Source organism: Ovis aries, chromosome 11 (genome assembly GCF_016772045.2).
Source record: "Ovis aries strain OAR_USU_Benz2616 breed Rambouillet chromosome 11, ARS-UI_Ramb_v3.0, whole genome shotgun sequence".
Taxonomy (NCBI): domain Eukaryota; kingdom Metazoa; phylum Chordata; class Mammalia; order Artiodactyla; family Bovidae; genus Ovis; species Ovis aries.
The window spans coordinates 20,198,293-20,337,274 of record NC_056064.1 but is presented as its reverse complement, the minus strand read 5'-3'; the positions used below and the strand labels follow the sequence as shown (position 1 = coordinate 20,337,274).

General features: G+C 52.2%; 4 protein-coding genes across 13 annotated transcripts; all 4 read left to right on the top strand.

The window, feature by feature from the left end:
* Positions 1-23,703: 23,703 nt before the first annotated feature.
* Positions 23,704-71,761, top strand: SEZ6 (seizure related 6 homolog). Of its 2 annotated transcripts, none has more exons than XM_027975211.2 (17): positions 23,704-23,948; positions 44,855-45,490; positions 46,187-46,320; positions 58,848-59,043; positions 63,497-63,682; positions 66,092-66,260; positions 66,393-66,559; positions 67,122-67,316; positions 67,572-67,710; positions 67,802-67,998; positions 68,558-68,752; positions 69,138-69,329; positions 69,415-69,612; positions 69,890-69,928; positions 70,187-70,304; positions 70,389-70,491; positions 70,672-71,761. In XM_027975211.2, the coding sequence occupies exons 1-17, from the start codon at positions 23,894-23,896 to the stop codon at positions 70,699-70,701; spliced, it is 2,949 nt and encodes a 982-aa protein (XP_027831012.1). In that variant the 5' UTR covers positions 23,704-23,893; the 3' UTR covers positions 70,702-71,761. The 2 variants fall into 2 exon arrangements, with proteins under 2 accessions (XP_027831012.1, XP_027831011.1); XM_027975210.2 differs by having other exon boundaries at positions 70,656-71,761.
* Positions 71,762-75,016: 3,255 nt separating this feature from the next.
* On the top strand, positions 75,017-113,620 carry PHF12 (PHD finger protein 12). 5 transcript variants are annotated; one of them, XM_004012512.5, is made up of 15 exons: positions 75,017-75,584; positions 76,232-76,413; positions 95,333-95,405; positions 97,979-98,372; positions 99,580-99,700; positions 100,899-101,031; positions 102,965-103,129; positions 105,713-105,871; positions 106,495-107,290; positions 108,481-108,606; positions 109,439-109,582; positions 110,414-110,512; positions 111,209-111,291; positions 111,848-111,986; positions 112,352-113,620. In XM_004012512.5, exons 1-15 carry the CDS (start codon positions 75,519-75,521, stop codon positions 112,684-112,686), a joined length of 3,015 nt encoding a protein of 1,004 aa, XP_004012561.1. In that variant the 5' UTR covers positions 75,017-75,518; the 3' UTR covers positions 112,687-113,620. The 5 variants fall into 5 exon arrangements, with proteins under 5 accessions (XP_004012561.1, XP_042112509.1, XP_060251275.1 ...); XM_042256575.2 differs by lacking the exon at positions 112,352-113,620 and having other exon boundaries at positions 111,795-111,980; XM_060395291.1 differs by lacking the exons at positions 75,017-75,584; positions 76,232-76,413 and adding an exon at positions 76,770-83,517.
* Positions 113,621-116,292: 2,672 nt separating this feature from the next.
* DHRS13 (dehydrogenase/reductase 13) lies at positions 116,293-121,115 on the top strand. 2 transcript variants are annotated; one of them, XM_015098548.4, is made up of 5 exons: positions 116,293-116,539; positions 116,652-116,770; positions 117,845-117,968; positions 118,154-118,465; positions 120,415-121,115. In XM_015098548.4, the coding sequence occupies exons 1-5, from the start codon at positions 116,413-116,415 to the stop codon at positions 120,864-120,866; spliced, it is 1,134 nt and encodes a 377-aa protein (XP_014954034.2). In that variant the 5' UTR covers positions 116,293-116,412; the 3' UTR covers positions 120,867-121,115. The 2 variants fall into 2 exon arrangements, with proteins under 2 accessions (XP_014954034.2, XP_060251273.1); XM_060395290.1 differs by lacking the exon at positions 117,845-117,968 and having other exon boundaries at positions 116,293-116,770.
* A 505-nt stretch (positions 121,116-121,620) lies between these two features.
* FLOT2 (flotillin 2) lies at positions 121,621-138,588 on the top strand. 4 transcript variants are annotated; one of them, XM_027975216.3, is made up of 11 exons: positions 121,621-121,843; positions 127,505-127,586; positions 133,459-133,549; positions 134,521-134,644; positions 135,272-135,390; positions 135,513-135,626; positions 135,729-135,848; positions 135,942-136,156; positions 136,575-136,758; positions 137,065-137,214; positions 137,304-138,588. In XM_027975216.3, exons 1-11 carry the CDS (start codon positions 121,795-121,797, stop codon positions 137,340-137,342), a joined length of 1,287 nt encoding a protein of 428 aa, XP_027831017.1. In that variant the 5' UTR covers positions 121,621-121,794; the 3' UTR covers positions 137,343-138,588. The 4 variants fall into 4 exon arrangements, with proteins under 4 accessions (XP_027831017.1, XP_027831018.1, XP_060251272.1 ...); XM_027975217.3 differs by lacking the exon at positions 133,459-133,549 and adding an exon at positions 131,344-131,434; XM_042256579.1 differs by lacking the exons at positions 121,621-121,843; positions 127,505-127,586 and adding an exon at positions 131,342-131,434.
* Positions 138,589-138,982: the final 394 nt, after the last annotated feature.

Sequence of the window (138,982 nt, the reverse complement as noted above, 5' to 3'; positions counted from 1 at the left end):
CGCTGCTTTCTCAGAGTGGTCTTCGAGTGGTCCTTGGAGGACAGCGTTGTTCAATTATTAGCAACAGAGAGAAACATACAAAAGAAAGAATTGTTATGTTAATATGATGAGACTCTAGATGGGTTTTCTCTTTTCACTCTCCTCCTGTGAGTAGAAATGTTACTATTTTGTAGGGGGGAAAAAAGTGTGGCATAAACAAAATGTGGTATATTCACAGGATGGATTATTTTTCAGCCTTAAACAGGAATGAAAAACTTTTTTAAATTTTTATTGGCATAAAGTTGCTTTACAATGCTATGTTAGTTTCTAACGTACAGCATAGTGAATCAGTTATACATATACATGCATCTCCTCTTTGGGGGATTTCCTTCCCATTTAGGTCACCACAAAGCATTGAGAAGAGTTCCCTGTGCTAAACAGTAGACTCTCATTCATCATCAGTATCATACACAGCATCAGCAGTGTGTATATGCCAGTCTTAATCTCCCAGTTCATCCCACCCCGCTTTCCCCCTTGGTATCCAAAGTTTTGTTCTCGCTGTCTGTGGAATGAAATTCTAACACATGTTGTAACATGGATGAACCTTAAAGACATTAAGCTAACTGAAATAAGCCAGTCACAAAAGGACAAATACTGTATAATTCTACTTATATGAGGTGCCCAGAGCAGTCAAGTTCATAGAGGCAGAAAGTATAAAGGTGGGTGCCCAGAGGTGGGGGAGGGGGGAATGGGAGTCACTGTTAATGAGTCCAGGCGATGAAAAAGTTCTGGAAATGGACGGAGGTGAGATTGCACAACTATGTAAATGTACTTAATGCCACTGAACTGGACACTGGAAATGGTTAAAATGGTAAACTTAAAAATAAAAATAGGGAATTTTCTGCTGGCCGTTGATTAGGACCTGGTGCTCTTCCTGCCGTAGGTCCGGATTTGGACCCAGGTCAGGAAGCTAAGGTCCCATAAGCCCCGTGATGTGGCCAATAAATAAATAAAATGGTAAACTGTATGTAATATGAACTATGTCACAAAAAAAAGTGAGGATAACAAAATCAAATCTACTCCCTGGATTTCCCTGGTGGTCCAGTGACTAAGACTCTGAGCTTGCAACGCAGGGGGCTGGGGGTTCAATCCCTGGTCAGGGAACTAAATCCCACAGGCTGCAACTAAGACCCAGTGCAGACAAATACATATATAAATTATATATATATATATGATCTACTCCCAAAAGGTGAAAACTTGACATCACTGATACTCAAAAGAATTTGCTGCCAGGTAAGCCAGAGGTCCAAAGAGAAAGGCTCCAAATATTCTTTGCCTTGGAGCAAAACCGGGACACTGGGGTCAGGCTGGCGCTGGGTTCAGGCCCTGCCCTCAGACAGCTCCAAGTAGGGACCACATCCTCCAGCTCCTCTGTTTTCTCATCTCCATGACATCGTTCACCTGCAAGCCTGCTGTAATGCCTCTCTCAGTCCTGGAACATTCCACAGCACAGCCCAGGCCTCTCTAATCTGGCCCACTGGAGCTGGCCCACTCCCCTGGCAGCATGAATGAGGCTACAGCAAGTCATGGCTCTGCTGGCCAAGAGGCTGCTGAGGTGGCTTTTTAATCCTCCAGCCGTGCCGTCCTAGTGATTGCTTTTATTAGGAAATGTAATGAAAAAGACTATATGAAGCCCCTGCCAGAAAAAAAAAAAAAAAGCTAATAAGATTCTGCACCAAGTGTGGCGAGAAAAGAAAAGGGGGAAAAAGCACATTAGGAGTCAGATAATGAGATAAATGAAAGACCGCAGGGAAGATCATTTTTGCAGACTTGCTGGATGGTTGTAAAATTTTTAATTTGCTGAATTCTCTTTTTTTCATTGTCTCTGACTCTCCACGTCTCTGCCTTTCACTGTTTCGATGCTCTGAATCTTGTCTCTGTCTTTCTCTCTTTGCCTTTCCCCATCTTTCTAGATTTCTCTCTCTCTGTTTCAGCTCTTTCTTTCCAAGTATGTGTGTGTGTGTGTGTCCTTTCACTGTGGTCAAACCTTTCCTCTCAGAACTTGGGTCGGAGGCTGGTACCTTGGGCTGCGAGGTCCCACTCGGTCAGAAAGAACAAGAGGACAAAAGATTGCCCCCCAACCCCTAACCCCCCCCCCCCCATCACACCTGCCTTCTAGGGAGCTGCTGTGATTCTGCCAAAGGGAGAGAAAGAGGGAGACATCAAGGGAAGAAGGAGGGGGAAAATGGAACTATGAAGGAAGGACAGGAGATCAAAGACCAGGGAAGTAGGGAGGAAGAGAAAGCCCCCGCTGCTCCCGCAAATCGATTCTCCGCAATGCCCGCCCTCCGGTCTGTGTTCTGAGCTGCTGAGCAGAATGCCACTTCCGTGGGATGCCAGGCCTGAACAGAAGGGTTCTGGGGCACTGGGCAGGCACACAGGTCAGTCAGCTGGGGACCACTGGTGCTGCCCGGCCCTGCTGGGAGAGGTTCTGCATCTCCAGAACTACTCTCTCACCACCTGTAAGGATGTCCGCTCCAAAATCCAGCTTCAGTACTTGCTTTGGGAGACTTCTCCCTCCTGTTTCACACTTCCGCGATGGGAGGGAATTGAGGGTGGACACAACTATTAGCTTCCCCCGCAGGGAGGGGCGATGCCTGTGAAAGTACAGCAACGAATGGCTCAGGATGGAAGACACATTGTCAGGTATTAGGAAAATCACTCTCCATCCTCCGTCCCTTGTTCCTTTCCCGCTGGAGACTGTCTGCTCTGTTTCCCTCCCAGGGAAGCCATCTCTCTCTGTGCTCCGCCTCCTGCCAAAGTGTGCTGCTGGTTACCTAGGGGATGGGTGTTTCCTGTATGGGGGCTGCCAAAGATAAAAGAGCCATGAACATCGGTAAGATCCATGGGAATGAAAGGACCTATTAGAAATCAGGCAAAAGACCTGCTGAAATCTGACTTATGTCTGCAGAATTCTGGGAATCACAGGGAGCCCTCTAAAGAAACTAAGGAGTCTGACAGTGGGGCCCTAAACCAGGCTGGGCAGAGGAAGGGGGCTGGGAAATAAAGTGGATTGGGAGAGACAGGCAGTCCCAAGAGAGAAGATGAAATAAGTTTGAGATCAGTTGGGAGGACGTCCCTGGTGGTCCAGTGGTTAAGAATCCACCTGCCAATGCAGAGGACATGGGTTTGATCCCTGGTTCAGGAAGATCCCACATAAAGGCAAATACACATAGTTAGTGCTTCCTAGTGCTTCCTATGCTCCAGGCTCTGAAAACTTGAGCATATTTACTTATTTAATCCTCACCACAATTTTATGAGATTGGGTACTATTGTTAACGTCTCCATTTTACACATGAGGAAACTAAGCACAGTGAGAGGTGAGGAGAAGGCGCCAGGATTCCAGACTCCAGAGTCTGTGCTCATAACCTCTTCTCTCATCTTCTCTGTTCTTCCAGAGCAGGAGACAGGTCTGGCAAAGGGTCAGAGCCCAGTTTAGACAGAGAACAGCCCTGTGGTTAAGAACATGAACTTCTGGGCCAGATAGCCTGACACAGACAATCAGGGCGACCTTGGATAAGATCCTTAGAACTTAAGGTTACCCCTCAGAATAAAATAAGAAGGGACTAAAGGCTTGTAAGTTTAAACACCAGCACAGCGCCTGGCCCCTGGGATCAGTCAGGAGCACTTTTGTGTTTTGTTTGGCTGCACTGGGTCTTAGTAAAGGCATATGAGACCTTCAGTTGCAGCATGTGAACTCTTAGTTGAGGCATGTGGGATCTAGTTCCTTGACCAGGGGTCGAACCCTGGCCCCCTGTGTTGGGAGCACCAGGGAAGTCCCAGTCAGTGGCCATTTTTAACACCATTACTCTGCAGCTTCCGTGAGGCGAACAGAGCATCTTCTGCACTTGGCAGCTAACAAGCCTCAACTTCTCACCTCTGGGAAGCATTTTCAGAAACACTGGAGATGGGCCCTTCCAAGGATCAACTTCTTAGGGGCACACAGTGCTGCAAATAAGCCCTGTACCCACAGCAGATCCTCTCCCCTCAGAGACCCTGCCCCTGCTCTGACCAGGTGACCCCAGTTGTCCCCAGGCCATGGGAGCAACCCCCAGTCCTGTGACTCATTGAATTTTTCCAGGGAGCATGTGTCACTACCATTCTCTTTTCCTGTTCCTTGCCTCCCCAGCCCCTGCTTTTCTCTTGATGGAGAAAGCACAAATTAGGCAAAAAGGAAAATGTTGACAGTTCCCAGCCCTCCCTTGCTGGGGATAAAGAGAAATACGTTAACGGTTGAAGCTTTAGGCGGATCAAACACAGTTTGTGAGATGCTTCAAATGTATTATTCATCTCACCAATGAGATGCAATCGTGGGCGTTCTCTTTTTGCCCCAGCAAGAGGAAACCTCAGCTACCATCGAGATGCTGGGCTCCAGGGAGGAGGGGAGCTTTCAGAATGCCCTCTTTTCAATATTAAATCAACAAGTCCACCTTGTGTCCCTCTTGTTCCTCTGGAAGCCTTCCAGATGGGATAGGTCAACTTGCTAGAGAATCTTAGGGAGCAAAGGCTGCAGATAAGAGCCACAAGACCTGGGCAGCAACGAGTGCCTAGAATCAAAGAGAAGACTGACTGTGACATTTAGAGGAGGTAGGAATTGGAAGGTGCTCCATGCGCCACATGATCTTGAAGGATGTCACTCTCATGGACTGGAAGAGCTCTGAGAGGAAGTATCCCAGCTGTGCCTTTAGCCTGGAGACCCTCACGGAGAGAGGGCTGCACTCACCCTCTGCTTGGATGCCTGGAGGAAGGATCTGGATCCAGACCCAGATGCTTGATACACAAACCTTCAACCTTGTGATTAGGACTTGATGAGACCCTTGCCATCCTGGCCTGAGGGTTTGGCACTCATCTGAACACTGAGGTCCTCTCTGGGACTCCTGAGAGGATACCAGGGGTCTGAGGCATCTCAAATCGCACACTGCCCTCTTCTTGAACATCACCCAGAGAAGAAACAGTGCCAGCCTCCCCTGGCTTTGCCCTACTATCTCAGAAACCTTATACTTTTGTGTTGAACAAATCAGAAGTGAGGGTGGGGAGAAGGTGGTGGAATGGGAGATTAAAACTGCCCTGAAGGAAGGAAATTTGACATGATGGATCAAAAAGCCCTTAAAGTGTACATTCCCTTTAGCAATTCCATTTCTTAGAAACTGCCCCAAGGAAACAATGGATGAGTGTGCAGAGATGTATGAAAGTGTCCACCCCCCAGCTTTGTTGATCAGAGCAAAACCAGCAGACATCTCCAGACCACAATAAGAAAGGATTGGTTAAATAGTAGCCTTCTGATGGAGTCATTTAAAAGTAGATTCTGGAATATTGGGGGGAAGCAATATACAAATATATTTGCATTCTAAAAAAAATATTGTATAATGAATACAAAGTTCCCCCTTTTCCTAACCCAATCCAGTTCCTCTCCTCAAGATACCAATTATCAGTTTAGCTCGTATCCTCTCAGAACTTTATTTTTGAAGAATAAATATTTAATGTGAACAAGTAATAAACTCAGGTCATGCAAGTCTGTGGGCTTCCCTGTTGGCTCAGTGGTAAAGAATCCACCTGCAATGCAGGAGATATGGGTTCAGTCCCAGGACTGGGAAGATCCCCTGGAGGAGGAAATGGCAACCCACTCCAGTAATCTTGCCTAGAGAATCCCTTGGGCAGAGGAACCTGGCAGGCCACAGTCCATAGGGTCACAAAAGAGCAGGACACCACTGAGCAACTAAACGACAACAATATGCAGGTCTGTAACTAGAGATGTGTATGTCAGTGCAGAGAGAAAAGGCTCCCTGATTATACACCGAGACATCAACAGTATTCACCTCTGAACAGTGGGATTGGATATGATTTTTATTTCCTTCTGCAGGAAAAAATTGTATTTTCTACATGAACAGAAAAGGGAAACAATGCTATTTTTAAGTATAGTCAAAACAAAGAATCAATAACATTGGCTGCCTCAGAGGAGTGAGAAAGACTGTTTACCATATACTATTTAATGCCTTTTGAATGTTGCACCTTGGGCATGAAGTACCTACTTGAAAAATGAATAAAACTGTTAAAAACTTAACATGGCAATAAAATAAACTGAGGGGCTGGTGGAGAAGACCTCTGAAGGATGACAAGCCCTGATCTTCTGAGAATCTGTAAAATTCTTCAAGCTGTAGTTACAGTTTCTGAATCTGGTCAGGATTCACTCCGCTAGTGAGAATTCTTCTCACCAGACAAGGAATTAGGACCTATAACCTGGAAGAAATGAGGTAGGGTCTAAAATAAACCAGGCTGCCAGCCAGAAATAACTTTGCAATAATTTACAGCATAGCAACAATAATGGCTTGGTTGAGCTCGATTTCATACTTTTTCAAAGCACTTTTCATCTCCCTTTGGTTCTCTAAATTTTCCTTGAGGCAACCTGCTGGGGCAGTTTCCTGGGCAGGAAAGGATGGAATGGAAGGCCTTGTCTGAAGAGCCATTGTTTGAAGACAGCCCCAAAATTCACATTTCCCAGGGCTGGGTGTCAGGTCTCAGACCACAGTCAGTCAGTTCAGTCGCTCAGTCGTGTCCGACTCTTTGCGACCCCATGAATCGCAGCACGCCAGGCCTCCCTGTCCATCACCAACTCCCGGAGTTCACTCAGACTCACGTCCATCGAGTCCGTGATGCCATCCAGCCATCTCATCCTCGGTTATCCCCTTCTCCTCCTGCCCCCAATCCCTCCCAGCATCAGTCTTTTCCAATGAGTCAACTCTTCGCATGAGGTGGCCGAAGTACTGGAGTTTCAGCTTTAGCATCATTCCTTCCAAAAGAAATCCCAGGGCTGATCTCCTTCAGAATGGACTGGTTGGATCTCCTTGCAGTCCAAGGGACTCTCAAGAGTCTTCTCCAACACCACAGTTCAAAAGCATCAACTCTTCGATGCTCAGCCTTCTTCACAGTCCAACTCTCACATTCGTACATGACCACAGGAAAAACCATAGCCTTGACTGGACAGACCACAGTGCTGTCTTCTAAATCCCAGATCATCTCATCTGTCAGCACCCAGCCTGTCACCTGTGTATGAGCCTCAGGTTCGTAACTTGTAAAATGAGCCTAATCAACCTTCTCCCTCAGACAGAAATGCGGGTGATGGCTGGGTAGACTATAAGGCGAGGGCGCTGCCCAGTCAGAACAGAGGGGCCCCCAAAGTGGAAGTGACTTCCAGGCAGCCCCCTGGGTGGGGGGCAGGCAGGATCTAGACAGCCCCCCACGTCCTGCCCCTCGAAGTGTCTCCTTTGCTCAGAGACCCAGGCCCCAGGGTGATCCTCACCCTACCCCCCACCTTCACGCTGCTCGGCACAGGGACACCCACCGGTGATCCCGTCTCACCTAATAAATTCCTGTCAGAGAAGCTGTCAGGACCTGGGAAATAAATAATGATATTTAACATTTTGTAATAACAACAATTAACCAGTAAATAATGTCCTTTAAACTGCAAACGCTGGAGTAAATTAATTCTTCTAATGAGCTGTCAGGCACGAAGGAAAAAAAAAATCCCCGTTTTCTTTGGTGCCACGCAACTGCCGTGTGAGCAGCGAGGAAAGCTCACCTCGGGCCCGGGAGCTCATTACCGAAAAGCAGGCGGCGCGGGTTTCCCGGGGACTCGGCCGGCCTCGCCTGCTCCCACGTGGGCGCTCGACCGCCGCCCGCCCCTGCGCCCCCGGCGCCCCAGGCCGGCCGCACCCTCACCCGCACCGCGCGCCGTCAGGTGCGGGCTGCAAACGCGCAGCGCGGGGAGCATTTCAATTAGAGACGCCCCCCTCCCTCTCCTTCCCCTGCCTGAGCAGCCTCTGCTTCGAGGTGGCCCGGGGTTGGAGGAGCAGGAACCGAGGCCGGAGCTGGGGGGAGAAGCCCGCACGCATCTTTAGTCCTTGCTGCGTGACCTTGGAGAGCTTTCCTGCCCTCTCTGGGCGGGGGAGTCATAAATGGAAATGTGGAGCTAATCAAACCAGATGTGATTACTTCAGAGCTCCCCGAGAAGCCTGTGACCATAAAAAGACACCTAAGAGGAAGGCAGCTCTTTATGTACTGATTCAGAGTAATCTCCAAGATATATTGTCAGGTGACAAAAGCAAGGCAGAGAACAGTGTGCCCGGCTATGCTACATCTTATGTGTTAAAAACGAGACGAAAGAAAGAGAATATGTGTCCCTATTTGCTTGTATATTGTGGATGGGAAACAGAATATTGCTTCCCCTGGGGAGGGGAACTGGGAGACTTGGGTGGGAGGGAGACCTTTCACTGAGCCAGCTCAGTTTTTGTACCTTTATTTTTTGAAACATGTGCAGGTACTGCCTATTCAAAAAATAGAGAAGGGGCTTCCCTGATGGTCCAGTGGTTAAGAATCCGCCTTCCAATGCAGGGATCGTAGGTTCTATCCCTGGTGGGGGCATTAAGATCCCACATGCCTCAGAGCAATTAAGACCCCCATGTAGCCAAAAATAAATATAAAAAAAAAAAAGTCACACTCATCAGAGGTCATCTTGTCTCTCAGTAGCTTTCAAGAAGTGGGAGTCACAGGGGAGGGGTGGACAGCTGAATTGAGACCCCAACTGAAACCGCCCCAGAGACAGTACTGCCTCTTGAATAACCTCTCCTAGAGACAATCCCCTGCATCTGGAAGTCTTTCCAGCATCAACTCCCATTCCCTCTTGCTTTCTTCTGAGTTTCTCTCTTCATGCCCTGTATTTGGTGGGTCAAAAGGCTGATAGATGCAAAACCGGGTGTGAGGAGCAGCCTCCACACGGGGAAGAGGGAGTGCAGGCAACCCCAATCCTCTGGAGTCATACAGGCCTGGGTTTGAATCTGCTTCTGTCACTCCCTAGCTGTGGGGTATTGTATGTCACTCTCCATTGCTAGGTTTCAAGGTTCAGACGTCTCTGCCTCCCTCAGGGAAGACATAAGATTCAGAGCCTGATGAACAACAGTTCACCCCTACAAGAGCCAGCTCAAGCTCCCCCGGACAGACAGAAGATCCTTCTTCATAGTCCAGGGCCATCTGGTCCCCAGACCAAGCGTCTCCAGCTGCAATGCCCAAACCCAACCCCCAAAGGATGTAGCTATGTGGCTTCCCTATGGCCAGGGGCAGCTTTGCCCACTTCGCACCTAAATTGTCATGCTCGAAACCCAAACAGGCTCATGGTAGCTGTCAGGTGAGAGATGGTGTCGGACCCAGAAAACTAGCCAGGCCCAGGGCTTGGTCACAGCACCTGGGGTGCAGGGGGCAGTTACTATGGGGCTGGGGGTGAGGGAAGCGATGGAACAGGAGAGCCCCATCTGACCAACTCCCTTTTGTTCTGTTTGTATCCCTGCCTTTATTTGATTATTATCCTTTTTTTATTGTTATTTTTTTATTATCCTTGGTTTTATTTTCTTGGGCTCGAAAATCACTGTGGATGGTGACTGCAGCCAGGAAATTAAAAGACACTTGCTCCCTAGAAGAAAAGCTATGACAAACCTAGACAGCATATTAAAAAGCAGAGATATCACTTTGCTGACCAAGGCCCATCTAGTTAAAGCTATGGTTTTTCCAGTAGTCATGTATGGACATGAGAGTTAGACCGTAAAGAAAGCTGAGTGCCGAAGAATTGATTCTTTGGAACTGTGGTGTTGGAGAAGACTCTTGAGAGTCCCTTGGACAGCAAAGAGATCAAGCAAGTCAATCGGAAAGGAAATCAACCCTGAATATTCATTGGAAGGACTGATGCTGAAGCTGAAGCTCCAATAATTTGGCTACTTGATGGGAAGAGCTGATTCATTGGAAAAGACCCTAATGCTGGGAAAGATTGAAGGCAGGAGGAGAAGGGGGTGACAGAGGATGAGATGGTTGGATGGCATCACCGACTCAATGGACATGAGTTTGAGCAAGCTCCAGGAGATAGTGAAGGACAGGGAAGCCTGGCGTGCTGCAGTCCATGGGGTCTCAATGAGTTAGACATGACTGAGCAACTAAACGACAGCAACAAAGTGTCTTCATTTTGTCAAGATCAGATAGGAGACATGCCAAGAGGTTAAGAGACTTGCCCGGGAAGTTCTACTGAATGGGCTAGAATTTGAACCCAAATCAGCTGGCTCCAAAGTCACATCTCCCAACACCCTGCAGGCTGTCCAAGGCCCCATGTCTCACCGCACAGATAGACTAATAGAGTGGGAGAGGGAAGGGGAGTAACAGATGAGGTGCAGGAAGGTGACCAGCTGGCCTCTTGACCTTCTTATCTCCTCAGCACCCTCAACTCAGTACCTGGAGCATCAGGTGAAAGTTCAGGGAATAATTGCTAATTGTGAGAATTCTGAGAGGCTCTGTTCCCTGGCTGCTGCTGCTGAGTTGCTTCAGTCGTGTCCGACTCTGCGACCCCACGGACAGCAGCCCACCAGGCTCCCCCGTCCCTGGGATTCTCCAGGCAAGAACACTGGAGTGGGTTGCCAGTTCCTTCTCCAATGCATGAAGGTGAAAAGAGAAAGTGAAGTCGCTCAGTAATGTCTGAGTCTTAGCGACCCCATGGACTGCAGCCTACCAGGCTCCTCCGCCCATGGGATTTTCCAGGCAAGAATACTGGAGTGGGGTGCCATTGCCTTCTCCATCCCTGGCAGGTTGGAGGAAAAATAATGGGTTCATTTAACTAGACAGGATTCAAGCAGGGGGAGAGTGAGGGGGATCTCTGATGGTGTCTTAAGGATAGAGTGGCCGCTAAGGCTTAGGGACAGGAGTCTAATAGACCTGGGTTAAATCCAGGCTGCATCAATTACAAGCTGTCTGACCCAGAACAAGTTCTTTAACCTCTCTGAGTTTTGGCTTCCTCTTCTACCAAATGTAAAAATTGCTTCTTCTCTTTGGGCTGTTGCGGGGATTAAGAAGATGAGGTGTGTAAAGTTCTAAGATTACCTCCCTGGGCATAAAGTAAGCACTCAGTAAACGGCTGTGTCTGTTCTGGTGAGCTTTTTTGCAGCCCTGCTAGACAAAACTCCATCTCCAAGACCAAGAAGGGCAGTTGTCCTAGTGCCTGAGGTAGGCAAGCTACCTCTGTGACTCCTGATTTGGGAGGCAGCCCAGAAAGGCTCCCAGGCTTGCTTTTTGCAGAGGGCAGCGGAAACTTGGAGCTGAAGCCAGCAAAATGAGGTTCCCAACAGGGGGGCTGGGTCAGTTTCTCCTGGGTTTGGGGGTTCAAGAGCCTTCTTCAAGGTAACACGACCTCCTAGTCCCCCTATCCTCCATACGACTGCCCCCCTTGGCCTAAGCTCTCCAAGGACCCTGGGCACCTGTGTGGACGAGACACCAGCTGGGAAAGAGGAGTGCTTCAGTGAGCAGAGGAGCTGGGCTCGGCCGCGGGGAAATTAAAACCAGCTTGCCCAGCTCTGAGTTACCATGTCGCCTGAAATCAGATTGATTTCTTGGGCTTGTTGTGACGGCAGTGTTGCAATTGATTCGTCTAGATGGCAGGGAGTTTATCTATTTGGAGCTGTCTGTCATTGATCTGAATAAGCTTCTAAAATAGCCCAAATACCTGGTGAGGGCAAGATCACCAGCAACTCCGGCTCAATATTAATTATAATAATGAACAGGCGTGAGGAGGGTGGCTTCATTGCCTGCCCTGCAGGGCTGGCCTCTGTGAAGTTTGGTGTTTAATATTCATTGTGGGTCAACCTGTACCGAGAGCTGGTGGACGCTCCTAAACTGAGAGAATTCTACGTGGGTGGTGATGCCATCCTCTGCTTCTGTGGGACAGAGAAGGAACTGCTACTGCTGACACAGACAAGATTTAGGTTAGACCTCAAGAAGGACTTACTCATGACCAAAAGTAGATGGATAGAGCGAATCGTTCACTTATTAGCCTAGACAAGTGATTTCTGAGTCTCTTTCCTCCTCTGTAAAATGGGGATTATAATACTAACTTCTCAGAGCTGCTGCTCCTGTTGTTCTTGGGCAGAAAAAGAAGACAAAACAAAGCAAAATGAAGCTCAAGACCTCTTCTGGGCTGTCTGATGGTTCAAGGAGAAGCGAAGGGTCTTGCTTTGGGTAACAAAGCACCCACCCTTCTTAGCATTCACAGGGTGAGCATTCAGTCAATGGGATTATTATTATAATAATTATTGATTCTGTGATATTTACTGAGCACCTGCTATTTGCCTAGCCCTGAGGGAAAACTAGGAAAGAAGCCATGATCGCTTTGAGGAGACTCTGGGTTACTATGGGAGCCAGGACATCCCACTTGCTCAGGAGCAAGACAGACCCCTTTCTGTGGGAGACAGTTTAGAAGATAGGCACAGGTGGACATGAGGACCTCATGGTGTGGGTGCAGCTCCCAGACAGCGTTACCCAGCAGAAGATGACTCTGCTGAAAATCATTCCACAAGAGCCCCTCCAGAATAACATTCTTGCAGGAAGAAGAGGATCCTGCCCTCAAAGGATCTAACAGAAATCTGATTAGACTTTGTGGTTCTGGTCGGCAAGAAGCAAAGAATAACCAGCTGATTCCCATTGCCTCTGAAGACACCAGCTGAAACTGCAGCAAGAAACATGGAGGTCAGATCACCATAAGGACTTCCTGGCTGAGGTTTGGAAAGCCGTGAAGGAGACCCAGGATGGAGAGACTCCTGCATCTGTCTGTGAGCCTGGTCTGCTGCCTTCCTCGTGACATTCCTGCTTCTGTTCCTACAAAGCTCTCCTCTCTCCTCTGGCTTGGTGGCTGGTGGAGACCCCCATGGCCGGCCTTAAGAGAAACATCAGAAGAAAGTTAATAGGGAAACGCTCTGGCGGATCTAATTGATTTTTTTCCTATTGGTTCCCTAATATAGGCAACACTGTTCCTGCCGCTTTTCTGGGCTGGAGATTATGTCATAAATAAAGAGATTTGCTCCCTATTTCCATGTGCTTATCTTTAATAAGTTAAGAACTCAACAAGCTTTAGGAGGACTTGAAATAAGCAAAGGATCCGGTGGTGGTTTCAGCTGTGGCAGTGACAGCGGCAGCAGAAGCTTTATTTCAACAGAGGGGGAGGGGGACGGCTGAGGCAGGTGGGGCGGGGGAGGGAATTTGCATTCTTTGGGCAGCCTTGGGCCCAGGCTCAGTCAGAAGATGAGAGGGATGGGGTGGGCAGAGCTAGGGGAGAAAATTCCTGTCTGAAGATGTGCACAACAGCTGAACAGGGCCCATGAGGCTGGGGTTAACATGAGAGTGCAGGTTCTAGAGCCTGGTAGCCCGGACCCATTGTTGCTTACTAGCTGTGTGACCTTGAGCAGGTTATTTAGCCTTTCTATTTCCTCATTTTTAAAACGGATAATAACATCTACCTCAAAGGTTCAACAACAGGCAAAATGCTTAGGCCAGAGCCTGCCGTGGGGTATATATATGCACACTTCATGTTAACCAGCACAGGATTATCAAGACAGTGTCTAACTCAGTTCACCTGAACTGCTGCTGACTCTCTGCCTTGTGTCAGGCCTTGGCGTGGGCTTCACAAAGGCATGAGACATAGTCCAGCGCTCGTTTCCTGGAGGAAGAAATGGCAACCCATTCCAGTATTCTTGCCTGGAGAATCCCATGGACAGAGGAGCCTGGCGGGCTGCAGTTCATGGGGTCGCAGAGTCAGACGCGACTGAGCACGCATGCGCACAGCCCAGCTGGGGGACCCAGCCGCTGCGACTGGCATGAGCTGGGAGCAGTCCTGAGGGTCCACGCTGGGGGAACCAAAACAGGAAGTGGTGACCCCTTCCCGCGGAGACGGCCCTGCTCTCCCCCTGTCTGAGGCTGACCTGCTCTCTGGCTCCAGACACCCCGCAGATTACTGGCACTCCCTTCAAGCTGACAGTGAACAGAGACTGCTCAGCATGCGCAGAACCACTCAGGACTGAGCACAATCACCACCAGGCACTGTGCATTTCATGTGCGCCAGGCTTGCTCTCTCCCTGCCTCATTTAGTCCTAAGCAATCCTATGAGGACAATACTATCATGAGTCCCCATTTCACAGTTTAAGGAAACTGTAAGACAATTTGCCTGAAAGCTTATAGCTGGTAAGGATCAGGATTTGAACCCAGATCCACTGACTTCTCTTGCTCTAAATACTGCCCTCTGTTCTTACGCTGCATTTAGAGTCCAAACATTCATGACACACATATAATATGCAAGCCCCAGCCTAATGGTTGATAGAAAGCTATAACATTTATTGAGCACCTATTATGTGCCAAGCATTCCTACAGGTTATCTCATTGAATATTTCTCTGAAAGGTAAGTGGCATCGTCTTCCTTTTATATGCAAAGAAGTGGAAGCCCAGAGAGGCTCAGAGACTTGCTCAAGGCAAGCTAAAGGCTGGGATGAATTCAATCAGATCTGAATTCGAAGCCTGGTCACTGTTCAGGATGCCCCCAGCCTCTTTTTTAAAAACTAATTTATTTGGCTGCAGCGACTCTTAGTTGTGGCACACAGATCTTCAATCTTCTTTGCAGCCTGAGGGATCTTTAATTGCAGCATGCTGGATCTTTAATTGTGACACACAGAATCTTTAGTTGCAGCATGGAAACTCTTATTTGCAACTTGTGGATCTAGTTTCCTGACCAGGGTTCAAACCGGGGCCCCTTGTATTGGGAACATGGAGACTTAGCCACTAAAAAGTGAAAGTGTTAGTCACTCAGTCATGTCCGACTCTTCGAGACCCCATAGACTGTAGCCCACCAGGCTCCTCTGCCCATGGAATTCTCCATGCAAGAATACTGGAGTGGGTAGCCTTTCCCTTCTCCAGGGGATCTTCTTGACCCAGGGGTCGAACCCGTGTCTCCTACATTGCAAGCGGATTCTTTACTGTCTGAGCCGCTAGGGAAGTCCTGGACCACCAGGGACATTTCCCCCTGCCAGCCTCTTGATGAGCAGTCTCCCTTTCCAGTTTGCAAACCACTAACATGATCTCGGGGGAGCCAGCAGGCCTGCCTCGTCCTCCCTGAGAAGTATCAGCAATTTCCCCCTCCTTGGCAACTTCACATCCTCTCTCCTTCCCTGATAAGAAGATCAAGGCTCAAACATGGGCCAGTCCTGGCCAGCCCCTCTAGGCCAGTGGGGCTGAGAACAGAACCATGCTCCTACCTCACTTCCCAGTGATACATGGGGCCACATCAGTGATCCCAGGATGCTGCTTACTAGGTCCCATCACTGTCTACAGCCCATCTGGATGGGATTAGATGAAGTTCTCCCTTCATGGGCAATTTCACAGAGGCTGTTTGTCAGTGTAGAAGCTTTTCAATGAGGGACAAAGTCAATAAGCTGTTTTTACCTCCCTGAGGATGGGCTAGAATAGAGTCCTCCCCCCTCCTATGGGTCTTGAATGGCCTTGTACTTTCTGCGTAGAAGCTGGTTTTCTTCTCAAGCCTCCGTTTTGCCTTCTCCCTGTCTCTTCCTGGCCATTGTTTGGCCCTACAGACACTGTTGCTTTAAGGATTGGTGACCTCACAATTGGTTGCCATAGAGACCACTGTGATGTCACAAGCAAAGGACAAATAGTTCAAGGAGGAGTGAAGAGTGGGAGTGTATGGCTGGAACTAAGGGACATTTGGGATTTCTGTCCTATTTTTTATGCCCAGAAAAGGCAGTGTCTGGAACTGGATTCTGATATCTGAGGGAGACCTGACCAATTTTCCCTGTGTTCATCTGGGACAGGGATGCCTCGGAACCCAAAAAAAGTGAAAAGGGCCATCAGAAACACTCCCCACCTTGGGGCTGTGAGAAGTGGGCTACTTTTGTTGCTGAAAGGAACGAGGTTAGGTGGCAGGAAGAATTGTGTGGCTGGAAGATCTCCCTGGAGGGGTTAATGTTGCTTTGCCTTTGGAAGCTTGAACTATGGGAGACACTTGGCCTCAAGGGTTGTGACTGCCTGCTGAAGAACTTTGTACAGATGGACGTGCTATGTCACAGTGTGGTGAAACTAATTCTCCCCTCCCTGGGAGCCCCTTGAGGGCTCTGCCCCTCCAACAGGGCACTGAGGTCCTGCCACGATAAATAGTCCCTCATTCAGTAAGCAAACAAGTGAGAGGGTGATGAATGAACTGGGTAGGAGATTGGAGGAAGGCTGAGTGAATGCACGGACAGATGAACACATGGACAGATGGGCAGCCTAGAGGTCATGTACAGCCCCCACCCCAGCTTTGAAGTTCTATACCTGTCTGCCTCTCTAGCTGCATCCCACCCCACACTTCTTTTTTTAAAGTTATTCATTTATTTCTTTGGCTACATCAGGTCTTAGTTGAGGTGCGTGGAATCTTTATTGCATCATGCAGGATCTTCCATTGCTGAACATGGGCTTAGTTGCTCCGTGGCCTCTGGGATCTTAGTTCTCCCACCAGGGATGAAACCCATGTTCCCTGCTTTGCAAGGTGGATTCTTAACCACTGGATCAGGGAAGTTCCCCACCCCATGCTTCTTGTTCTCTATGATCCAGCCACACTAACTGTTTCTTAGTCCTGCCTACCACAGGAATTTGCACCTACTGTTACTTCTGCATGGAGCATACTCTCCATTCCTATTTGATCGAATAACTCATACATGTCCCTTGGCTTTCTACTCAATCAGTACCTCCTCAAGGAAGCCTTCCCTGATTAAGTCAGGTCCCCAGTGTGGGCCTCCACAGCCCTGGGAACCTCTCCTGAGTACCTGCTACACTGTAGCTTTGCATTTGTTCAGGCTGTTCTGTGTAAGGTCTCCCGTTCTAGACAATGAGCTCTGAGTAGGCTGGGGCAGGGCCTGTTTTTACTCACCTCTGTGTCCCCAGCATTTAGCACTGTGGACGCTTAATATTTGTCTAAAGAATAAACTGATAAATAACCAGTCCTGCCCCACCTATTCCGAGAGGCCTGCCCTCCCCTGCACCAGAGGAGCCTGCAAAGGTGCATTGACATATATGCATTTCTGCTCTGCCATGGTAGTCTGTATATACTGGTTTGACCTACTAGGTAACTACAAATCATTTAGTCTCCCAGAGCCTCAGTTTCCTCATCTGTACAATGGGGACAGTAACAGTGCCTATTTCATAGGATTACTGTGAGAATGTAGTTAAATTCCGCAGCTCAGTGTCCAGTAATAGTAAATAATAAATGGTGCTGTTATTCTTATTTTTAAAGGTCAAGTACAGCCTACTGGATTTAGAGCTAACTTCTTAAAAACAATGAGAAGTATACCAAATTTTCATAAATCTGCTTCAAATGTATGTGGCAATTTTTTAAAGAGGAAATTTACCTAAAGCCCTTCTGTAAAATATGAATCAGCTATAAGTCTATCTTTTATGTAATTCTGAAGCTTCATGCCTGGGTTTGCTCAAACAGGAAAACTCAATTATCCTCTCATATTATCCAAAGCAACCCCCTAGTCTTATCTCAGGCCTTAAAAAAGGGTGGAGGGGCATGCCCCCAGGCATGGCATGACCCAGGGTGAGTGCTGTCAGAGGCAAAGGCTGAGATCAGTCTGACTGGGATTGTGGTTCGTCCCTCACCCATCCTGCCCACCTGGAGGTGGGTGGAGCTGGTCTTGGGATTCTATAGGGTAGAAAGGCTCTCCCCGACAAAAGGAAACCAGTTTTTGGTCATTGGCACCTCCTCCTTGCTTTCCTATACATAAATAATTTCTACCTACTGCTGATCAAGATTCCAGTTAGGTCAAACCTGGTAAGAAGTAGTTGGGGCACTATAGCTGGCTCCACATAGGAAAGAGCTGAGATGCCTTTAAAAAAAAAAAAATATATATATATATATATATATATATATATGTGTGTGTGTGTGTGTGTGTGTGTATATATATATTTTTTTTTTTGAATGTGTCAGGTCTTAGTTGAGGCAAGTAGAATCTTCGTGCATCATCTGGGATCTTCCATTGCAGCGCTGGCACTCTCCAGTGTGGTGCACAGGCTTAGTTGCCTCAGGGAATGGAAGATCTCAGTTCCCTAACCAGTGATGGAAACCACATCCCCTGCATTGCAAGGTGGATTCTGAACCACTGGACCACCAGGGAAATCCCGCCAAATGCCTTTGAGGGTCATCTCAGCCAGCCAGGGAAGCTTTGTTCCTCCCATCCCCACCCTCAGTTCACAGTAGCCCCCTGAGGCCCATCTGACAGCCCGCATGATGTATTTGGGCTCCTTCCCCTTTCTCAGGAGCTCACTGCCCCCCCACCGTGACTCATTCCCTCATCCCATGGTCATCATCCTGGTACCAGGTCTCCAGCCTGAGCCACACGACCATAAACCCAATGCCTCTGGACAGATGTATTTTATGTAAGTTCAAGCACTAGAAATATTGAGTTCAGAGCATTTTATTTCTAGAGCTCTCCATATTTCTCTGGGATTATCACCTGTCTTTGTTCCCTCCCTTTCTGGGTTATTATCTTTGGACCTTTTCCAAGCCAAGCCGCCTTGATTGCTTGGGGAGAAGAAGGCTGCCTGCATCCTCCAATGGATCCTCTGGGTCTGGCGAGGGCAACCTTGGGGGACCCTCTCTTCTTCCTCCTGCATAACTCTGCAGGTGGCCGCACTGCCCAGGCAGCCTTGGCTTTTAGGAGTTGGCTTCACTGAGAGACTCTCCAAGTGCCAGGGAACATTGAGGGGGTGGTGGAAGTGAAAGCCTCATCCCCCAAGTTAGGGAGGGCTGTGCTCAGGGTGAGCCTCAGGGTACAGAGAGGAGGGAGAAGGCCAGCTGTTCTCTTTTCTACGCAGTGCCAACCTAGCCTGACACCAAATTAATGGCATTCAAATGAGATGCAAAGCATTATGCAAATCTAGAAGAGAAGGCCACTCTCACCCAGGGCTTTTTGGCTGTTGGAAGGCCAGCACCTTGAGCCCTTTCTCAGAGGACCCTACAGACTTCTTTCAATTTCAACCCTCATCCCTTCTGCACGAGGTGATGTGAAGAATCTGATGAGACTGGCACAACCATGTCAAGGTCCTCTGATCCAAGAGCCATTTGGTCTCACCTCCCAGGCACTCGAGTCCTCTTCCACTCTGAAATGAGGCGAAGGCAGCCACAGAAGGTGGCATAACCTTCCTCTGGATGCAGAAGGCCAGTTCCCCATTCAGTAGCAGTGTATGCAAAGTAGATGCAGGGAGGGGGGTGTTGCATCTATTTAACTGTCCATTAAAATGGCCCCACGCCCATCACCTCTGGATAAACCCAGGCTTCCAAATTGCCAACCCCTGCTGCCTGCAAGCACCATGTGGTTCCTGCGCCTGGTAATTGCTGTGGTGTTTGTTGAGCTGTATTTGCATTCGATTGTCATTTAACTTTCCATCTTTCTCCTTCAATCAAACCAGGAACTGGGCTTCTGCAATTGATTATTCATTTTATTTTCAGCCCCTTGGTGGGTTTTTAGAGTTTCCTTCATTAGTGCCACAAACTTGAATCCTGGGACTTCAGTCACATGGAGGGGGAAGGCCTCCTCCCACCCATCCCAGGGCTCCTACGTGAAAATAATCTAGCCAGCATCACGGATCTTAAGTCCTACCCCCAGTCTCTTTGCTTCAGCACCTGCCTCATTTCTGCCCAGCCAGTGGCATTAAACATTTATGGAGCTGAGGAGGATCAAAGACCTTGGCTGGGGGTGGTGGGCAGGCTGGAGGCCTCAGTCCGGAGATGGAAAGCAGCTCACATCAGACCCTTTTCTGCTGCTGTCTCCCACCCACCTTTGCTCTTGCTAGGGTTGATCTGGTCCTCCTCCCAGAGCAGGAGCAAATGCTGAGGAGTCAGAACTCCCATTTATGAGAGCAGGGCCCTCCTCCTGCCCCTAAATTCAAAGGGTTGATTTTGGATTCTCTGGGAAGCCTGGCTGGGTCTTCCCTAGTGGCTCAGTGGTAAAAAATCTGCCTGCCAATGCAGGCGATGAGGATCCATCCCTGAGTTGGGAAGATCCTCTGGAGAAGGAAATGGCAACCCACTCCAGCATTCTTGCCTGGGAAATTCCATGGACAAAGGAACCTGGTGGTCTATAGTCCATAGGTTCGCAAAGAGTCGGTCACAACTCAGCAACGGAGCAGGCATGTACAAAGGGAAGCTTGGTTGGAGCCATGGCATCCCAGACTGTTCCGGATGCTGCAGGGTCTTGGAAACACACCTGAGGGAGTGGGTTGAGGTGAGCAGGCTTCCCTGTGCCCCAGGAGTCTCTGGACAGAGGTGGTAGCCCCTGCCCCTGCTTCCCTGAAACTTCAAAACCCAGTTGGCTCCACAAGATGTAGTTTTGGTTTGAAAGCTGTCTTGAAGACTAATTTTCTTCTTCTCTCACTCAGAAAGGAAATGTCATCCAGGCACTTCAAAATAAGTCACCAATGTGCCTGTGATGCCACAAACTGATGGGCTGTTTGGGAGTGGGGAAGTGAGGCTGGCTTCTCCAGGGGGCTGTGCTGGATGTCTGGCACTCTCTGGCCAGAGGCTAGGAGGGTCCCTGAGGTTGGAAAGCCCCTCTCTAGTTCCCAGTCCTAATGCAACAGCTGTAACTCAGATCCCTTCCCCCACCGTCTGAGTGAGCAGTGAACCCCTCAGTTCCTATCACTGGCCTTGGTCATTGAAAACCCACCTTAAGAATTCCAGATTCTCTGGTTTTGGTGTAAATATCTTTGTGATGGCATAATCCTTTGCAGTATTGCCACTGAGGATGTCCTATGACTCAGACGACCACAAAGCCTGGCCCCCACCTGCTCCAACGCTTCCTCCTGTGTCCCTACAGACACTCCCTGCCCCACCAGAACCAGTCTTCTCACTGACCCCAGATCATCTTGCATTTCCCACAACCTTGTATTTGCATAAGTCACTCCCTCCACTCTGGATGCCCTCCTTCTTCCTCTCCCCTGAAACCTCAGGCATAATTAAGGCTAACTTCACGGGACTTCCCTGGTGGTTCAGTGGCTAAGACTCCATGCTCCCAATGCAGAGGGCCCAGGCTTGATCGCTGGTCAGGGAACTAGATCCCACATGCTGCAACTAGATTCTGCATACTGCAATGAAGATCAAAGATCCCGCTTATCTCAAGTAAGACCCAGCAGAGTCAATAAATTTTTAAAAAACAATGCTTTTTAAAAAATTATCAACCAAAAAAAGGCTGATTTCAGTCAACCCATCTCCTATGTGAAGCTCTCAGCGACCTCCCTTCACCCCCAAAAGCAATTGTCCCCTTCTCCATTATCTCACAGCATGAATTTAGCACCAATGATATGCCATGGGCATGCCATCATTTATTCACAAATATTTATTAAGCATCTACTATACGTGGGGCACCAGTAAGGTTGGGAGTGGAAGAGATAGACATGTTCTGTGCCTTCAAAGAGTTGATGACTAGTACAGAAAACAATTAAGCAAGCAATTACACAGACAAGGAGGTCCAAGACCCTCTGGGGTAACAATCAGGTGGGGGGCACAAAGCAAAGAGGAGAAACAAGACCAGTAAAGGGAGCCTTGCAAGTCTCCCCAGGCTGGTACTTTCAAATGCATATACGACTTGAGCGCATTGTAAATCCATAGCATAGAGCTCAATGTTCCCTAGGGCATCTTATTGTACTTAATTTGTGGGTGATGCTAAGATCTGGGCAGAATGAGCCCCTTGAAGTGCATGAGATAGGTGTTGACAGAAACTCTACTGCTTCCCAATTTGGTGCAATCTCTGCCTCAACCTAGCTAGGAGCCCATGGCAGAGAGCCCACATTGACCATCTTTAGGAGGGAGGGACAGACAACCTAGGTGCGTATTTTCCCCATGATGCAAACCCATCCTCTGAGCTCAGGGCAGGATGATGAATTCTGGGACTTGTAGTCTTTATTGGACAACCCCCACCCCCTCCAATGCGGTTAGTTCAGGCAATAAAAACCATGATGTGACAGGTTCCTAAGCTCCTCCTTTTTGTGAGTATTGCCCAGCTTATCAAGGAGCCCAGCTTCCACCAGCCTCCAAATTCGCATGAATCATCCTGGCACACAAGGTTCATCCCTGGGTCATGATTCACCCTCCTCTGCCCAAGTTATGTAGTTCAGAGGAGCCAAAGAATCAAGGAGGAGCTCAGAAATAACTTCAAGGAGGAATCTCTTGCCATTTGCCAGTATTTCCTCTCCTGAGCCGCAAAACCTTCTACCTCCATCCTCTGTTGGCAGCTCTCTTCCTCCCTCCCCTCTGCATCTTCTTTCCTGGCTTCCTCTCCTTACCTCTGATTCTTTTGTCAAGTCCCCTCCCTTCTGCCATCCATCTGCTACTGCCCTCTTTTTTCTCAGCTTCTTGAAATGATTGTCCAGAAATCCTCTCCCAGTGATACCCCCAGGTAATTCTACATGCCACCTGCCTGTTGTCTAGGCTTCTTTACAGCCATCAAGGTAACTCCTCAGAGCCCACAGCAAGAGAATCTAGAGAGAATCTGAGAAGTAGAGCTGAAAAACTGTGAAAGTAGTAAGGACCAAAAGACTCTGAGGAATGACTTCAGAGCGGAAGTCTTGCCACCTGCTTCCAGGATGAGATAAGGAAGGGCATTGGAAAATGACTGGGGTCTGGAAGCTTTGGAGAGGAGCCAAGTTCATGTGCAAAGACCTAAACAGAAAGCTATTCTCCCTGGGAGCTGCAGGGAGTTCAGCCCTCTTCTTCCTCTACAAGGAGAATAACATCGGTCACAGGATGATGTCCCATTTGTCCATTGAGGCTCTTCCAGTGAGCTCATCCTTGGAGCCAGAAAAACCTCTGGATCTAAACATCTGCCTCAGGGATCTGATTGCCCCCTTTGCTGTTCTGTGACTCACTGGGGCTCCTCAGTCTAAGCAGAGCCGTCAAAGCTTGTTCTTCCATGTCCTTGAATGGTACCACTTTCCTGGTTACCCCCCTGGCCTTCCTTCAAGCCTCTATCTAAAATAATCCTAGGGAAATGCCCTCACACTCCACTGCAACCCACCCCCCCATGCCTATCCCATTTTCTCCACCAGTTCCAGGAACCTGCAGGGATAGATGTGAAGGGTCTGCTCTCACTGGCTAGCATTGTGGTTTCTTTGCTCCTGTAGGGGGGCCAAGGCAGGGTCCTGGAGATTCAGGGCCACATGCAGACCCAGGATATTACCTTCACTTGCCCACAATTTGGCCAAGTTAGCTCCTGCCAAGTGTAGAATGTCTTCCCAGGACACGAGTACTACTGGCTTTTAACTATAATATCAGGATAATTAAGCTTTTCTGTGAGCACAGTTTGCTGCTGATGCAGCTGCCTGGAGCCCTGGCATTTATTGAGCGCAAAGTAATAATTTATTGTCCTTTGTACGTTCAAAAGCCATCTTCATTATAGGCTCAGGACGGAGCTGCCACAAGGGCACGCGGGCCTCGCCAGCTGCCTCATTCGCGAACGCCTTCCCAGGTCACCCTTGGCGCCCTCAGGTACCAGGATGGTGTGGGGAGAGATGGTGACAGGGTGGCTCTCTCACGGAGACATCAGGTTAGAACCCCACCTCCTCGGTAGGCTGCTAATGAGAGAGAGGGCGGCAGACTTGGCTGGGCGTGGGCAGCTGGGAAGGGCGGGAGCCGTGTGCCCACGTTAGCAGGGAAGTCCTTCCTCAGAGCTGGCGGCGGCGCAGGGAGGCTGTCCTCCCGTCGCTGGGTCTTCTGCGCCTTTGCTTGAGACTTTACGGTAAGCCGCTCCTCCCGCGCCCCCGCCCCCAGCCCCGCGCGGCGATCCCCGGCGCCGACGCCAGGCGCTGGCCGTGGTGCTGATTCTGTCAGGCGCTGGCGGCGGCGGCGGCGGCAGCCACGCTCCCTCTTCCCGGGTCGGACCCGGCACTGTCCCCCGCGCCCGAGCCCAGCTGAGCTCCCAGCCCTCCCGTCGCTGCCCCGATCTGGGGCGCGGCCGCCACCGGCACCATGCGCCCGGCAGCCCTACTGCTCCTGCCCTCGCTGCTGGCGCTACTGGCTCACGGTAAGGGACCCCGGCGTCCGGCGGCAGGGGCAGGGTCCCGGGGGTGGGAAGAGAAGATTGTCCCCGAGCTCAGCTCCGCGTATCTGGCTGCCCAGCCCGGGCACTGCTCTCCGCCGGCTGCTCTGCCCCCTGCGCCGGCCAAGCCGGGCGGGGCGCGGGCTCCGCGGGGCGGGAAGCTGCCGCTGCTCCCGCCATTCGCACCCGCCCGAGACCTCGCCTTTAATCATCTCTCCGGATCTAATGGGATTTCTCAGCTGCAATTCATCACGCCACCCCCTCCCCGCACACACTCACGCGTTCACCCGCGCGCTACCTCTCCACACTCTCCGGGCGTCTAGGAGCGTTGGGGAGCGCGTGCCGGGGGGAGGACGACACAGGGCAGTGAGTCGGGACGGTCCCGCTGGCGGCCCGCAGTCCCGCCTCCCTTGTCGCCCGCCAAACTTCGTTCGACTTTGCCGCCGGTTCTGGGGCCTCACAGCGGAGGGACGGGGCCAGATGGCGGCGGGACCCGAAATTGGGACTTCGCCCACCTCTCTCCGCCTTGGCGCTGCCACGCAGAGGTCGGAATTTAAGAGTACCATTCCAGGGAGAAACTCGAGGGGCCCGGGGACCCCTATCTGGCTCCTTGCTCTGCCTTGGGCTGCAACAGCTGAAGTCTTGGGATAAAAACTCCGTCCTCCTCGGAGCCCTTTCCTTGCACCTTCCACCCTTGCACACCCCCAGAGCTCTTCCTCCCTCCCGGCCTGCCGTCCTGCTCGGGCCCCCACCCACACCATGGCCGAAGACTCTTCGCGGGAGGACTGGCACCCCACCCTGAGGTCCTTCCTCTGTCCCCCGCTTGCAGTCAGAGCTCCAACTTCATCAGTCCTGGGTCGAGGGAAGCTTGGCCATGAAGTGGGCAGCAAGGGAATGTTAGGGAGACAATGGGGGGGTTCTGTGCCTTGAGGAAGGAAGGTTTCCGAGTCTGTCTCCATGCAACCTGCCCTGGCTCAAACAAACACTCATCAAAACTGCGGGCACCCACTTCTTTCTTCCACTGCAGCCAGTCAGCTGGTGAGATCGCTGAAATCTTGCTTGGCATTGGGACCCGCCATCCCTTAGGCATGTGGTTAGTAGGGCATGATGCGGAGGAGGAAGAAGGTGGGAGTTTCTAACCTCATCATTCCATCTTCCCGGGCCTCGTTGGAGCTCAGCACAGTGGAGATGGGGCCAGATTGGGCCCCTGGACCGCAGTTTTCTTTGCTCTCTGTCCTCAGAGACATGGAAACCCCTCTCTGAGCCTCTAGTTCTAGTAGCACACAGCCAGGTATGCTCGCTCTGCTCCCTGGCGGCCGGTGGCCTTTGCCGGGTTCTTTTGTGATTCCAGGAATTCAGTACTATGTGTTCCCGTTGAGGGAGAGGGAAAAAGTCCCGAACGCCCTGCTGCGATGGGGCAGGGAGAAGGGAGAGAAGCTTGCATCCTGGCCCAGCTGTCGGAAAATGTCCCTGGGAGTTTGGGACACATCTTGAGATTGGGCCACATTCTTGAGCTGGACAGCTCCCTTGGGTTGCAGAGCCTGTGTGTGCCTCCTAATCTATAGTCCGAAGGCTCCCGTGAGGGTGTGTGGGGCTGCTGTGAATGTAGTCAGGGCCCAGAGTGTCTGGAGTAGTAGGTCCAAGTATGTCTGTGCTTCAGAAGGTCTGGATGTTGCATGAGGACTCAGCAGTGAGTGGGTGTGAGGAGTGTGGAAGGCCGCTAGTGTGTGATGCAGCCTCTGCCAGAGAGTTCCCTGCAGGGCTAGAGTGAGACTGTGGGTCTCCAGGAGGATGGCTGGGGTGTCCAGTAGCCTGGCGGGGCCTCGCTAGGGGGTCATGGGTGTGAGCATGGAGAAGAACCGGTTCACTCTGTGGCCGAGAGTCAATGTGTCTCCAGCCAGTGTCCCTCCCTGACCCTCTGGACCTCTCCAGTGCCCAAGAGACTTCTCCCCCAAGTGGTATGTTGAATAGGGGTCTGCCTGCTTGGAAAGATCTTTGTTTATACCCACCCCCAAAGGAGAAGAGGAAGCAGCCCAGCAATGCCAGGCATGAGGAGAGAAGGCCTGGACCTGGGCCAGCCCTGGTGCACCTCTTCCTCCCAGCAGGGCTGCAGGGTCCCAGTCCCTGGGGTACTGAGTGGTCTCACTGAGAGACAATGCACTGGGCCATCTCAGGACTCCTGGGGGCTTCAGCCATGAGAAGGAGGCCCCAAGCAGTAAGGGCCTCAGGCTGTGAGCGTTTGCGGCCTGAGTGCTGCATCCCTCAGTCTCGTGGCCTCAAGAGGGGAGCCTCAGAGCTTTGCTCACGTTTAGGCAGAGAGACACAGATGCAGCCAGAAGTGATCCATAAGCGGCGGGAGATGGGAGAGGTGGAGACCTAGAGGGGCACGACAAGATGGTGCTGGGCCAAGCTCAACCCCATGGGCTCAGCTCCCTGCTCCCTCTGCAGCCGCGGGGGGCACAGTCAGCATTAGGCTTGAGGGGCGCCGTGAGCCACCAGTAATCCTCCCCGCAGTTGGTAGCTGGCGATCCTGCCACGAGGTGGGAGGAAAGCGGTTTGGGAGGGGCAGCGTGTGCCCAAGCCTGCTGTGTCAGTTTAATGATTTTTAATGAGCAATTACCTTTAGTCATTCTCCTAATTTCTGAATATCAATAAAGTTAATTAAACTCTGCATGTGTGAACGTGGCCTGGGGAGACGGTGAAGGTGGAAGTTGCAGAAACTGGGGTGAGACTTGGGTGTCCAGAGGCAGAGGCTCCCTCCACTGGCTGTGTGACCTTGGACCTGATGCTCCCCATCTCTGAACTCTGATGGAGTGTTCGGTGGGAAGAGTGAGGGAGAGGACAGAAAGTAGGGGTCATTCATTGTGCCAAGAACTGGGGAACAGGGTCTGGAAGGCAAGAAGAGAAGGAAAACCTGGCCTCCAGGAGCCCTAGTGCTGAAGGGGTTAACAAACCAGGGCTGCCTTAACCTGAAATGGTAATTGCTGCTTCCTGCAGACTCTGTGGTAGGTGCTGGAGTCTCAAGGTACATTCCTGAGTCTGGGGGCTGAAGCCAAAGCTAGCGCCAAACCCTTCTCCCTGTTGCCCAGCCTGGCACATTGTGAGAGTGCTGGGGACAAGGCTCAGTGGGAGACAGTCTAGATTGTACCCAGAGCCCCGGGGGTTGACATGGCAGCCAGGAGACTCCCCTGGGCTTCTGAGGAGACTGGAAGGCCCAGAGACTGCCGTGGACTGGAGGGAAAGTCTGGGTTGGCTTTTTACCCCTCACGGGCCCAAGCTCATCAAGCTTGGCAGGCCCTGGCGGAGGTCCCAGCTTCCTCAGCAGGGTGGCAGCTTAAAATGCCTTGGGGACACCATGGGGTGCTAATGGGGATCAAGGAGACACAGGGACTGGGTTTAATTGGAAACTGGGCTTAATTAGAGCTTCTGTACCTCTCCCACCAATGGCTGTCTGAATGGTGGGGGGGGCACGTTAAAAATCCTGCTTCTTTAAAGCCCTCCCTTCACCCCAGCCCTACATAGGTGTCCAAGCCTGCCAGCTCCCCTCCCCTCCTTGTCCCCACTTCTGCAGGCCCCATTTGCCAGGCTAGGCTCAGTTCAGGGATGCTGCGCCTCCACCTGGGCAGAGCTGTCAGAGCTGGGTACCCCAGCCCCCAAATAAGAAAGAGGGTGTGGAAAAGGGCCTATAGGCAGGGGTTACTTTAGAGAAGGAATCTCTCACTTCAGGTGGTTAAGAGCCTTAGGCTACCTGTCTGGCCTCAGGCATGCCTCTGTCCTCTGTAGGTCTCCACCTTCTGGAACGTTCAATTTAAGGGTGCACCAAACTGGTGGGCACCAAGCCTGAAAGCACATTAGGGCAGATTTCTGGGTCTTCAGCTTACTGGCCTGCTCTCAGGGAAGAAGAGCCAGGCTCTGTATGTAAGTGGCTGGGGGAGTGGTGTTGAGGAGACAATGCTACCAGCCAGAGTCAGCAGCTGGGAGGTGGGGAGCAGACACTCGGAGGTCTCCAAGGCCCCTTTCAGATTATTTCCAGCAGGAAGCCAACTTGCCCAGCCAAGACAATCAGTTCCCGGAACTAGCCATGTTCTCATCAGCTTCTGGGCTCTTGCTGTCCCTTCTGCCTGAAATTCTTTTCCTCTCCTGGGCCAACCTGGCTCACTCTACCTCATGCCTCAGGTCCCAGCTTAGTTGGCCCTTCATGGAGTTCTTCAGCATATATTTATGGGGCATCTACTCTATGGTTTCTCAGACCCTCAGCCTGAGCTGGGGCAGTCTTCTGGGCTCCCATCACCCCCTGGCTTTCCCCCATCAAGTTGCCCACCTTGTGGGGTCACAAGCTCCTAGCGCCTGATGCCCCTTTCCAGGAGCAAGACTGAACACAGAAGGGAAGGCGCCAAGTATGTTCTGCTCAGACCCTCCATTTCAGGACAGTTCTAGAATTCTTCTCTGGAAGAAGTTTAGGGTCAGCTGCCTGTTTAGAAAGGAGAGTTGGGTGCATGGCAGCTGGGACTAAAGCTGAGTTTGCGTAGCAAGCACACTATTTTTACATAGATTGTATGTTAGAATTTTTTCCCTTTCCTAACGGTTGGCCAATTATCCCAACTGTAAATTATAGCCTTGACTTAGTTTTTTCCTTCCACAAATTAAGCTGTCACGCCGTCAGCCTGAGGCGGCTTGGGGGTGGGGTTCTGATGGCCATTCTAAGAGGGCTAAAGCCTGTCTCCAGCTGCCCTGGTACCACCACTGCTCGGGTCCCCAGGGGCGCTTGGTGGACGTTAAATACCCATTGAATAAACTCCTGACCTGGACAGGTAGGCAATGGCAGAGTTAAGCCCAGAGCCTAGGCTTCTTGATTCCTTCCCATAGCATGTACCCACCACTTCTGCTGCCTAGGAGGGGTGCCCTGCATGAACTTAAGAACTGAGATAAGGGAGGGGCAACCCCATGTCATCTGTCTTTATCACTTCCTCTTCCATCTCATCTTCAGACACCCTCTCAGAGCTTGGCAGGACCAATATGAAACCTTGGGAGCTGCTCTGAGCCTTTCATGCACTTAAATGAAAAGGTGGAGGTGAAGGAGTCCTCCAGAACCACAACAATTCATGTCCATGAACCTTCCACAGCTCCTAAAAGAGCTGTCCCTGGGGAACATCCATCCCTAGGGGTTCATTCATTTATCCATCTCATGAACATCTTTTTGGGGTATGAGGCCTGTCTTAGTACCCTCAGGAGCCAAGTCTTTCATTTTTAAGCCTTTTCTATTTAATAAAACCAGAGACTAGTTATCCCCACTTTATAGATAGGAAAACTGAGTTTCAGAGATTAAGTTACTTACCCTGGGTTTAAAGCCAGTAAGTAATAAAATGACTCGGAAGTGCCTCTCCATTTTGCAAAATCTGACTGCAGCCAGGGCTGTGCCTACTCCCCCACCCTAAGGCAAATCTTCAGTACAAATAGATGAGAACCCAGGAGAGTATCACTATCCTATTAATAGTAGTAGTAGCAACAATAATAGCAAGTATTTATTAGTTACCAACTAATGTGCCAGGCACTGTACTAAGTGCTTTATATAATATACATTAGCTCATTTAGTCCTCATATCACCTCTATGAGGTAGAAGCTGTTATCTGCATTTTATAAGCCAAGTTCAAGCCCATGTTCAGACAGACCCAAGATATAAATGGCCCCTGACTTTCTTCTAGCACGTTTCTGGTGGTGACAGTGGCTTATTTTCCTGACATCTACCCTCAGTCCTTACTGCTGAAGATTAGGGATACTTTATCTGGCTCAGTCCTTAGAGGGCAGGAGAATAAAACACCCTTTCTGACACTTGGAGGCCAGGATAGAGCACAGGACTGGGGGTCAAGTGAACCCTGAAGTCTTGGCCCAGAGACCAGTGACCTTGGGTAACTCTTACTCTCTGATCTTTTAGGAGACTTAGTGAATAAGAGTACCAGTCACTCCTGTCTTGAATCTGGGCTGCCCCACCTACCCGGTACCCCGACTCCTGCTGAGGTCCAGCCCCTGGCAGGGAAGGCCCAAGCTTGCCTTGAATCTCAGCTCTTGGACAGAACTGGGCACCAAGCCTGCCCCAGCTTCCCTCCACCTGCCTACCTGCCACCGGGCTGCCAGCCCTTGGAGGCAAGAATCGATGCCGCTGCGCCGCCAGTGTTGTTGGCCATTGATTGTTGAGATTTCTCGGCGGGCTCTGGAGTAAACAAACCTGCCGCTTCTCTAACAACAATCCGGGTCTCAGGCTGCAGAGTCTGCAGCCTGGCTGGCAGGCAGGCTGGTGGAAAGGAGCCAGGGATACGGGGTGGGGGGTGGGCTGGGGTCCTGGCTGGGCCCAGTAGTGACAAGGGGCTCTGCCAGGAGATGAGAAGGAATCAGTGGGTGGGAAAGAGGCAATGGAGAGACAGAGAGAGACTGAACCCTAGACCCTGTACATGCCTTGTTTAATCCAACCTCTCCATTTTCCCTTAGCCATTTTCCCATACCTGGAATGCTATATCTGGAACCTTCTATTTGTTTCAATTCAACCACCCCCTCTTTATCTGATCATCCAGCCCACAGGGTTCTCTCTCTTCTCTCACCTGCCCCACACCAGGAACTTAGCCTATCCATCCCTCATCTACCCATCCCCTCTCCATGCAACACCTCTCTATTTACAGCACCTATCAGGTGCTTTAATAGACAGGAATAAAGCATAATCCCTGCCCTTAATCTTCACAAGCTCAGCCGTGACTGCCTCACCAGCTACACTACAGACTCTCTGATTTTAATTGAATGCGATACAAATAAGTTGCCAAACAGCATCCAACCACTCACCTTCAAAAGGACAAAAGATTCCTAGCCAGGGACTCTTCTGAGCTTCAGTTTCTTACCTGTAGTCAGAGGGCTCATCTTTTTAGTCTTTGAGGGCCCCAGCAAGACTCTGGGATCCCTGGGCCAGGCCTTACTTGGTGCCCTCCATCACAACTCTTCCCATCTCTGCTGGGTCTGAGGGTCCCTTTAAGCCCCCAAGAAGGCAGAGGAGATACAGGGTCCCTCCTGCCACCAAAAAGTTATGACCAACCTAGATAGCATATTAAAAAGCAGAAACATCACTTTGCCAACAAAGGCCCATCTAGTCAAGGCTATGGTTTTTCCAGTAGTCATGTATGGATGTGAGATTTGGACTATAAAGAAATTTGAGCGCCAAAGAATTAATGCTTTTGAACTGTGGTGTTGGAGAAGACTCTTGAGAGTCCCTTCGACAGCAAGGAGATCCAACCAGTTCATCCTAAAGGAGAACAGTGCTGAATATTCATTGGAAGGACTAATGCTGAAACTCCAATACTTTGGCCACCTGATGTGAAGAACTGACTCATTTGAAAAGATCCTGGGAAAGATTGAAGATGGGAGGAGAAGGGGATGACAGAGGATGAGATGGTTGAATGGTGTCACTGACTCAATGGACATGAGTTTGAGTAAACTCCGGGAGTTGGTGATGGATCGGGAGGCCTGGTGTGCTGCAGTCCATGGGGTTGCAAAGAGTTAGACATGACTGAACTGAACTGAACTGAACCTGCCACCAAACCACCAGTGTTGCAGAATAATCCAAAGTGCGGGTCTCTCCCTTCCCGCAGTGAAGTCCCCAGGAGCCCAGTTGGACTCCTGCACCCTGGCAAAAACCTCAGCATCTCCCCCAGTCACCCACTCCTCCCCTCCCACTGACTCCTCTCTCTACCCTCAGGACTCTCCTTCCAGCTGGTCATGGGCTGCAAGGGCAGAACTGCAGGGCCCCTGTGAAAAGTGCCTGAACCACAGAGCAGCCCCTAACAGATGTTCATTTGCATGCTGTTTTACCCCGCTTTGCATTCTGTCTCCTTATTAAAGGCACAGAAGCAGACCCAGCCCCTCCCACTCCCAGCACCGATCCCTCCTCCCCTCCCCACCCCCACAGCTTCTCCCTCCCTCCCTCGCAGCCCAGCAGCTGAGCATCAGCTCCTTTGTCCCCCAAGCTGCCACCTGCTGAGCATCTGGCCCCGGTCCCACCAGCCAGCAGGTGCCTAGGGAGCCCCAGAGCCTGTAAGGGGGGATACTGCACCATGTGGAGAGCCAAGTTGTGCCTTGGAGGGAGGGGGGTGGCCCCAAAGGAAGAACGTGACTAGAAGAAAGCTGGTCAGAGGGCCAGGACTCCCGGGTTTAAACCTGATACTGGCTCCTACTAGCTAGATGCTGCTGCTGCTGCGTGTGCTCAGTCATGTCCAGCTCTTTTGTGATCCCATCGATGACAGCCCTCCAGGCTCCTCTGTCCATTGGATTTCCCAGGCAAGCGTCCTAGAGGAGGGTAGTCATTCCCTTCTCCAGGGGATCTTCCCTATCCAGGGACTGAACTCAGGTCTCCTACATAACAGGCAGATTCTTTACTGGCTGAGCCACCAGGGAAGCCCTTACTACCTAGGTGACCTGGGGCAAATCATGTCACTCCCCTGTGTCTCAGTTTCCTCAGGAATTCATGGCACCTGTCCCACCTCTTTCAAAAAACGGCATCCAGATCAAAGAAAATCAGAGGAGTTGGTGACAGGGAGGAAACTGGAAGCCCTGGTTAAGAGGAGCATATGCCTATAGCCGGAGCTGTCCAGCACCAGGAGGGGCTGATTTCCAGGTAGTCACTGGAGGGGCAGATCAGAAAGTGGAGGAGTCCAGGGCTGGCCTGTAAGGTAGGAGTGGACAGTGAGCACAAGCTGGCCCAGGCCTGACTAGGAAGCTGAGACTAGCCATTGGAGGTAGGGTACTTCTAAGTGCCTTCACCCTGGGTTGCTGCTCTGATGGACATTCTGAGATATCATTTATATCCAGCAAGGGGATGTGCTAGTGATTTGAAACATCTGCTCGGGCAGCTGGCTGGCTCCCTCCTGTTGTGAGGTCCTATCTTCTGGCTGGTTAGAGGAAGTGGGAGAGAGGGATTCACTTTCTTTTGAGGACAGAAGAGCCCCTGGCATCTCCAGGGAAAGGTGTAAAGGTGGGACCAAACAAGGCTTGTCTGACGGAGGTCACCAGTGCATCTGCTTGTCCAGCCTCCCCTTGTCCACTTTCCTTCACTGCCCACTCCACTCTTCCCACCTTCTGGCAGAGTTCTAGCCTTGATCTTCTGGGTCCAGCCATCTCCCGTTCATCCCCCTACCCTGTCTGCCAGTCTAGGCCTGCTGTTCAGGTCAGGGTGCTGCCCTGAGCCTAGTCTGTTTCACCTGTATTCCTGACGCTACCCCTGGTGTTTCTGTGTCCTTCACTGCCCTCGGCCTCAAGTAGAGGAGACTGGCAAGGACACGGGGAGAGGACTCAGCCTTCTCAACTCAAGGCGTACACACACTCCACCTGGCAGGGTCCTTGGAAGAAGTCAGAGCAAGGTTGGAGCAAGAGAGGAGACAGAGGGATTAGGGGATGCACAGCTGAGTCCAGCTGGTGTTCCCGGGGGGTCTGGAGGAGAAGAAGCCCCGATTTGCAGGTAGCCGTGTATGTATACATCTTGCCCTGGCTGGCCCATCTATGGGTGTCTGTATCCATATGTCCCTGCATGTCTGTGCACTCCTGTCCCCATACCCCGGGACTCTGTGGCCCTGGATGCAGGCACTGCAGTTCTCAGCTCAGGCTGGTCTCTCCTCTCCCCAGGGCCCATTCCACTCTCTACCTCCCCAGTCTTGGGCTCCACTGACCCCTCAAGGAGATGTGAGCTGCTGCTGCTATTTTCAGCAGCTCTGCACCCCTCCCCTCCCCAACTCAGGCCTGCTGGGGGAAGTGGGGAGGACAAGCTGAGCATGGGGAGCCTCAGAGTCCCATGGAAACAAGGGGAGTCTGGGATGGTCCACAGGTGCAGGGGCCATGCCTTGGGGAAGCTTAGGCCCCATGCCACTAGGAGAAGTTCCCAGGCTGCCCTTTCTCTGCCCCCTCCAAGCCTCTAAGTGCAGATCCCAGGCCTCCAGGGACTCTTCCACAGGACATTTAGAAGTAAGGCAGGACTCCCAGAGTTTCCCCCATAGAAGCTGGAAGGGCAGAATGGGGTTCAAAGTGGCAGGAAGTCAAGGGAGAGAGCATACCTGGATGAGATTACCCCCCTCACACACACACACACACACACACGAGGTCTTCTGGTGCTGGAGATGAGGAGACCGGGGCCCAGTAACAACCAGAGGAAATGGGCAAGTCAACAGAGCATAGTCACCTGCCCTGCCAGGCCCCCTCCGCCTTTACCACTGCCCACCATGAGGCTCCATCAACCCTGCACTTGGGCACTGAGAGCAGAGGGGCTCTCCACCCTCTCACCCAACCACCCACCCGCAGAACCTAGGAGAAACCAGGAACGAAGTACTACATGGAAAGCCAAAACAGACCCAGAGAGAGCAAGAAAAGCCCAAGGTCACACAGCCTGTCAGTGGCAAAGCTACCTCCCATGCTGGAGACGGCTCTGACAAGGCCTCACCAGGCTCCTCAGCTTTCCAAGCTAAGGACAGACACTCTAATGACCTCCAGGGGAGAGAGACCCCTCCTCAGCCAACCCATCTCCTCCCAGATAGAGCTGACAGAATCAGCCAAAGGGCAAAGGTCACAAGGTCACTTGGACCCGTGGTACACAGAGTGAGTCTCTTCCTCTGACCAAAGGCCACACAATCTTGGGGCTACCAGGCTCAGAGGTGGGCACAGGACCTGGGAGCCACCTCAGTCTTGCCAGTTTTTGAACTTCAGAGGGGGTTGGGAAGGGGCAGCAACCCAGAGATGCTGATCTAGGACCCAGGGTGGTACCCGATCTCGGGTCCTGGTGCCTTGCCGGGCTCAGCGGCTGGGAGGGATTCTCCTTGGCCAATGTCTGGACTTGGGCAGGGGGCAGAGGATGGAGGGGATGGCCATTCCTCCCTAGAACAACCCTCCTGTTCCCCAACTCCACCACTGGGCTGGTACCAGCTCCAAGGAGAATGCCTTTCTGCCTTCACAGCCTTCCTCATCCCAGCTGACATTTTCAAGGCTTCCAGTCAGAGAAATATGATCCCTGCTGTCACTGAGGAGGTGGTGGGAGCTGTTGGTGCTGGGGGAGGGCTGACCTGGGCACCCAGCTTGGGGCCATGTCCCTCCTCTGCCCTGGCCACACTCCTGCCGGTGGGCATGATGGAGTGGAGTTTAGCAGACTGATCAGCTTCCGGGTGGTGAGGAAGGTGATGCCCAAGGATGCCCAGAGAGTTCTTCCTCTTTCTTCCAGCCTGCCCAGGGATGGCCATCAGCCCTGCTCCCCCGCCACTGCTCCAAGCCCAGCCCCTAGTTCTCTCCCAATCCCCCACCTCAGGCCCCCAACTCCCATGCCTCCTGCCAAGCACCAGGAACTGTGAGCTGGCAGGATTAGGACCCCCAGGTCCCCAGGGGCAGTGGGCAGGCAGGAGGGAGAACACAGGGCACAGGGGAAGGTGTAGAGCACAGCAGGTGACGCTGCAGCAGAGGCCTCATTAATCACCTCTCCAGCCCCCAGCTCTGCAGTGGCGAGACCATATTAGATTTTAAATTGGAAAGCGGTGAACGTGGCAGTTAGCTGGGAGCTCCCTGTACCCTGAGCCCCTGGTCACAGCCTTACGGGAGGGAGGGGGCTGTGGGGAGGGAGCCCAGAGCCCTGTCCCTTCTCCCCACCACACACCCAGAGCCTGGGGAGCTGTCCCAGCCACAGGGCTCTGGGAAGGGTCAAGGCGAGTTCCAAGAAGGTGGCAGAGTGAAAATGAGGGAGCACAGCTGCCTTGGGGAGAAAGGCATCACTTCCGGGAGGCAGAGCCTGCCCAGGACCGTGAGGCTGGGTTCCAGGGTATGGCATCCATAGGCAAGGACAAGTGGAAATGACTTATGTTAGCGTGTCTGGAACTACACACGCACGTGTGTGCAGGCACATACACTCAGGTATACACATAGGCCCACATAATCACACGTGGAGCAGCAACTCTGCAGTAAAAACTTAAGCTCAGGCTGTGGAGCAGGAAAACCTAGTTCAAACCCCTTATTTGCCAGTTCCCTCCCATGTGAACTAGAATGAATCACTTTGCCTCTCAGCCCCAATCTCTTCACATGTAAAGTGTGAAATATTCATTCCAGGCATAAAAGGTGCTGCTCTGAGTGGAAGACAGCTCCCTAGGCAGTCCTGCCTGACCCATGGAGGGTGCTCAGTGTGAGGCCCTCCCCTGACTGGTCCCAAGGTCAGGCAGCTACTCTGGGGCTGCCCCAGGAGCCCTGGGGTGTGGCCAGGCCAGGCTCCCTGCCCCCATGTGCCTGACTGGGCAGGGAGGTAGGGGCAGGTCGGCCAGCACAGCGGACATTGTCATAGAATGTCCACACACCCTGAGCCCATCTTGGGCCAAATCACCAGAGGCCAAGCATTCCTGGCTGCCCTCCATCCATGAAGACTTCCTACAGTGGCTCTGCCTGAGCTCCCCAAATTGCCCACTGAACACCCCACCTCTCAGAACACCAGTGCTCAGACAAGGTAGCGAAGCAGACATCATGGGCGGGCAGTGCCGGTCCCTCCTTGATGGACTGAATGGCTGACAGGCCCCTCTCTTGAGGCCTTTATGAAAAGCCTAAGGAAGTCCCAGGACTCCTTGTCACCTCTCCCTGCCTGGCCCCAGGCCCAAAGAGGAGGGTAGACACCACCAGCCCAACTTAATCTTCTCTGGAATGCCATCTCCCAACCCCCACACTGGCCAGGCTCTTCCCTTCTGAAAAGTGAATACTGCTGGGGTCAAGAGGTCAGGTGATGGAGCTACACTTTCTATCAAGGTAGCTACTACATACATGTGGTGGTTTAAATTCATGAACATGAAATTGAATTTCAAATTTGGTGCCTCAGTCTCACCAGCCACACTTCAAGGGCTCACTAGCCACACTTCAAGGGCTCACTAGCCACACTTCAAGGGCTCACTAGCCATGTGTGGCCACTGACTACCATGTTGCAAATGCAGATATAAAACATTTCCATCATCAGAAAAATTATATTAGCCAGCACTGCTCTAGGGCTGCAAGGCATCTACATTTGAATCTGACACATCCAAACTGGTAACTTGACAGTTGCCCTTCCCTGGGTCCCTGTTTCTTCATCTATGAAAGTTCATATCTCAGAGTAATTCTGGGAGGTTAAATGAGTTGATTCTGGTAAAGCACTTCTAATGGTGTTAGGCGTGTGATAAATTCTCAGTAAACAGTGAAAATGTTAGTTGTTCAGTTATGTCGGACTCTTTGTGACCCTGTGGACTGTAGCCCACCAGGCCTCTCTGTCTGTGGAATTCTCTAGGCAAGAATACTGGAGTGGGTAGCTGTTCCCTCCTCCAGGGGATCTTTCCAACCGAGGGACTGAACCCAGGTCTCTTGCATTGCAGGCAGATTCTTTACTGTCTGAGCCACCAGTAAACAGTGGCCTTCCGTATTTTTATTCATGGAGCCCTTTGTGGCTCACTGGATTCTGGAAGGTGAGAGCTGGCAGGGCCCTTAGATACCTTCTCTGTTTTACTGATGGGGAAATGGAGGCTTGCAATGGGGGAGTGATTTCTGCAGAGGGATTAACCTCTTAGAGGCAGGACCAAGACTGGCGGGCTAACTCCTGGCTGTTTCCTGCTATACCCACCCACACTCCCTGCATCTGGCAAGAAGACCCCAACCCTGGAGCTGATGAAGCCCAGGGTTACCCACCCACTCTAGTACAGTGAGGGTGGTAGCTGCTCCTGGCACACCTTCTGTCACTGGAGGTATACCCTCAGATGGCAGATGGCCCCAGGAGTAGAGGAGGGTTCACTGTTCAGAACAGTTGGGCCAGATGCCCTTTGAGCCCCAACATCTTGAGTTCTAGCCCTGCCCCAGGTTTGCTGTGTGACCTGGGAAACCTCTCTGGATTCCGTTTCTTCCTGTATGAATGAGGGTGGGCTGAGATGTACACAGAGGCTACAAGAGCTCAGATTCTGGGGACTGGCCACTTTCTTGCCTGGATTCCAGATGAGAGGAGGTGCCCCACTCATCTCTGTACTTCAGATTTGACCAAACTGCCACAAGTTGGCCAAGAGAATATAGTAAGAGGGTGCGATGGGGCAGTGGTCAATGGTAGAGGAAGGGAGGATAGTCTGAGGCTGGAGGCCCACCAGCTCGCTCTGGTAGAGACTCTTCATCAAGTGCCAGTTGGGGCTGTGCTGGGGCACTGCCAAGGGCTGACTGCCCATCTTCTCCCTGCAGGACACACCCCACCCTCCCCTGCCCACCCCTGCCGGCCAAGGGCCAAGTACTTTGGGGAGCAGGAAGCCTTCTGAGTGTGCAGACAGGCAGAATCCTGGCTTGGAGACTGCATCCTCTGAGCCCACCCTGCACTGTGCCTGGCCCCAGGGTCAGCAGCTAAGAGCAGAGATGAAGGGAGAGAGATGTGCCTTGTGCTGGATCCTTGGCCTTGGGCACAAGTTGTACCCACACTGAGGGTCCACCAAGAAGTGCCACCAGGAGATCAGAGGAGAGAGCTGTTGTCACCCCCTGGGCCAGGCAGGGGTGGCTCCCTGCTGCCCAGGAGGGACGGGAGCTGGGTTTGGTAGGATGGGGAAAGTTTAAAGAGACAAAAGACTTACATAGTTGCTCGGTCAAGGCCAACTACTTACGACCCCGTGGACTGTAGCCCAACAGGCTCCTCCGTCCGTGGGATTCTCCAGGCAAGAATACTGGAGTGGGTAGCCATTCCCTTCTCCAGGGCATCTTCCCAACCCAGGAATTGAACCTGGGTCTCCTGCATTGCAGGCAGATTCTGAGCTACCAAGGAAGCCCTTAAAGAGGCAAAGAAGTGAGCAAATGGGGCAGAAGGGGGAAGGCACCTGTTTTGGCAGAGAGTTCCCTGGGAGGGTTTCTCCTCCACTCAAAGCACTGTCCACCCCAACAATGGTCCCTCCAGGACACCACCAGGACCTCCTTCCCATCACCCTAAGCTGCAGGGCTCTCAGCATGAGTGCCCTAGGATAGTGGCGGCCAGTTAATGGGGAGATAGTGAAGAAGTACAGCTGAGGGCCAGCGGCAGCAGTAGACAAAGCTGAGCGAGGAGCTGCTGAGCTCTGGGTCCTAGTCCCAGGCTTGCCACGCACTGGCTGTGCAACCTTAGACAGCTTACTTCACCATTCTGGGCTTCAAATGGCTCTGTCTCTGGGGAGATAGGTGATTACATGTGAAGGTGCTGAGTGCCTGGTTAGCACATAAGCACGAGGAAGGACAGCTGCCTGCCTCCAAAGCACAGGAGGCAGAACGTATCCATTCTGGTTCTGCCATAGCTTTTGGGTGATCTTGGAGAAGCCACACCCCAGCTGTAGGCCTCAGTCTCCCCATCTGTTCTATTGGGTTTATATTGCCTTTCCTGTTAATACAAGAAGTCAACAGCAGAAAACCTACCTCAGACATAGGAATACTGTGGGGTAATTATGTCAGTAGTGGCACATGGACTCAGGCCTCAGGGGCCCTCTGTGACCCTGCCAGCCTCTAGCTGGGGGCCCTCAGTTCAGGAGGCAGGCCTGGACCCAGTGACACTGTCACTGTGGATACCAGGCTCTGGCTCTGGGGGGAGCCCAAGTGCTCTTACTCTGGGGGCCTCTCTTCCTGCCCTCAGGCTCTGGGATAATGGGGGTCTGCAGGGGCCAGGCCCTCACTAATCCCCTATTAAAACTTGAAAGGGACCAGGGAACCTCCAGAATAAACTCATTAGCTTTTATGGGATAATAAATGGATCCCATTAAATTCTCATTCTCCCTATGCTAGGCCAGCTTAACCTCCAGAGCCCCAAGGGGCAGGCTCCCTGCCCACTGTAACCCCTAGACTCCCCCTCTACCCACCAGCAGGCATGCTCCCCACAGCTGAAAGCTGGTGCTGCCACAAGTGGGGATCAAGCCTGACCTGTCTGAGGACTCTGGGGCCCCCCTCCATATGCCGACCTCTGAGACCAGCAGGCCCCTCCTGCCCTGGCAGAGGATGGGGGGCAGGGCAGCAGAGGAGCCTGTCTCTAGTCGGCCGTCCCCAAACCAGGAGGACCCCACTCCACAAATGCAGAAGCAAATGCTCCGGTGGGCAGCCCCCAGCTCAAGTCACACTGCTAGTGAGAGATAGATGGGGGATTGGAAGCTGAGGTTTTTCTGTCTGGAGCAGAGAGATCTGCAGAAACAGTAGCCCTAAGCAGGCAGCCCACCTGGGACTGGCACAGCAGTTGCCCCAGGTCTACACTGCATGAAGACCACTACCCCGGACTTCCCTGGTGATGCAGTGGTTAAGACCCTGCACTTCCGATGCATGGGGAGGGTTCCACCCTTGGTGGGGGAACCTGCCTGCTGTCTGGGGCAGCCAAAAGAAAAGACTACCACCCTCCCCCATTGCCTCCATACAAACCGGTTCAAGCTCCTCAGCCCACCCATGCTGTGACCCCTGGCAACATCCTGGGCCTCACTGAGCCTCAGTTTCCCCATCTGTCAGACAGGGACAAAACACTACCCCTGGAAGCTATGAAGAAGAGTCCCCAGTCGTTATGGGCTTCCCAAATCAGAGATGAGCACCCCGCCGCATTTGGATCCCAGTCTGTGGGGGTGGAGGATGCATCGCGACCCCTCACCTGCCGCTCCATCTCCACCTTCACCTTGCTGGGTTCAGGGGAGGACGGGGGCGGGGTCGGCGGCTCTCCCTGGGAGGACCCGGCTGGAGCCGAGAGGAGGGGGCTTCCAATCCCAAGAGGGGCCACAGGGGGGCAGCGGGGGCCGGGAGGCGGAGCGGGAGAGAATCCACCGGGGAGGCATCCTGAATGGCTCATTAGTGCCGATGAAAGCCTTTTTTCATTTCGTCTAAATACTTTAAACAGGGCTCCCTCCGATGTCTATTTGCATAGCTTAAGAGCTAATGCGGGGGGAGGGCCCAGGCGGCGGTGGCGGGGCCACACCAGGGCTGGGGGCTGCCGGGAAGCTGGGGCCTCCGCTGCGGGGAGCGGGGAGCGGAGGAGGTTTTTCCCAGCCCCGGCCCTCGAGAGCGGGGGAGGGAGCGGCCGCCCAGGGAGTGCATTCCTGTGTCCAGGCACCAGGTGGACCGGGCAGCCAGGGGATCCTGGGGGGCTGTATAGCTATGGGCCACTGTCCCCCAGCTCCATGCCGGCCTTGGAGGCGGCGATCTTTTGCACCATGTGGTACAATATTATCCTCCTTTAACAGATGACAACAACACTGACATCCTCGAGGTCGCACACACTGCTACACAACAGGGAACATGGTCCCCCAGGAAGGAGAGGGTGGCCTCATCCGGGCCAGCCTCTCCCAACCCCAGAGGGCAGCCCCCTCGGAGTGTGGCCTCACCTTCTGTACCCCCACCACCACCCTTCCCCCCAGAAACCCCTGCTACTTAGAACATTAAGATTCTCATAAAACCTGTCCAAAGTGCCTGTTTTTAGCTCAGGACACAGCGGTGACTGGCCTGGGCTCCCTTGACTTTTAAGTGGCAGAGCTGACATTTAAACCCTGGTGCCTGTGTGACGCGGTGCCCCCTCCCTGTGAAGCAGTATCCTTGGCCTCCGGTTTTGAGTTCCAGACTCAGATGCGCTTGGGGCACAGAATGGGGCTCCCTGAGTCCCAGCCCAAAGGCCTCCTGGGGGCCCAGCTCGGCTCAGACTCAGCTTAGGTCCCAGGTGCCAGAAACTGTGGCCCCAGCTCCACTTCCAACCTGCATCAGACCGTGGACAGGTCCAGTCCTTTCTCTGGGCCTTAGCTTCCTGTACTGGCTAGAGGGTTCTCTGCTGCGGAGTACCAGTCCCCTCCTCCTGTGAGGCAGACTGGTGTCCTGGAAAGACTAGGGCTTTTGAACCAGATCAAGGTAGGTTCAGATCCCAGTTCCACCACAGTGCCCCAGGCAGGTCGTCACCTTACCTCTCTAGGCTTCCAGTTCTTTTCCAGTAATGTGGAAATAAGAGTCTCACCTCACAGCCTTGTAGTGTCACATAATCCAAGATCTGGGGATGGCCTGACTCTGTCTGGTACATATTAGGGTACCTGAAGCGACTGGGCATTTGGCCCCCGACACCTGGTAACCCACTCCAGTATTCTTGCCGGGAAAATCCCATGGCCAGAGGAGCCGCAGTCCATGGGGTTGCAAAGAGTCAGACATGACTGAGCAGTTAACACACACCTCCCCTATATCACACCCTCTTTGTCAGACTCTATACCTTTGATCTCAGTCAGCCCAGGCAGAGAGAACCCCAGGAACCTGGCGAGGGAGGTCACAGGGCCAGAGGCTTCCATCAGAATCAACCAGAGTGTCTGGTGATGCCCTCTCCGTAGAAATGGCTTGTCTCCCACAGATTATCCTACCCTCTCTGACAGTGGGGAGCACCCTCAGGGACCAAGCGGCAGCTGATTGTGGAATCAATTTGCTCGTTTGATATGCTATCTCCATTCCATTTAACCAAGTGCTCAGTCCCCCCAGATAACACAATCAGTGCAATCGACAGTGACGGGAGGTGTCCATTAGCTCTGCTCCATTGCCCAGCACCCACCTGGCAGCCGGTGGGAGGAGCCGTGCCCACTCTGGCCCCTTCCTGAAACAGAGGCATTCCCTCTCCCGGTGAAGATTCCTGCAGGCGCCCGCCCTGTGAGACTTGTCTCTTCCTGGGCCACCCTGGAAAGGGACACCGGAACCCTAAGGCTCCAGTCCGTGTGATGAGAAAGGCTCTTCTTCCCTGTGACATGCTAAGATTAGTCTCAGGTCACCTGGCAAAGACAGTGTGACATCTTGGGGCTGGGCAGAGAGTAGTCCTGTCCTGGCAGGTCACAGGCACTCCCTGGACCCTCCACCACAGACTCAGATGAAAGACACAGGACATCGGCGGACCATCTGCTCCAGGGGGTGTGGGCCTGGCTGCGTATCTAGTTTGGGCACCGCATTCAGTGTCTGGTACAGAATGCCAAGGCACAGATGGGCTGTTTTAGTGAGCATCCTGAGAAATAGGGGCTGGTCCTGCTTTCTCAAGGCTTTGGGCCCCAAGACCCCTCTGACCCAGAGCAGCAGAGAGCCCTCTGACCTGCAGCCACCTCCCCCACCCCAGTTTCCTCCCTCCTCCCAAGTGTCTAACACATCAGAGCTGCCATGGTCTCCCGAACAGAATGTAGGCCATCTGCTGTATCCTCGGGCCTGCCAATCCGTGGGGCGGGTGTGGAATGACAGCCCCACCATCGGATGTGCAGAGGAACCAACCTTCTTGCCGACTCTGTTATCTCACCCTGGCTGTGTTTCCCTTTGAGTCCTCATGCAGCCATTTTGAGAGTTGTTCAAATCAGAATATCTTCCCAGCCTTCTTGAAACTGGCAAAATTCTATGTGAGGTGTATCTGGAGCCAGCATCCATTGACCTTTTTTTCTGACAGTCTAGGATCTGGGGAGCCTGGTGGGCCACAGTTAGAATATGCAGCATTTCTCCAGCTATGATGTGGTCAAATAAGTCAATACAATCAATAGTGTAGCAACCTCAGATGAGGAACAACAAACATGTTTCTTCTTCCATAGCCTATCTAATCAATTGGTAGTGGCTGCCTGCATAACGGTGTTGAGAAGGATTCTGAAGTCCCATGTGGCCTCAGCAAGAAACAATCAACATTGGTTAACAATGTCTGCCATGGATTGGGGGTAACAGGCAGGTGACCCTACTTTAGACCCCACCCTAGATGGATCCTGGCTTGTGTCAAAAAAAAAAAAGATAAAGAGAATTCAGAAAGACATAGCAAATGGGAAAGGGAAGCAATATTATCTTAGTGAATCCTATAAAAGAAACCCCATCTTACAGATGAGAAAAATTAGGTTCAGAGAGTTTATTTGCCCAAGGTCACACGGTCCCATGGTGACAAATTTGAAGTTATATCTGCCTCACTCCAGAGTTTAGCTTCTCTTACTCTATTCATATTACTGTTCTTGGTGGACAAAACAGAGCGAGAGAGACAAAAGAAATGATTTTATGGAAAGTGAGAGAAATAAGGTGTAATGGGACCCTAACAAAAAAGTCGTCATGAATCCATGAAGGAGTCTAAAATAAAATCCCAAATATGTGAAGTAATTCCTGAGACTAATGACCAGCAATTTCATTGAGAATAGAAAGTGAGCTTGAACGCAAGGCCCTGTAATCTCAGGCAGAAAAGTCACGGTGACTGCACTCTTGCTAAGGGCGTCATCTCTGACCTTCAGTTGACCGGTGGTGGACTTCGAGCAAGTCATTTCCTTTCTTTGACCTTGTTTCCTCAACAGTAAAAGCAGGCCTTTGAACTACATTAGGGACTGGAAATATTTGTTCAACATGTGCGTCTGAGGTGTCAGGCACGGCTACCTAGAGTGCTGTGTTAAGAAGGATTCTGAGGCCGAATCTGAGAACAACCAAGAAATAGTGCAATGACCGATTAGCCTTCCAGGCGGTGCTACTGGTAAAGCATCTGCCTGCCAATGCAGCAGCCCCAAGAGACCTGGGTTCGATCCCTGAGCTGGGAAGATCCCCTGGAGAAGGAAATGGCTACCCACTCCAGTATTCTTTCCTGGGAAATCCCGTGGGACAGAGGAGCCTGGCCAGCCACAGTGCACAGGGGTTGCAAAGAGTCAGACACAACCGAGCACTTGTCAGCAGCAGCAGGTTAGTAATGGCCGCCTCTGGTGTTGGTGGGGGGAAGAGATCTCTCATGTGCCATCCTTGAAGTGCGTGTTATCATCTCACTTTCAGCTCTCAAACTCGATAGCTCCATGGTTCTCAGCCATGAGGACGTTCCCCAAGGCTCTCGGTCAAAAGAAAGATGGGTCTCCCACTGCCTGGACTGGGTGTGCTGCTGCTCACTGTGGGGCAGGAGGAGAATCTCTGAGCATTTGTTACCATTTCAGGACTCTCTTTGGAGGCCCCCACGGAGAGGGAAGGGCAGGCCCCAGGCCTGGAGGAGACGGACGGAGAGTTGACAGCGGCCCCTACACCTGAGCAGCCAGCACCAGGCGTCCACTTCGTCACAACGGCCCCTACCCTGAAGCTGCTTAACCACCACCCTCTGCTGGAGGAATTCCTACAAGAGGGGCTGGAGAAGGGCGAGCTGAGGCCTGACCCACCTACAGCGAGTCCCCTGCCCCGCCTGGCCAACCAGGACAGCCGCCCCGTCTTCACCAGCCCCTCTCCAGTCATGGCGGCAGCACCTACTCAACCCCAGTCCAGGGAAGGACCCTGGAGCCTGGAGTCAGAGCCCCCTGCACTTCGTATCACAGCTGCCCTACCTCCAGGGCCCAGCATGGCAGTGCCCACCCCAGGCCCAGGGGAGAGGCCCAATACCACACCCCCTAGTGGAGCATGGACTCCAACCCCAGAGGGTCCTGGAGACATAGGCAGGCCCTGGGCTCCAGGGGTCATGTCCCAGACCACAGGGCTCGGGATGGAGGGGACCGTCACCACCTCTACGGCTTCAGGGGACGATGAGGAGACCACCACCACCAGCACCATCATTACCACCACCGTCACCACAGTCCAGCCACCAGGTCAGTTACTTGCTGGCTCAGATCCCCATCTAGAGATGGGGATGGGGAAGCTGGGGGCCTTCCAGATTCCTCTCTCTGTGTCTCTGTGCTGGCCTGCCTTGCCCTTTGGCACCAAGGGCCAACCCACAGGGAGCATGTGGACTGGAACCAGACCCAGGTTCAAATCCTGACTGAAAGCAACTACCCCAGACCTTGGGGCTTCCCAGGTGACACTAATGGTAAAGAGCCCACCTGCCAGTGCAAGAGATGCAAGAGATGCGGGTTCGATCCCTGGATCGGGAAGATCCCCTGGAGACGGGCACAGCAACCCACTCCAGTACTCTTGCCTGGAGAACCCCATGGACAGAGGAGCCTGATGGGCTGCAGTCCTTAGGGTCTCAAAGAGTCAGACACGACTGAAGTGACTTTGCATGCACACCAGACCTTAGGGATTTTATCTAACCTCCCTGAGCCTCTTCTGTAAAATGGCAATAAGAAGACCCACCTCACTGGGTCACTGTAAGAACTGAGATAAGATTGCACACAGTAGGTGCTCAGGAGAAGGTGGTACTCTGCTTTCAACAGGGTAATAGAACTCCCAAAGGGTGAGTGTCATCACATACCAGACACGCATACACACGCATACACATGGGGCAGCCATAGTTGTACCCAAATTGCCAGAGCTAAGTTTAGCTTATGTCTCCCCCTGCCTTCCAGGCCCTTGCAGCTGGAATTTCTCAGGCCCAGAGGGCTCTCTGGACTCCCCCCCAGCCTCCAACTCACCCCCTGATGTCGGCCTGGACTGTTTCTACTACATCTCCGTCTACCCTGGCTACGGTGTGGAAATCAAGGTGAGTGACCTGGATCTGGCAGAGGAAAAACTGGGGCTAGTGTCTTATCTTTCCAGAAAGGTGCTGGTTACTGGGGGGAGGTGGGGATGTGCCAGGTCATCAGTGGGAGAAGGGGCCTAGGAGCAGGGTCAGGTGATGGGCCTAAACTGTGGTTGGATTCCGCCCTGTGCATCAGGAAGTGAAGAGCTCCTGTTCCCACTCAGCAGCGCTGAGGCTGGGAGGGGTGGCAGGAGGGGCAAGTGTGCCCATCGTCTTCCCCCAGGGGTTTAATCAGGAGCTCAGGAGAGCTCAAGGAGGGGCTCTAGCCATGGATGGGCAGAGGATTGGGTGAGTGTCTGAATCCACGTGTCTGAGTCAAAGAGGACTAGAGTGGCCTGGCTGGGCCTCTGAGAGCCATGAAGCCTCACTCGCATGTGTATCCACTCACTCATTCCCTTCAGCAAATACCCTCTGAGCAGCCCCTCTCGGTCAGCCCCCTCTGCTGGCTCCTGGGATGCGAAGGTGGGAAAGACAGACGTGGCTGCACCATCCAAGGTGACCAGCTGCTGGGGGAGTCAGACCTAGCTCCCAGCCCCCTGCCCCCTGCCTTCCTGCACCACCTCACCCCTCCCCTGGCGTGAAGTGTTAGTTGCTCAGTTGTGTCCGCCTCTTTGCTACCCCATGAACTGTAGCTGCCTCAGGCTCCTCTGTCCATGGGATTCTCCAGGCAAAAATACTGGAGTGGGTAGCCATGCCCTTCTCCAGGGGATCTTCCCGGCCCAGGGATCAAACCCAGGCCTCTTGCATTCCAGGGGGATTCTTTACCATTTGAGCCATCAGCTCTCTCTTAATCCCCACACCTAATCCTGTAGGTCCTCATGGCTGCCCCACAGGCTCCACATATTCCAAACCCAATTCTTCCTTTTTGTTCCCCTAAACCTGCTTGACACTCTACACCTATCCTCAGAGACTGGCCCCAACCAATCAGAAACCTAGAGCAGCACCCCCACGGTACGTTGTAGACAGCATCCCTGGAGCTGTGCAACCAGAGCTGTGCAACCTGGGCCCTTCCCTCTCCCTCTTCCCTGAGTCTACCAACTCATGCCCGAGTTCTATCACCATGACACTCTCCCAAACTCAGATCTGCTTGCTGCCCCCTCATCCCAGCCACCACGTGGTCCAGCCTCTGTCATCCCTCCCCTGATGATATAGTGGCTGCCTCACTGGTCACTCCACTCATGCTTGCCCCCTCCTACCATCCTCCACCCACACTGCAGTCATTTTTCTCAAATGAAATCGATCCTACCTCCCACATCTTCCCCAAGGGCCTCTGAATCAAGGCCAGTCCCTCTGGGCCCATCTCTAGCCGTTTCCTCCCTTGTTCTCTACTCTTGCTTTGCATTAAACAGCTTACAGCTAATGAACAGACCAAACGCACTTTCCTCACAAGCTCCTATTGCACCTGTTGGTCCGTTTGCCCAGAAGAGGCATCCTCCTATCCCTTCCCTTAGGACTCTAATCTGGCCTCACTTTTCCTGGGAATTCTCTCCTAATCCCCAGAGCTTGGGGTATCTCCCATCCTAGCTCATTGCTCTGTCTCCAATGGGTGTGTTTATAGCTGTGCCCCTCCCCAGCTAGACTCTGAGTTCCTTGAGGGGTGCCTTGAAATACAGGGCCCAGACTGGCTTCTCCATGGGCTGATTGAATGAAATGGACCAATGAATGGAGGAGGGAAGGAATGAGGTGACATTTGATGTGACTCTGGAGACTGAATGGAGGTGGAGAGGAGAGGCATTCAGCCCAGTAGAGGGAATCAGGCAGGTCATGGAGGAGCCAGGAAAGGGGCAGAGGAGGAATCTGGGAGGGGAGCAGGACACCACTGGCCTGTCTCCCCTTCCTGGCCTGTCCCTCCCCCCAGAGCCCCTGGAGCTGGGCTGAGAGCCAGCTCATCTGTCCTGGGGCAGCACCCTCCCCTCTGGGGAGGGCAGGTCCAGGTCTCTGAGCCAGACCCTGAGGAGGGGGCACCTTCTCCCACCCCTGGTGGGCCCCTCCCCTTCTTTCTATAACTGTTTGCTCCTGTTCTGCCAAGCCCTGTGCCCCTCACTCTGGTCTGACTGGGAGGGTAATTAGGAACAGTCACCAACAGCCCCCACCCCCAAGCCATTAGCTCTCAGTGCCGCTTAATTAAGGTAATTAATGTAACATCATCACCTAATGAGTGGTGGCACCGGCTGTGGCTCACCGGGTGAAAGGCGCCAGCTGCAGGTGTGGGGCATGCAGTAGTGGGGGGAAGATGCCAGGCTGGCTGCCCCCCTGCAGGCCTGGGCTGGCTTTACCTGTCCCCCAAGCCTACCACCCCCGCTGACGCCCACTAGGCCAGGCTGGGCCGCGTCCTGGTACTCTCCTCAGTGAGGTGAGATGCTGCGGGCTCTGCCTGCCCTGGCCCTGGCCCAGGCATCTGCCCCACCCCGGATACCCACCCCCTCACCTAAGCCCTAGGAAACCCCATGTCTGTTGTCTGGTTCTGCCACATTTTTTTTTCATCAGATGCAAAAGCTGTTACCAGGCAACCTTGAGAGGAAGACCTGCCACAGCCCTGGATGGCTGTCAAGACATGTAGCAGACAGATGCTGGCCGCGCCCTCTACTCCCCCATCACTGGGCAGAGTCCTTGGGGACCCTGTCAAGCTGATGGGCTGAGACAGAGTCTGAGGCCATGGCAGGGAGGGCCAGGTGGGGAGGGACACAGAGTCAGCCAGCGCTGAAGCAGGATTTAAGGTTCTTCCATGGCCGGTTCTGGCCACTTCGGCCCCTATCCAGGCCTCCTGGGAGCGCCACACAGGCCACTTGGGGACCTGAAGAATTACTGACACTGCAGACCGATACCCAATGGGTATGTGAAAAACGGAGGCCATCATGGAAAGGGAATTGCCCAAGGTCACTCCGTTAATCATTAACTAATGTTTTTTGATGAATGAATTTGTTCCACAAATACAGATCGAGCAATTACTATGTGCCAGGCTCTGTGCTGGGCGTTGGGGACACAGATCTTCACAATTAGTGGGGGAGACAGAAATAAAAAATGATGACCACTATAAAAAAAAAATCCACCACCAATGACCATAAAATGCGCAGTACTGTTGGAGATGGGAGTGGGGAGCACAGAGGACCATAAGAATTCTAGGATGGGGCACACTCCTTCAGCCAGCAGTCAGAGTAGGGGGGTTGGTCAGGGAACACTTCTGGGAGGTGACGATACCTACTCTGAAGGCTGAAGGATGAGAGGCCGGCAGCCAAGCCTGGGGTGGGAAGGACAGGTAAGGCAGACTGGCCCTTGAAGCCTGCCCTGGCAGTTTTGGACAGGTGACTTTATTGCCGAGGAGCAGGAGGTGGGCTTCAGGGCTTCTCAATGGCACTCCTGCCAGAGGCTAGGTCAGCATAAAATGCTCTCCTGCTCAGAGCTGGATGTTGGGCCAAGTCATGCTGGGCATTGGCAGCGAAATGAGTGAGACTGTTGGCACACCTAGGAGGCGGCCCGCTGCTCCTTTAGGCTTGTGGCTTCTCCCCATCGTGGGTAAGCCCCTGCCTACCCCTCCATGAGTTCACAGAGATGGCTCACACTAGGTGAAAGGGATGGAATCCTGGCAAGGGGGATGGGAGGAGCCATGGGAGGAGAGGAACGTCTTAAAGACCCATAAATCACAGCCCTGCACTGGTCAGCCTGGCACCATGCTGAGCCCCTGCCATGTGCCCAGAGTCCTGGCTAAAGACTGGCGCCCTAGGCAAGACCCTTTCAATCCCCTCTTTGTGAGGAACAGTCTCAGGGTTCTAGAATCTCTGCTTGCCCAGCTCCCCATGGCTTGGACCACTTCCCTTTAGGGTGCTCCTTGTGCCCTCCGAGACTGAGGGTCTGAGCTGCCTGCAGGAAGAAGGCCAGGGAAGAAGCTTGCCTGTTTTGACCAGGAGTTTGGCATGGGGTTAGGCTCTTTTTAGACAGATCCAGAGAAGCCCCTTCAGATGGACGGGCTTGAGCTCTGTAGCCCATGTGGGTCCCATTTCCTCTCTAGGCAGCCAGTCTCCCCTGAGGGCTCCAGGCCTTTCTGGGCCTGGCTCATGTCTCTCACTGTGCTTGGCATTCCAAGAGCCTTCCCACTGCCAGCCCCATCTTGGCTTGACGGCTGTCTGTACCATCTGGAGCCTGGGCACAGCTGCCCACCATCCCTGCCCTGGTGCCCCGAGTGGCCCCTTTGGAACGCTGCTCTCCCAGGCCAGGCCAGCTGCCAATTTGATAAGCAGAACCCCCTATCCTCCCAGGCGAGGACCAGGACTGATGCAGGCATACGTGGTGGGGCAGAGCAGTGAAATTCCTCAGCAACCTCTTCTTTCTTGGCTCCAGGAAGGCCCATGTGAAGGCAGGGGTGGGGGTGGGGGTGGTCACAAGGGAGCAGCAGGTCTAGCCCCATGGATCTAGGCCCTTCTCCCCATCCCTAAAGCAGACCCTATGCCATCAGGGTTTGCAGACAAGCATCAGTTAAGACAAGGGCATAGAAGCTATAGGACTGGGCTCCCAGTCCTGCCTTTGCAGCCCATCTCTCCGTCATGGGGCTAAGCCCCTGGCCTCTAGGCCTCTGTCCCCTTCTGTGAAAGGAAGTTGAACCAGATGACATAAAAGTGTCCTCCATGCCAGTCCCTCAGCGTACGGCTCCTTTTCTGGCTGAGAAACTCCCTCACAGGTCAGACTGGGCGGTGGCACCTCAGGCCCTTGACCCTGTTTCCTGCTTGCTAGCAGCTGGCTTCCTTGGTGGCTCAGACAGTAGCGTCCTCCTGCAATGTGGGACACCTGGTTCAATCCTTGAATCAGGAAGATCCCCTGGAGAAAGAAATAGCCACCCATTCCAGAGCCTGGCAGGCTACAGTCTATGAAGTCGCAAGGAGTCAGACACGATTGAGCGACTTTCACTTTCAGAACCTGGGCCAGGGAGAGGGTGGTTCTCAGGTACCATACCTCTCAGGCAGATCCCTGGCCCAGCTGAGGGGAGGTGGCTCACAGCCCAGATGGGGCCCGGGTCACTCCAAAAAAGGGGAAGGAAACTGCAGATGCTCTGCCCACTCTGTGCTGAGCCCGTATAGGTGGGATCTAACATAATCCTTACAACCCCAACTCACAGACGAAACTGGGACTCAGAGAGGTCATGTGAACTTGCCCAAGGATCTATCAACTAGTCAGTGACGGAGCTTGGATTTGATCCCAAGATTCTAGAGCCCCTGTTCTTCCCCTAGCCCAGAAGATTGGCCTGTTCCAAGAGGGAGTTCAGCTGGGAACAATTGAAAAGCTCCATCCACCACCCCTTTCCTCAGCCCTGCCCTGCCTGCTTCTTTAGGACCCTCACTGGAATTCTCCCAGTGTGGGGGCAAAGGCCTGGGATACATGTGTGAAGGCATAGCACTGGGCCAGGAAGCTAGAGTCCTGGCCTGGAGTCCTGGCTTTGCCTCGGCTTTACTGTGTGACCCAAAGAGGACCTCTCAACTTCTCTGATCACAAGATTCCTTTCTCTATAGAGTGGAGGTAACCACAGCCTCCCTGCCTCCTTTATTGAGGTTCTGTGAGAGCTGAGAGGATAATGGGTGTGAAAGAGCTTTGAAAACTGTAAAGGATCTCATGGAAAGAACTGTGATTCTACTACTGTTGGAGAGAGGGACACGTGGACACAAGGGAACACATGTGTGTGGACATGCATGTGCCAGCTCATGTATTGTAGGGAGTAGCGTGCACGCAGTGGGTGGCGCTAGTGGTAAAGAACCCACCTGCCAATGCAGGAGACATAAGAGACATGGGTTCGATCCCTGAGTCAGGAAGATCCCCTGGAGGCGGGCATGGCAACCCACTCCAGTGTTCTTGTCTGGAGAATCCCCATAGAGAAGAGCTTGGCGAGCTACAGTCCATAGGGTCGCAAACAGTCAGACACGACTGAAGTGACTGGACGTGCACGCACGCACGGACGTGCACGCGCTGGGTTTATGTCAGAATACACTCATGGCTGTTGGTGACCAGGAGAGTGCAGTGGAGCAAGGGCTGTGGTCAGCCGCTGGGGGTGGGACTCAAGTGCTGGGGGAGGGGCTTGCACATGAGTCATCCCTGAGCTCATGGCCTGCCTCTGCAGGCTTAGACTCAGGTGATAGTGTGCAAAGCCTTGTGGTACGATCCTGCTTGTGAGTCATAACATTAGAGTGTGTTCTGGAGACCGACTGGCAGCTTCCATGGGGACAGAGAGGCCAGGCAAGGATGACAGTCTGGGGTTGGCAGAGGGCAACCTAAATCCTCCCCATCTCCCATCCAGGAAGGAGTCAGGACAGAGTCAGCCCCCTCAAAGCAGCCCTATTTCCTTCCTTGAACTGATCGCCGGTCTGCGGGAAGCCAGGCAGGGTTAGACAGCCCAGGGTCCTGTGGGAATTGTCCTCGCCTCCTCCTGCCTCTGTCTTCTCTGGCCTGGTCTCCAGCTCCCCTCTTGTCACTGGCTAGGGGTGTGGGAAGACAGCCCTCATGAGCAGAGCTGACATTTCAATCTATCTCCTGAGCTCTTCAGATGCCTGCAAATTACATCAAGACTTCATCACCCCCCCCTTGTATAACACCCAGCCCTGTCTGGCCCCTGTCAGGCTTGGCCCTCAAACAAGTGACAAATTACATCCGGCCATGGTGGCAGGCCTGCAAGTGGGTGCTTGAAACCCAAGGGGCCAGCGCTGCCTAGACAGCCACTGGGAGAACAGGATGCCTTCTGGATAAGAGCCCCGAGTAATCAGGCCCACTCCACCCCATGCTCTCATGGCAACCCTACCACCAGGCCAGCTTTGAGGCGAGCATGCCTTCCCCAGATCAGAGAGGGACAGAGATCTCAGCTCCCAGTTCTCCCAGCTTTACAGGCTTCTGAGAGCTTCCCAGGTAGCTCAGTGGTAAAGAATTCACCTGCCAGTGCAGGAGATACAGGTTCGATCCCTGGATCAGGAAGATCCCCTGGGGAAGGAAATGGCAACCCACTCCAGTATTCTTGCCTGGAGAATCCCATGGACAGAGGAGCCTGGAGGGCTACAGTCCACAGGTTTACAAAAGAGTAAGACTCCACTTAGCAACTAAACAACAGGCTTTTGAGGGGAAAGACGGCTCAACACCTTTAAAAAAATCCCAGCCTGGCCAAAAACCACGTCCCTGCTAAACCTGACAGACCTGGGGCCTGGGAATAAAGATGTCTAGAAATCTGTCTGCAGGTGACACCCCCATGAGGCTGGGAGGGAGGGAGCTGCCTTGGCCTCCAGCAAGGGAGGCTCTGTTACTTAACACCTGTGCGACCTTTCCAAAGCTCCTTAGCCTCTCCCCGCTTCTGTTTACTTAAGGGGATTTTACCACCTACCTTCCTTATAGAATTGTGGTGAGGATGAAATAATATTTCATCCAAGGTTTCACACATGGTAGGTGCTCTGTGAATGGTAATTATTGGTATTGCTGCTGCTGTTTCTGGCTAAACAGCAGGGTCAGGAACTGGAAGCTGGGGTCAAAAGGGTGCTTAGGGGAACTAGGAAAAATGCTAAATTCATGTGTATTTCTCTGCCTTTGCTTCCTTAGTAATTTCCCTGCAGTGATATCATCCCTTCCTCCTCCTCCTCCTCCTCCTCCTAGTACCGCCCCACCCCCTGAAGCACTCTCAGACCCACCTGCTCCAGCCTCTCTCCCCCCACAGCCTACAACCCCTCCACTCTCCCCTAGAGGATTCCTGCTGCATGCGTTCAGTCCCACTTAAGGCAGAATTATATGCTGCCTGGCATCTCTCGGTAATTACAGATTCCACGTGTGTGAGTCTTGTTTGCCCAACTCGAGAATCACAGAATCTCCAAGTTTGAGGGGACCTCCTCCAGCCTCCGCCTGCTGCAGGAATTCCCTGAGGACTGTCCCTGGCAGATGGTCCATCAGCCTCCACCCAAACATGCCCTGAGCTGCTCTTGGAGGAGCGGCACTTCCGGCCCAGCATCTCTGCCTCGGGCCTTCTCTTCGGCCCCTAAGATCCCCCAGGTCTTTGCTCCCAGGCAGGGGTGTTCTGCAGGGCACCTCTGCTCTCAGCACCCATAGTCTGAGGGGCTCAGAGCCTAGCACAGCTCTGTCCTTGGACCTCACTGTTCTCAGCAGCCTCCGGCAAGTGATATATATCCAGCGACCCGCCCATTCACCTTTTCCATACATGTTTATTGCAATTGGCCAGTGAAGGGGATGTGTGCGTGCTAAGTCGCTTCAGTCGTGTCTGACTCTATGCAACCCTATGGACTGTAGCCCTCCAGGCTCCTCTGTCCGTGGGATTCTCCAGGCAAGAATACTAAAGTGGATTGCCGTGCCCGCTTCCAGGGGTTCTTCCCGACCCAGGGATTGAACCCATGACTCTAATGTCTCTGCATTGGCAGGTGGGATCTTTACCACTAGCTCCACCTGGGAAGCCCCAGTGAAGAGGACATTGTGACCCCAAACGCTACCTTTAGGCTTTAATAGATAGAGGACAGGTGGGGAGGGCCTGAAGTAAAGGAACTGACTGCCCTGGCTTCAGAGGCAGAGGATGGTGGCCCTGAGACCTGAAAGAATGAGCAGCTTCAGCAGGAGAGGAAGAAGGGCAGGCATCTCCTGGGCAGGATCTTGGGCATGCAAATGCCCAGAGGAGGGGAGTGAGCATGGCCTGTGGCCTCAGTGAAGGTAAGAGACTGGCATAGCTGCCGAAGTCAACAGTGAGCTGGGAGGTTTGGACCTTGTCTTGTGGACAATCTGAAATCACCAACAGCTTTGGGTAGAAGAGAGCCATGATCTAATGAGGGACAGCCAGGGCCCAGGAGACGAGTTGGGAATGGACAGGGTGACGGTCAGGTGGGAAACAATGGAGGGCTGGGGTAGTGGCAGTGGTAATCAGAGCCAAGATAGAGACGGAAGGGTGGAGAGGAGTCAGCTGGAATATTGGGACATAAGATTAGGAGGGATTTGGTGACTCACTGGATGCTACTTCACTAGCCCAAGTGGATAATCCCTGAAAGTCCTGCCTCGAAGCAACATACTAGGGACCTTGGAAAGGTCTGCCTGCAATGCGGGAGACCCGAGACCCTGCATCAGGAAGATCCCCTGGAGAAGGGAATGGCAACCTGTTGCCTCTCTTGCCTGGAGAATCCCATGGACACAGGAGCCTGAGGGGATACAGTCCATGGGGTTGCAAAGAGTCGGACATGACTGAGCAACTAACACTTACACTTTCACTTTGGAAACTATGTTGATAGGTGCCTTGGAATCACAGGGGAAGTCTTATTAAAGTGTGCGTGCATGTGCTGTCGTGTCCGACTCTTTACAACCCCATGGACTGTAGCCCACCAGACTCCTCTGTCCGTGGAATTTTCCAGCAAGAATACTGGAATGGGTTGCTATTTCCTATTCCAAGGGATCTTCCCAACCCAGAGATCAAACCTACATCTCCTGCGTCTCCTGCATCGGCAGGCGGATTCTTTACCACTAGCACCACCTGAGAAACCCCCTTGTTAAAATGCAATGGATAATTTAGTAGATCTTAGATGGGGTCTGAGAGTCAGCTCCTGGGTGGTGCTGATGCTGCTGGCCCAGGGACCACATTTTGAGTAGCAAAGATTCACAGTAGGCCATTTTATAGATGAAGAAACTGAAGCTCAAATAGTCGGCATATTTGTCCAAGGTTCAGTTCAGTCACTCAGTCGTGTCTGACTCTTTGTGACCCCATGAATCGCAGCACGCCAGGCCTCCCTGTCCATCACCATCTCACGGAGTTCACTCAGACTCACGTCCATCGAGTCCGTGATGCCATCCAGCCATCTCATCCTTGGTCATCCCCTTCTCCTCCTGCCCCCAATCCCCTCAGCATCAGAGTCTTTTCCAATGAGTCAACTCTTCGCATGAGGTGGCCAAAGTTACATGGTTAGAATTAGGTCCCAGACCTCTGGGCTCCTAATCCAATGCTTCTTTACCAGACCATACACTCACCTGAGCTGAAACCACTCACCTGCGACTGGGATTTGATCCCATCTCAGTGCCAGGACTCAAACCCATCTGAAACCCGTGATCTTCCAACTGAGGTCACATGCCTGGTTTCAGAACGTAATGAAGGTCAGGTTCTTTGTGAATCACTGCAGAAGGAATTCAGCGAGAGTCAAAGTGATAGGCAAGAAGTAGATTTATTGATATAGGATTTATTGTAAGAGATGCAAGTGGGCAGGTGAGGGAACTCTGCCCCAAGGATTAAGTAGGCTACAATTTTGTAGTCAAAGGAAAGTGAGGGAGGGAGAAAGACTGCCTTCTTTGAGAAGATGTCAGGCTTACATCACTAGTTGCGCCTTCATATCAGGCAGGAGAGTGTTTGATCCTATGAGGTCAAACTAGGATTATCATTGTTGTTGCTCAGTTACTCAGTGGTGTCTGACTATTTGCGACCCCATGAATTGCAGTACACCAGGGTTCCCTGTCCTTCACTACCTCCCAGAGCTTGCTCAAACTCATGTCCATTGAGTCGACGATGCCATCCAATCATCTCATCTTCTGTCGCCCCCTTCTCCTCCTGCCGTCAGTCTTTCCCAGCATCAGGGTCTTTTCCAATGCATCAGCTCTTGGTGGACAAATTGTTGGAGCTTCAGCTTCAGCATCGGTCCTTCCAGTGAATAGTCAGGGTTGATTTCCTTTAGGATTGACTGGTTTGATCTCCTTGCTGTCCAAGACACTCTCAAGAGTCTTCTCCAGCACCATGGTTCAAAAGCATCAATTCTTTGGATTATCATAGCACTTATTCAAAACAGTAGAAGGTTGTTCGTTGTTGTTGTTTTTTTCCCCTTTACCTAATGGCCTGGGGCATGTCTCATGCTTTTATTTATGGCTTTATGCTTAAGCAAGCTTGCTTCATTTCACGATGTTCCAGTAGCTTTCTTGAGTGATCATTAACTTACAGTGGTGTCCCAAAGTTTCCTAGGTTTCCCCGCTCTATCCATAGTCTCCTACTGGGACTTCTATAGCTACCTGTTTAACGACCCTATTCTAATCCTATCACTACCATTTCTCCTCTGGGCAGACTCTGTTGCTGTCCAATCCTTGTTTGACTGAATGAAGGCATAGAGCCCAGAAGAATGCTCCAGGGATTGAAGGACTAAGGACTGGAGCGATGGCAGAGGGGCCTGTGACAAACAGGAAATGATCAGAAGGGAGGGGTGTGGTGTAAGACCAGGCTGAGCAGTCATCAGGGGCCAAGTGGGGCAGGGACCCCAGGGCCACAGCAAAGACCTCGGGCTAGATACTATGGTCTTTGTGGGCTCACTGGAAAGTCACAGAGGATTTAAATAAGAAAGCACCATAAGCAGCCACAGATCAGGGCTATTCACTGGCTGCAGTTCAGATAATATTGATGAAGAGGGAAGAGTTGGGTAAGCCCTGCAGGCAGGAAGGCTGGCAGGACCTGCTGCATTGGTCCAGGTGAGGACTGTGGGGAGGTGGGCAGTGAACAGAGCTGGGGGCCAGTTGACAGGATGGAATGACTGCTTGGATGTGGAATATGAGGCAGGAGGCAAGATGCTAGTTTCTAACTTGGGCTTGCAGATGGACAGTGAGGTCATTCCCTGAGCTAGGGAGCCAGGAGAGCTGCTAGTTGAGGAAAGAGAAGAGGGTGGCTCAGTTTGAGGCAGACTGGGTGAGAGATGCCTGTGAGGCATCCAACAGGGGATTTTCAGGGGAAACTGGGCTCAGAGGTCTGATGTTTAAGACCCCACCTTGCTGGCCAGGCTCTTGGACACCACTTAGTTCAACCCACCCATTACATTCCCACTTTACAGATGAGAAAACTGAGCCTCAAGCAAGGAAGGGACAGGAAGCATATGGTGTAGTTGAAAAGTTTTGGAAAACAGAAGTGAAGTGACGTGAAAGTCGTTCAGTCATGTCCGACTCTTTGCAACCCTGAGGACTATACAGTCCATGGAATTCTCCAGGCCAGAATATTGGAGTGGGTAGCCTTTCCCTTCTCCAGATGTGTTTACAAATCCCACTTCTACTAATCTCTGAGTGCGTGCATGTGTGTGCTCAGCCGTGTCTGACTCTTTGCAACCCCATGGACTGTGGCCTGTCAGGCTCCTCCGTCCATGGAATTCTCCAGGCAAGAATACTGGAGTGGGTTGCCATTCCCTTCTCCAGGAGGTTCCCAACCCAGGGATCAAACCTGTGTCCCCTGTGTCTCCTGCATTGGCAGGCAGATTCTTTACCATTGCACTACCTGGGAAGCCCTATAATCTGTGACCTTGAATAATATACCTAATATCTCTGAACTTCAGGTCCCATTCCACAGGGTTACTGGGAGGTAAAATGAGCTCTTCCTGCACTGAAGGGCCTAGCTCCAGGCTGGGGGCTCCAATGCCCAGGGGGCACTGAGGACTGGCCATGCCTCGGCGCCTGCAGGAGCCTGAGGGCAGCAGAGCTCAATCAGTAAAAAGAAGCCTGACCCTTCTGCTTTGCTCTGTCTATCCCATGGGCAGGTCCAGAACATCAGCCTCCGAGAGGGGGAGACGGTGACCGTGGAGGGCCTCGGGGGGCCTGACCCACTGCCCCTGGCCAACCAGTCTTTCCTGCTGAGGGGCCAAGTCATCCGCAGCCCCACCCACCAGGCAGCCCTGAGGTTCCAGAGCCTCCCACCCCCTGCTGGGCCTGGCACCTTTCATTTCCACTACCAAGGTAGGCCTGGGGAGCTGAGGGTAGGACCAGTCCAGACTGGCTGCCCTACTGGGGGTCTCTGGTGCTATTACAGTCTGGGGGAGGGAACACGGAGAGGCTAGTAACATACACTGGGGTGAGTATGGCCCATCTGATAACCTCCAGGACATTCCCTCCTCCACCTACCACCCACCAGAGAACTCATCCCAAAGGGGGACTGACACAGAATCAAAGCCCTGGGTGTGTCCATTGCCACTCACTCATTCATTCAGTCAACTTTTCCTAGGCATCTGCTCCTTGCCAGGCCTGTGTTGGAGACTGGCAGTATTAAGATCCAGCGCAGTCCTTACCCTCAAGGAATTCAGAATCTCCGCAGCAGGCAGACACTTAACAGGCAGTTAACAACAGAAGCCTGCTTCCCAAATGCAAGGGGGTCAAGGTCAAAGGGGCTTGACAGCTGACCATCTAGAGGTCCTTACCTACCACCCTGGCCTTCCTGAACTGTCTCACCCACCCTGGACCTGGCCCATGTCCCAGTCAGCTCAGAATACCTCTGGAAATAGGAGAATGGCATGACGTAATAGGAAAATCACAGACTCAAGAGAAGGGCAGATCCGCGTCTGAATCTCCTTCCCCCTGGCTATCAACCTTGTGCAAGTCATTTGACCTCTCTAACCCTCTGACCTCTTTTCCTCCATTGTGAAATGAGACCAAAACGTCGAGTCCACAAAACCATGGTGGACAACTGCTTTAGCACTCATTCATGAGAAAACCGGAAACTATATTAAAGACCTGGCAGGATGGGAAAGGGAGGAAAAGCAGCTCTGTCCCTCTCCCACCAGGATCCCTCCTGGCCCCTTCTTCCCCAGACAGTCTCCTTGATCCCTTGCACTGCTGTGACAAGGTAACCAGTTCAGACTGGGGAGTGCTAATAGGGAGATAATTGATGAGAACAATTGCCTTCATCACCAGGGACCACTTCCCCACTCCTCTGGAGATGGGGATGCTTGGTCCTCCCCCTAAGAAGTACCCATGCCTTCCTGGCCTCTCTACCTAAACTGGGGGAGCAGTCTGGTGTGGCAATAGGGAGCCTCGTGGTCATCAGGGGTTGGCCAGGGGCTTATTGGAGACAAGGGACCAGCTTGCCTTGAGGCAAGGGTGACATCTCGGCAGCCCGGCCAGCCTCCCTAATGGTTCATCAATCCTCCCTAGCAGCAGGCATAATTTCACGCCACGGTAACCTTCTCGGTAGCTACAGATTCCTTTGCACAAATCCTCGGACCTTCTCTCTGTTGGGCCAGACAAAGGTGGCTGAAATGCAGCAAGGTGGAGGCTTGTGAGGGGTGCGGACCCCAAGGAGGGGCCGGGAAAGCTGGCCCAGTCCTGTGTCTTTCTCAGTTCCCAGAAGCCCTCCCTCCTCGGCCCAGTTTTTGTCAATGATCAGCTCTTTCCTTAATGAGTGTAATTCCCCTAATTATAGGCTGTAATTAGCCCTGATCCCAGAGATGGGAACAGGAGGAGCGTGCGCTCATACGCGCATCTCCCCAGGCTGGAGAAAGAGGGTGCCAGAAGAGGGGGTGAGGGGCCTTGGACCCACAGCCCTGCCAGAGCTGTCCAAGAGAATGTTGGAGATCACGAGGCAGGGGTCTCATCTGCAGAACCAAGTTCCAGCTCCCCTCCCACAGCCTCAGGCAGGGTGAGGAAGCAGAGGGCCTTGCCAGGCATCCCCCTCCTCCCTCCTGAATATTCCTGGCACCGGACTTGGCCCCAGAAACAGATGCCAGGGAGAAAATAGCTCAACAGATTGCAGTGATGCAGGCTCCCCGGGAACAGTCGTCATGGCAACATGAGGAAGCTCGTCCTGGGAAGCGGCACTCTACCCACCATGGAGTCTGGGGGCTTCATCGTCTGCCCCCAGCCTCCTGCTCTCACCTCACACCAGCCCCATTTCCTAATCTGTGAAAATGGGGGTGGGGGTCTCTGTTCCAAGAGTTATGGGGAAGATGGAAATACAAGTGCTGAGTACGCCATCTGCCTCATGACCTAGACAGCCCTGGGTGTCATTCCCCCTCCATTCTGGGTAGAGTGTCCCATCCCACCCCAACCTCGGGTTCCTCCCCAGATCACTGTGAGTGGCCACCCTGCACCACCACCCAGGGCAGCCTTGGTTATTACTTCCAGGTTTCTCTGATTCTTGAGCCCACATTTCTACTTCAACTGGGAAAGCAGGTGGAAAAGGGGAGATAGAAAGCAAGTGGGCTCTGGAGACAGGAGCTTCAAATGCCCACTCTACCACTTACTGACTGTGTGATCAGGTCAAGTCCCTCCATCTCTCTGAACCTTAGTTTTTTCCTCACCTGAAAACGAGTTAATCACCCCTAGCTTCCTCCTAAGCATGTTGTAGACATCGAGTAAGAAGAGTGTGAAGGCAATTTTTTTTTTTTTTTTGGTTGTGCTCTGCAGCATATGGGATCTTAGTTTCCCAACTAGGGATCAAACCCGTGTCCCCTGCATTGGAAGCGCAAAGCCTTAACCAGTGGACCGCCATGGGAGTCCCATGCAGGCACTTTAGAAGCTGGAAGGTGCTCCCTTTCCTATGCAGATGTGAGGTGCTTTTATTAATCAAAATTACAAACAATAACAGCATCTGGTGCTGTTCTGTGCCAGGGCTTCTCTGGTGGCTCAGATGGCAAACAATCTGCCAGGAGTGAGGGAGACTCTGGTTCTATCCCTGGGTCAGGACGACCCCCTGGAGAAGGGAATGGCTACTTAATCCAGTATTCTTGCCTGGAAAATCTCATGGACAGAGGCTATGATCCATGGGGTTGCAAAAAGTTAGACAACTAAGCGACTAACACTTTCACTTTCCCTGCCCAGAAGTACTAGTGAAGGTTCAAATATGTAAGGTTCAGACACTGCACCTATATTTTCTCAGGTAACAACAGAATGCAGGGTGGGTAAACAAGGAAATTGAGGCACAGAGAAGTTAGGTAACTTGCCCAAAGTGGCATAGCAAGGAGAGGATCCTGTATTCAAACCCAGGCAGTCTGACCTCAAAGCCCACCTCCTGAGCAGTGCCCCCCGTACAACTGACTGCCAATCATAAGCTACCACTCACTGGCCATTCTTCTAAGAACTCTGTGAGAGACGGATAAGTAGGAATGCTCTCCCCTTTTCACAGACCTAGAAACTAAGGCCAGGCCAGGTAAAAATCACAAAACTAGTGATGACTCAAGGTAAAGAATCTGCCTACAATGCAGGAGACACAGGAGACACGGGTTCGATCCCTGGGTCAGGAAGATCCCCTGGAGTAGGAAATGGGAACCCACTCCAGTATTCTTGCCTGGAGAATCCCACGGACCAAGGAGCCTGGCAGGCTACAGTCCATGGGGTCTTGCATAGAGTCCAATACGACTGAGCAACTAAGCTAAGCTCTGGCACTGACATTGTGTCTGGACCCTGGTCTGCCCAGAAGCAGCCCTTTCTTATATTCATACAGAGACACACAGAGGCTAGTAGAGTTCCTGCCTGGACCTCACTTCCCATCCTCCTAGTGCCATCAAGTGAGGGTGAGCCTCCTCCACCCCCAAGACCCAGGAGTGGTTTCTCAGTCTAGACGGTCCTCATCTCTCCCAGCACCCCAGGGTTTTCAGGCTCCATAGCCCAGACTCTTCACTCAGCCGCTCTCCTTGACCCCTCCAAGGCCTTCTTCCCTACCTCTCAGCCCTGGTCCCCGTTTTTAGCTAAGGGCCCAGTTTGGCACTGGATTGGGATTTGCTGGGCTGTTTTACAGGATTTGCTGCCACCACTCGGTTATATTTGGTATGACAGTTTCAAAAGTTAAGTTTCCCAGGGCAACTTGTTCCTCCCACAACTTCCTTGAAGTTGCATCCTGCTTTCCCATCCCGGGCGCCTCCTGTTTTTCAAAGTCCACAGCCCTTGTCATCAAGGTTTTTAGCACTCCTAAGTGAATACCTGGAAAGTTTTTACTGTTTGACTTTGGTGTTTCCTGCTGTAATTCATCTTTGTCCCTTGCAGAAAAAATAATATCAATACTTCACATCAGTATAGGCGTTTCACTATTTTGAGTGCTTTCACATCTATAAGTCATTCAGTACACATTCCTTGGTTCCAGGGATACCAAGCTGAATAAGATACTCCCCATTTCTTCTCACAAGAACCCTGAAAGTGCGCTGACATTTTGAACCTCAGTTAACAAATGAGGAAACCAGGATACTGAAAGGAGATATAACTTGCCTGGAGTGTCAAAGCTTGGAGCCCAAGGCTCCAACTTCCAGCTCTGTGCTTGCTCCAGCCCGGGCTGCGGAAGTATCACTGTCATCTTCTGCAGGCCTCTTTTGCCCTGGCTATGACTCAGCCCCTTACACACACACACACACACACACACACACGCACACACGCACACACGCACACACGCACACACGCACACACGTCACCCATTCTCTCTCTGCAGCCTACCTCCTGAGCTGCCACTTTCCCCAACGTCCAGCTTATGGAGCTGTGACTGTCACCAGCCTCCACCCTGGAGGTAGTGCCTGCTTCCACTGTGCCACTGGCTACCAGCTGAAGGGTGCCAGGCTCCTTACCTGTCTCAACGCCACCCAGCCCTTCTGGGATTCTCAGGAGCCGGTCTGCATCGGTGAGTGGCCCCCAGGGACTCAGTGCCAAACAGGGAAGTGAGGTGAGGGCTCATTCCTGCTCTCTGTTGCGGTCTGGCACCTCCATTTGCTCTCCATAAGGAAGCCAGAAAATGGCCTCACACCTCAGTAGCATTTACACGATCTGTATTTCTTGAGCACTTACTGTATGGAGGCACCACAGGTATACCGAGTGGAATTAAACAGGGACTGTGCCCTCAAGGAGCCCACAGTTCTAGGAAATGAGGGAGGAAGACAGCCCCTGGGTCACCAACTTCCAGAGCAGGAAGTTTAAAGTACGGATGAAGAGAAAGAGTGGGTGGAAGCAGTTGTTCCTAGCTGGGTGCCTAGGAGGCTTCCTGGGGGGAGCGGCTTTGGAGGTTTCAGTGGAAGGAACAGTGTGGGCAGTGAACCCAAGGTGACAAGGGGAGGGAGTGTTTGAGGGACACAGAAAACAGCCAGGTTTGGCTGAGGCCTGAGACATGGGGAGAGGGTGGTGGGAGGGCCTTGAACGTCAGGCCAAGACACTGGGTGGAGAGCCGTTGACATTTTGTGAGACGGGGAGGGAGGGGTTCAGAACTGTCCCTCAGGAGAGACAGGCGGGTGGTGTCTGAAAGCTCGCAGCCAGCCAGGCAAGAGGGTTTGAATTTAGACAATGACTTTGGGAATGAAGAGGTTCCAGAGACCCCGATGAGGGAAAGGGGGGACGTAGGAGACTCCCAGGTTCTGGTCCTGGGTGATCGGAGAGTCTGAGATTGCTGCCAGTGAAGAGGGGCTTGTTGACAGAGGAAGATGGAGTGTTTTGTTGCATCTTGGGGTTTTGATACTTATTTCATCCTATAAACTCTTTCTGGGCATCAGGCCAAAGTGGGTATGAATAAGCCAGACCTGGGCTCTGCCCTCAAGGAGCTCTCTGTTCGACGGGAAGACTGGAAAGCGACTCAGGAAGTTCAGGGCAGATGGTGCTGTGATGGGGCGAACTCAGGGCACCATGGAGATCCAAGCGGGGGGAGTAGGGGAGAGCTGCTCGAAAACGAAGAAGGAGGTCAAACAAGCTTCCCAAGGAGAAGGCAGGGAAGGGTGACGGGCATGTCAGAGCTCCGGGCAGTGGAATGGATTCCTGGAACAGCGCATGCAGAGATGCAGAGACATGAAGCGGCACGCCGCAGTGAGGGCCGGCGGGGCACGCCTGAAGAAGACAGTGGGCCGGGAAGCGCTGCAGCCGAGCCAAGAGAGACGGCTTTATAAAAGGCTCTAACCCCCTCTTGAGCTTGGACTTTATCTCGAGGGTTACAGGAAGCCACTGAGGAATTTCAGTGGAAGACAGGGCATAGTCAGATTTCAAGGGCAGTGCCGTTCCAAGACCAAGCAGAAAGGCGAGTCTGTCCTCTCTGCAAAGAAGCAGAGAAGAGACTCACCAGCACCCCTTCCCCGGGAGCTGTATTAGGTTAAAATACTCTTCAGTCTGAACACTTGGAGACAAAGGCACTGCGTCTTGGCCAGAGTGGCCTGGTCTCTGAGAGCTGGCAGAGTCCAGAGCTGTAGGTCCAGGAAAGGAGAGTGCTACCGGGGACCAGCTAGAGTCCTATTGCCTGCGACTTCTTCTCTGGCCCCATTTAACTGCCAGGGGCTTGTGGCCAAGTAACTCAGCAGCCCTTGGTGATGGGGAAGGGCGAGCTGCCAAGCCTCTGCTAAGGAAGAGGGGGCCGTCCCGGGCCAGAGGGACCAGTGCTGGAAAGGGGTCAGCCTGACAATCAGGACTATTTGAGAGTAGTAGTGATGCTGACTCAAGACTGTCTCCTGGCTAACAAGGCCTGCTACAGGCACAAGGTTTGGAGGTGAAGGGCATGGCCACCAGGTGTTTGGCATCCCTGAGCTAGTCCTACTCTCTTCTTTATAGTCATCCATTCATTTTATCCAAAAAAATATTGAATACCAACTCTGTGTCTGGTTTGAAAAGACCTGGCCCCTGCCCTGGAGGGCCTAGTTAAGGGACATATCCAAAAATAACTGGTTTAGGAAGCTGGTCTGAGACAGAGGCAGCAAATACATTCAAGAAGGTTGGAGCCCTGGGAAGGGGAATAAAGTTCACCTGGGAGGAGGAATCAGGGAGGGCCTCCCTGAGAAGTTAGCAGTGAGGAAAGGTGACTCACCCAGGGCCACGTGGCTAGGCAGCCGCAGATTCCCTAGTCAAGGGAGTTGCACGTGAATGGTCCTGGAAGTATGAAAGGTTAGGAGGTTGGCTGCCTGAAGCCACAGGGTCACAGGGGCAAAGGATTGACCTCCAGAGCCGTGAAGGCAAGCTCCCTGCTGCCCCCGGCAGAAAGCATGGAGCTGGGATGGGCGGGGAGGCTTGCTAGGCCGTCTAGGATCCAGCCGGGGGCCAGCCCACAGTGCGGCCCGTTTCACAGCTGCCTGCGGTGGAGTGATCCGCAACGCCACCACCGGCCGCATCGTCTCGCCCGGCTTCCCGGGCAACTACAGCAACAACCTCACCTGCCACTGGCTGCTTGAGGCTCCCGAGGGCCAGCGGTTGCACCTGCACTTTGAGAAGGTTTCCCTGGCTGAGGATGACGACAGGTGAGGGGGTGTCCTGGTGGGATCAGAGTGACTGGCCTGGTAGTACCCTGCCGGAGGGATGGTACCCAAGCCTGGGGCCTCACCCCACCCAACTCAGCGACCAGCCACGCAGCTGCCGCTCTTATGGCCCAGGCTCATCATCCGTAATGGGGACAACGTGGAGGCCCCGCCCGTGTATGATTCCTACGAGGTCGAGTACCTGCCCATTGAGGGCCTGCTCAGCTCCGGCCGACACTTCTTCGTGGAGCTCAGTACTGACAGCAGTGGGGTGGCTGCTGGCATGGCCCTGCGCTACGAGGGTGAGCCTGCTGGGGCCTAACCAGGGGTGGGGGTCTCCAGCCCAGGGTCTCTTCTCACACCCTCCCTCTCTGCCGCGATTCCCTCATCACTCCTTCCAACTCGCCCCTTGCTCACCTGCCACCCAGATCCTCTCTCCTTATTCATCCCCTGAAATCCAGGATTCTACTCCATCTTTGCAGAAGACCCCTGCCTGGACCCAGGCCCTCTGGTCCAAGAGAATCAGTTCTCTAGAGTTTGAAGAATAAAAATAGCCCCCACTCTTACGGAAGAACTGCTGCAGGACACACTCTAGCACCGCTCATGCATGCATGTGTTCATTCATTTATTAAGAAAAACCAAACATGTATTGAGCGCCTTCTGTGTACTAAGCACAAACTCAGCACTGAGAACACAATGGTGATGGCCTCCTGAGGATACATGCTCTGGGCTGCTCCGCCCCCTGCTCCAAACCCAGACACACATCAGTTGTCAGGAGGAGAAAGGCCCTGGGGCTGGAAGTAGGACGACTGCCCCATGTTTGCCCCAGTCGTGCTGAGCTGGGCTGGGTCCTGTGGTTTGCAGCCTTCCAGCAAGGCCATTGCTACGAGCCCTTTGTCAAATACGGCAACTTCAGCAGCAGTGCACCCTCTTACCCTGTGGGGACCACCGTGGAGTTCAGCTGCGACCCCGGCTACACTCTGGAGCAGGGCTCCATCATCATTGAGTGCGTGGACCCCCACGACCCCCAGTGGAATGAGACAGAGCCCGCCTGCCGAGGTCAGTACGCATCAGGGGCTAGGCCTGCTGGGGGCAGGGAGCAGGGTGGACACGAGGGAGCTGGCCACAGGACCTGGGACCACGGGGCCTGGTGACACATGTGACTGAAGCTTCCCCCCGCCCCGAGGAGGAGGTGGGGGGTCCCAGCAGTGGGCAGGCACTCCTGTGGACAGGAGGCAGCCCCAGGACATGGCACTGGCTGGGGGTGGGATGGGGGGTGGAACGCCGAGGGGATGCGGTTCCCCTGCCTTCCAGCCGTGTGTAGTGGGGAGACCACAGACTCGGCCGGCGTGGTGCTCTCCCCCAACTGGCCAGAGCCGTACGGCCGTGGGCAGGACTGCATCTGGGGCGTGCATGTGGAGGAAGACAAGCGCATCATGCTGGACGTCCGAGTGTGAGTGCCCGCTGGGCTCTGTCAAGCCACCTCCCGGGATCTGGGGCCCTCTCTCAGCCAGCCTGCCCTGCCTGATGGTTCCCCTCCACAGGCTGCGCATAGGCACGGGCGACGTGCTGACCTTCTATGACGGGGACGACCTGACAGCTCGGGTCCTGGGCCAGTACTCTGGGCCCCGGGGCCACTTCAAGCTCTTCACCTCCATGGCTGATGTCACCATTCAGTTCCAGTCGGACCCTGGGGCCTCAGTGCTCGGCTACCAGCAGGGCTTCGTCATCCACTTCTTCGGTGAGCTTGCTCCTGCCCTGCCCTGCTGGGGTTGGGGAGGTAGAAGTGATGCCAGGTGCAGACCCCCAGCCTAGGCAAGTCAGAAAAGCCAGGGAGGTGAGGAGTCTGAGTGCTCTTATCTGATTGGGGGAAGCTGGGACATTCCAGGCATCACCTTTGGGAACCTAATCTTATTCTCCATCTCCCCTGAGGGCCCAGTGAGAGGAAGCAAGCCTCTGCTAAACTGGGTAGACAGCAGGAAAGAACTTCCTAATAGAAACAGGGAACTGAGGAAAGGCCTTCATTGAAATGACAGTTTTCCCCACCCTACCTGGCCCCTCTCTCAGGGCTAAGGAATTGGCCAACGCGCTTGGGAAGTAAGGCCAAAGCTTAGGTGACAACCCTGGAATCTAGGAGACAGGCAAGAAGGAATCCCTGAGCAGGAAGGCATGATCGCTGAGCCTGCCCAGACCAGGCCAGGCCTGGATGAATTGGCAGGAACTGGAGTGCCCTCGAGGGGAGGGAAGCTAGCACAGTCTCCCTTGGGTGCTGCTGAGCGCCTGCATCTTGCTGCCCCCAGAGGTGCCCCGTAATGACACCTGTCCGGAGCTACCTGAAATCCCCAATGGGTGGAAGAGCCCGTCGCAGCCTGAGCTGGTGCATGGCACCGTCGTCACCTACCAGTGCTACCCTGGCTACCAGGTGGTGGGCTCCAGTGTCCTCATGTGCCAGTGGGACCTCACCTGGAGTGAGGACCTGCCCTCATGCCAGAGAGGTGAGTGCACCTGTTCCCCACGCTCTCCCCAGTGCAACCTACAAGCCTCTCTCCCGGTTTCTAATCCAGACTCTAGCTGTTATTAGCTGGTAGTCATAGCCTCGGTTGCCTCATCTGTGAAGTGGGATCATACCTTCTCACAGGGTTATCCACCAAGTACTCCAAGTTTTCCATTCCTGGTATGTGGCCCATCAATGTTTGTTGATTCTGATGAATGGGGAGGGGGGCAAATGGAGAGAGAACACCAGCACAATAGTAGGGGCAGATAAATAGGGGTGGAGCCCCGTGCTGTGAAGATGTTGGCAGGCCTAGAACAAAGCCAGCATGCACTGGTTTTTGTTGAGTTCTACTTGGGCCACTTCCCTCTGTCACTCCCTACCCTCAGTGACTTCCTGTCGTGACCCTGGGGACGTGGAACACAGCCGACGCCTCATATCGAGCCCCAAGTTCCCCGTGGGGGCCACCGTGCAGTATATCTGTGACCAGGGTTTTGTGCTGACGGGTAGTGCCCTCCTCACCTGCCATGACCGCCAAGCCAGCAGCCCCAAGTGGAGCGACCGGGCCCCCAAATGTCTCCGTGAGTGTCTGACGGGGAGGTGGGAGGATGCTGCCTCTTGCGGCTAGGGGCCTGGCACCCTCACTGGGCCCTGCCTGTTTTGCAGTGGAACAGCTCAAACCGTGCCATGGCCTCAGCGCCCCCGAGAATGGTGCCCGCAGTCCCGAGAAGCAGCTGCACCCAGCGGGGGCTACTGTCCACTTCTCGTGTGCCCCTGGCTATGTGCTGAAGGGCCAGGCCAGCATCAAGTGTGTGCCCGGACACCCCTCACATTGGAGTGACCCCCCGCCCATCTGTAGGGCTGGTGAGTGTCCTACCATCTGCTGAACCTCTGCCTGGCCCACAGGGCTGCCCTGGCAAAGATGTCAGAGGCCGAGAACCAAAACCCCCTGCCCACACACCCCCACCTCTTATGTTATTCTTGGTTTCTCAGGTGTCTGCCAGATCCTTTTGACCTGGTGACAAACTCTGGGGTGGGCTCCCCTTGGACAAATTCCTCCCCATGACCAGCCCACTCCCTGCCTTTGTGGTCTGGCTCTTTGGGCTCACCCACTGCCCTTGGCCCTCCCCTCTTATTCTAGCCTCTCTGGACGGCTTCTACAGCGGCCGCAGCCTGGATGGTGAGCCCCCAACCTCCTCAAGGGTCAGGGAAATAATCTCCCTGCCCCTTGTTCTCACAGCTTCCAGGCTGTGGGCTCCCCAAGGAGGGAGGGCAGAGAAAGAGAGAGATCTGGGACTTACAGGGGGCAAAAAGCCCCTTCCCCCGCCCCCAGCCAGCTAGAGGGAGCTGGCGACTGGCTGCCCCTGGGCAGAGGCGAGGGGATGTGGGACTCAGGCAACAGGGCCCTCTGCCCCAGCCCCATCCTCTGTGCTTTCAGTTGCCAAGGTGCCAGCTGCCTCCAGCACACTGGATGCTGCTCACCTCGCAGCTGCCATCTTCTTGCCGCTGGTGGCGATGGCGCTCTTGGTGGGAGGCGTGTACCTCTACTTCTGCAGGTGAGTCCGGCTTCCCTGCCTGCCCTGCACGCCTGGCTCACTCCCGCCCAGCACTCCTGACTCCTAGGCCTCTCTGCTGCACAGGCTCCAGGGGAACAGCCCCCTGCAGCTGCCCCGGACACGACCCCGCCCTTATGACCGCATCACTGTGGAGTCAGCGTTTGATAATCCAACTTACGAGACTGGAGTAAGTACCGAGGCCAGGCTCGACACCCCAGTCAGGACCCAATTCTGTGTTCCTTTGGCCAGGTACCCCTGCGGGTCCTGCCAAGCCCTTTCACTCTTTCTGTTTTCCTCGGGAAGGTGGATTGTGGACTAGCAGGCCTTTGACAAGTTTCCAACTCCCAGAAGTCTCTTTCCTTTGCAGGAGACGAGAGAATATGAAGTCTCCATCTAGGTGGGGCGGCCTGGGGAAGCCGGCTCTGCCCTGCATCCCAGTCCAGCAGCAGAGCTCCCAGCTTCCCACTCCCTTGCCCTCCACCTCCTGTACATACCACCTGGGAAGAGATGCCGCCAGTCCCTCAAGAAGTTGTGCACATCCCGCCTGCAATACCCACCGGGGCCTATTTTCTTGGGACCACTGCCCCCTTAGGGCCCTTCCTTGGGTCCAAGTCAGGGGCATCTGCCTCCAGGCCAAACACAGCTGGAGCACATGCACCAAGAACCAGCATTCTCCTGACCCTCTCTCAGGCCTGGGACCTCTGGGCTGGAATTCACAGGCAGGGCGGAGTACCTCCCTCCACGTGACCACCCTCCAGCCCTGGCATGCAGCAGCCCTGACATGACAGTGGCGGAAAGTGGGCCAGGGTGCTGCTCACAGGGCCGCTGCTAGTGGCCAACACTTCTCTCAACAGTGACCTCTGAGTAGTCCTGGCATGCTGACACCAGTTCCCTAGGGAGATCTCTAGTCTTTCTCTAAGGCCCCAGGAATGGTCAGTTCTGCCTCCTGCCCCTTCCTGGCAGAGGCAATAACACTATGGATCTTAAGGGGTTTAGGGACTCTACCCCAGGCTCAGGTTGGGCTTCCCTAGGCCACACCACTCATGTGCCACACCAAAGCAGGACACCCCCCACTGCTCCCCTGGTGGCCCTACACCCCAAGAGAGGGAGACTCTCCCCTGACGTCAGTCTGGCTATGAAAAACACCCTCTTGCCCACCTTCCCCTCCTGCAACCCCAGTAACCTGGGGCTTCCCTCCCCAGTCAGGCTTCCCTCCTGGCCACTGTGTTTTGGGATAAGGGGAGTGGCAGGCATATTCTGGAGATGCGCAGAGGTCCACGGGTTCAGGAATTTGGCATGGAACAGAGGGTCAAAGCATCCCAGGGAGAGGCCCAGGAGTTGGCTGCAGGCTACTTTGTACATGTAATGTATTATATGGGGTCTGGGCTCCAGTCAGAGAACAATCTTCTATTTCTGTTGTTTCCATTAAAATGGTGTTTTTGGAAAAAAAAAAAAAACAAGCAGTGGCCTGGTGGATGGTGCTTTCTTGGAGAGAAGGGAGGTGGGAGACAAATGGGATGTGGACTTGAGGGCCAGAAGGCATGCTAAACCTACCAACTGATCATCTCCAGACCTTATCAAAAACCAGTCATGGGAATTCCCTGGGGGCTCCAGTGCTTGGGGTTCCGCACTTTCACTGGACAGCCTGGGTTCAATCCTTGCTCAGGGAACTAAGATCCTACAAGCCCCATGTGCAGTCAAACGAAAACAAAAAGTAGCCACGTGCCAGTGCTTCAGGGACTACTGTCCCAACAAGATCAATGTGACAGCTGGCATGTGAAGTGAGAGGCCCCAAGGTTGGTGCCACAGGGGTGCGGGAACCCAGAAACTGAAATGGCTCGGCCATCCCAGTGCTTCACTTCCCGTCTTGGCTAGGTCCAGAACCAAAGCCTGGCATAGTCCTAAGTCTGTCCTCAAACCCATCGTATTGCTGAAAAGCCCAGAAAACCTGACGCCTCTCTTCCTTGACTTCGTTCCAGCTAGCAAGGTTTAGGAAACTGGAATAGGGATCAGAGACTGAGTCCCTGAACGTGGGGCTCTGGTCTGTCTTGGCCTCAGAGAACATCCAGACTGTCCAGTGCGAAGGCAATGCAGCCTAGAGGGCTTAGCTTCTAATTTAACAAAAGCTGTGTCCATGGACTCCAGAAAGAGGTGACTGAAGAGGATGTGCTTAAGTTTGCCTTGTTTGGTCCCTCCCAGCATCTATGCCCCTTCCCTATGGCCCCCAGAATCTCCTGGGATGTGTTTAGCCAGGCTTGGTCTGCATCACACACATCCATGCTTAGAGGTGTGCTCTGCAAGGCTGCTCTCCAGAATAAGAGCAGAAGGAAGGCAACAGGGAGTTGTGGGCACTCAGAAGCCAGAAGACAGAAATGGTAGCAGCAACCAGAACTTCTAAAGTTATCCAACACAGGGATCTTGGATCACTTATGGCTGGCCACCTCCTGGTCCTACCACAAGCCACCTTGGATGGAGAGGCTCCAGCCCATGCAGAATGCAGTGCCTACACTAGCCACAAGAGGTCACTTCCAAAAGCATGTGTATCCCACCTGCTCTCCTCAATCCCCCTGGCACATCCAGGGCTGGAGCTCTCCAAGGTGGCACCAACTGCTAGCCCCACTGGGCTGACCTCACCCTCCAAGTTCTGAGAGGAAGGTGTGTAGAGTGATTAGTTACCCTGGTACTTGTCAACAGAGCCAAGTATTATTTCCCTCATTAACCCATTAATGCCTCTCTGTTCTCAACTGCAGTGACAGTGTTGATCAAAGCAAAGCCTTGCTCTTTGGGCATGGGCCAGTGACTTACTTATCTGCCCCATAATACCTTCAGGCTGACACAGCAGCATGGTTGGGCCCTGAGCTGTAGGAAGAAAGCCAGTAGGAGAGGGTCCATGATATACCCACTTCTGAGCATCTGTAGCATGAAATACTGCCTAAGAAGACATAAGGTCCAGCCACTTCTATACTTCTAGCTCAGCCCTTCTCTCTCTGTCCCAGAGCCACTAAGATTTCTTGTTTGCTGAGGCTGGTAGAGGGTAGAGAGGGCCGATCTACATGACATATTCCCCTGCTTGATCAATAAGGCCCAGGACTTTATTATTCTTCCCAGGCACCAACCGGACCATTAGGAAAGTCAGAAGAACAGAAACCTAAGACCACACCCCCACGACCTCACCCTATCAGACTCATCCTCCTTACTATCCCCCACCCCAAAGCAGCAAAGCCGTTCAGGCAGTTAGACAGTATCCTAGCCTGGGAATTAAAAAAATACGTCTCATTCTTAGGTCTGCCATAAATTCACTATGTGAACTAGGCAATCACTACTCTTCTCTATGCATCAGGATATGAAGAGGTTAATACAGATGGTTTTAGGTTTTAAGCCCTTTCCAGTTTTAGGTTTCTGAGAATGCTAAGGATACCTTAATATCAAAAGTGAGCCAGGACACAGCTACCTGGTAACAATGCCAACTAAACACCTCGTATCAGGCGCAATGATGCCCCTCCCTCCTCCACCGCTTCATCTACAGTCAGGCAGAGGCAACTGGCCATCTTCGTAGATGGCACCAAAGGGAGGGACAGGCGCGGTGGAGAGCGTGAAGCCCTGCCCAGAGTCCGAGATGAGACCTTCAGACTATAAATCCCAGCATACAGCGGCAGCTCTGAAAGGTATCTCCCTCTTCCCCGAGTCCATCCTACATTACACTGCATCGCACGCACACGAAACTACGGCTCCCAGAATCCACCAGACCCATCGCGATTCTTGCTCCCAGGGTGCAATGCTCTCCCTTCGCCCTTTGGACCTTGGCGCGTTGCAAACTGGGAGCTGAAGTCCACTGCGGGCAGGTAGCTGGGCGTTGTCAGCATTACAAACTCTTAGCCTTTGGTTTCCTCTTGGAGGGCAATTTTCAGAGACAGTAATCAAAAGAGGGTGGTGTCGGGCAGGCAGACCTCCACGGTGCCTTCGCTACGAAAGGCAGGGATGCTCAGGCTAAAATTTACTGCTGGGAGCGGGAGGGAAGAGAGAACAGAAGCCATCCAACCCGACACCAAAACCATCGTTTTCCGTCGCGATGGCTTTTCTTTTTCTCTTTACCAATATGGCGCCTGGTCCAGCCACACCTGACGCTGGACCCAAACAGTCCAGTACAACATCCCTAGGAGGACATGCTGTCACCGACAGCCTACCAGCACCAGCCAACACCACACTTTGCTTCTTTCTGTTCGCGCCTGAGGACTCCAAGGGCATAGTAGTCTATAACCCACTACCAAAATGGCGAAAGGAGAAGCATTCTTGTTAGGGCCTTCTGGTGACAATACGCCTGCGCCGGCGCGGGCCGTGTTATTGTGGGGCGGGAGGGGAGCACCCGCAACACGCCTGCGCGAGACTAGAGTCCTCTCGGTCTACACTCAAACACCAATGGATGAAGAGCCCCGGTGTCCGTGCGGCTGCGCCGTGACCCTTCGGAGCTTTCCCAAGCGCCTGCGCGAGACATCAAGTCCCGCCCTACCCTCACAGTACGCTGGCGCAGGGCTGAAAGGCGGGGCATCGGCGCTCCAGACGAATGCCAGCGCGGCTGCGCGCCGGGGGGTGCCCCCTCTCTGCGGCTGCGCGGGAGCCCGGCCGCCGGCTGTCACTGCGGTTGCGCGCGGCGAGCGGCGATCCCGGGGCGCCTGCGCGGGTGGCTTTGCGGGCGCTCGCGGTAAGTTTGCGCCAAGTGCGCGGCAGCCGGGACGCAGACGGCGGCGGCGGCGAGAGGCGGAGCCCGGGGACCACCCCCCCATCACCCTCCCCGCAGTCACCTCACGTACCACAACCTCACCTAACCTCTCACCCCCCCACCTCCGATCCCCCCAACCCCGGGATGGCAGCGCCCGCCAGCCTTCCCGGCCGGACCAGCGGTCGCCAGCGCCGGCTCTAGCCTGTGGGACTAGGCCCCGCCGAGGCCTGACCCCCCCCGAGCCGGGACCCACCGTGCAGCCAGCCGCCGGGCCGGGGCTGAGGGGCCGCTCCCCCCTCACGGCCCGTGGGGAGGACGCTGCCGTCCCGGGGACTGGGGGCCGGGGGGTGGGGGGGAGCCAGGGCGAGGAAGTCGGGACCCGTGTTTGGAAAAAAGAAGAAGGGCCGGGGTCAGGAGCGCCCCCTCCCCCCGCTTCCCCCCTCCCCCCGGGGTTGGGGGGGCCGGAGCAGAGAGCGCCCAGCCCGGGAGGTGGATGAATGTGGGAGAAAATGGAGACCAAGACGATCGTGTACGACTTGGACACGTCGGGGGGGCTGATGGAGGTAAGAGTGGCCCACCTCATCCCCTTCCCCCAGCGCCGGGAGGGAACCTCCGCCCTCCGCCCCACAAAGCCGGCCCTGAGCTCGCAGCGCAAGAGGGCCGGGGGAGGGGGGGCTCTTCCTCACCGAGACTCTCCCTCCCATCTTTGCAACTCGGGGGGCCGAGCTCAGCCGCCGAGGACGTTTGCAGCAGTTTCACCTACCCGCCGACCTCGATTCGCTCTCCCGAAGCGCCAACCCACTCCATCTCTTTGCACCGGCGGGCCTCCCCACCCCCTTCTTGTCGGCCCCTTTGTGCTTCCCCCAGCACGTCCGGGTACCGGGCTTCAGGCCCTTCCCGAGCCTGGCTTTGGAGTCCCCCACTGTCCATACAAGGAAGTGGCGAGAAGGGAACCGCGCACCCTCTCCCCATCCCCCTACTCTGATCCTCCCCATTTGGAAGAAGCGGTGCTCGTTGTTGTGCGGCAGGAACGCGGTTAGGGTGGCCTCCCCCTGGTTCCGGGGGCTAAGAGGTTCTGGGAGCAGCCTGAATGGGAGGAAGAAGGACAAAAGGGGGGAGAGGGGTGGGTGACGGAGAAGCCGCGCCGGGGGGGCGACGGACCGCCCGGGAGCTCCGAGTGTGCACACACGCCATTTGTATGTGTGTGCAGCAAATCCAAGCTCTGCTGGCTCCCCCCAAGACGGACGAGGCCGAAAAGCGGAGTCGGAAGCCTGAGAAGGAGCCCCGGAGAAGCGGCAGGGCCACCAACCACGACAGCTGCGATAGCTGCAAGGAAGGTGGGGACCTCCTGTGCTGTGACCACTGCCCGGCCGCCTTCCATCTCCAGTGCTGGTAAGGTCTGGGGACCCCCTCCGGAGCCCCTTGGCGGACCCTTCCCGGCACATTCCTTCACCCGGCCTACCCCTGCTGGCCGAGATAACGGGCGCTTGCAGCCGCTAGCTCTCTGCAGCCGCTGGGGCGAGCGCCTCCCCGCCCCCAGGTGCGGCCCGGATCCGGCCGTTTGAGGGGGAGGAGCAGCCGTAGGTCCGGACCCCGAGGTGGGGGTGGGGAGGAGTGCGGAGTGCCCCATCTGGGATTGGAAGTCGCTGGGGAGCCGGGACGGACCCGGTGGGGCACGGCCGGCGGTGGCGGGGGAGGAAGGGGAGGAGCTCCGGGCCCTGCGCCGCTCGCCGCCCGCGCGTCCGCCCGCCGCCCTCGGGCTCCTGCCGGGATGGGCTGTCCTCGGGGTGGGTGCGCGGGAGCCCTCTGCCGCAGGAGCTGCCCTGGTCCAGGCCTGAGGGACCCGGCACCCGGGCGCTCCCGGCCATGGAAGAAATCATGGAGGGTGTCTCTGAGTCCGTCTGTGCTCTGCTTCTCTGTTTACAATATGGCGACCCGCCTTTAAATTATATTTTTATTCTCAGCGCCATTTTGGCTGCATATATGATTTGCAGACGTCTCCCGGGGAACGGTGGGGGTAACCTCGGAGTCCTTTCGGCGGAAGCTCGTCGGGGGCCGGAGCTGGGGTCTTGCCGCTGGGGTCCCCTTTCTCTCCCGCCGCTTGCCCCTGTTGCCTGTCGGAGCTGCCTGCCTCTTCCCTCCCCTCCCCGCGCTGCCGCCTCTTAGGAAATCGAGCCGGGTTAGACAATTAAAATTGCCCTTGGGCGCCGATTTCACTGCTCCGCTCCGGATCGGCGAACCCTTCTCTGCAAAATTCTTTGCTGCCGGGGTTCTGTGTGCCCTGGCTCCGCGAGGGCATTTTTAAGGAGCGGAGAGCTGGAAAGCCGGGCACTTTTTCTCCCCCCCACTTACTGAACGCAAGGGGAGGGGAGAGACCGTAGAGGGAGGGAGGGACCGGGGTTAGTCGCCCGCTGCTTGATCCTCCTCACCGGCTCAGCCCAGAACAATCCGACCAAGAAGAGTGTAAACTCCAGCTCCTGCCTGGAGAAGTCACCTCGGCCTTCCTCAAAAATCCCACATCTGCGCCAGGACCCCGATCGATTCTTGTTCGGATGGCTCTTGCTCTGTTCAGCAACAGTTGACTGAGGCAGATGTTTGCAAGAGGAGATGGCTGGGGAGAGAGCGGGAAAGAGAGGGGCTGTTGCGTTTGTTCCCACCCGTTTTTGATATTGCCATTTTTAACCTTCTCTTTTAAAAAAAAAAAAATACCATAAAGTGAGGGTTTCCTTAAGCTCTCTACACAGTTCCATTCACATTCCGCCCCCAGGTTGGTGAAATAGTGCCTGTTGTGTATTTGTACTAATTGCAGGTTTGGGAACACTTATTAGACAGATGAGTGATACTGGGCAAATTAAGTCTGTGGTCAGAAGTTTTGTAGGAAGCTCCCATTACCATTCCCAAAATTCCTTTGCCCGGGAGAGCACCCCATCTTGGCTTGTAATGTTGCAGGGACAAAAATGATTATCCTGGAGGGATCTTTGCTGATGGCTTTAAAATTTTTATTGCTTAGTGACTAAGGCCAGCAGGAAGGGTCTGTGGTTTTTAGCCTTTGCTTCCTATAAGGTGTAAGCCATCTCCTGTCACATTTCCTGTGCTGTTGTTGAGCACAGAAGAGATTTGTACTGGGTGGTGTTGTGTTGCTTACCAGTTATTCCCTATTGCTTTTGTTTGTGTTGTGATTGTGTTTGATACATACTAAGAGTGAATTGTAGACTCCTTGATTTAAAACATGGGTTAATGTTTTACCTCTAGAATGAAGTGAATGTTAACGAAGAAGGGTGATTCCCATATTGAGTGAGACTTTTGTAAGCTCTTTATTATCATTTGTTTAATCAAGCTGAAATTGTTTATTAAAAACCTCAGGCAGGGGGAAAGTGTGCTGTTTTGCCGAGATTGGGCTTTTAAACTCTAAAACCTAACTCCTGAATCTTTGCACTAGATGAGTCCAAGTCTTGTCAAGTTGTAACAATTAACAGTTCTACTTTAGCTGGTAGGAGAGAGGGAGGTGCTTTTCCTTCTGTCTTTTTGAGATTCAGACTGTGCATTTCATTGACTACTTTTTGTTTTTAAGACCATGAATGGAAACTGGTAATCAGAGATTTGAGAATCCTAGTAAATGAGACAGCCCTTGTTTCACATCTCCAGTTTCCTCTTTGAAGATGCCAGTACTGAATGTAACGTTGATGTATCTGAGTAGTTACAAAAATCACAAAACATTGTAGATACTGGTACAAAGGCAGGAAGCCTTCTTTCAAAGTGAGGTTTATCCCACTTTACTGCTTCCTACCCCACACTCTTTCTAGCCCAGGAGAAGTATTTCTTTAACTGTTTCAACCAGAGTAGTTAGGTCAAGCAGTTAATAGTGTCAGAAATTTTTGATTCCTGATTGTGCTCGGTAATTTGTCCCATTATCACTTATTTGTGTCATGTGAGAGTGAGTTTAGGAGGTGTGTCTGTTCTCTCTTGCTTCCCTTTTTATCTGGCTAAGACTGGATTATTTACATAAGCATAGTAATGATTTTCCTCTTGTACAGAATGTACAGAAGTGAAGATGGAGTTTTGCAAGCTCTGTAGGTCGTAATCGCAGTGCTGCTGTAGGTCTCCATTCAAAGCCCCGGGAGACAAGTCCTCTTGCAGTCTCTAGGGTGCCTGACCAGCTTATCTCACGGTGAACAGGATCTAGTAAAATGCTCCAGAAGTGATTTTAAGCAAACTTCACTTGCTGGACTTAGTGACATGGCCATAACCACAGGGGATTTTTCTAAGATAACCTACTGGAGGAATTGACTGGTCCAATAAGCTGTTTTAATTATCTTTTCTCAGGGGCCAGTGCTGTGTATGAGGAACCTTTCTTCCCGATTAGACCGGGAGCCCTGTTTCTGGGTTTTCTCTGATAACCTTCTAGGTGAGGGAATGGATTGTTCTGTGCTCAGAATCCTGGACTCACTGAAGAATTGAACTTGAGGAGCTGATGTCTTCATATTTGTTTAAGTAATAGGGTAATCCATTTTATCCAAGTTTAACTGGTTTATCAGTTATTCAGAGTGGTGGTAAGGATTACTAAATTTGCCCTAGAGAACTAGAAAGAGGTGTTTTCAAGTGTTCCCTGATGAACCTGACCCTTATCATAATTGTTGAGCTTTCTGAAAATACTGATCTCCATGGACTGGTCCCTAAAAATTAGCCTTTAAAAAAAAGAAAAATTAGAGCTCTAGTTGCAGCTGACCCATCTTTCTGTTTGAGATGGATGGGATTGTTCTCAGGAGCAAAGTGAGTACCATAGGGCATCACTAGTGAGGCTGACTGGAACCTAAATAGTTCCTTCTGATTGCATTTTGCTGCAGACAGTCTGAGGGACCAGAATGGTCTGGTTGGAAGTGCATCTCCCTCGCAGACCTCAGCATGGTCGCTTCCCGTCAGACAGATTTCTGTAGCATTTGCCTCCGCATGTTATATTTGGAATTGTTGGCCGGCTTTCCTCTCTCTGGTGTTGGCAGCAAGATCCAAAACGAGGTTTTCGAAGAATGAGAGTAAAAAGGTCTCTGTGCACAGGCAAAAAACTAAGCTCAGCTTGGAGTTTTGCATATTTAATTTTCAGTGAGTCATAACAAGAAAGGTTTCACACACAGTAGAAAACTGCCTTGTAGAAAACCTATATACTGTTTGAACTTCTAAGGGGGTGATTTTTCTGCTTTTGTTGTCATTAGAATAGTATCAAGCAAGTGGTGAATTAAAATAATTTATTTTAGTGTTATCTTACAAGTCTTTTGTTTCTGACATTCTGAGTGCTCAGAAGCCTGGCACTGAAGAACTAGAGATGACAGCATCTGAACTCCCTCCGTTCTGCCCCCTCAGAGTGAAATGATTCAACAGTAAACAAACCTGGGACATCCCTGGAGATCCAGTGCTTAATATTGCTTCCCCTGCAGGGGATGTGGTTCAGTCCCTGGTGGGGGAACTAAGATCCCACATGCTGTGCAGAGTGGCTAAAAGATTTCTTTAAAAAACAACCCTAATTTGATTTTATGTTTATTTTATTTATTTTTGCATTTGCTGTGTTGTGTTAGAATCTGGATGTGTGGTATTTTTAAATGATCCACTCAGACATCGAGGTTCCACTAACATTTAACTTTAACTCAATTTCAATGTGCATGCTTTGTGAACTTTACTTTTTTTTAGATTTATTTCATTTATTTTTACCAAAGGTTTTGTAAACTTAATGTGGGGCTCAAGGGCCAATTCTAATGAAATGAGTGCTGTAGTTCAAACAGATAAACAGATAAACACTGTTTAAAAATATAGGGATAAAAAAAGTAAATAAAAATATAAGGATAATACTTTTGGGATGAGTTGTTTACTCAGAAAATGTCGATCTTGTGCTGTTCTTTAAGGCTCTCAAAGTACTTTACAGATGGGCTCCACTAATACGTTAGGACTGTTTGAGGCCTTTGTAAATGAGTTATGTGGCATTGGGGTTTTTATGTTTGTTTGTTTGTTAACGTGTTTAAATGTGTAAAAGTCATATTTAGGTACTGCCTTCATTTTAATCTTGGGAGGTGAGATTCATCTTGGTCTTTTTAAAATTCTTAATCAAGTGTGTTTCCAAGAGAATTTTTTGAAAGCCAGATCATAAAGGCAAATAAATTTAATTTGAACTGAAGAGGAATTCAGATAGTCACTACTGTGTGTTGCATGAAACACTTTTTTATTAAGCTCTTGAGTAGAAGTACAAGTGGTACTCAAGACGGCTCAGTGAGTTTTCGGGGTTCACCCTTCTAAGATTTGTGAGTGCTTCCTTCTTTTTTATGGCTGCAAACGATTCTGTGTATGAGTACTGTATTTTATATATGTATACACACACACCATATTTTTTAAGTCCATTCATCAGTTGATGGCTATTTGGGTTATTTCTTTTTGCTCTTGTGAATAATCATGCTATCGATACTTGAGTGCAAGCGTTCGCATGGACATCTGTTTTCATTTCTCTTAGGTATATACCCAGGAGTAAAATCACTGGGTCGTATGGTAACTCTTGTATTTAACCTGTGAGGAACTGGCAGACTATGTTCCCAAGTGGCTGCATCATTTTGCATTGCCATCAGCACTGTGTGAGCACTCGTTTCGCTACATCCTTTTCAGTGGTAGCTATTACTTGTCTTCTTGATAAAAGCCATCCTGTGGGTATGACATGCTATCTCACTGTGGTTTTGATTTGCATTTGCCTGATGGCTGACAATATTGAACATCTTTTTGTGTGCTTTTTGATCATTTGTATATTTTCTTGGAAAAATGTCTATTCAGATCCTTTGTCTGATTTTATTTGTATTTTTATTACTGAGTTGTAAGAGTTCTTTATGTGTTCTAGATACAAGTCCTTTGTCAGATATATGACTTGCAAGTGTTTTCTCCCATTCTGTGGGTTGTCTTTTCACTCCCCCATCTTCTTATTTTTTAATTTTCACTCTTACCTAGTAAAAGATGGTTGATTTAAGCACACTTTAATGTCTTTGCCTATGTTGTCTATGTTGAGACAGTAAGGAAAGGATTTTTCTTCATGAACTCAGGATGATGTGTCTCAGTAGAGGGAACCTTATAATGATTTGGTATGTTGCTATTTTAGCTTTTCTGGGTGACCACTCTTAGCAAAAAAGTAAAGCTAGAAGTTACCATGGAGGATGTATAAAAAAAAATCTGTCAGCTGTCTCCCACCAGCCACAATAGAAAGTTTCTGTGTACAGACACTTCTCATACATGGAGGGCCCTGGTTTAAGGAGGAAGATTTTAATCACCTCAGTTTGATAGGTAGCAGCCTTGGGGTGGACATAACTATAGGCAAATTAGTGAGCTTTTTGATCCCAGTTAACAAGAACAAAAAGTTGGTTCGAACCTTGCAGTGAACTCCTCACCGGTTTATATGTATTTTTATATCTAAGCCAGATAGCAGTAAACAGGGAGACAGCACGCAGAGACTGTTTGCTTGAAAGTTTTATGTAGGTTATAAAAGAAACCAGGAGGGCTGTTTTTTTTTTTTTTTGTACCCTAGAAATGCAGGTGTCCTGCTTCTTAACAGAAACGGGTATATTTTTTCTTCTACAAGTTGCTAGCACAATAGTAAATAGATGAAATTGATTGTTTTTTGTTTTGAGTTCTGGATAAGAGTTTTAAAATCCATCTCTGAGCTTTTGTGTCCCACCCCCAGTGCATAAACAGCAATTCCTTGGGTGTGTAGCTAAGCAGGCCAACCTGGTAGAAAATTCTGGTTGAGGTTATGATGGCATTTACTGTGATAATGCAGCACAGGCTCCTGGAAATGCATTCTAGTTTTAAAGTGCCAGAGTTTTAAGTAATTAGAGCGGGGGGGGGGGGGTGGAGTTTGCCTTCCCCCCTCCACTGCTCTTCCTTTGACTTAAAGCCCCTAGGAAGTACAGCATGGGCCAGCTGCATTGCCATTCAGTGAGTGACACTTCTGAGAGCACCTCTGCATAATGCTAGCCTCCCAAGGGACAGGACAGGAGTACAGCTGTCCCTCTGCCAGTTTCCTGCAAGAAGAGGACATTGTATTCAGTGCAAGTCCTAGACCAAATTTTAGAAAGGCACTTTGGTGTTGCGGATTTGTCACTGTGCCCAGGCTGCATGCACAGGTCGCTAGCTGACTGCCTTTCCCATGACTCGAGAACAGTTCAGAAGAATAAGAGGGTGACTCCTTTTTCTGCCTGCCATTTCCAGATATCAAATTCCTCATCCTTTAAGCCTTAATTTTTTTTTCCTAAATCTAGTCTCAACAAATAAGAATAAAGATGAAGTCTTTCTTTTTTTTTTTTTTTTTTTTTTTTTTTGTTCTTTTTTCTAAAGATGAAGTTTTGTATGGGAGGCAAAAGACACTGAGGGATGTATTGGACACTGATAAAAGGAGGAATCGTTGATTTGACCCATCAGTGAAGAGGGGCTTGGCCGTTACACACAGCTGTTGTTGAATTCACAATAAGCAAATTCCAGGTATACCTTGCAGATGGATGACATTTTCTAAGTAATGAAAAACTTGACTCATTCGTTCAAAGAACTACACTCCTTTCCCTTTTGCAATCCTATACTCAGTGCTCACTAAACTAGTTAAAAACCGGAGACTGACCCATCTCCTCTGCTCACTGTTGCATAATACTTAGTGGTGTCACAAATGAAAGAGGTGCAAAGATAAACACTGGTTGGGTAACAGAAATGATGTCTGGGTTCTTTGAAGCGGATGGTACCTTTGTTAACACAAACACGGTGACCGTTCCTTTCTCCCTAATTATGTTTGCTTTCCCTATGTATTAGTAGCTTGGGTGTTTAATCTTTGCCCTTCTCCTATTTTCTGACAAATTATCCAGGGTATCTCCCAGGAAATGTTTCCTGGTCTTGAAAGGACAAAAGCCTTAGTTACGGGGTATAGAGTGTTAATCCCTGAACCTAACGTTGGTCTCTCTCACTGCTTTGGGCTTGTATAAGGCTATTTTTGAAATAAACTCAAGTGAGCAGGAGAGGGGCCTTCCCAGGTGGCTCAGTGGTGAAGGATCCGCCTGCCAGTGCAGGAGATGCAAGAGATGGAAGTTTGAGCCTGGGGTGGGGAAGATCGGCCAGAGAAGAAAATGGCAACCCACTCCAGTATTCTCTCCTGGGAAGTCCCATGGACAGAGGAGCCTGGAGGGCTGCAGTCCATGGGGTCGCAAAGAGCTGGACACGTCTGAATACAGCGCAGCACAAAACAGGAGAGGATTCTGTGGGATTTGAATTTATGCATAGGCCAAAGACATCACTGTACCTCCAGGCCAGGCAGGAGTGGGGGTGCCTCAGAATTGCTAGCAAGGTTAAATTCGAGGCAGTGCCAATACATTTTACAGGCTTTTATCCAGCTGTGATCCTCAGAAGGATGCTGGGTATTTGTTCCCCTGTCTGCATTTGTGCAAAGAACAGAGCAGAAAAGCTAATGAACTGCATGGAACTTTGAGTGAGTTTAGAAAAGTCCCTGCATTACAAATTTGGGCAGTGTGGAGCTGCTCCTGTTCTTTCTGCCAGCCATGGGCTCCTGCGATGAGCTGGGAGCTTTTTAATTCCCATGTTCACTAACTGTCAGAGTTCTCCTGATTCCTGGTTTTAACGAAGCTCTGAAAACACTAGGGAGAAACTCTACGGTGAACTTTCTCCATGAACAATCAGTTATTGGTCAAAATACATTGTGAATATTTTACTACGTGAATCTCATTAAATGTGTCTAAACCTGTAATATTTCATAGTCCTCTACCTGAGTTGGCCATATTTAACTTTCCTTGACCTTGCTTACCATTTTTATGAAAGACCATCTTAAATATAGGGAGAATTCTGTCACTAATTTTGACCTTTGTTGATGCTGATATTGACATTGTTTTGCTCTATTATCTGTGTTTTGCTTTATCCCTCCTTGGTAGTCCTCTCAGTTTTGCCTGGCAGAGATGACAGTCATCTAACTCAAGGTAATTCTGACACCTGACTCCATGATATCAGACATCTTTGACTTTGGGCTGCAGTTTGTGGCATTGAAGTAAGAAAAATGTCTGCTGGTTATTTAAGTCACAGGAAAGAACTCCTGTCCAGGGCCTGTATGCTTGCTGCATGCAAGCTTTCCACAAGTCTTACCATTTGTGTGCACACTTTCAGGCCTTTAGGGTGATTGTTCTTTGGTTGGGGACCATCTGAGAGAACAGTGGGCAGAAAGGAAGAATCATGGCGCTGTCTCTGACAAGTGTGTTTAGCTCCTAAATAGGTCACCAGGGGTATAACTGGAAGGCTTCAGAAGCCCAAGTCAGCACTTAGCTGTGGCATCAAACCACGACAGCACAGTCTGACAGCGTGCCCAGGAGATTACTTCAGCCAGGCAGGGCGGGGAGCTTTGAGGTTTCTGAGTGAAACTGGGGGAGGGGCGAGCGGCAGAGTCAAAGAAGAGGGGAATAAGTCCTGTGCTGTTTCGGCCCAAATGGTAGCTTTATGCCGCCTCCTTCCTTTTTTTTTTTTTTTTTTAAAGAAGACCCTGTCAGAGGAGAGTAAATGAAGCAGAAATCCTTCCTGGGGAAGAGCAGCTGGGCCATGGGTAGAAACCTGCTCTCCACATTTAGCTGGATTTCAAATAGTTGGTCTCCCTACATCTAAGATGTTACACTGTTTTCAGTTTTCCCAACCTTATAGAATTTTAGGCCCGGTATCTGTAAGATGTGAACCGTTCCAGATTCCCTGAGCTGTGTTCACAAGAAGAGTATGGTCTGGCTATTTCCTTACTCTTGGTCGTCCACTGAAATTTGACCACAAAACAGTACCCAGTTTTCCATACCTTGGAGACTTTTATGGAATACACAGTTAAATTGTTCTACTTTCCCATGGAATGTTCCCTGAGACTATTAAAAAGTGACTGTTGAGGCCAGAATATCGACTCTTTTCTAAAACAAGTGGACTCCAGCATCCATCATTAGGTGAATGAATGAAGCCCATTTTTAAAATGTTTGCAGCCAGCTCATTTTCCATTGTAGAGAAGCCAGGATTGCAAGAACAGCCACACCAGTGATCAGGTCCTGTGGCACCGGGGCTTGGCTTGTAGAGAAGTTAGCAGAGGCAAACACCTGGTATAACTGTCGGTGGTCTGCCCCACCTCCTCCTTGCCCTGCACTACTTGTAATCCTCTTCTCCAGGTGTCCTTCACTGGGAGGATGGCCAGTGAAGCTCTACATAGAAGGCAATAAAATTGGGGGGCACAGTCAGCTAGTTTGAAAGGATTATATGCCTGTGGAAGTGACGCAACTAGCTAAGTTTCTCAATGGGGCGTTTGTAATGGTCTGGCACTGCATTGGCCTCCTTGTTAACACAGCCACTGAGGCTCTGCATGAAAAAACCAGCAGTGCGTGTACTTTTTATGTACTTTGTGGCATTAGCTGTATTTGAGTCAGTAGCTGGGATAAAGGAGAGGAAGAAATTAAGGTTTAGGGACCCCGTGAACTTTCTCTCCACTTCATCTCTTCAGTATCCTTCAGTGTGGCCATCTTTCCTGCCTTTGAAAGGTAGGCCATCCACGAAGGGAAAAGCTAATGCCCACACAAGTGTCCAGGGGAAGCTTACATTTCTTCTGACATTTAAATTTCATTAAGTTTTGTTCCTTCAAAACACAGACCAGTAAATTGAGGAATGATTAATACAGCTTTTAATTTAAACAGATGTTTTTAAATTAAACTTGAACCGTCACCTCTTAGCTTTTCCAGGACAGAAACTGATTTCAGTTTATAAAAGGCTTGTTTTCTATGCGGGTAGATGCCTTTGTAGATCAAGATGGCTGCTGGGAGGCTGAGACACGGCTATGGTCCTGTCAGCGATCCCGCTTTGACTAGTGCCGACACATCTCCTGAGCTGGCCAAGAGCAGCAGGGCTGGTCAGAGAGAAGAGGCCTGTTCTGAGCGTGTATTGTCTTCAGCAGTCGGTCTTGCACAATGCCGTTAAATATAAATGCAGGATTTTTATCTGGTAGTGGACCTCACGTGGATGGATGAGACCCGTGAACTGTGAAATTAAAAATCAGAACCGCTCAGTGCTATTGTTTGCTGGCTGAACACCCCCCACCACCACCACCCCAAAAAGGGGAGGGGACATACAGATGATGGGGAAGGGGGCTGCAGGCAGTGAAATCTTTCTAGTCTGATATTTTATTTCACCTGAAATGACCATTTGTGGGGCTGGAGAGCTTCTGATTCTTAGAGAGTGATGGGTTCTGACAGGAGGGACCCTAACCAGTTCACTTGACTGACCTCTTTTAGAAGAGAACCGAGTGGAAGGCTGTGGTGTATTGTGTACAGAAAGGCTGTTTGAACAGTGTTCCTATGTGTATTACATAGAATATTTTGTCAGTCCAGGGAGAGAAAATGGAGTGTGTTCTTTAAGTATTTCTTCGTCCACCTGCTTCCTTTTGTCTTAAGACATACACCAAAGCTTTTAATTTGGTTAGGTGATATTTTCATGTCTCTCCGACTGCCTTTGGTTCAAGTTTTAAAATGTCAGTGTCACTTAGCTGGATGGACATTTGCAAGCCATACATCAGAAACAACATATTAAAAAAAAAAAAAGTCCAGAGCGCTATACCATTTTTAAATGCATGTTGTGATGCAAAAAAGAGATCTCTGAAATAAAAGGCAGTCTTTCTGCTTCCCTGTCTCCCTTCACCTCTCCCCTCCTCCCTTTGTTCTCTCGATCCCCTCCCCCTCTCCCTTCCAGTTCTATATTGAAAAACTGCTTGTGCTGGATGGATAATTAGCACAGAGCTATGGAGCAACAGGTCCCCCTGGTAGCGACTAAATCTGAAGTAAATGTTAATGTTGGGCAGGTTCACATGTATTAATAGGCGAGGGAGATGAGTGAGGTTAGACTGGGATCAACCGCACTGGTATATGACTTGAAATAGATCCTCTTAATTAGAGAGCCAAGAACCATGACAACTACCAACATCTTCCACCTGCAGTGGTGAGCTGCAGCCTCATTAGTGAATGAGAGAGACATTCTAAATTAAAACCGGGCTTCTTCCATCCTTTAGCTGTAAGTTGGGATCATCTGGCTCTGGACTTTGAATCTTTGACCCAGCGCAGGCATAACAGTTAGCTGAGGGGTGTATGTCTGTGGTTTTCTCAATAGACCAATCTAGACACCCTCTTCAGCAACAGAGGCACATCATTTGATTTGTTTGTGGGAGTTCAGATGCTAGAGTCCCGCAGCAGAGGTTTAGGAGTTTTCGCTTGAAATAATTAATGTCTTTGAGAAGCCTTTTTTTTTTTTTTTTTTTTTTAATTTTTGGCTGTGTTGGGTCTTCGTTGTTGCCCATGGGCTTCCTCTCGTTGCAGTGCACAGGCTTCTCACTGTGGTAGCTTTTCTTGTTGCAGAGCCCGGGCTCCAGGCACGTGGGATTCAGCAGTTGTAGCACACAGGCTTAGTTTTCCCGGACCAGGGATCAAACTGGTGCCCCCTGCGTTGCATGGCGGATTCTTAACCACTAGACTGCCAGGGAAGCCACTTTGACCAGCTTTTTAATTGGTTTGTGTGCAGATGTTACTGTTAACAGTTTATAGGCCCTCTCAGGCCTCACAGAGAGCTACTCTGTGAGATGCATATCCTTCAGTTGTACAATCTCTGAAGATTTAAAGCTCCATTGTTGTGAAGTATTTTATAGCTTACAATGTCTTCAAGATCAGGTAGTAGTTAAAATAAATAGCAAGTTGAGGAGCAGTGAACAGTCGCTCTCTGGCCAATAATTGCAGTAATTGCTTTTTAACAAATGATCTGAAAGGAAACATCCATAGCCATGAAGATGGGAAGATATTCTGTAAGAGCGCCATGCCCCCAGGACACCCTTCTGTCCTGGGGAGAAGGGGCCTGTCTTCTAGCCCTGCTGGCCATATTCTTTGAAGCCAGAAAATAAAATAAAGATCCTTGGCCTGTGGTCTAAAGAGCTACCAGTTTTCCAAGACAAGCCAGCTCATGTACAGAACACTTTTCCAGGGCTCACCTTTCTTCCCAGGACTTAGTTCTCAGAAGGAACCTAAAAGTGGTTGGTGGACCACTGTATGCTTGGTGGACTTCAGTCTCTGTTCCCAGGGAAATGTCTCCACTCCCAGAACATTCCTTTATCAGGTAGGTCATTGCAATACCGAAATACACCTTCTTCTTCTAAAACTATAGTCTCAGAACTTCCCAGGCAGTCCAGTGGTTAAGACTCTGTGCTCCCATTTCAGGGGGCATGAGTTCTATCCCTGGTCAGGAAACTAAGATCCCACATGATCCCCGCCATGGCCAAAAAATAAAATTTAAAAAATAAATAAAACTAGTCTCATGAACACCTCAAGATCCTTAACTTCGTCACCTCTAGAAGCTCACTGGCTTAATTACCATTTGCTGGATAGCAGCTGTTGAGGTGTAGAAAGAATCAGGGAGGGGCCACTGTCACCTTCAGGTACAAAAGACCAAACTGCTGAGGCTCTGGGTTGTCTGGGATCCATGAATGGTTGAGTCTTACATAGGTCTATATGCCAAGAAGCAGTTTGTAGTTGATTGTTTGTGGTCTTGATACCATCTGTCCTTTTCACGTTGCCTCTCAACTGTGATCCTTGAGAGCGAGGACCGTTTCTGAAGTCTTGCCACTTAGTACATTGCTTAGCATAAGGGGGGAGAGTAGTGAGAGAGTTCAGTCATGTCCAACTCTTTGCAACCCTGTGAACTGTATGTAGCCCACCAGGCTCCTCTGTCCTTGGAATTTCCCAGGCAAGAATACTGGAGTGGGTTGCCATTTCCTCCTCCAGGGGATCTTCCCCACCCGGGATGGAACGTGTGTCTCCTGTGTCTCCTGCATTGGCAGGTGGATTCTTTATCACTGCACTGCCTGGGGAGCATAACATGGTGTCCAGTAAATACTTGAGTAGGTGAATGACTCTGGTCTTCTCTCCCTAGAGGCTGAGTTTCTTGACGGGGCAGGTCATAACTGGTTTGCTTTGTGTCCTTCCTCCAGCATGGTGCCTCCAGTGTGGCATTGGTTAGGAAGCAGTGGGAACTCAATAAATGAAGACTAATGGAGAGGGAAATGTTTGATCTTGTGGTTGAGGAAATTACCGTGATGGATATTCCATTGTGTTCCCCAGAAATAAGAGAACTCGCAAAGGTTCTTTAAAAACAGATTGGGCCCAAGATTTGGAAGAACCAGGAAGCTGATTTTGGTTCTCATTCTGCTGCTTTCTGACTATAGCTTTAGATAAATCAGTTTGGAGATACCTGTGTGATAGGAGTAAGAATTTTCAGTTTGATGGTGAAGATCAAATGTGAGCATCTGTGAAAACACTTTGTGAACCGTAATAAAGCAGATGTAAAATGAGATTCTCACTCCGCTGTTTCTAAGCATAGTGATTAGGAAGCACATTGATGTCTTTACAGGCGGCACTGGCTCACGGTAGTGTTTTTATGGTTTTTATTGCTGAGCAGCAGAAACTTTGATAATTTCAGCATTACCTGACTTTAACTTTTCATCATTTCCTTCTGTAGAGGATGGCCTTCAGCACCCTGTCTTCATTGATATACAGGATTGAGAGGAAGCTGGGATGGAACCATGTTCTTCTTGACAGGCGTATTATAATTTAAAGACTCTGGCATGCATATAATTGTTTCGAAGTTGCATGCTTAACTTGTGAAAACACTGTTCTAATGAGGGAAGGAGCTTTAAGATGGGTGGATGAGGCAGGGGAGTCCTAGGATGTGTGTGTGAGTGACCCCGAGGCTGCAGAATCTCCTTTCTCCCTGGAATCCTCTCTGTTGGCACTGTTTCTGATACAGAACAAAACTAGTCTGCTTGCAAAACAGCATCTTCAGCACTAGTTTCTAAGCCCATTACCCTACCCCAGTGGCAGCCTGTCTTTCCTTGAGCCATTTCATGAATCTTTGTCTAGATGTCTGAGTTGAAAAACCGCCTCCTAAGGACTTCCCTGGCTGTCCAGTGGTTAAGATTCCACATTTCCAGTGCAGAGGGCGCTTATTCAACCCCTGGTCAGGGAGCTAAAGATCCTACATGACATGTGGCACGGCCAAAAAAAAAGCTTTTTATAAAAACTGCCTTCCAAATAGCTTGAAAGGAATTGCTCAAAGCAAAGAGGAAAGAATCATCATCATGAGAAAGCTTGGTGGGTGATTCCTGTTTTCCAGCCACTACTGTGATGGTCATTTTCAAGAAACACAGACCTTCCTTCCCTATTCATCCTATTTGGATATTACTGCCTTCTCTCAAGAGACCATATTTTCAAATTTATTTCAAGATGCAAGTTCTGTCTCTAAGAAAGCAGCAAAGCCTCACTTTTTTAAATGTCTATATGCATCCTGGAGACAACACTCTGACTTTCCTGCATGACTCCCTAAACTTGCAGGCCTCATCCCACACTTCAGGGCAGACAAGGGGAGCCCATGGCCATAATCTAGGATTCTGAGAAATGTTCTTAAGCATGATATCTCTAAAAGTGATCCTTTAGAAGCCAGCCAGGAGCTACTTTTGAGAGCTGCTTAGTATGGATTTTAAGCATTTTACCCCTGTGTTAAGAAAGGTAAATCAAATTGTGTAAAGAGGATTTAAGTAGGATGTTTCTGTATGAAGTTTAGGCTTGCAGGTATGGACTTTGATTCTGATATCTTCTTATTGTTTTGTGACAGAAAACATGAGTAATTTCATGTGTGATTTAACTACCAAAATAAGTATCTACCCAACCACATTGCCTCATCTCATCTCCTGACTTTGGCCAGGGGGCAGTTACATTCCCTCTTAGAAGCCCATTCATTTTGTGTTCCCCAGTTCTTTAAAGCTTTATTGTGTACCTGCTGAGTGCCAGACATTATGCAGAGTATGGCAATACAAAGGTAACTGAGGCAGAGAGCGGGATTCGGGTCCTTGAGAGTTCAGTATATAGTGTGGCCCAGAAGGGCCATAAAGGATCGTGGGCTGTCAGAGGAGACTTCCTGGAGATGATGCCTGACTTGAGCTCCAGAAGATGAGGAGTTCACCAGATGAAGGATTGGAGGGAGGCTCAGCTTTTGTGGTTGTGGGTAGCAGCTCTGGCATGAGCAGAGAGAGACACAGGGTTGAGAAACAGTGTGGGCTGTGTAGGGAGCCACCAGACTAATGGAGCTGGGGAAGGGGCAGGTTCCTGGCCTGCAGTACTGAGGAGCTTGAACTTTATCCTTTTGGTTGGAGGGCGATATGGAAGGGCTTTTAATTAGGAGACTGGCATGATCAGAATTGTGGCAGAATTATTTTGCCAGTAGGGTTAGACATAGATTGAGGAAGGCAAGAAGAGCATCCAGGGGGGCATTCACATCTTGGTAAAAAAATCTAAGCCACTGCCACCTTGCCTCACCCTTGCCTGCTTTACATGTTTGGTGTAGGTTATCTTGATACAAAACACAAAGCCAGTAGGCAGATGAAAAGAAATGATGAAAAACAGAATCAGAAATGACAGCCCTTTCAGGGTTAATTTTAATATGACAGCTGCTGAAGCATAGCAGAGTCTGTAGGCCTTTGCAAATTACACACATGCATTTCATTAGTTTGGATATGGCCTGTGAGGAAATACATTGGAGAGAACTAGGGGAGACTTTACAGGTGACATTCACGTGTGATCCTCTAGGGCTCGAAGGCCTGTCTCAGTAGGCCAGTGTGCCTCCTTTTTTCTGCTTCCTGGTAAGGATCCTCCTGAGATTCCACTAGGGAAACTGAATAGGAAGCAATGAGCTGTGAGGGCTCGGTGGACATCCTGACATGTATGCTTAGGGCTCCAGGGATGTGTTGACAAAGCAGGAGCTAGGAAAATTTGTCAAGCTAAATGCTTTTTAGGTAAAAGGGTAAAGCAGCCTAGCATTAAGGCCTAGGACTTAAGGAAGAGTCCTTATATATCCACAGCATATATATATATATATATATATATATATATATATATATATATATATATATAAAAAATAATTTGTTTTTAGCATTTTTCATATATTATGGAAAAAAAAAGTCCTCCACACCATTCTAAGTTGGTGAATCCCAGGAGCCAAATGTAGGAATTTCTTAAGCATAAATGTAACCTTATTCTGTATAGCAGTGGTTTTCAAACTTGGGTATTGAGCAGAATCACCTGGAGAGCTTGTTAAACACATTGCTGAGGCTGTCTCAGAATTTCTAATTCAGTAGACCTGGAGTAAGGGCTCAGAATTTGTGTTTCTTTTTAATTTTTTAATTGAATTATAGTTAATTTACAATGTTGTGTTTCAAGTGTATGCAAAGTGATTCAGTTATACATACATACACACACACAGGTTCTTTTTCGTTATAGGTTATTGCAAGATACTGAGTATAGTTCCCATCACTATACAGTAGGTCCTTGCTGTTTACCTACTTTATATTTAGCAGTGTATGTATGTTAATCACAAAATCTTAATTTATCTTCCCCCCACCCTACCCTCCTCCACTGCTATCCCCTTTGGTAACCATAAATTTGCTATGCAAGTATTTTTTCTAAGTAAGTTATTTGTGTCATTTTTTAGATTCCACACATAAGTGAGAAATGACGATTTGTCATTCTCTGACTTCACTGAGCTGCAAGTGGTGTTTATTGTTTTTTATGGCTGAGTAATATTCCATTGTTTATGTATACCATATCTTCCTTACACATTCATCTGTCGATGAACATTTAGGTTGCTTCTATATCTTGGTTCTGGTAGATAGCACTGCTGTGAACATTGGGGAGCATGTATCTTTTTGGACAGAAGTTTTATTTCTAGTAAGTTCCCAGATGGTGCTGATGCTACTTGTCTGGAGACCACACTTTGGGAACCACTGCTGTAGAGACATGATAGATGTGACCCTCCTAAGAATTTAATAAAGTTTCCTATGATTCTTATAAACCTTAATGGAAATCAGTGATCTGGAGAATCAGTAAGACCAGCCCTCCACAGCTATAATTTTGATTCAGTATTGACTTTGACTACTGTTGATGCAGCCTCTCTATTGTAAAGATAGAGGGAAGGAGATCCAGTCCTTGTCTTGATTCCTCTGATAAAAGAAGTAAGAGCACTGTCACACGAGGGAAAGCATAAGAAGGATGTCTTAGTAGTCTGGGAAGAGTGCGTGGAGGAGTTGTGTGCTCAGTTACCTATCACTGGTAGCAAACTACCCCAACACTCAGTGGCTTAAAGCAGAACCTAGTTATTCTCTCTCACAACTTTGCATGTTGACTAGGCTCAGCAGGGTGGTTTTTCTGTTCAGCTGTTATCTGGGACTGTGGTTATTTGGAGGCTCAGCTGAGTTGGCATGATCCAGGATGACTCAGGGATGTAGCAATAGTCGGTGCTGGCTGTTGACTTGGAGCTGATGGGAGTGCCTGAAGTCTCCTCTGTGTGACCTCTCAGCATGAGAGCAAGGCTCTGAGATGGAATATTCCAAGTGTGTAAAAATGGAATCTATAGGGCTCTTCAGACCCAGTCATGGAAGTTCCTACCTTGTCACCTCTGCTGCATTCTATTGGTCAGAACAAGTCACAAGAGAGAATGCGTCAGTGATCCAGTGGTTAGGACTCCACACTTTTACTGTTGAGGGCGTGGGTTCAATCCCTGCCCCAGCTGGGGAACTGGGATCCTGCAAGCCGCGAGGTGTGGTCAGAAAAAGACAAGGCAATTCCAGAGGAAGGAGATGGACTGCTTCAGGGTGGAAGGGTAGCAGAGAATTTGTAGCCATCTTTCATCTACTATAGGCTGATTGAGGCAGGCCCTTCTGGGTGAATAGGGTTTTGATAGGCATAGCTTTCAGGGGGAAGAATTTTAGAGGAAGAAATAGCAAGTCTTCAATTTAACTAGGGGGAAAAGTTCCCAGAAAGGGCCTGGGAAGATGGAAGGGGACCCTGTGAAAGACGGCTTTGAACAGCAGGTGGAAGATTGTGGACTTCCACTGGCTGACTTTGAAAAGGCAGTGGAGAACCTCTCTCCCCGTGATTTTATTAGCATGGTGCAGAGTTTGGAAATGACTCTTCAATACTCCAGACCAATTAATTATATCTTTCCCTGTCAGTCCAGTGTTCATAGCTCTGGGTTTGGCATCTCTTTCTAAGATGTGGGAAGGGATGCTTACTCCTTAGGTTACTCTAAATGGGGCCAAGTAAGCATTTTGAAGGATAAGAGATGTATAACTGCACAATGCAAGTTGAGCACCATGCGGCATTGCGCCGTGGCACTGGTGGGTGAGCTGCTTAGCTGTCCGCTTGTCTTTCCGCAGCAACCCTCCACTGAGTGAAGAGATGTTGCCCCCTGGGGAGTGGATGTGCCACCGGTGCACCGTTCGCCGAAAGGTAAGAATGCTGCTGTCTGAAGGCTTCGCTCCAAATGCCAGATCCAGACCGCTGATAACGGAGGCCACAACGGCCTGGCCCTGAAGGCGTTTTCGTCCCTTCTTATCTCTTCCAGCCCCAAATCACCCTCACACGCCCTGTGATGACTGTTTAGAATCCAGTAGGGCCTAAAATCCAAACATGGGCTGCTGAAATGGGCTGAAGAGGTGTGTTAATTTACTGAGACATGTTCATTCACTAGTGACAGGGGTAGTCTGGTCTTCTTGTAGACCTCTTGATAACTGGCCTGAACATAGTGGCAGCTGTATCCATGGCGAAAGGGGCTGAAGAAGGCTACCCCTGCAGCTTGATAGAAAAAGGATTCCCCTCACCTCGAGGCAAATAAGTCACTGGTCCCCAGAGGCTTGGCCAGGTGTGGGGGGTGGAGAGCACTTTGACCCACTTGGACCCCAGGTTGTCTAACCTCTCTTCAGCTCCCCTTCCCTCAGTTTTGATAATTCAGTACTGGCTTTGAGAACATAATTTTCTATGTTGAGAACTCCTGTGGGGTTCAAAAGCTAAACGCTCCCTTATCAAAAAAGGAAGTAAGTGTGCTTCCACCCAGATAGTGAGACCCAATCCTCAAATTACAGACTGTGGATTAGAATTTGTATGTGAATTGTAAACCATCCGCTGCCCTACCCCCGCACTAATCATACACCAAGCAACTGTCCTTTGTTGTGACATCACATCTTTTCCTGGCCCCTCAACATGATGTCACAATGAATGATGACTTCCTTTGTTGCAGAAACAGGATGAGATGATTAAGAGATTGTGGTTTATGTGTGTAACAGTTTTTAGCCTTTAAGAAGAAAGTTAACAATTAGGCGGACACTTTTTCAATGTGTGCATAGAGTTCCTATTAAAAAGTAAGCCAAGGCCAAGTCAATCGCCCTACCAGAGCAGTGGTTTGATTTCTCTTGATATCCACAAAGCAGGTGTCCTCCAGCTTGTCCTGCTCCCAGGATCTCTGCCTGTATGTCCCCAACTAGATTAGAATGGGGCTAGTTAGAAACATCTGTCAGCCAAGAGGCCGTTCAGAAACTTGCCACTCAAAGAAACTGAACTGGACAGGGTTGGGAGCTACTGTGGCAGAAGAGACGAAGCCAGGAAAAGGGGGTGAAGAAGAGGAGCTAACATTGTTTTGGCGCTCATCATAGCTGGCTGTTCTCCATGTGTTTCATTTAATCCATACAGCCCACTATGAGTGCTGGTGCTATTATCTCCATTTTTAAAAGGAAGAAACTGAGGTTCACAATTGTAGAACTTACCCAAGTACTCAAAAGAATTGACTGAACCAGGTTTTGAACCCCAAACTTTCTGACTCCAAGCTCTATTACTTCTTCAACAATTTAAACAGAACTACTTGCGGGGGATTATACTATAGTATGCCTTTTTCTGTATGGTGTGCTTTTCCCACAATGCCACTCCCTGCTCTCAAGTGGACCTCTGTGTCTACCCATGCCATATCTGCCTTCTGCACCACCACCACCTCCCAGCCTTCTGGCCTCCCTTGGGTACAGTGAAGGGGGTTGAAATGGCCTCTTGTGGACCTCACCAACCTCTCATGTTCACGTCTCACTCCTAGTGGAGGCTAGATAGTCCCCCCATCTCAGAGCCATCCCTTTCATGTATCCGAAGCTCTTTGTCACAACCAAATCCCTGAGAGCAGGAGGAGAAAGGTTTTACTAGTCTCACTTCACACATAGAGGAATTCCTGCCCTTAGCCAGAATCACCTAAGGTCATAGGAATCAGTGGCAGAACTGGGACAAGATCCCAGGTCTCCTGGCTGGACCCCATTGCTAAACTTCACTCTGCTTGGACCCTTGGAGGAAAATGTATTGTCAGTCATTCAGTTCTGCTCTGTGCACTTAGTCTTTTCCCTGTCCCCACCTTTCCATTCAAAAAGTGTCACTTTCAGAGTTGTAGTTAAACTGGAGACATGAAAGCCACCATTCTTGGACACCATGATTGCTGGGTCACTCTGCTCTGCACGCCACCCTTTCACCTTGTTGTGGTTGCCTTGCAAGCCAGCACCCAACATCCCTGGATGGGGAGTTCGGCTTGCCCGTTTTACTTTTTACCTCTGCTTCTACAGACTTTTCTTTATTTTGAGCAAAGTTCTTAACAACCCTTCAGGACACTCCCAAGGCAAACAGCAGTGTTCTCTGTCCTTGATTCCCTGAGTTGTTCTCAGTGTTCTCACTTAGTCTGAGTTTATTCTCACTGCTTTAACTTTTTAATCCCTTTACCCCCACCTTGTGTGGAGACACTGTGTATCATATGATGTGTGGTTTGTTTCTGACTTTGGTGCTTTCTGATTGCCTGCCCCCGTGGTTTTGCCAGCTGTAGTTTAGTTCAGCCGTAGTTTGGTCAACTTTCACAGACCAGTGTTCCAAGTCCACAGGTGGGAGAGTCTGTAATATTAAGAGGCCTTCACGGTTTTGGTGAGTGGTCTAGCAGGACTCATAGCATCCATCGCTTTCTGTTTTGTGATACTCTATGTGATGGGCCCGCCTGTTCACTTGCACAGAAACGAGAGCAGAAGAAGGAGCTGGGCCATGTCAATGGACTGGTGGACAAATCTGGCAAACGGACTACATCCCCCAGCAGTGACACTGACTTGTTGGACAGATCAGCTAGCAAAACTGAACTCAAGGCCATTGCCCATGCCCGGATGCTGGAAAGGAGAGCCAGCCGACCTGGCACGCCCACATCCAACGCCAGCACGGAGACCCCCACCTCTGAGCAGAATGACGTCGACGAGGACATCATTGATGTGGATGAAGAGCCAGTGGCCGCAGAGCCGGACTACGTGCAGCCCCAGCTGAGGCGGCCCTTTGAGCTGCTGATCGCTGCCGCCATGGAGCGGAACCCCACCCAGTTCCAGCTGCCCAATGAGCTGACGTGCACCACTGCACTGCCAGGTCAGCCAGACTGCCTTATCCCCCCAGCCCGCTTCCACAGGGGCTGCCATCCACCCGGGAGGCTGTGCAGCCTGGGGGTCCGCTGTCTGGGCAGCCACTGTCTCAAGTTCCTGTTTTGGTTTGTGGAAGGATCTTAGAAGGCTCACATGCTTACTCAGTTTTCTAATTTCCACCCTTCCCAGTATCACTTTAAACGGAGCGGGGGGCGGGCGGTGTGGAATACATACACATAGTTCAAAACTCAAAAAATGTAAGAATTTCAATAAAACATTTCCCACCTGTCCCTGTCCGCCGTTGCCCGGTTTCCACCTTCCTTCATAGATAACCACTGTTTGGTTCTTATGTAGCTCTTAGAAGCCAATACAGATGTTTATCATTTTCCCCTTAAATAGCATACTTACATATATCTTTCCATACTAATGTTGACATTCCTCAGTTTTCTTAATGGTTGCATAATAACACATTATATAAACTAATTTCCTATTAATGGACATCCTGGTTGTTCCTAACCTTTTGTTAGGAACAACAAATGGTATTTCAACAAATAATTTTGTAAATATATCACTGTATACAAGCGAGTGTATGGAGGATAAATTACTAATATTAGAATTGTTGGGTCAAAACTATGCAACTATGCACTTATAGTCTTGATGGATATTATAAATTGTCCTCCATTCCCTTTTTTAAAAAAATTTGTAATTAAGTCATGGCTTCTCCTTGATATCAAAAAACATTCTTCCATAGAAAGTGAAATCGGCAGGCATAGGAAGCCTGCTGGTCAGTAGGATACATACAGAATTGTAGCTTTTCTGCTTTCTGTTAAAATGAGGTAAAATTACAGTCTTTTCCTCAGGCACCTGTGCAGAATTTGTTGACCATTTGACCTGGGTCTTTGTGTTTCTTAACTTGCCAGGATCTAACCTAGGCTGCTGACCACTTAATGTTTGCAAAACACTGAGGATGTATTTCTGTCACAGAACAAGGAACTCGTGATCATGGTTCTGACTTACGTCTCCCTTCTCCTGCTTTTTCTTTTTCTCACTGGAAACCAGCCCGGGAGAGGGAGGGCCCTCAGAAAGAGATCTGTGTCCAGGCCATGGCACATGCTTGTACTGACATCCGTTCCTCTGACTTACTCTTGTTTCCATACCCCAGACTAGGAGCTCTGCCTCCAGAGAACGTTTAGCACCACCAGTTTCTCTTCCAGGTTCCAGCAAGAGGAGAAGAAAGGAGGAAACCACAGGGAAAAACGTTAAGAAAACACAGCACGAGTTAGATCACAATGGTCTTGTTCCCTTACCGGTCAAAGTCTGCTTCACGTGTAACAGGTATTTTTCTTCCCTAGCAGAGGGCTCGTCCTCATATTCAGCAAGTGTTTTTTCTCTCTTTTATCACCTCTTCCAAACCATGTATGTTAAATAGAGGTAACCCGTAATCTGGTGGTATGAGTACAAAGAGACTGAGTGACTAATTGACCAGAGCCTGGAGTGTTCTAGAAAAGAAATCCTTGAACAGTCACGGTGCAGCAGTACCATAAACCATGTTGATAGAGGCTTGAGCGAGAGGAGTTGGACTTAAAATGAAGCATGGGATATTTAGACTAGCTAGCAGGAAGAACTCTGGCCAGCCAAGACTCACATCCCTGAGAGAAAGGCTAATAATTTTTGAAGCGCTAAAGATGAATTTTAAAATAGTACAAGTATCCATCCTAGCTGGCATGCATCAGACTGGATGACTTCCAAAAGCCTCTAGGCTGCCCCAGTTGTAGCTTCCCCGGGACACTGGTTTCCTTCAAATAAGATCTCCGCAGTGACAGGAACCAGCTGCCTCAGTTACTGAAGCTGGGCTTGCTGGCTTGGGTGTGTGAGAAAGGCAGGATAGCAAGAGAAAATAGCTCTTAATGAGAAGTGTTCCACGGGACCAGACCCACACTGCGGCTCCGGTGCAACCTCAGGACTCCTGAAATATCGGGACTGCTGGGGCATCATAGGTGCAAATCATAACTCGTATTTGCTTGCATGCCCTCCCTCAAACTGTGCTGACATGAGTACATAGCAAAAGCATTTTCACAGTACAGTGCTCTCTGGTTGTCAGTTTTGCTGAGTGCTTAATGTAGCAGAGAAATCCTTTCCTCTTGTAGTGTGAGACTCTGGAAAAGTTGCTAGTGATTTTTTTTTTTTTTTTAAACTGAGGTAATTGGTTTCTGTTAAGGAGTAGAAAGATCAGAGCAGGGTTGGCGGTCTTCCCCAGTAGGTACTGAGCGTTGATCATTCCTGCTCCGACAGCCACTTTAGCTCTACTCCAAATGAGCATTCACTTCTCTGCATTCCTCTTAGAAGAGTGATGAGAAGCCCAGTGGTGGGTCCCAGCTTTATCCATCTTCCTAATGGTGAATGGAACTGAATTACTGGGGAGGAGAGTGTGGAAGAACATGGCTAGGATTAAGGAAGGGAAGCCATCCCACAGGGCAGAGTTCGTGTGAATTCTCTCACCTTGCCATATTAATGGCCTACCTCTCTCTTGCAGGAGTTGTCGCGTGGCCCCTCTCATCCAGTGTGACTATTGCCCCCTCCTGTTTCACATGGACTGCCTCGAGCCCCCGCTCACTGCCATGCCCCTGGGCAGGTGGATGTGTCCGAATCACATCGAACATGTGGTGGTAAGCACGGCAGTGTCCGTTGGTCCTGTGTGGGCACAGCCAGGGTATGGACCCATTGTGTGGGAAGCATAGTACTGTCAGCCTTGTACCAGAATTCACTCCAGTCTCTGAGGTGCTGGTTCCTGCAGACCATCGTACTCACTTCTCATTACTGTCACCTGCCTGCCTTGGCCGTGCGTTTTGCCTTTTCCCACAATACCTTGTTTCAGTGGCACGGGCAGACTTAGGCCACTAGCACTTGATTGTTCATGAATAATTTCTTCTGTAATGAGTTAAGCAATTGGTGTTACAGCCCTCAAAAGGGTGTATATTAGATCCAGCCTTATGCAAATCAATGCTTTTCCGTATTTTCTTTTTCTTAATTTATTTTTAATTGGAAGATAATTGCTTTACAATGTTGTGATGGTTTCTGCTGTACAATGTGAATCAGCCGCAAGTCGCCCATATTTTCTTGCTGCCTGTTTTTAGAGGGAACAAACTAAGAAAGTTCTAAAATACTTACAGCACTGGCAGGTAACTGCCCAGTAACTTTGCAGAAGTGAAGAATTGACCCAGATAACTAACGGTATTCCAGACAGTCATTTATTGAGCACCTAACCTGTCCTACACACCACACGACGAGGCCCTTGCCCTTCTCTTCCTTTGTCAAAGCTGTGGAATGAATGAATGGTATGAGATGCTATTATCTTATCTCCCAGGAGACTTGGTTACATTTTCCAGACTGCTTCCCGGGGCCAGACTAGAACTGTAATTTCCTATCTCTGCTAGAGGGTTAGGACATCTCCTAATCAGCACGGTCCCTCAGAAGGCTGAATGAGAGAGGGCCTCAGGCAGAGCAACTCTCTCATAAGATCAGCCTTTCCAGGTTCAAAGGGTAATTGCATAAGGCATCACCGTATCAAATGGTGATAACCGTGGAATGACTGCTGGCCTTCTGCACACCGGTGCTCTCCGCTCTGCGCTAAGAGGAACTTCAGTTATAGACTTGCTCATAAGGGAGAAAGGGCGTGCTTGGCCCTCTTCACTTCACTCATGCACCTCAGAAGGGTTATGCAGGAGGAAGCCTCTCTCCAAGGCTCAGTGTGAGTGTCTCGTTTTCCCTCCTGCTGAACTAGAAGAAAAATAGTCATGAGCAGACTACCCAAATGTGAATCTGTAAGAGCAGCCTTTCAGCAGATGAAGAGCTATTAATTGGGTGATTGTTTATTAGCCGCATAGGGAGTTTTCCTAACTTACTAATTAGGAAGCTGCCACATAGATCTTTTCTTTTAATTAAAGTATGGAGGACCAGACATAGAAAAGGAAAAGAGGCATAGTTGTTCCATGCCTTCTGGAGAAAAGAGGCATAGTTGTTCCATGCCTTCTGGAGGCTGCTGCACACACTTTTTTCCTTCCCTCCCTTTGGCCTCTTGAGAGCGGGCCAACGCTTTCTGCCTGCTGTAGAACAGGCTCTGGTACCCAGGTGGGTTCACGAATGCTCCCTGGTGCCATGGAGGAGGAATAGGGCAGGATTCTGGTGTTGGTCTCACGTGTCAGCCAAGCTCCCACACAGAAAACAGTCCTGCTTCTGGTGGGAGAGAGGCCCTTGCTAGGAAAGGAGTCTGGCGCTCTCTAGGGCCAAGGCCTGCATCTGCTCTGAAACCTGTGCGCTGGAAAGAGGACTCTTGGAGGCTGAGTTTGGAAGGGCCCTTCCTGGCTGATTGCCCGTGTCTTGTCCCCTTTGGACCTCTCTAGGGAGTAGGAACTAGACTGGTCAGGGCCAAGGGAACATCTCACCCGCATCTCCCGGGCCTCTGACAGGAGTATTGACATACCAGCTCCTGACGAAAGGAGCCCATTGGGCCGAGGGCTCCTTTTTTTCTCTAACATAGAGATAGTTGGGAGGGTGATGCAGCTGAGCTTCACAGCAGGAATGTGCCTGCTCTGTCCCCAGCTGAACCAGAAGAACATGACGCTGAGCAACCGGTGCCAGGTGTTTGACCGTTTCCAGGACACCATTTCGCAGCACGTCGTCAAAGTGGACTTCCTGAACCGAATCCACAAGAAGCACCCTCCCAACCGCCGCATGCTCCAGTCGGTCAAAAGAAGAAGCTTGAAGGTGAGCCACAGCCTGGCACGGGCATGGTAGCGCTCTCTGCCTGCCTTTCTGGGTAGACAGGGTCGGGGTCCCCATTGCAGAGGGGGAGACTGAAGCTCAATGGCAAGTGACAAATGCAGCTGTCAATTTATGGTGGTCAGGAAACCCGCAGGGGGCCCTGGAGACTCAGCCAGGTTTCTAGTTCTCTTGAGGATCAGCACTCTTCGGCCCCTCCCACCAAGCTTTTGGTGTGCTCTGCTGTTACCATCCCCGCTCCTGGCACTCATTCTGTGTCTGTTAGGTGGCCCCTTTCTCAGAGCTGTCTGGTGAGGGGAAATGTTTAAGGGGGTGATTAAACAGAATCCCTTACAAAAAGTGAGGCACAATCCATTTTGGGGGTCTGCTGTTAATATATCATCAATATTCAAAAAAATTGTGGCGTTGGAGTGATCAACATTTGTATGTGTCTGACAACTGCTAACATGTCCACAGAGATGGACAGGAGTATTTCCTTCTTTGGAAAGCATTTGGTAGTCCTGAGGCTGTCTCTCCTAAACTGATCAGTCTCATTCATTTAACTTAGAGAACATCACACTATATACCCGTGTATATATTTTTCTCTTTTGAAATAATCCTGCAGTCCCCTGTACCAAGGGAAACCAGCAGTTCTCAAACGTGGCCACTTGGTGGCAGCCACACTTAAAATTATCACTCGCACCACTTCTGTCACTTCTATTGGGTGTCAGCACTAGCAAGATGGTGACTGTTGAAAATTGTGTAACAAACTCTTAAAACTGTAAATATTTATGCTTTGGTGGGAACACCAGTTTTCCAAAATTAAATAAAGGTATTTGCAGTCAGGGGTACAATGTATTTGCCCATTGAAGATAGCATGCCTCAGACCTTACTTAGACATCTAAGAGTAAGTCTGGGCTGTGTGATTGACCATGTGGATCTGAAAGAAAGCCTGGCTGCTTTCTTTCAGTGAACAGGCCGGGGGGCCTTGATAGAATCCTGATGCCCCTACCCCTTTTGAAATGTGTCCCTATTCTTGAGGAGAATCCAAGGGTATGAGTCGCCTGAAAAGCATTTTGTTCTTAGTGTGAGAGGGAAATGAGGCCTGCAGCACCAGAGGACAGCGGCAGAGAACTGCTCCAGCTCTGTTCTGGAGCTTGGCCTTCATCCTTGACATACAGTCGTGCAGGCAAAATCAGCCGAGACCTGCTTATCTTTGTTGGGGGGTCCCTGTTTCTCAGGGGCAGCCTTAGTCTAGCTACTGCCCCATTCCTGGATGCCCTCAGACAAGCCCACAGCACTGGCCACGACTGTTAACGTGCCAGCTCTCAGTTCCGTGTTCCTTGCCTTTCTCCTTGTAACTAGATTCGCATCTGCCTGCCCATCCCTCAGGCACCTTTCTCTTGATCTGCCCAAGACCAAGAGTCTTTTGCCTCCAAATGTGTTCTTCCTCTTCTTGTATTTCCTGGTTCAGGGAATGACTGAAATCTCTACCCAGTCCCTCAAAGCAGAATTCAGCTCTTCTTCCCTTAATCTCCATAAGGACTCAGTCACCAAATCTGTTAGTTCTCACACATTTTCCAAGTCCACTTCCCCTACCTGTAGTTCCCCCTTCGTCTTCCTGGAAGCCCCTCCTCAGCTTCAAGTCTCAACTGATAATACTGCCTTCCCACAAAATCCTCCCTAGTCCTGAGCTCCTGGCCCCCAGACGAAAGTAAGCACACTCTTTTGTAGTTGTTGTTGCAGCTCCTTAGACATCCTCTCTTCTAGGACCCATTACATTATATTGTAATCTTTCTGGGCTCATCTCCCACTAGACTGTGAGCTCCTTGAGGGGCAAGGCTTACATTTTGTTCATCTCTGGATCTCTAGGTCTTGGCGTAGTGCACAGACTCAGGAGGTACTCAATAAATGTTGGCTGAATGTATGAATGACTCTTGGCTTGTGTGACTCTTTCATTCACACATGTTGTGATTCAGAGTGTGTTGTCCGTCTTTGTGCAGCAAAGAGGCCTTTGATTGTTTCATGAGTCATGTGTGAATGGATGAAGACAGCTGACATTGATCGAGTGCTTATCACCAGACAGGCCTCACACTGAGCATTTCCACAGTGAATGTGGCCTTATTTAACTTTTTGTTTCTCAGATACTGCTCACTCACCTCCCAGGCTAGATGCTGATCAGTAAAAGCCTAGAGTACCACTCTAAAGCCCTGTCCAGTGTCTCTCTCAAACTTTTTAGGCCAAAACAGAAGGCAGCATACAAGCTGGTTTCTGCAGGCCTTGGACCTTGATGAAGAAGAGGAGGAGACATGGCTGCTTTTTCTAGTTCTCTGCCTTCTCAGGCTCGTGTGTGTGTGTGTGTGTGTGTGTGTGTGTGAGAGAGAGAGAGAGAGGGAGAGAGAGAGAGAGTCACAGAGATGGAGATACAGAGCAGTAGCCGCCCACTGTGCGTCGTCGTTCAAGGTGGACCCCAGAGTGGATGGTTTCCCCTCAGGCATCGGCACCACAGACAGACGAGGCCCGGGCAGAGCCCACCGGGTGTGTGGGCACTGTCATCCTCTCCTTGCTCCCTCTCTCTGTCCTGGACAGGTTCCCGATGCCATCAAATCTCAGTACCAGTTCCCACCCCCTCTCATTGCCCCCGCGGCCATTCGGGATGGGGAGCTGATCTGCAATGGGATCCCTGAGGAATCACAGACGCACCTTGTGAACTCTGAGCACTTAGCCACCCAGGCAGAGCAGCAAGAGGTGAGTGAAGGCAGGGCCGGGATTCCACACCCCATCTTCCTTCCACCTCGTCGCGGCTGTCACTGGAAGTCACTCTCACCCCCATCTTCTGCCACCCCACCCTCCCCCACCCTGAGCCCCTACCCCCACTGCCACCGCCCTGCCCCCTGAGTTGACTGTTCCAGAGAGACTCTCTGGCTCAGATCTTGAGGCAAGTAAGAGAACTACAGAGTCACCTGGTCTGCTTCTCTCCGCCAGTCCCCAGGGTGCTGCGAGACGGGCACGTCCGTCTTGCAGAGAGAGATGAGTAGACCTAGACAAGTTAGGTGGCATTGCTGGACGCACAGCAGGAGCTTGGGCCCTTGCTGGATATTGGTGACGAGGTGAGCCTTAGGGCAGAGTCAGAACGGGGACCCCCAGCCCTGCTGACCAGGCTGCTGCCTGCCGAGTGTGTACCGACAAGCCTTGCTTGGGAATGGAGATGGAATCCTCTCAGGAGTCAAGCACACCCTCTCTGGGCACTCGCGATGGGACCTCGGAAACAGTGCTTGTCGGCTCTGCTGTAGCCCTGGCCGCTGTGGCAGGAAGGACCAGCGCCTCCCAGGCCTCTCACCCTCCTCTCCTCTCCTCTCCTTCCGTTGCAGTGGCTCTGTAGTGTTGTTGCGCTCCAGTGCAGCATATTGAAACATTTATCTGCTAAGCAGATGCCTTCGCATTGGGACTCTGAACAGACAGAGAAGGCTGATATTAAGCCTGTTATTGTGACTGACAGCTCAATCACCACCTCCCTGCAAACAGCTGACAAGGCACCTCCACCTTCCCACTACCCCTTGTCCTGCCCCTCAGGGCTTAGCACCCAGAATTCCCTGAGCTGCTCTCCACCCCACCAACCCCCCACCCTAGAGGACATCAGCTGCAGCTCTTGTGCGGAAAAATCCAAGAAAGCCCCCTGTGGGACTGCCAACGGGCCGGTGAACACAGAGGTGAAAGCCAATGGCCCACACCTCTACAGCAGCCCCACTGATTCCACGGACCCCCGGCGACTTCCAGGCGCCAACACCCCCCTACCAGGCCTCTCACACCGGCAAGGCTGGCCCCGGCCCCTCACGCCACCAGCGGCTGGGGGGCTTCAGAACCACACCGTCGGCATCATTGTGAAGACAGAGAATGCCACTGGCCCCAGCTCTTGCCCCCAGAGGAGTGTGGGTCTTGTCCCAAGCCTACCCCCTTCCGTTCCCAGCTCTTGTGCCAGCATCGAGAACACCAGCACTTTGCAAAGAAAGACTGTCCAATCCCAGATAGGACCTCCGTTGACAGATTCAAGGCCACTGGGCTCGCCCCCAAATGCCACCCGGGTGCTCACTCCCCCCCAAGCAGCAGGTGATGGTATCTTGGCCACAGGAGCCAACCAACGATTCTGCTCACCAGCGCCATCCTCAGGTGAGTGCAGCCCAGCCTCTCATGCTCTTCCTGGCAAATAACTCTTAAGGTTCAAGCAACACTTGTATCCCTGTAAATGTTCCAGAGGACTTTGATCTCCATATTAACTGTCCTTCCCCCTGTTTCTATGATAGAAGAGAAAGTGCCTGTTAACTTGTCCCTAATTTAAAGGCGGGACCTTGAGGCTCTGAAAGTGGTTTCCTTAAGGTAACTACCAAGTCAGTGCAGGGGTAGACCTGCAGCCTGGGTCTCTTGACTCTCCCCTCCCACGCTCTCCAGGCTTTTTGTCCCATCACTTTAGAGGAGAGCAGATGGCTCCCGGGAGCTGCCGTGGTCAGCCTGAGGTTCTGGGTTACAGCCTCAGTGTTTGATAATCCACTCCGTTCCAGATTCTCTGAGACAGCTCGTTTGAAGGAATTTCCATGTCAGGGAAGGCAGGGCCAGAAAACAGCACTGCCCTCCAGAGTAGGCAGAGTTGGGTGCCCGCAGAGGTTGCTCTGGCCCGAACGCTTGCACTCGGGCCACATTCTACAAGGCAGTCCCATAATGTGACCTGGGCCGGGTGTAGACCCGCTCTTTCAGCTGTCCCCCGTCAGCATTCAGGACCTCAAGGTTGCTGACCCCAGCATCTGAACCAGGTTTCAGATGCTGCTGGAACCCCCTGTGGTCTCTCCTGTCTGAACTGAACTGGCCTCCTAGTCAGCTGGGAGTCTCGGTGACCAGGTGACTGTGACTTCTCTGCATGGGGGCCCCTGGTCCCAGGATGGCCCCTACTCTCAGGCTCTCTTCCTGTTTATCTCTGAATACCAGTCTGGCTAGCTTTGGCACCTGTGAGTCCACTTCAGGACGCAGGAGCTGCAGGGGCAGGCACCACCTACTTGAGTGAGCAGAGGCAGCCGGGAGGTAGTCATGGCCCAGAGGACGAAGCTGTCCCACCACATCCCCCCGAGCAGTAGATGTCACTCGTTCTCGTGCTCTGGGGACTCCCGCGTGCCCGGGTGTGTTGTCGTTCCACCTGCCCTTCCTCACCACACGTTTTTAGCTCTAGGAGTTCCAGAGCCTATGGGGTGAGGATCAAGAAGGGAACATCACCTTGGGCCCGAAATCCAGGCCTGTCTCAGAAGTGGGGGATTGGACCGGTGGGTTTCCCTCAGGCAACGTAAGTAACAGTCTTCCTGCTCCGTCCCCAGATGGCAAGGTCAGCCCCGGCACGTTATCCATAGGAAGCGCTTTAACCGTACCCTCTTTCCCAGCCAACTCTACTGCCATGGTGGACCTCACCAACTCACTTCGAGCATTCATGGATGTCAATGGAGGTGAGTGAGTGAGCCGCTGAGCCTGTGCAGCGTTCAGCTCATTGCAAAGGGGCAGAAGGGGCCCTGATCTTAGGGGGCGGGGAGGTGGGAGGACTGTAGGAAAGAAAGTCCTTTCTTCCAGTTCTGCCTTATAAGATTGAAGGCAGGAGGAGAAGGGGACAACAGAGGATGAGATGGTTAGATGCCATCACTGACTCAAGGGACATGAGTTTGGGTAAATTCCGGGAGCTGGTGATGGATAGGGAGGCCTGGCGTGCTGTGGTTCATGGGGTCGCAAAGAGTCCGACACGACTGAGCGACTGAACTGAACTGATACACATAACAAAGACAAAGGGAGCGCAGAGCCAAGCTAAACCAGTGAGAAGAGAAGAAAATCACTTTAGGCAGATCACCTGGACTTGAATAAAACCAGGAGCTCCCAAAGGAGGAACCTCATCTGTGAGAAACCCCCGAAGTCAGGGAGAACTGGAGCAGTCCTTGATCTCTGTGGGCAGGGAGGTTAGAAAGTCCAAGCCTCAGTACCAGACATCGGGGCTTCCACTCATCCCAGGTAGCCAAATGGTGTCTTGCTGCACTTTTGTGGATCGCTGTACCTAACATTAAGCTGCCCCACTATAGGGGGCATCTGCCCAGGCTGCCTGCGGCCTCATTGCAGAAGGGCCAGTGAGATGCTCTGCCCCAGGCCCTGGTACAACTTTGTACTCTGAGTCGTTTGAGAAAAATCACTTGGCTGGATTTTAGGAATGCTGAAATATTGGCTCCGTGACCCTCACCTACTGCCGCATTCCATTTCCTCCTCAGCTGCTTTTTAATCTTTCTCTTTGGTTAATAGAAATCGAGATAAATATGCTGGACGAGAAGCTGATCAAGTTTCTGGCCTTGCAGAGAATACATCAGCTTTTCCCCTCCCGGGTCCAAGCTTCACCGGGCAGTGTCGGGGCACATCCGCTGGCTTCTGGAGGGCACCACACGGAAGGTGCGCATGCCCACTCCACTCCTCTAGGTCCACCCTCTGCATGTGAGCAGCCATCTCCCCTCCATGGAGAATCTCAGTCCTCCCTGCAGGCCTTTACTGGGCTTAATAAAATACCAGTTTCTTTTCTCAAAAGCGGAAAGGAGATGGCGACCACCACTTTCAGATCAGACTCGGGAGAGTGCTGTTACTCATCCCTGTGAGACACAAAGCAGCTAGGAGTGCCTTTGGGTGTATGTGATGTGCTTTCTGCTCATTTGCTTCTCAGTATTTGAGCTGGAAGGATTTTCCAAAAGGCCAGCTCTGCTTAGGACAGCCCTTTGAGCGTTAGCCAGTAAAAGCCTCGCTGCTTAGAAGTGGGATCCTCAGACCATGAGCATCAGCATCTCCTAAGAGCTTGTTAGCAGAGCTCAGGCCCCACCTCAGACCTACAGAATCAGAATCCGCATTTTAACAAGATCCCTGGGTGATTCATATTCAAAATTAGAGGAACATTGGTTTGTGCCTTCTGGGGTTTTGCATGGCCTCCCTTATAATATCAGTTGGTATATCCCTGATAAACCAACCAGCAGCCCTTGTGCTTCAAGTACTATCATCCTTGAATTATATGGTCCTCTTCAGAGATGGTCCTTTTTACTCCCCAATGTGAGAAACGCTGTTAAGTGGGGTGAGAGAGCTACACCCTGCAGCAGCTTTGTGTCAGGTGTGAGTTTGGAAAGATGGCTCATCCAGTGGGGTTATTTTCTCCATGACCAAGGGTCCAGCTTCTCTTGATGTGTGTTTGGGCCCCAGGTTCTGTTCCTGAACAGTCACACCCCTATGTTTGCCTTGCAGTGCAGAGAAGGGAAGTACAGGCCCGAGCTGTGTTCTACCCCCTCTTAGGGTTGGGAGGCGCTGTGAACATGTGCTATCGAACCCTCTACATCGGGACAGGTAAGCCAGGTGGGAGGGGCGTTGAATCTCTCCAGCCCTGAAGATGGACACCCTGACCCACGGAGGCTAGAAAGGGAGGGACGCCCTCTCCAGGGTAGACTGGTTTCACCCAGCAGATGTCTGGACAGGAGGGACTAAGAAAAGGGACTGTCAGCTGCCATCTTCCCGCTTCAGGCCTTGTGCCCCATGTGGCATGAGACAGCCCAGAAGTCAGCCCTGACTGCTGCCCAGTGAGCATTTCAACAGCGCAGGAAAGACCTGAGCAGAGGCACATGCCGTGTCCCTGGAGACCTTTGAAGAAGTGATGGGGCTGACACATATGTAACCCATACTGAGCCCTGCACCTTGCCAGAGGGACAGGCAAGCCCTTAGCCTGGAAAGGTCCCTTTCTCTCAGATGATGCGATTTCTGGGCCGTGCACCCCATGTTGTGCTCGCATGGAGATCACCCTGCACCACTCTGGGCAGCATCCCATGTTCTGAAGCACATGAGCTGGCAGGGACATCTGTTCTTTTACAGGGGGTTAGAAAAGATAGCAGTTTTTGTTCAAAAATATAAGGAGAGGGCCCCGAGCTTACCTGTCCCTTGAGTTCCCGCCCAGAAGCTAACTCCCACCCTGCTCAGCTCCCCCGCACATCCACCTCAGTCTGTTCTTTGCTTTCCTTTCCTCTCTCCTCCGCCCTCCGCCCCTTGCAGGAGCTGACATGGACGTGTGCCTTACAAACTATGGTCACTGTAACTACGTGTCCGGGAAACACGCCTGCATATTCTACGATGAGGTGAGGGGTGGCAGAGAGCTCTGCCAACCTGAGGCGTCTCCCAGCACTGGGGTTTTGTTCAGTGCCCTGGGTGAGGGGAATGAGATGGGGTCCTCTCCTTCTCTTCCCTCCCTGGCATTCCCGGAAGAGAAGAGCCTTAGTGTGGAGGGCATCTGTCCTAGGGAGCAGGGCCCTTATTTCTCCTGAGGTGGGTCAGAAGGTCCAGGGAGGGACGAGGCACCCTAAAGCGGGGCGAGGGGACCAACATGGAAGTAACCAAGTCCTCCAAGGCGTGTCGCTGTGGGTTTCATCATTGTCGTCATCACGTGCCAGTGAATGTCATTTCACTAGGAGCCCGTGCTAGGGAGGCAGAGTACTGGGAGGGTAGGAAAGAAAGCTTTCTTGAGGACATGAGTCTTGAGCCCCATTGGAAGGGGCAGGGCAGCAGGGCGTGATGGGGAAGGAAGGAGGGAGCTCCCCGCTAGAGCAGCACAGCCTTCTCCATGTGTCCTCTCTCCCCTTAGCCCCAGGCCCCACGCAGCAGACCACACATCTTATCTTCCCTCCTCCTCCTCAGAATACCAAACATTATGAGCTGTTAAACTACAGTGAGCACGGGACAACGGTGGACAATGTGCTGTATTCATGTGACTTCTCTGAGAAGACCCCGCCAACCCCCCCAAGCAGTATTGTTGCCAAAGTGCAGAGTGTCATCAGTAAGTTGGAGCAGAGGCCTCTGGCCACGGAGCCTGCCCTTTTTGGACACTTTCTCTGATGCCTCAGTCAGGGTGGCTGTGGCTCGCCGCCATGACCTGCTGTCGCTTGCCTTCCCAGTCCCGTTGGCCAGGTTCTCCTTGCTCATGGGCCCTGGAAAGGCCACGGAGAAGCACGTGCTGTGCACTCCCATGGGTATACACACTACCTTCGGAGCCTCAGACTCCACCCCTCCTTTCTGAGCGCCCCTCACCCCAAGTCACGCAGCGTTTTAGAGTGGGGCGGTGCAGGGGCCCCACGCTGGCCAGCGGCCCAGGTGGGGCTTGGCTGCTCACTGTTCCTCTCCTGTGACCTTTCCTTTCTCCAGGGCGCCGCCGGCACCAGAAACAGGATGAAGAGCCAAGTGAAGAGGCAGCCATGATGAGTTCCCAGGCCCAGGGGCCGCAGCGGAGACCCTGCAACTGCAAAGCCAGCAGCTCGAGCTTGATTGGGGGCAGTGGGGCCGGGTGGGAGGGCACGGCCTTGCTGCACCACGGCAGCTACATCAAGCTGGGGTGCCTGCAGTTTGTCTTCAGCATCACTGAGTTTGCGACCAAACAGCCCAAAGGCGATGCCGGCCTGCTACAAGATGGGGTCTTGGCCGAGAAGCTCTCTCTCAAGCCCCACCAGGGCCCCGTGCTGCGCTCCAACTCCGTTCCCTAGGACTGGCGGCTTCCCCGTCACCCGCCCGTCCACCCCACCCAAGACTCCTGCAATGCAAAAATGTACACAAACCAAGCCCGGGTTTTTTTTCTATACTCCACCGGAAACCCTTCGACTACAATCTTTGCATGAAATGAAGAAACCTTTTGACTGTTTTTTAAAAATCCTTTTTCTTTTCTCAAGTTCTAGGGGGCATTTGCACATATATTTGTACTCAACATTTCATGGGAAAGCGGCAGACCGAGCTGAGGAACAGCGTGGGCAGGGAGGGGAAGGCCAATGGTCTGGACACCTCCAACACAAAACCGTTCCCCACCCACCTCCTGCTCCCTCCCCCTCGCCCGCCGTTGTAAAATAATCAGAAACTTGTTCTATTTTGTGGCAGTGACAATAGTTTTATATTAAAAGAAAAAAATACAGTTTTCATACAGCAAAATCTATACAATATCATTGTTTTATTTAATATAAAGATCGTACCCACCCTCCTTCCATGGTTCCCACCCTCCAGGTTATTTTCCCTTTCTGCAGCGGTTGCACTACAGGTAGCTACTGTGTATTATGGACAAATGAGAAATGAATTCTTTTTCTGGCTGTCCATCTTATTTTATTTCAAATAAGGAAAAGTGTATTTGGATTTTGTGTAAATACATCTAGTGATGACATTTTTTCAATGTTTTTAAAAACTGTGTACAGTACTACATGTGGTAGAGCGTTTTCTTCAAATTGTCTATTGTAGCAAAAACGTTTTTGTCGTAAACCTGTTTTGTCTCCTTTTTTTGTTCTCTTGCCACTTCTCTCCTCTTCCTCCCACCCCTGGCTCCCTCCTTCCCCCCCATCCCCACAACTAGTACCGATGTACATAGTAATTGTAATGTTTTAGACTTTACAGAAACTTTCCTGTATTCTGTATATAAAAAAACAAAAATACTTCAAATTATGTTTTCTGCCTGTCTGTCCTACCTGTCATCACCCTTAAGAGGGAACCGTCCCGAGGCCCTGGTCCCACAGCTCCACTGAACAAGTCTCACTCAGTGCCCAGGGAAGTCAGGAGAGGCGAGGTGTTGGAGAAAAGTGTGCCTAGCGTGGAAAGGTCAAGTGGAAGGGTTCAGCTGCAACGGCGGGTTGTTATATGGCTTTGCGGGTGACTTGAGGGAATTCAGAGGGCTTGAGCATTTGATATGATCAGATTCTACAAGAATCCCAAGAGTACTGATCCCTGCTCCTCTTGGCTCCAAAACCAAGACATTAAAATAGGAGATGGCTGGACTTCTCTGGTGGCTCAGTGGTAAAGAATCTGCCTGCCAAAGCTGGGCACTTGGCTTCAACCCCTGGTCTGAGAGGATCCTACATGCCGCGAAGCAGCTAAGCCCTCACCTGGAACCCATGCTTCGCCACAAGAGAAGCCACTGCAATCAGAAGCCCACACAGCACAGTAGAGAACAGCCCCTACTCACTGCAGAGAAATCCCACACAGCCAAAAATATTTTTTTAAATAAGACCATGAGACCTCTGCATTCTGCTCCAGAAGCTTTAACCCAAGCAGTTGGGGCTGTCTTTCCTCTGGTTATTTGCTATCATTTTTTCCATCTCTTCTGGGAGAAGTCAACACCTGGTTTTTTTTCCCCCTCAGCCCTAGCTGGGTATGGAGCAATTCATTATTCAAGTATCACTCAAGTTCCTCCAGTGTCCAGCCTTTGCCAGGCCTTGGATCTTGGTCTCAGTAACTTGCTGTGGGCAATCACCAGGACAGCTGTGGCCCCTGCCTCTTGGAGCTTAGAATCTAGTGTGGAGCAGTTTGTTGTTTCAAATGTCTGAAGAACGAAGAAATTCAGTCTCTAGACTCAGTCATGCCACAAGTAACTTGATTTGTAGTCACAAGCTTACAACTGCAGCCCCTGGACAGATGAGTTCACCCATTACCTTAATTCTCAGGCCTCTAAGCTCCCTCTTATTTAAACTATTCCTCCTCGCACATTATACTTAAGAAACTTTATCTGCCAAGTTTTTCCTGAAAACCATCTCCTGCTCCTTAGAGAACGCAGCTGTGTGCATGCATGCCAGCGCTGTTTAAAGTGCGTGGTACCTGTTTGCATGTCAGGATTTTGTTTTGGCGGGGGTGAAGAGCACATCCATTTATTTCACTTACATTCTGTCCCTAGTCTCATCCCACAGTATGGACACAAACGCTGAATCCATGGTGCAGCTAAACAGGAAATGGCTGGAATCTGTGGTCTGACCCTGGCTTCCACCTACCCCTCTAGCTTTGCCTCCACCACTCTCCTCCTCCTCCCCCATGGGCCTTGTGAACTCCTTAAGGGCAGAAACATTGTTCTGCTCAGTATTTCCAAGGCTACCTGCACTGCTGGGCATGCTGTGAGTGCCAAACAACAGGTGCTAAATTGTACTGGATTTCTCCTTTCTCCTGGCAAGTCACCTGGCCAGAAATAATACGCTTACCCATGCCTCCCTAGCTGTCCCCACCCACTCAGCCATCATCATCACGTCTATTCAGTAATGAAGCCTCTTTATCTATTTCTCCCACCTGTCAGAATCACTCCAGAGACAAACTTCCTCCTGAAGATCAGAGGACAGATTTTACACTCTCTTCCTGCTTCCCTTCGGAAATGGAGGGGTGGAGGGTTTCCCTAGTGGGCCAGCAGCTAAGACTGTACTGCCAATGCAGGAGCCCCAGATCCAATCCCTCAGGGAACTAGATTCCACGTGCTGCAGTTAAGAAGACCCGGTGCAGCCAAATATATATATATATATATATATAAAGGAGGGGTCTGGTGGGGTATGAGGAGGTGGGGAGATAGACAGCTAATGATTATGTGAATCCTGACAGCCCTGAACTGATGGTGCCACCCTGCACGCACTGTGTCACCTGTCTGACCTCCATGGGAAGAAATGGAAAGAATCCTAGAAGCTGAGGGGTTACCTGCTGGCTCAGCTGGTAAAGAATCCGCCTGCAACGCGGGAGACCTGGGTTCAATCCCTGGGTTGAGAAGATCCTAGAAGCTGAGGGCTGAAATAAGAGGATAAGGAACTGATGGACTTGTTCACAGAGGGCAAAGAATCCAGGACTAGACTGTCAGAAACAGCAGCATTCAGGCGCCCTCCGCTCTCCAGATGGGAAGGACTGCTACATACTGACACCCAGAGAGCCCATCCGTCTGCTAAGCCCCCTCCTGCAAGTCTTCCGCTACAGAACCCAGCATAGAGTACAGGTACACGCGAAGACGGTCATTCATGCACACACTGACGGACTACAGATGCATGCACACACCTGGAGGGGCACACACTCAGACACCTACAAGGTGCTCACGCGGGCGCGCGCACACAGGATCCAGAGGCACGCACACAACCTAAAGGACGATCACAGGATCCATGGGCACATCACAGACCAAAAAAGCTAGCACCTTCACTAGAGGTGCGTGTACATACCTAGAGGGCGCTCCCAGGCGCAAACGCACATAGGCACCTAGATTTTCACACCAGCGCACACCCCGAGGACGCAGACGCACGCCTAGGGGGCGCTCCCAGGGCCCACGCACACAAGCACGCACACACATCCCTGCCCTGTCTCCCGCCCGCCTCCGCCTCCGCCTTCGCCAAGCCGAAGAGCGCCAGGCGCCCTTCTAGGCCGGTACGGGGAGAGCCCGCAGCCCCCCGGGCGGCGATCCAGGCGGCTCCGGGCCTGGGCGGGAGCCCGGAGGTGCGGCCAGCATGGAGGCGCTGCTGCTGGGCGTGGGGCTGCTGCTGGGCGCCTACGTGCTTGTCTACTACAACCTGGTGAAGGCCCCGCCGTGCCGCGGCCTCGCCAGCTTGCGGGGCCGCACGGCGGTGGTCACGGGTGAGTGCTGGCTGGCGAGCAGGGGGCGGGGAGCCGGGACGGCGGGGCGGGGAGCCGGGACGGTGGGGCGGGGGCGTGACGCCTCAGCTCAGCTCCCGCCCACCCTCCTCAGGCGCCAACAGCGGCATCGGGAAGATGACGGCGCTGGAGCTGGCACGCCGGGGAGCGCGCGTGGTGCTGGCCTGCAGGAGCCGGGAGCGCGGCGAAGCCGCTGCGTTCGACCTCCGCCAGGTGAGGGAAGGCGGAGTCTTGAAAGGCGGGGCCTGGCGGGGGCGGGGGCTGGTGGGAGGGCGGGGCCTGGCGGGAGGGTGAACAGAGGACGGAAGCACCGAGGAAAAGAGCCGGGCAGCTAGAGACATGCGGGCGGGGTTATCCAGTCCCTTAAAGGACAGTGCAGCCCGGTTCTCCAAATGGAGAAGAGGGTGCACAGGTGCTCTGGTCACACAGCGAAGGGACACCAGATCTGAAGGAAGTAACTGCTGTTCTAATACATTTAAGAAACAGTGGAATTTAATGAAAGTTGGAAAGAGAACAGCAGAGGGAACAGCATATGCAGAGGCCCTGAGGCAAGATAGATGGTCTGATTTGAGAAACTGATTGAAAGGTTTAATGAGGCCAGAGCACGGAGTATGGAGTATGCAGAGAAGAGGCAAAAGGAAGGGGCTGAACTCTCTGAGCCAGAGCCAAGTTCAAAGGGCCCTTATAGACCCTACTGAGGAGATCAGATTTCATAGAATGGACAGTGGAGATCCAATAAAGTGTTCTCAGCAGGGACTGGACTTTCAGAATAACCTTTGGGAATGAACCCCTAAGTGGCTCTGTGGCACCTGGTTTGTAGGGGTAAGAGTGGGTTGGAGGAGACCAGTGAGTAGTCCGTTGTAGATTTTAGGGTAAACAATAATGGGCAGAGGGTATGATAATATTAATAATAATAGCAAGTACAAAAAAAAAAAAAAAAAAGCAAGTGCCTACAGAGTGGTGACTACATGCCAGGCAGTATTCTAAAGATTTTACATATATTAACTCATTTAATTCTCACAATAACTCTATCAGTAATATTATTATTTCCATTTTACAGAGAACTAAGGCTCAGAAAGATTAAGTATCTTGCCCAAGGTATCACTCTAGTAATAAGCAAAGTCAAGATTTGCATCCAGCATCCACACACTTACCCACTACATTCTAATGCCTGGGGTAGATCTTAGTAGAAGGAGTTAGTAGCAGGAGCTGAGCTCTCAGAATTTGGTGCCTGGGGAGAAGGAAGAAAAGGGTGCATATGACAGGCCACTTCTTGCCACTCCACAGGAGAGTGGGAACAATGAAGTCATCTTCATGGCCTTGGACTTGGCCAGTCTGGCCTCCGTGAGGGCTTTTGCCACTGCCTTCCTGAGCTCTGAGCCACGGCTGGACATCCTCATCCACAATGCCGGTGAGGGCAGCCGACTTGCGGAGGGGCGAGAGGGTGCCCAGGGCAGCCGACCCTTCCAGGCAGGCTTGGCCGAGGGACTGGTAAACATGTGAGAAGGATGCCCCCTACCACTATCTCACCTGGGGGATGCTGAGGCCTCCAAGGATCCCTCTGGAGCAGTTGTTCACACCTAGCCCCTACCCCAGGGATCAGTTCCTGTGGCCGGACCCGGGAGCCCTTTAACCTGCTGCTGCGTGTGAACCACATCGGCCCCTTCCTGCTGACGCACCTGCTGCTGCCCCGGCTCAAGACAAGCGCCCCCAGCCGTGTGGTGGTGGTCTCCTCTGCTGCCCACCGCAGAGGCCGCCTCGATTTCACACGCCTGGACCGCCCAGTGGTGGGCTGGCGGCAGGAGCTGCGGGCATATGCCGACAGTAAGCTGGCCAACGTGTTGTTCGCCAGGGAGCTTGCCACTCAGCTTGAGGGCACTGGCGTCACCTGCTATGCAGCCCACCCAGGTGAGGTTTGTCTCTCTGGCTGCTCTGCTTCATTCTTATTTCCCCGCTCCCATCCTCGCCCCTTCCCCTGCTCCCCCAGCCTCTCACTGAGCCACAGAATCTCAGAGCAGGAAGGAAGCCTGGTCCAGGGAGAGGCCTGTTCCTTGCTGATCTTGAAGCCAGGCTCTCCTTGTCTGAGCTTGTCTCACACCACAAGCTCAGATGCTGAAGGCTGGGTAAGGCATGGCAATGAGGAAGGCCTAGGTTCTCACCCCAAGGAGCCATCTGCATGACTGAACTGATGATGTTAGCTAATAATTACTCATTCAGGAAGCATTTAGTGAGTACCTACTATGTTCTAGGCATTAATCTAGACACAGGGAGTGTAGCAGTGAGCAAAACAAAGACCTCATCCTTGTAGAGTTTACATTCTACTTTATAGAAGGAGACAGCTAATAAATGTATACAATGACAGGTGGTGTTTAAAGTGCTGCAGGGAAAGATAAGACAGGGAAAGGGGGCTAAGAAATGACAGAGTTGGCAAAAGAAAAAGAAATGACAGGGGGTGCTATATTTATCTATGGCAGTCAAGGAAGATGTAACTGAAAAGGTGACGTTTCAGTAGAAGCTTGAAGGAAATGAATGACCTGTGAGGCATTCTAGAGAGAAGAGTAAAAGAACAGAGTAAATACCAAATGCAAAGGTCCTGAGGCAGAAGTGCTTGGTGTGTTTAAGAAAGAACAGAGAGCCTGCTGTGGCTGGAGCAGAGTGAGGAAGGGAATGTGGCAAGAGATGAGGTATAGAGATAGGCTGGGTCATCCAGGGTCTAGGGGTCCACTAGAAGCGTTCTTACAGTCTGAGTGATTTTACTAATTAGTAAGACCCATCCTGAGGTGTTGGAGAAGACTCTTGAGAGTCTCTTGAACTGCAAGGAGATCCAACCAGTCCATCCTAAAGGAAATCAGTCCTGAATGTCCATTGGAAGGACTGATGTTGAAGCTGAAACTCCAATACTCTAGCCACCTGATGCGAAGAACTGAAAAGACCCTGATGCTGGGAAAGATTGAAGGCAGAAGAAGGGGACGACAGAGGATGAGATGGTTGGATGGCATCACTGACTCAATGGACATGAGTTTGAGTAAACTCCCAGAGTTGGTGATGGACAGGGAGGCCTAGCGTGCTGCAGTCCATGGGGTCACAAAGAGTCAGACATGACTGAGTGACTGAACTGAACTGAAGACCCATCCCTGCCTTAGGGAACAAGTTGCCGGATAACAAGATCTGCCTGATCCATAGTACTATACCGAATATTAGACAATCATTACCTAAGGCTCATTAAAATTATGATAGTGATAATAATAATTATAGCTAGTCATTATTAGACTCCATATCTCTAATATCCAAAGCAGTGGCTGGTCTATTGTAGGTGTTCATAAATGTTTGCTGGTTAAACAAGGGAACAGGAGGACTTTCCTGGCAGTCCAATGGTTAGGACTTCACATGTTTCCAATGCAGGGGGTGAGGGTTTGATTCCTGGTTTGGGGAATTAACATCCCACATGCCACTGGGGAAGGCCAAAAGATAAAACACAAAGGAACAGGAAAAAAGATGAGCTAGAAAAAAAGATGGAGACAGATTGTTCCAGGCTAGTTTCTTGCCTGGAGAATCCCATGGGAGAAGTCCATAAGGTTGAAAAGAGTCGAACATGACTGAAGTGACTGAGCAGGCAGGGACACAGCATGAGCAATATCTGGAAGATGAGGATGTGTAAGGAGCTTGGATGAAGAAGTGGCTTGCTGTTAGAAACGAGTGAGGTCAGCTTATCAGGTCCCTAAGTACTACCCGGTTAATACGACCTTGGCTTCCCTGGGACCGGACTCTTTCAGTCCTTTGTAGCCCTGTGCTTGCCTCTTACCCTAGACCCTCACCCACTTCGTCTTCCCCGCCACTTCCTTTCTTCCCGTCCACAGGGCCAGTGAACTCGGAGCTCTTCCTGCGCCACGTTCCTGGATGGCTCCGCCCACTTTTGCGCCCCCTGGCTTGGCTGGTGCTCCGGGCACCGCGAGGGGGTGCCCAGACACCCCTGTACTGCGCTCTGCAGGAAGGCATTGAGCCCCTCAGCGGGAGGTACTTCGCCAACTGCCACGTGGAGGAAGTGCCCCCAGCCGCCAGAGACGACCGCGCAGCTCACCGGCTGTGGGAGGCCAGCAGGAAGCTAGCAGGGCTTGGGCCTGGGGAGGATGCCGAATCTGATGAAGATTCCCAGCCTGAGGACCCGGGGACTCCATCCTCTCCTAGCAGCCCCCACCCCGAGGAGCCCACGGCTTCCGAACTCTACCCCAGCCCTCAGAGTTCAACAGACTGGTCTACGGTCACGCGCCGAATTCCGGTTAAAGCTGAACTTGAGCCTCAGGCTTGCTAACCGCCCACCCCCCCCACACACACACCACCCCCCACCCCACTCCTACACACACACACACACACGCAGACCTGGAAGCTTTCCAGGGCACCTGGTGGGCCTTTAAAACCCTAGCTGTGTGCCGGGCCATGCACTAGGCAAGGAGAGAGTTGCCATTTTTGCATCCATGGTTACTTTCCGCGGTTTTCGAGGTATGTCCTGGACAGCTCGTTTCCTCGTGGAAGGAAATAAAGGGTGATTATTTCTCCCTGAGAGGAAGGGTAATCCCAGATTGAGAGGTGGGACGTAGTGTATCTGCTGCGGCTTTTCAGGAGTTTGAATTTCGGATTTCCAGGCCCTACCCTCAGGCATGCCGATCAGCCCCGGAATAGGGCCTGGGAATTTGTAATTGGATGCACTGCCAACACAGGATTATTCAGCTGGGTCCTTTTAGACCCTTTAGCTAAGTAGTTTCATTATCCCCTTTTTGCATTAGCAGCCAGGTGAGGGACTCAGCCAGATAAGGGACTCGCCCAAGGTCTCCCAGCTAGTAAGCGCGGGGGCTGAAACTGGAACCCCCAGCGGGCTGGCTCCAGGGCCGATCGCTGTAAGGTGGGAGCTGGGAGGTGGAAGGTGAGAAAGGGCAGGACGGTGGTTATTCAGGCGCCCAGTGGGAGTCGTGGGTACGCGATGTCTACCCCGTGCAATAAAGCGTCTTGACTCCACGGGTAGCGCGCAGACCGCCTCGCAGGCCGCGCCGGCCCCGCCCTCCGCCGCCACACTTCCGGCGGCGCTGCGGCCGCGGAGGGGTGCGGGCGGGCGGCCGCTGGGGGTGGCCCGACAGGCAGGGCGAGGCCGGCTGTGCGGGCGGGCGCGCGCGCGCGGGGTGCGGGCCGGAGGCTACTGTCCAGGTCTCCGCGACCTCCGGGGGCCCCTCCGTCCCGCAGGCGCCATGGGCAATTGTCACACGGTGGGGCCCAACGAGGCGCTGGTGGTTTCAGGTGAGGGGGCCCCGAGGGAGGTGGATCCGGAACGCCCAGCGCCGGGAGGGTGTTTGGGGCGGGGGCTGTGCCTGGGAGGGCGGGAGAGGGGCCAGGCCGAGGAAGGGCTCTGAGGGTGGGGCGGCGGGGGCGAGGGGGGGTGTTGTGGGGTGGGCAGTGCCGGGGGTGGGGCCTGAGCTTACGGTAGCTCCGGAGACCCCTTCCAGGAGGGACCCCCACTCTCCGTGCTCCGCGCCCTAGGGCACCGGCCAGGCGCTCCCCCCACCTCCGGCCTCTGCGTGTTTGCCCGTCTTGATTCCCTCCTTTCCTTTCTCCGCCTCCTTCTTTGGGCAGGGTCTCCCCTGTGGCCTAGAGGATCCCGAGCCGAAGCCTTGGGGTTCCGGGAACACAGTCTGGCTAGATGCCAGCGCCCGGAGCGAGGGATGGGTGGGTCGCAGGTGCCTGTCTGGGAAGGGGCGGTGGACCCTGGATCCTTGGGTTCTGGGCACAGATCCGTTAATTCCTAGCAGGCTGAGGCTTGCCGGGCTTTACTGGCACTGCCCGCCCCGGAGACGCGGGTGCGGCCTCTACAGGTTGAGAAACCTGGCTCCTGGCTGTGTTGCTCTGGTTGCAAAATGCTGCAGACTCCAGAATTTCTGTTGCGCTTAGACAGGATGGGGGCTCCGCAGTGCTGGGGGAGGGAGAGAGAGCTTGTCATAAGGCTGCTATTTAAATTGTTTATTTGGGTGTCTTGGGAAGTGGCAGAAGCCTTTCAAGCCACCAGTTTGTGCAGCCAATGGCGCGGGTGCTGGGGAGAAGCCCGTGTTTCCCCGACAGGATGGAGGCCTGTAGCTGCAGAAGACGGTCATATCCTACTTGCCACTGTCAGTATGGATTCTCCATCTGTACACAGAGTTGTTAGGGCCAGCTGCAGAACTGAGCAGAAGAGGGTGGGCTGGACCAGGGCTTGTTGCCACCCACTTTGAGAGCTGGGATGAATCCATTGGGAACTTTCATGGATTTTGGTTCAGTTTGGATCTCAAAGTCAATCTCTGCCCTGGGACAGGAAATCGTCAATCTCTCTGACTAGGACCCTACTCCTGTGGGGAAATTAAGATCCTTCACTTCCCTGGGACTTCCCTGGCAGTCCATTGGTTTGGACTCTGTGGTTTCACTGCAGGGGCCTGGGGCTTGATCCCTGGTCGGGGAACTAATATCCTGCAAACCCTGTGGCACAGCCAAAAAAAAAAAATCTTTCACTTCCCTGAAAACCAAAGAAGATAGCCTTGGGGTCACCAGGGAGACCCCTAGAGAGCACTGACTAAACCTCCTCTCTCAGACTTGGGCCAGTCTCCCAGCCTCCACTCCTAAAGGTTTTTAGAAACCTGAATCTACATCACACTTGTGTTTTTCTTGTGGGATTTCTCTCTAGAAGCCCAGACTCTGGGCAAGGAGAAAGAGCTCCCATTTTGTCTTTGTGGCGATCCTGAAACTGAGGAGCAAAAAGAGCCCCTAAGACTGGCTGCTCTGTGCCTCCCAAGTTGCCAGGGTACTCTAGCCAGAGGCCAAGGCAGTGCTAAATTTGAAGCCATTTTAGGAGTGCGGAGAGGAGGCCACACAGAATTAAGAGAGCTGAAGTCAAGGGAGGGTGGAAGAGAAGAGAGAGAGATGATGCCCAGCGTAATAGTTCCTTGGGGTTTGAGATGATCGAACTGCACTGTGGCTCTCGAGAGCACATGGACTTCTAGTCCTGTTCCCTGCACCCCATTAATTGGACCTGCACCGAAGTCCAGGTGCCTTCCATGGTGGCTCAGCTGGTTAAGAATCTGCCTGCTGTGTGGGAGACCTGGGTTCGATCCCTGGGTTGGAAAGATCCCCTGGAGAAGGGAATGGCTACTCACTCCAGGATTCTGACCTGGAGAATTCCATGGACTGTATAGTCCATGGGATCGCAAAGAGTCAGATGACTGAGCGACTTTCACTTTCCCTTCTAAGTCCAGGGCCATCTTACGCAACCCAGTTTCAGAAGGAGGATGTTGATATATATCATGATCATCTTTTCCACTTGAAAAGTCTGGAGGTTCTTCTTGTCTATCCTGCCTCCTTCATTCTGTGATGCACAATTTTTTTTTCTCTGTTTCTACTTTGGGGGAATCCAAACACATATACCTTTCTCTTATCTCTACAGTAGGGCAGAAATTCTTAACCTGGAGTTTGTGGATAGAATTTAGAGGTCTTTGCATTTGATAAGAGGAAAGTAGTACATTTTTATTTACACTTACCTTAACTGAAAGTTAGTGCTTCCGATACGATTATTAATGTCGGCAACAATCCATGATAGGATTAGCAGATATTTGCCTACTGTACTGCCTTTGTTGCAGTATAGTATGGTAGAAATCATTTATGCTCATTGCTATTTTGAAATTAAGCCAGTTATTAATCTACCACAAGATCTTATTATTTAATAACATTATACATGTTACTGTGTATCACATAGCACACATATGTAACTTTAAGTATTTGTTTCTTATGTATCTTACTTTATGCATTTATGGACATTCAGGCTTTGCCAGACTACTAAGGGGGGCGGGGGATTTCGGCTCAAAACATCCCCCTTGTATGAGAGTTCCCTGATGGCCCAGTAGTTAGGATTCAGCACTTTCACTGCCCAGTTCAGTCCTGGTTGGGGAACTGAAATCCCATAAGCCCTGCTGCGCAACCAAAAAAAAAAAAATCTGCCTTGTAGAGTTGTAGGTCTTCTTGACTAGTAGGAATGAAAGAGTGGAAGAGGGTCAGGAAGAAAGGGAGTGTTCCTGAGGGGGCAGACGGGCGCTTGTGTTTGGGGAGGGCTAAGAGTGAGGCAGAATTTATGACAGGATATTTTGTGATTCTTCAACTTGATTGAGGACAGAGCAAAGGAAAGTAGATTGGGTTAGAAGTGAGATAAAATTAGGAGGATTGTCTCCAGATCTGGAGACAGTAAGAACTGAGGAGGTCAAGGAAGGGTCACCTAAGAGTCCTCTCTTGGGAGTGGTCCCCAGGGTGACCAGGAAGTTGGAAGGAAGATGCCTTCCAGGGGAGGAGGCTGCTGGGGGTGGGGCAGCCAGGCAGCCCCAGCTTCCTGTTGTTGCTACCCCTGGGAACCTGGCCATGTTACCCTTGGCGGAGGCCCAGCCTGAGCTGTGGCAGCCTGCTCCCAAGGTCAAAGAATAAGTTAAAGGTAAAAAAAAAAAAAAAATGGCTACCCCTCCAGTATTCTTGCCTGGAGAATTCCATGGACAGGGGACCCTGACAGTCCACGGGGTCGCACAGAGTCAGAAAGAACTGAGTGACTAATGCCTCACTTTTCACTTCAAAGCGTGGATTCCCACCCTTGGCTCCCTCGCCTCCATCCCACCTACCACTACCACCATCTCCTCTTCCTGCACCCTGAGAAGTGCCCTGGGGTTGGTTGGAGAAAGCTGTGCCACTGTGCCCCATTCCCCACCAGGCCAGAAGAAGTGGAACAACCTGTGGTTTTTGATCCTTTTCCAGTTTCACTGGATCCTGAGATGTTTTTGGTTTCAAGTTGACTGCTGGTCCTCAGAGGCTCCTCTCACCCCATCCCCAGGACAGGGCAGCCTGCAGTGGCTTACCCTGAGCAGCAGTCCTGTGAACAGATGTTTCCAGAGACCTGCAACGTCTTCCCAACCCTGTTCACACTGCAGCGATGCTCCCGGCTCCCTGGACCTCAGGCTCAGCTGCTTGTACACCATGCACAGGGCAGACCCAGGAGACAGGGTGGGCTGCCCGGTGGGCAGTATCATTTGCTAGCTGTCCATCTTGGCAGTCCCACTACACTTGCGGGATCTTTGTTCCTTTGTTGTTGTTCAGTCGCTAAATTGTGTCCGACTCTTTCCAACCCCGTGGACAGCAGCACGCCAGGCTTCCCTGCCCTTCACTATCGCCCTTAGCTTGCTGAAATTCATGTCCATCGAGTCGGCGATGCCAGCCAACCATCTCATCCTCTGTCGCCCCCTTGTCCTCCTGCCCTCAATCTTTCCCAGCGTCAGGGTCTTTTCCGGTGAGTCGGCTGTTCACGTCAGGTGGTCCCTCCACCTATCTAAAACTTCTCTCCAGGTCATGATTCTGTTGTCTCTGGTTGTTGGCCTGACCACCAACCCAAACCCTGGCTGTAGACCTACACTGTCCAGTGTGGTAGCCAGGAGCCACAGGTTAAGTTAATTACAATTCATTTTCTCAGTTATACCAGCCAGATTTCCAGTGCTCAATAGCACATGTCCTGAGTGGCTGCTTTGTTGCACAGCACAGCTGTGGAACATTTTGATCCCTGAAGGACGTTCTCTTGGATCAGACTACTCTAGAAGCTATACCCCCACATCAGCCACTGTGTGTGGCCTGGGTCACTGCAAGAGGCTGCTTTTCCCCAGCCTCCCTGACCCAGGTATCTTTCTCCTTGTGCAAAGTGGGTTTTCTAAAATGCAAATGTTAAGTGTGGCTTCTTAGGTTAAATGACTTCCCCATCATTCAGGCACATACACACAACACCCCTGCTTGACCCAATCCCTACAATACTCTGCAGTCTGCCCTCTGCCCTGCCACCCGGCTTTGTCCCTTGCCATGAGGCCTCAGAGACACTAACCCAGCTACACAAAACTACCCCTGACCTTTGACCTTGGGAGGCACCCACCCTAGACTTTCCTGAAAACCCAAGTTTATGAATGTGGAAACGATGACCGCCCACTGGCTTTTTCCTCCCTGTTACATGTTACATTTCCTTTGAATCATCTGTTTCTGCCAGGGAACAGCCCCTCTTGCTTTTACTAAGTTTTCTTGAACTTGTTGATTAATTTCGGCATCAGTAGGGGGGTTCGCGACAAGAATTTCAAGAACTGATTTTTCTTACTTCTGTATAGAGATTGTATGAAGCTCCTCCAGGAAGTGAATCTGGGTGGTGGCCAGATTTAGCAGGCTATTTAGTTGATACATAGTTTCCAGGAGTCATTTCCTTTTTAGGCCTTTTCCCTTTCACTTTTCCAGTTGGTACCATGAGTTGGCTTCTGTTTTGAGGTCTTGCCTTCTTCCCCATCCGCTCCCATTCACTTTGAACCCCTGGGAACCAGCCTCACTGAGAGGTCTGCTGAGCGTGAGCCAGCCCCCACCCCCACCCCCACCCTACCCCTTGGTTCATAGACTCCCTTGCGTTAGCCTTCCACCTACTTTCCCTCTGGGACTGATCCCATCCTGGTAACAGGCCAGTCACATGGTACAACCATCAGCTCAGGAAAAGGTCACTCCTCTGAGTCCCACCTCTTTTAAGAGAGGAACTGTACCTTCATCTCTGTTTCCCTAGCACAGAAAAGTACTTGTTTGCTGAACGGATGGTTGAATCAAAGATGGATGTGTCCCTGTTCACTCTTGCCCACTGACTTTGTTCTCTGAAAGCACATATGTTCTGAACCACTCATTGGCTCCCCTCATTTCTATGCAAATAGCACAAAACTGGATCCCAAGACCTTAAGGGCCTGTCTCCCATTTATCTGTAACCTCCACACCTAGTGCCCAGTGGTAAGAATTGTCAAGTATCAGAGCAAGCAAAGGTCCAGTGTTGCTGATGGAGGCGTTGGAGGGTAGACAGACCCAAGGACTAACTGACCAGCCATGGTTTGCTTTGCTCTCCAGGGGGCTGTTGTGGTTCCGACTATAAACAGTATGTGTTTGGCGGCTGGGCCTGGGCTTGGTGGTGTATCTCCGACACTCAGAGGTAAGGGCCTGGGGGCTGGTGATTGGGCATCCTGGTGGGCAGGGGAGAAGAGGGTCTCCATCCTTAACCCCCTTCATGCCACTTGAGCTGCATTCCGTTCTAGTTGGGGGGACCTCCCAAGAGGCAGGTGGAATGGGTTACATGGGGAGGCAGGAGGGCTGTCTGTGGGCAGCTCCTCCTTGGTGGGTGTGCTTTTTTCCATTGAAAGTATCACTTCTGCCCCAGGCAATTCAGGCAGAGCCCTAAGGCCCTGATTTTAGCTCAGAATTATTCAGGAAGCCTTAATAACACACCTGTTTGGAGTGGTCCTAGGAAGGAGGAAAGACTTGAAGAGACCCCTGCCCTGTGCAGACCCTGGAACAATGCAGGCAGGGGCTAAATGGCAGAGGATGGTTACAGTCTGAAGGGGCTCTGTGTATTAAAGACAAAGGTTGCAAATCTAAGGAACTGGCACCCAGGCTGGGCAAGACGGGTCTGGACATCCTCCATCAGTCTGGAGAGACTCAGAAGGGGAAGGGAGATTTCAGCTCAGGCTCTACCTGCTGGCTTTCCCAGAGCCCGGGGCAAGGCTAGACTTGGGCCCAGGCTTCTCCTGTCCCCCTCACTGCCCGCCCAGGAGGAGATGAGGCCGGCCGGCCACCTCTCCACCAGCACCCCCTTCCTGATTATGGGAGATCAGGGGAGGGGCCCAGATTCTTCCAGGCCAGGAACCAGGCGACACAGGCCCCAGAGCTATGAAAGCGCAGGCCTGTTGGCAGGGGTGGGGGTCCTGTGAAGGGGAAGCAGTGGAGATTCCAGTGGAAATCCCCCTGTATCCCAGTCTCGTAGTTGGCAGAGAGACGCCTCATGGCTGCAGGGAGTCTGAGGGTGTTGGCTCAGGTCAGGGGCATGGGAAGCATGTCACAACGATTTAACTTCACTGATCTCTCCTAACTCCCTCCACTGCCCATCTCTCCCCGCTCGTAGCCTTGCCTCAGTTGAGGGATCTTGGGGAACTCTTCTGGCCCAAGGTCAAAAGTGTTCAGAAAGTAATTAGTAGTGGTCACAAGTTCCTCTCAGGATCCTAAGACACCTGAGGTGGCCAGCTGGCCTGACAGGAGCCATGGGTCCCCTCTCCAGAGACACTGTCACCTCCCACTCTATACCCGCCACACAGTCCTGGGACAGCAGAGTGTCTTGTCCAAACCCCTCGACGTACGGCCGGGCCTAGAGAGTGTCCGCTTGCGCCAAGACCTGTCCAGCCAGGCGTCTGCTGCTCGGTGCTGCTGACACTCCAGAGGCCCTTTCTCCACGCCGTGGTTGGTCCCCTCCCGCTTCCTGCTCCCAGGAGCAGAGCCCCAAGACAGCAGGGCCTGGCTTCTCTGATGGCAGGTTTGAAGGTGAGGGGTGGGGGGCCTTGTGCCTCATCCTGGGAGCGGCTCTCCCACACCCAGGCTCAGCGTCTCCCTCTGGGCCCACAGGCAGGGCCCACTCTTGGGTTCCTGGGGCGGGCCCCTTCCCTGTCCCCTAGCCTGCTGCAGGGGCGTCTCCCCCAGCGGGGACCTTTCTTTCCCGAGGCCGGCAGGGGCTTCCTAGGTCAGAGTGGAGGTCTAGGATTCTAACCCAGCCTTCCATTTGAGGTCCTTTTCACGGCCATCCTCCATGTCACCTGCCCTCAGTGTCAGCTGTTCTTCTCCAGCCTCAGTGAGGTCTCTCCCGCTGTTCTTTGCTGCCATGCCCTGTCCTGTCCTGAGGCCCCGATGGGGGCAGCTGTCTCGCCCTAACCTAAGCGGTTCCTCCATTTCTGGCATCTGAGCTGCAGCCTCCCTCCTCCCCACTTCCTCCCCCTTCCTCCCCCATCCTCTCCCCTCCCCCCCCTCCTCCTCCTTCTCCCTCTCCCCTCCCTACTCCCCTCTCCCCCTCCTTCCCCTCCTTTTCTCTCCCCCTTCTTTCTAGTCTCCCTCCCCTCCCCTTCTTCCCCCTTGTCCCCACCCTCCCCTTCTCCTGTCTTCTTCCCTCCCTCCCCTCCTCCCCCCTTCCCCTCTCCCTTTCCCCTCCCCCACCCTCCCCCTTTTCTGTCTCCTTCCCTCCCTCTGTCCTCCCCTCCCTCCCTTTTTCCTGTCTCCCTCCCTCCTGTCTCCCCTCCTCCCTCTTCCTCCTCCTCCCCACCCTCCCCCTTTCCTGTCTCCTTCCCTCTCTCTTCCCCTTCCTCCCCGTTTCCTGTCTCCCTCCCTCCTCCCCCCTCCTCCCTCTTCCTTTCCCCCACCCTCCCCTTTCCTGTCTCCCTCCCTCCCCTCCTCCCTCTTCCCCCCACCTCCCCCTCTTTCCTGTCTCCCCCCTCCTTCCCATCCCCTCCTCCCTTTTCCCCCTCCCCTCACCCTCCCCCTCTTTCCTGTCTCCCTCCCTCCCCTCCTCCCTCTTCCCCCCACCTCCCCCTTTCCTGTCTCCCCCTCCTCCCCATCCCCTCCTCCCTCTTCCCCCCCCCTCCCCCTTTCCTGTCTCCCCCTCCTCCCCCTCCCCTTCTCCCTCTCCCCTCCTCCCTCTTCCCCCTCCCCCACCCCCCTCTTTTCTGTATCTCCCCCTCCTCCCCCTCCCCTCCTCCCTCTTTCCCCTCCCCCCACCCTCCCCCTCTTTCCTGTCTCCCTCCCTCCCCTCCTCCCTCTTCCCCCCCCACCTCCCTCTTTTCCTGTCTCCTTTCCTCCCTCTGGCCTCCTCTCCCTCAGTCCCTCCCTCCCTCTTTCATGTCTCCCTCCCCTCCTTCCCCAGAGAGAGCTTGATGGGTGCCTGTCTGAGCTGGGTCTGCTGTCCTCTCAGCCTGAGGGTACTGTTAGGGAGGGGCTGGAAGGCAGTCAACCTGTGTACGTGCGCATGGCTGGAGAGTGGAGGGACCCACGTTGCCTCCTGCTCCCCGTCCCTCCACTCCACTTGCTTCTGCTCCTTCACCTCAGCCTCTGCCCTCCCTCCCTCTGGTTTAAGGAAACCTTCTGCGCTGTCCACAGGCTGGCCTCTGCCTGGTCCAGCACCCAGCACACACGGGCACACACCCTGCCCCAGGGAGGCCCAGGTAGCTTCCACGCACCTTTTCTTTGCCATGACTCTGCCTGTGCCCAACTCTGGAAGTGAGTGACTCCCAGTTGTCCCTGTGAATATTGGCAGGGGTGCGCACACTTCCCCCCCTCCCAGCCTTCCTTGACACATCCCACCCCCACAAATCAGAAAATCCAAAAATTGCTTTAGTCTCTTCTGGCCCTAAATTACCTTCTTAGGGATAAGTAGCACAGGCCTTGAGGGTTTGTGCCCGGCAGGATTCGGTATTTGCTGAGGCTCGTGAACCCCCAGAGTGGCCTCCCCCTCCCCCACCCCAGCTTCTGGAGACACAAGCTTGCCTCTGTCTGGAGCATGGAGCTCAGGCTGCCAGCCAGACCGTGCCAGGAATCTCCTGGGAAGGTGAGGCGGTGGGTAACCCTGGTGCCCTGCACACAGGCAACCTCCCAACCTCAGGTCACAGGCCCAGGGCATCAGCAGGCTTTACCTCCAGCCCAGCAGCTTCTCACTGAAGGGTGTGGGGGCTGGAGAAGAGACCAGAGGCCTCAGGCCAGCGCAGGGGTGTCTCGAGCTGGCGGTGGGGGATGGGAGCTGAAGTCTTGAGCGACCCCACCCCCACCCCCCAGGCCTCAGGCATCCGGTGCTTGTCTGGTAACCACTGTGTGTGTTTGCTGTGTCCCCTCCTCCCCTTCCTGTCCCTGCCTCTCCCTCCCTCCCCCCGGCTGCTCCTCAGACTGTCTCTGGAGGTTATGACCATCCTGTGTCGCTGTGAGAATATTGAGACGTCGGAGGGGGTCCCGCTATTCGTAACAGGGGTTGCACAGGTAATAACCCGCCTGCTTTCTCCTCTGTGTCTAACCTCCTCTCTTCCCGCCCTGCGGGGGCCTGGCAGACTCCAGATGGACTCCCTTTTCCTGAGAGTGCGTCTCCCTGCCCAATACTCCCACCACCACTGCTCTGCGTGGCCGTGCGGAGCCTCTAGGGTCCCCCACTCCCTTGTCCCAGCTCATGGGGGGCTGTGAGTGGGGAGAGAAAGTGAGGGCTTCTGGGAGCTCTGCCCAAGTCTGCCAGGGGGTGTCCTTGGATGCCAAGCCTACATGGAGAGTAAGCTGAGGCGGGAGAATACACAGGCCCTTTTGTGACAGAGGTGGGCTGCCCAGGTGGGGAGGGGTCTATCCTAAAGACTCCTGCGGGAGCCCTAGTCCTCTAGGCATCACAGAGCTCTGTGCCCTGTGCCTTCTGCAGGCCGACGCCCTCCTCCCTGCAGCACCAGAAGGATGGGTCCCCTGGGGAGTTATGTTCATCCCACCCCTTGACTGCTTCCAACCTCCTTGACAGGCCTGAGCAAAACGAGCCATGCCCCTGATTCTCTTTCGAGAGGCCTTTGAGCAGCTCTCTTTGTCACCAGACTTCAGCTTCCCCATCTGCGAAAGGGGGAAAGTCAAGCCCTCCCTGAGCCTTGTAGAAATATTAGAAAGGCAAGTAAAGCAATGTGAGGGTGCTCGCTTTGGGATTTTCAGAAAAGAAGTGCTCGAGGAATGCCATCTGTATCACAGACTTGATCTCACCTGGGAAAGCAAGCGGCCTGCTGCCTCCCTCCTCACTGCCACACAGCCCTAGAGATGAAACCCTTTCCTGAGCCAGGGCATTTAGCAACGCAGTTCCCCATCTTCATTGGTCCGTTTGCCAGCTCCCCGCTGAGCGTCTTGTCAGCTCCAGGCACAGCGGAGGCAGCGATGGACATCAGAAAGCCCCTGCCCCTCAGAGCCTACATGCTGGCGGGTCCCCAGGGCAGAAGAGACCTACATGTCACCTTACCCTTCTCCACCCTTCCATGAAATTGTCCTTCAGCCTCTCAGGCAAAACCCGGCACCCCCACACCCTGCCTCACCCAACCTCCTATCCTTAATGGGGAAGAAGACTGTCCCCATCGCAACCACTACTCATCGCTGTGGAAGGGCAGGCTTCAGGGCAGAGAAGAAGCCCAGAGCCCCTTTGCGTGGGATGTGTAGGGGCCAGGCCTCCCTCAACACCCCACCTAGCAGCCTCGTCTCCTTCCAAGCCCACACTCCATTTGAAATAGCTAATACCCAGGTCCCTTTTCAACTGGGTGATGTGGACCCTTGAAGACTCAGGTCATCTGGGCAGAACCTTCCTTGCCCTGAAGCGCTAGCGTGACCCCAGCCTTTTCCTCCACTGGCCGCATCTGGCCCCAACCCCAGAGAGCAGGCTTCCAGCCTTGGCCTGTTGCCAGGTAAAGAGACCTGGCAGAGCTCCCCTGGTGGGGTGGGGCAAACACAGGATCACCTCCATCTTGGCCCAGCAGTGGGCATACTCCCAGCATGCTAGGTACGAGGCAGCTTTCTCAGCAGCCTCCAGGGCACTCTGGGGTGCTGAGCACACCCAGAGAATAGGCAAAGGCCTCTGGGGGATGGTCAGATGGTACCCACAAACAGCCCAGAGGACCAGCACTTATGTGCTGCCCCAGGACACACATGGCCACGCCAAGACTCTCGCCCACCCTACCCCAGCCCCCTGGGCCAGACCACCCCCGACGACTCCTCTGCTTCCTCTCCCACTCTTCCAGCCAGGCTGATGTGAGCAGAGGACACACGTGCACATGGTTGGCACACAACACTCCTTCCACTGAGCCATCTGCACCCCAGCCCTGCTGTCCCAACCCCTCTCCTCCTCACAGCTCCAACCCCTTGGAGAGCCCACCCCTCCGTCTCCTGCAGCAGGACCCCCCGGCCCGTCCCTGCCAACACAGTGAGATGTCAAAGTCTTTCCCTGCACCCCAGGCCCTGGGCCCCCAGACCCATGGCCCCTGTTTTGCATTTCTTGGCAGGATTTCCCTAGAGATTATGACGTTGCAGCCCCGCTGTGAGGACGTAGAGACGGCCGAGGGGGTAGCTTTAACTGTGACGGGTGTCGCCCAGGTATAGTAACTCAGCAGCCCCGCGCATGTCCGTTGAGCTGCCTCGTCCCCATGCTGGGGTTTGGGGTGGGAGCGAGGAAAGGCCGGCAGCCAGGGGCAATCTCTCTCCAGCGGCCCCGCCCCTGCCCGCCCCTCTTCCCAGAGAGGGTCGTCACCACTGGAACTTGCACTCAGCCTCTCGGCCACCCAGCAGGACTAACAAGACACCCCTTCTCTCCCCAGCAGGCCAGCAGAGGACAGAAGCCATGCTGAGGGCTCCCGTGTCACTAACCCCTCCCCGTTCTTTGCAGGTGTCGGAAATGCCAAGCCCCAGAACCCAGGCCTCCTCTGACCCCTGGGTAGGGGGCTGCAGGGTGGGGACCAGAGGGTGAGGCCACGTGAGGCCGGGGAGCTCTGGGCTCTGGAGTCAGAGCTGCATTATAGTCCCAGCCCAGTGACTGAGCGAGGGGCTGCCTGCTCTCCAGAGGTCCTCACAGGGCAAGTTCAGCTATCTCAAAGGCCCCTGGTGCAGGAGTGGTTGGCTTGGTGCCTTGGGGAAGAAAGAGGAGGATGCCCTCCCCTGGTGATGGACTGCAGACCTGTCTCCTGCCCTCTCCTGGCTCTCTTTCCTAGTCTGTCTGTCTGCACCCCTATTGCTCATTCTCCTTTTTGCAGAGACCTGCAGGCTGAGGGGCCAAGAGCGGACTGGAGGGGTTGGTGGGGGGGAGGAGCCCAGAATGTGCAGGAGAGAGGCCCTGGCAGAGCCTGGGCTTGCCAGTGAAGGTGAAATTTCTCAGTATGAGTTCCTCGTGTTTTCTCCCTGCTGGAGGCCTTAGCAGACCCCGCCCCCTCCCGCCACCACCCTCTTTCCCCCCGAGGCCTCCAGGTCCTAAAAAGGAGGGGAGGGGTACCAACTGCCACCATCCTCCTGGGTCTGGGGCCTCTGTCTGCCTGCCTCCAGCCTAGCTCAGACTTCTCTGTGACCACCGGCAGGTGAAGATCATGACCGAGAAGGAGCTCCTGGCCGTGGCCTGTGAGCAGTTCCTAGGCAAGAGCGTGCAAGACATCAAGAACGTCGTCCTACAGACGCTGGAGGGACACCTACGCTCCATCCTCGGTGAGGCCCTGCCCGGCCCAGGGACCCCCCTCCCTCTGTTACCTGCAAGGAGCCACACAGCATCCCTGAGCCAAGTCCAGGGAGGAGAGAGGGGGCCTTGGACAGGCGGGCCTGTCAGTCCCACAGAGAGGCTTCTAGCAGAAAAGCTGACAGGTTTTCCATCATGTATTTCTTTTCAAAACGTCAGGTGACTCGAGTGAAGAAGAGAGCATGGAGGTGGGGCTGAGTGACTGACTGCCAGTCTGGTCAGGCGCCTAGTGCTGCTTGGGCACTTTTCCTCGTTTGCCCAGACCCTGCAGGAGGAGATTCAGTGTTAGAAGAAACCAACCAGGGACTTCCCGGGTGGTCCAGTGGCCAAGACTGCGCTCTCGAGGCAGGGAGCCCAGATTGGATCCCTGGTCAGGGAATTAGATCCCACATGCCACAACTTAAGAGTTCACATGCTGCCGCTAAAGATCCTACATGCTACAACGAAGACCTAGCACAGCCAGATAGAAAGAAACCTAGGAAGACCCAGCACAGATCACGTGACCCCTGCCTACACTCAGACCTCTCCCTGGCCGCCGCTTCCCTTTCCCAAGCTGGCTGGGCCCCTGGGGAGCCAGCCCACGATCCTTCTGCCCCCAGGCACTCTGACAGTGGAGCAGATTTATCAGGACCGGGACCAGTTTGCCAAGCTGGTGCGGGAGGTGGCAGCCCCTGATGTCGGCCGCATGGGCATCGAGATCCTCAGCTTCACCATCAAGGTGCAGTGTGGCGGGAAGACTGTGGCCCCCGTGTCCATCCGTGCGGGGTGGGGGAGCTTGCCAGGAGGGGCCCCTTTATGCCTCTGACTATTCCCAGGGACGACTTCCCCTTCCCTTCCCAGGACGTGTATGACAAAGTGGACTACCTGAGCTCCCTGGGCAAGACACAGACTGCTGTGGTCCAGAGAGATGCCGACATCGGGGTAGCCGAGGCCGAGCGGGACGCAGGCATCCGGGTATGTGGGCTTGCCTTCCCAGCCTCAAGGATAAGGGAGCGCAGAGGGGGTGGAAACCCCAGTTTGAGAGGGCCCCTCAGCACCTGTCCCTCCTGCTCCCAGGAAGCTGAGTGCAAGAAGGAGATGCTGGATGTGAAGTTCATGGCTGACACCAAGATTGCCGACTCCAAGCGAGCCTTTGAGCTGCAGAAGTCGGCCTTCAGCGAGGAGGTCAACATCAAGGTGAGAAGCTGTCGGGTGTCCCGGGTTTGGGGCTCAAGGCCCAGGACTGTGCCGGGCAGCCTCTGACGTGCTGCCCACCCTCCCCCGCCACAGACGGCTGAGGCCCAGCTGGCTTATGAGCTGCAAGGGGCGCGTGAGCAGCAGAAGATCCGGCAGGAAGAGATTGAGATTGAGGTCGTGCAGCGCAAGAAGCAGATTGCCGTGGAGGCGCAGGAGATCCTGCGCACTGACAAGGAACTCATCGCCACCGTGCGCTGCCCCGCTGAGGCCGAGGCCCACCGCATACAGCAGATCGCCGAGGGCGAAAAGTAGGTGCCGCTGGGGGCCCCGCTTTAGTCCAGCTCCTCTGCCACCTGGGTATCCCCTCCACTCCTGGCCAAGCTTGGAGGCCCCCACGCCTGCTTCCTCACTGGGAAGTAGGGGTAACCCGCCTGCCCTATGGGATTGTTGTTAGGAAGACTGAATTAGGTACCAGAGGTTTAAGGGCCTGATGTGGTGCTTGGCACAGAGGGCACCCAGGTAGGTCCCCTCTCCACTGTGGCCTCTGGGAGCCAGTGCCCTCTTCCAGGCCAGAGCCAGAAGGCCAGGGCACTGCCCCCATGGGTCCCTCATCCCTGACACCTGCCAAAGTGGGGGGCTCGAGGGCTCACTGACCCCCAGGCAGGGCTTAAGGGGCCCCTGGCACTTCCCACTGACCCTGCCCCCCCCCCCCCCGGACTCCCCCAGGGTGAAGCAGGTCCTCCTGGCTCAGGCAGAAGCAGAGAAGATCCGCAAAATTGGGGAGGCAGAGGCGGCAGTCATTGAGGCGAGGGGCAAGGCAGAGGCTGAGCGGATGAAACTCAAGGCTGAGGCCTACCAGAAATACGGAGACGCAGCCAAGATGGCCTTGGTGTTGGACGCCCTGCCCCGGGTAAGGCTCCCACCCAGGGCTGGGACTGGCTGGGCAAATGCCGGACTTCTCTGGGCCTTGTCAGCGACACAGCGACAGGATGGCTGCGAGGTTCAAATGGGGAAGTACTCAGCGGCATGGGGAAGAACTCTACAACAGGCCTAGGTTCATCCCTAACCCAGGGGACCATCTGACCTTTATTGCAAATAAGGGCCACCCAGGCTGCGTTTGGATGTGGTGAGGTGGAAACGGGAGGGAGAGATGCTGAATGGGGCAGGTGGATGGAGTCCGAGTAGCAACCAGCTCTCCTCCCACCCCGCCTCCTAGATTGCTGCCAAAATTGCCGCCCCACTGACCAAAGTCGATGAGATTGTGGTCCTCAGTGGGGACAACAGCAAGGTGACATCAGAAGTGAACCGACTGCTGGCCGAGCTGCCCGCCTCTGTGCACGCCCTGACGGGTGTGGACCTATCTAAGGTAGGTGTCTCACCGTCTGCAGTGGGTTCCCCGGGCAGAGTGGTGGGGGCCTTGGAGCCAAGGCCTCATGGCATCTCCCATCCTTGCAGATACCGCTGATCAAGAAGGCCACCGGTGCACAGGTGTGAGGTCTCGTCGGCCCATACCCTTCAGCAGCCACCGCCCCCACCTTCAGCACCCGTTTTAATACCACAGGGACAACGGGAACGTCACTGACTCTGGTGCCTTATTCTGTAGGGACCAGAAGTGCTGCGTGTTCAGGCCTCTGGCTGTCTTCCCTTCTCCTCTGTCTCTGTCTCCCCCCTCTTCTCCATCCCACAGCCTCACTTTCACTGCCATGACTGTCTGGTTTGTCTCTTGCACCCTTATCTCCTGTACATCTCTTCCTTTGTCTGTCTTTTTCTCTCCCTCTCTCCTCGCACTCTCTACACACATCATGTAGTTTAAATTGAAGATGTTTATTACAATCACCGTCTTGTCTGTCTGTGGGGGTGGCGCTGCTGCTCCCGAGAATCCTGGTGCCTTGAAGTTTTCTGTGCTTCTGTCCATCCCCTCAGCCCCGTGGCCCCAGCCAGAGCTTCAGCATGGGTGCAGGGATCCTGGGGATGACGGCCACCCTGCCCTCTCCTGGCCTGGTCTTCCCAGCCCAAAACCTGCCCCCAGGAAGTCCCCAGCCTCGCCCACTCCAGCCCTTCTGGGCCCAGGTAGCGTGGCTGCAGGCCCAGGGCCATCGCCCTCTGCCAACCCCTGCCCAGCTCCAGGCCTGCTCTCGTACCTCACCTCTCTCTCCCGCACCCACGGGCACAGAGGCAAGGCCTCCTGTGTAGAGCAGCTCCCTCAGTTTACTACTGCCTTAGGAGGCCCCTGCTCGTGCTCAGGGAATCCCCTTCCCTGGAGTGGGGCTTGGTCCCAACTCTGCTAAGCCTTTCTGGGATCAGGATCCAGCCCTTCTGGGGAATATAAAATGTACAGACCCCCTTCCTACTAGGGCTGTGCTGCCCTGAGTATCAGGCCGGGCCCTTCCAGTGGGCAGAGCTGTGCCAGCCCTGTACAGAATCGAGTGCCGTAGGCTGGCCGGACTCCTTCCCTGCTCGTGCCGGTTTGCTTTCTGGCCAGAAATGATCAGGCTCCAGCTGTGGGGAAGCAGCCCGGTCCTCTGTCTCCTTGCTTCAGAGGAGGCAGAAGAGCCCAGGGCCCCAGCGTCCTGGCAGGGACGCTGCGGGTGTCCTGTGGTCCTGGTCCCCCACCCCTCGCCCTGCCCCAGCCTGTGTAGCTGTTCCTGCATGTGGATGCTGCATGTCCGGTCTGGGGCTTGGATGCTGCACTGCCCCGCTGCCTGTCCCTTCTGGTAAAATAAAGATCTGGTTATGCCCACACCCTGTACTGTGTTTTGTGAGGAGAGAGACTGGGAACCTGCCCACACACCCCTTCAGCCTAAAGGCTACACTTTGCCTGTTCTTCCCCACCCTCGACACTGGGGGGCAGCAGCGTCCTGGCCTTGCCCTCAGCTTCCTGGAGCAGGGCAGCCATTGCTCAGGTGCTGAAGCCAGATCTGAGCCTTGGGAGACCTGGCTCCACCGCAGACACAAGATGCAAGGGGCTGCCAGGTTCACTGCCCCTCTTGCCCATTCTGAGCCCCACTCGGTGCAACCAAAAAAAAAAAAAAAAGCATTGCAATGATACCATTTCTCTAAAATTGGTCTATAAATTCAATATAATCCCAATCAAAATCCCAAGAAATTTTTAATCAACAGAGTAATTCTGAAGT

Excerpts from the sequence above, each read along its gene's own strand:
- PHF12 (XM_004012512.5), top strand. The coding sequence starts at position 75,519 with ATGTGGGAGAAAATGGAGACCAAGACGATCGTGTACGACTTGGACACG. Across the intron at positions 101,032-102,964 it reads ATCACATCGAACATGTGGTG|CTGAACCAGAAGAACATGAC; the intron begins GTAAGCACGGCA and ends CTCTGTCCCCAG. Across the intron at positions 107,291-108,480 it reads CTCACCAGCGCCATCCTCAG|ATGGCAAGGTCAGCCCCGGC; the intron begins GTGAGTGCAGCC and ends CTCCGTCCCCAG.
- SEZ6 (XM_027975210.2), top strand. The coding sequence starts at position 23,894 with ATGCGCCCGGCAGCCCTACTGCTCCTGCCCTCGCTGCTGGCGCTACTG. Across the intron at positions 59,044-63,496 it reads CTTTCATTTCCACTACCAAG|CCTACCTCCTGAGCTGCCAC; the intron begins GTAGGCCTGGGG and ends CTCTCTCTGCAG. Across the intron at positions 68,753-69,137 it reads CCTGCCCTCATGCCAGAGAG|TGACTTCCTGTCGTGACCCT; the intron begins GTGAGTGCACCT and ends CCCTACCCTCAG.
- DHRS13 (XM_015098548.4), top strand. The coding sequence starts at position 116,413 with ATGGAGGCGCTGCTGCTGGGCGTGGGGCTGCTGCTGGGCGCCTACGTG. Across the intron at positions 116,771-117,844 it reads CTGCGTTCGACCTCCGCCAG|GAGAGTGGGAACAATGAAGT; the intron begins GTGAGGGAAGGC and ends GCCACTCCACAG. Across the intron at positions 118,466-120,414 it reads CTGCTATGCAGCCCACCCAG|GGCCAGTGAACTCGGAGCTC; the intron begins GTGAGGTTTGTC and ends TCCCGTCCACAG.
- FLOT2 (XM_027975216.3), top strand. The coding sequence starts at position 121,795 with ATGGGCAATTGTCACACGGTGGGGCCCAACGAGGCGCTGGTGGTTTCA. Across the intron at positions 135,391-135,512 it reads TCCTCAGCTTCACCATCAAG|GACGTGTATGACAAAGTGGA; the intron begins GTGCAGTGTGGC and ends TTCCCTTCCCAG. Across the intron at positions 135,627-135,728 it reads AGCGGGACGCAGGCATCCGG|GAAGCTGAGTGCAAGAAGGA; the intron begins GTATGTGGGCTT and ends TCCTGCTCCCAG.